Raw genomic sequence first — 144179 nt, 5'->3', positions numbered from 1 at the left:
GGATCACATGTAGGAGACAGTCATCCTGAACGTCACATACACAAGGTAGTGTTCACAAACTACACTCCTCAAATGATTGTTGCTAAAAGACAAAAGACCTGTGTGATATTTTTTTGTGTACACACATGAAAGAGGATGAGTTCATTGGAGGTTTATAAGAGGAATTAAGCTTAAATTATGTAAATTACATTACAAACATTAGCACGGTTACACAAACAAGAATGCAAACACCCAGAAATAAAAATAGAAACCTCTGTGTTTCTCCTCATGTTTGCATGTTACGTCATATCTCTGAGTAAGAGTCAAGGATAGGTCCTACAGCCGAGAGGACACTGGAGCTGGGGTCATCTGAGCTGTCCTCAAATATTTAGAGGAGCAAGATTGTGGAAAGTTCACCACCTTTCAACAGAGTATTAAATGAAAGTGCTTCACGGTTGTAAGAGAATTGAGAGAGTGATTTGCTGAAAAAGAAGGAAACAAGATGACAGAAGTGAACAAACAAGGTTAACCTGAATGTACAGTTGGTGTTGGATGCCTTTTACAAAGTACAACGGGAATATTGTTTCACATCGATCATAAAAGTGTGAACCTGTGTGTGTTTTATGTGCGATGGGTGACATCGAGCTCATTAGATGTTGAAGCAGATTTAATTATAGTGACAAAAAATGTGTTAATATATTGATGAACAGGGGTGTGACTCCAGTGGCCTAAAAAGCTATGACACTATTTCGTTTCTGGCAAAAAGCTGCTGTTGCCATAGCGATTTTAACCACTGTTACATAAGTGTTCTACTTAGTGTGGCAACCTTCACAAAGCAATGGGCTACAAGGACGCATATGCACACGTGTCCTACAGTGGCATCCAAGAGTTATAGCATAGACTAACTGTAAATCTATAGTATGCAGGCATTGTAATAAACAGACGCATACACAAACAGACAATACACAATGCAATGACTGAATGAGATCATTCTGATGGTTGAAAGCAGCCCACTGACCCTGAGGCTGTTATGCAACATTGGTTACCACCCCCCCCCAGCAGAGAGGAGATGCAAGAGCTTATCTTCTCCATCATTCCATCCTCTCGTCTGTCAGTCTCTCCATCCGCCTGCAATCACACAACAGGGGAACATCACATGCATGTCTTGCTTCAGAGACGACCCTGGATTTGCCACGGATCTCTGACACTTCATTAAATGTGTTAAATGCTGTCCTCTGAGGGTCCCCTGTAAATACAAACGCATGTGCTCATAAAGCCCCCTAACCCTGCCTTGACCCAGACTCTCAAAGATTAAAGTGTCTGTCTGCTCTGTAACCCAGTAAAGGGCTTGACCTTACATTGTGCTATCCTAAACTGCTGCAGGATCAGCAGGAATGACTATCAGGCATACAGTATTTAAGAAGTATGCATAAGCAGACCAGCCGTATTTTGAAAGCAGTGTTTACTTACAAAGATAATAATATGAATTTAATATACATACAGTGAAAAACAATTTCCAAAAATAACAACGGCAATTTTCATGTGATGTTTGACCTTTCTTTAGTTCACTTAAACACAGTTATTGGTTATAGTAAGCATGAATGTGCATTTGTCTGATCTCAAGGGACAACATGTTCACATCCAATACTCGGCACGCATGTGACAGATGGAGATACGCAGGAGGTCACTATTTTCAGCATAAACTAAACCAGGCGCACAGCCTCTATAGTACACTGTACTATGTGACAAACAAAAGAATAAAAATACATCCCTGAGAAAGTGCTATGTCCTAATTTTACAAGCAAGCACAGTGAAATGTCAAACATCAAAATGCTCCTGTAAATAATGACCTTGGATGCAAAACTGATTGATTTGATATTTGCGTGGCAGATGGATGAAAGTTGGTGGCAGCAGCACAGTACATTCCAGAGAGAGGACACTGAAGTGGTAATGGCCCGTGTGCTCTGTTGACATAAGCCCATGTCTGCTTAACAGCTTCCCTCCACACCGACCGCTGCCTCTCCTCACATCACACAAAGCCTGCAACTCGCCTCCTTCCTGTCTGCCTCAGACCGGCTGGAGATGACCAGGACTGGCTGAGGCTGCCGTCATCCTCCTCTTTCCAGTCATCTCTGTCTGCGGCAGATACTGTTGGATACTGAGGAAAACAAGGCTGTAGCTAGATTTGGGGAATCTTGCATCTTGGCTGCACTCCACAACGTTACAGGGTGCATCTACAGTCGGCCTCAGGCTTGTCATGTGCGCCGGTTATTTTCTTCCCAGCAGGTGGTGGGCCTCCAGCGCTCGGCTGTACTCAGTTGCAGTCCGATCATATTTTCCAGGGCATCTATAGAGATATTTAGTCTTTCATCATGGGATTGTACCGACTGACTTCCAGAGAGAGGTCATTTGCCTACACGCCTGAGGAACGATCTTACTTTGCGAATGTTTACATAAAGCTCATTTTCTGTGACATTTGAACCAAATGTGAGCTCAAAACTCAGTGACTGGAAAGATTCTCCACCAGCAGCCCCAAGTATGAAAGAAGACACTGAAGTTACACAAACCAACATCTTTAATTTCTCCTCCAACAAACTGTGGACAACACAGATATACAAGATAGAGGTATCCAAACATGTCAAATAACAATATTAATGAATATCATTATTGTAACATTAATAACATGGAATGTACTACTCTCCATTCACATTCTTTTTTGAACTTTTAGTTTATTTTATGAAACATGTCAAATAAATAAATGGCTCTATATCATCTGTTTCTGAAGCCTATATGAATATAGTCTCTGAGTGAAGATGAGCAGGGGGAGAAGGACGGTCGAATCAACCGGCGAAAGAGAAGGATGAAGGGTGTGAGCTCAGTGGCTCTCGTCCTTATACGGCTCACTCTCTCTTTGATAGCCCTGTCTCAGTCTAAACGCATACTCACTCAGCAGAAAGTCTTGAAGTGCATACTCGTGTGCAAAATGACGACACCTTCTTTGGAAATCAGACACAAAGAAAATGTCTCTACCCTCTCACTCTTCAAACTGCTTTTATTTGCTGCCTACCCTTCATCTTCACGGTTAGGTGGGTTAACACAGAACGATGACAACGGGTAAATCACTGCATCATTCACACAGATGGCTCTTCTATGTTACTTGCAAGTTTGTTTCATATCCCGAAGACGGACGTACACAACATCGAAAAGCACCGTTGGCAGAAACAGGAAGGAGGTCCAACGAAAAGACCAGCTACAACAAGGTCCAATTTTGAAGATGAGATTAGAAATCTCCGTGTAGTCCTTCCCGCCTCTGTTCCTCCAAAGGTCAGAGAGTGTGTTATTTTGTCTCTATGTTTGACTTAATGTGTGTCTTCAGTCTGTGCTGTGGTTCTCCAGCTCAGAGATGATGGTGATCAGGTTCTGGAGACCAAATATGTAGCCGCTGTCCTGGCCCTCATGAACCACACTGTCCTCCCGGTAATGTCTGCAGGTGGTGTGGGCAAAGTCTATCATCCTCACATCCACCACGGGGCTGCGTGAGTCTGAGCGGGACAGACGAGCCTGGCTCATACCTGAGCTCCCGGCACTGCTGCTACTGCTGGAGCAACTGCTGCTGCCATCGCTTGATGTGGAGGGGCTGTGCGGAAAACCAAGTGCACCTGCAACTTCACCGTCCTCCTCCTCTTCCTCTTCCTCCTCCATTTCTGGTTCAGCTTCCACCTCCTCGTCCTCGTCCTCCTCATCCTCATCCTCTTCAGAAAGTCCATCTTCAGTGCGTCGGCGTGTGTGTTTCCTGTGTGGTGATCCATCATAGATGATGAGGAGGGAACTGGAGTAGAAGCGGTACGATTCGCATCCTTCCAGGGCAGCTTGCATGTCTCTGAGTCTGCTCAGCACCGGGGAGAGCAGTTCACGTCTCAGACGCCGTCCGCTGTGGAAGAACTGGAACAGAGCCTCCTTGAAGCCCGGCAGGGTCAGTTTGCGGCCATGATACTTGTTCATAAACATCAGCTGGCCTGTGTCAGATCGGTACACCTGCAGTGATGGAGACACGTGGAGAAGTTGGAAAAGTCTGCTTTAGAGTTTCAAAGTCAATTTATAGTCAGCTTTAATCTTACATTTTATTAATAAGTTCATAGAAATCTTTCGTGAGTTATTTATAATTTTTCAATACTACTGAAATAGTCATGGGAGTGAAGGAAACGGAAACATTTTGATGAGATCTAAATATAGTCTGATAGTGTTCTATTGTTCTCAAATGAAGAAAGTGTCAAAGTCAAATTTTCCTGCCTTTTGGTGCTCGACAGGTGCTAATTTCAGACCTCCATAAAAACCACAATTTAAGCAGCCTTTTGAAGAAGTAGTTCTAAGTATTAAGGCAAAATGTCACTTATGACTATTTCTTGACTGGGATCAGCACCTCCTTGGAGTCTCAACTGCTTGTCTGGCAGATAAATAACTCCTATAAAACATTAAATTGTCATTTTTAAATTTTTTTTTTTTACCAATTTTGTGTACACAGTGAATTTTTGTACAAACTAAGCAAATTAGAAAAGCACGAGTTGCAGAGTTGTGAGTAGATAGAAGTCTTTTGTGCTAAGCTAACTGTCTGCTGGCTCTAAACTTACATGTAACAAACAAAAATGAGAACTGTCTGAACCTTCTCATTTAACTTTCTGCAAATATCTCCGAATGTTTAACTCCTCCTTTAAGACAGAGTCCTGAAGGCAGAAGTTTGGTCTGAACGCTCACCTGCATGCCACAGAGGCGGACTCCTATTGAGGCTGATGTGCTCTGCTGACACTTGCGGATCTGCACGGCCTTCTTCTCCTCTGAAGCATCGTCTCCATGCTGCCGTGTGCCCATCTTCAGATCTAACACACACGGCACAGTGTGCTGCCAGGTTAGGTTCTCTAGCAGGATGAATTCTGTGAAACTGAGTCAAGGAGGAAAACCACCACCTTCTGCCACACTAACCACCTACCGACTTCAACCTGCTGGACAAAGATTGACTATAAAAAAAAAAAAAAAAAAAAAAAATGGATCAGATTTGTCCCTCCACAGGTTTCACTGCACTCACATTTATTATATTTCCACTGTTATAAGTAACATGAAGTGACAGTAATATCAAGTGACCAATGGGAGCACTTTCGAAACACAACTCCATGAAACAGAGAAACTGAAAGCGAGACGGTGTATTCGGTAAAAGGTCTCAGACAGATGCTGCAGGTACTGATAACCATGGACATCTTCTAATAACCTGCAAATAAACAGGTGTCAAGTTGTCCTGGTGGCTCAGTTGGCTAAAAACATGCTCTGGCCTGCAGTCTCTGGTGTATTTTATTGCCATCTCAACGACGTGTAACCCTGTTTCTCTCCTCTCTGTGATGATAAATTTTGTTAAGAGGGAATTTTTAAACAGTGCAGCTTTCAGACAGTGAAAGGATACTGTACTGGTTGCGGTGCTTTGCATTCTCTTTCATCCTCTGCAGGTGCTGCTGGTGACACTTGAGGCTCCAGGGGTTGTGTTTGAGCTGTGGGACGGCGTTACTGTGACTGTGCTCCAGTCGATAATACAGCACCTCGGCCTGCTGCAGCCACTCCAGCTCCATGTCCTCGGGCAGCATGTGAACACTGAGTGACGGACACAGAGAGATCCTTATTAGATTTATAGGCAAACCAGAGAGAACAAACAGCATGTGCACATAGCTAAAGTATGCCACGTGGTCGGTAGAGCATGAAAAATAGAGCAGTGCCATTCTCCTGTAGTCAACCATCAACCAGCATCCTCCTTCTAGTTGTTTCTGCTTCCTGAAGACCATGCCTGACTGAGTCAATGTATTGTGCTTGTATGTAAGGACAGACATGCCGTTATGTAACTCTGAGTCTGTGACCCTCCTCTAGCTGCAAAGCCCAAGGGCTCAGCCTTTTGCTGGATTTAAAGCCACTTCTGCCACTGGCTGTATGTGTAAGTCAGCTTGTGCGTCACGACTAGATTAACAAGAGTCTTCAGACTACAGCTTTACCATTAATGGAGAACTATGAAGGAGCTATGGACTAAAGTTGGTTAAAATATGCCACGGTTGTATAATGTATCGGAAAATGCATCATCTTCTGTTTCACTGACATGAGCTGTGATATCAGTGACTCACTTTGCCCCCACCTGTTGACGCATCGACTACATATTTATCTGTATCATGAATCCCTGAGGGAGCTGCTGTTTGTGTTGGGACATTTTCTTGTATCTCACCTCTTGTCCTTGTCTTTACGAGAGTGGCGGATTCGGCCATCTTTGCTGTAATTTTCACTGTCCATGAGCAGTGAGGATGCCATCATTTTCCCCCACTTGAGCATCTTACTCTTGGGCTCACAGTCTGTTGAATGGTCCTTGTTCTCTAGATCTGCTGCTGGATCACTGTGGAGCGGGTAGGCGATCAGGCAAAGATTCCCTTCTTCATCCTCCTCAAAGCTTACCGACACCACACCTGGGACAAGAACAGAGATGGAGACAGAAAGATATCTTTTAAAACTCATTTTTATGCAGCAGTACAGAGAATGTGCTCAACACAAACACACACAAAAGTACAGTAAAGCAAGCAGGATAAAAGAAGTCTCTTCAGTGAAATCTCTTTAGTGCTGTATGTACTGTATGTAATTTTAGCAGTAGCAAGATTGAAAGAAGAGATCTGTGTTTGAGAAATGTGTGTTAAACTGTCTGACTCTCAGCTCTCAAAGTACACCAATAAGCTAAAATAATGGCCCACACACAAAAGACAAAAGGCTACAATAACTTAATTCAACAACCTGTTTATTTATTAGCAACAATTTCATCTCACACAAAATAGTCAGCAGTACACACACTGTATATCATGCAGCAACTACAATTCAACACTGCACACAAACACAAGGTGTGATGCCAAAAAGCTTCTAGCTTTCCGAAGCTTTCACATCCACAAAGCAAAAGCATATTTATATTTTCACATTTCTTCATTTGTTTGCATCATAAACAGCCACACTTTTTTCCTTCCATGTACGACTGAAGGAGAAGGCAAGACAAGGTGAACGAGAGAAGGACTGAAAAATAGAATTGCCTAAATGGAAAAGAATAAACTGTTGTCAGACTATTCAAGGTACAACGAAGAAAGAATAGACTTTAAATTCATCGTTCCATTATCACAGGGGTTGTTGCTGTAGTTCAGTATTCTGGAGGTGAACATTTAAAGCAGCAGTGGGGCTTTTAGGATGATCAGAGGGAAGAGACTGCTGTGTATCACTTTAATCTTCTTTGCTGGGGACACAAAGGAACCAGCTGCACTGGATCGTGAGGCAGCGTCTTAGGTAACATATAAAGGGGATGTGCAGTAGTAGAATAGGATGGAAAATGGTAAGGACATAGGAAGAGCTTCTTTGGGCCCTGTAGATTCTTGTTTGCTGTCAAAATGATTGCCTCACTCGTGTTTAAACCCTCGCACCCTCTGAATGAAAGAATGAACAGAAACTAAGAGGAGCTTGCAGATATGAGTGAGAGAAGCATTGCCCACTCTGAATAAGAGGCGGCATGTCAAACCAGTCCAGCAGAATTCTGTTTGGTAACGTCACTCACTGCGCTTCATTTCTGAAGATCTTACATGAGGTGTGGTGATGACTTCATCCAGGCTGTGGACTGATCCACAATCCTCTGGAGCTTTTCTGAAGCAATACCTATGTTGACCTTTTCAGGTGACCCCTCCAGCAGCACCTCCTCCTTCTGGATGTCACTTTGCATCCGTTTCAGCATGCCAGCTGTGTGCCAGGAAAGAAACAGATTCTCCCACCTGCCCAGCTGACTTACCTGTGTTAGTACAGCCTTTTACACACCACAACCAGCTGGCCTATCTGCAGGAGTCCCACTCACAGTCTCAGCTACAGCACCCTCTTGTGGCACATTTTGGTACACTGCTGGTGGGCACCTAAAAACAACCCTCATGCAGGGAGCTCTTGTCCTAAAAATCTCAAATGCACACACAACCTGCAAAAGTAGGTTCTGCGAAACATCTTTTCCCATCTAGACTTGCACATATGCATGCATAGCAGGCAGATAAAGCATATCAACACAACACAACACGACACAACAGGCATCACAAAGGTTAGACAGGTTTGTTTTCATTACCTCTGTACTGTGGGGTAAACTTCCTCATTGCAGCAGGCAGACTCTTGTAGAACTGATGTTCACGGGGAATGAGGGGCTTGCAGATGGTCTGCTCCCCAAAACGCAGAACGCAGGAATGTCCCCCCACCTGGTGCACGAAGGGCTCAAGCATCACCCCTTTCTCCATGTAGCACTGCTGGTGTTGCAGCTGATTCTTCAGCTGGTTCTGCTGCTGCTGCTGCTTTTGCTTTTGCTCTGCATCCCTGGCCTCCTGGGCCTGAGCCTCCACAGCCGGACTCATCCTCCTCTGGCCCTGACCACACTACCGCGAGCATTAGCCTGCTCACACACGGACACACAATGTGGTGGGGGCCCTATGTGGTAGGGACACACACACTCAGTCACACACTGCAGATCCCCAGAGGACTAGTCCTAGTGTGTCGCATTGAGATCGAAGGTTTGTTGCAAAATATCCTCACGACGTCGTCAGAGGCTGCTGTTGTGATGATGAGCTGCTTTGTCAGGGATTCTGCTGGTCGAAAACAAAGAACAGGAAGGAGGAAATAGAGGAGAAACAGAATAGACAGCTCAGGTTTAGTTGATACTTGATCTCTTCACTTCCTTGTCTGGCAGTTCTTGTAGCCGAGCAGAAACAGAAAGCCCTTTTATGTCCTTTAAATGTTAAGGTTTGGACCTGTGCTGCTGCGGCAGATGAGGCAAACAGAGACAGATCCTGCTTGTGCCTCCACTGCAGACTGAGCGCTCTCTGACAGCTGAAGCTGGCTCGCCACTGGTAAAGCTCTCGCAAGCCTGACACTCGGCCCGCCCCATCAGATGCAACCCTCCAATGACAAGCATCCAAAGCAGGCTGCTGGGTGGTAACCCTTCGAGGCAAAGAAGCAAGCAAACAAAGACAGTGGTGGGAGGGGGGAGTCTGGGGGAAGGGAGAGAGGAAAGAAGAATAAAAACAAGGAGGGAGGTCGAAGCTGAACTCAGCTGTTTCTCTGTCTATGTGACAGCAGGGTTTTAACAACCTGACAGCACAAGCAGGACTATTTCCTCATATAAAGTGAGCTGTAGGGAAGGGAGACTGCGAAAAACACAAACTGACATGCAGTGCAAAACAATCGTCAAATATTAGCAAAATTACTGACATAGAAAAAATCTGTCCTAAAAAAGCGAACAGCTTTGGCAGCATGTAATTAATAAGGATAGGGGGAAAAATGTAAAATAAAGATATCGTCATCTTCATTTTATATTCTAACTTTTTTTCACAATTGGAACGGTTCATCTTACACATTTACACAACATAACACAAGGCAAGTTTTGGTGTCGTTTTAAAATCTTACTAACGGTTGCGAGTTTAGTTGCTGATTAGATTATTTACAGTAAAGCTACCAAATGACTTTAACCCATAAATTCTGTTATTGCTAAAAAGTGTAACTTTACGCTGCCTTCACATTTTAAAGTAACACAAAATAGTTCCACATGTAGCCTTATAGATGTGTATATCGTGCATATATTTTACTTGTATATTGTGCATTTACATATTCTACTTAAGACACAAAAAAACTGATAAAACTGAACTCTGCAGAACACCACTTTAGGCTTACAGTGCAGAGTGAAGTGCATGTTTTGCTGTTCACAGTAAAGCCTGGCAAATACCAATTTGTTGTCATTAAGATACTCTTCCACTCTTTCAGTTTCAAGGATTTCTTCAAACGTCAGAGTGTGGTGTTATGAAGATAAGATGTTGTTATTCGGGGTGACGTCTGAGGTTTCTGAGAGCTCATGTTCTGACCACAGTGGAAACTATAATCCTCACCTCGCACCCTCCCAGCCCTTCTTGACACAGATTATCGTAGCAGGCAAAATAACAGCTGATTAAACCAATCACTTGCTGCTGCCTCCACTCAAGTCACTCTACCTTTAAACTGCTGGTGGGACAACACAGACAAGAACATCGTGTGTTGTTACCAAAACATATAAAATGTTAATCAGAGCATCGCTGCACGTTTGCAACCTCTAACAAATCATGATGTGTTGTTTGTCCATGCATGAACTAGTGTGCATTTCTGTGCATGCATGTGTGCTGTACATTACAGTTGGTTACTGGCTGGTTTTGCAGGGAACAGAGTCAGCACTAATCTCTTTAATCCTGCCTCTTGGAAACTGGACCATGACAAACAAGTAGAAAATAGCAACAGTTACACTTAACACACATGTATGTAAAGTATATTTTATACACATCGAACACAAGAAGCGGGATGGTCATGGTTACTCCTGAACGTCCCCTACACATGCTCCTGATATCTTTCATCAGTGGGCTCCAAAATGGACAGAGCACTCTTGACAGATATGGCCAGTTTGGTCCCAGCAGGGAAATCTCTGTTCTGTCATCTCTAACTCCTTGTGACCACTTTCTATTTTTTATCTTCATGGCCGAAACCACAACATGACATATGTTGGATTTTTTGGAGTCAGATGGCTGCACAAGTTTGAAATCCTGATTTAATTGTGACTAATATTGTATAATTCTATCTGTTAGCCAAGGCTTAAAGCAATCCCTGAGGTGTAGCACTGAGACCCTCGATTAAAAAAAATCACTGTTTGACCAGGTGCTTGTCTTACTGCACAAACAGGAAACAATGTCAATGTCAACACCCGTGTTGGACGTGACAGACAGTTGACAATGCCATAAAACCAGAACACCCTGCAAAATGTGAGAGTGATGGCTTCCAAATATAAAGTTCATATGAGATGAGGACTGTAAAACACACGACACACAGACACACACACACACACACACACACCACACACACACACACACACACACACACACACGTTTGTACTTCTATCTTAGTGAGGACATCCATAGGCGTAATGCATTTCCTAGAGCCTTACCCTAACCTTAACCATCACAACTGATTGCCTAAACTTAATCCTTACCCTAACCCTAACCAAACCTCAATTCATACCTGTTCTCTAAAAACAAGTCTTCACCCTCAAACATGGCTGTTTCAAAGTGAGGACCGGCCAAAATGTCCTCACTTTGTAAAAATGTCCTCACTTTGATAGTTAAATGCAGAAAATGGTCCTCACCATGTAGCAAGTACAAGAACACAACACACACACACACACACACACACACACACACACACACACACACACACACACACACACACACTTTGCAGAGAGTAGAAAAGCAATAAAAATGCTATTTAAATAAATACAAGAAAAGCTTTTTCTAGCCGTAACAATTCAGGCACCCGCGTCATCTCGCCAGCATCCACAGCCTCAAAAATAAACAATCAAGAATGTATGTAAATCTGACAATGATTAAATGTTGGAAGGTATAACCAATAAACTTTCTACTGTGTTCAGACGAATTTAACAGACACATGATGGAATACTGCAGCCCAAATTAGAAATGACCAATAACTGCTTAGAGGAAATTACAACTGACACCAACAGAAAAAAAAACGAAGGGAGAGGGAAATGAGTGCCATGGACCTTGAAAGAAATGGGACGTGCACAGCGTCGGGCTGTTTGCAGGGGCTTTTCACACTGCTGCCGAGGCACGTGGCATTCAAGAACGGACACGCTGAAATGTGCAGGTGACATGAGGTTGGAATTCCACAAGTCCTACATCCACAAAGCGTAGAACAATTGTGCAGTTTGAAGAACACCTCCTGACAAGATCACAGCTCTGGTGACCCTGACAAACAGAAGAGGACAGATCCTAATCTCTCTAACGAAGCCCATCAAGGAAACAGCTTTGCAATTCCAAACTCATTCTGACTTAAAATACACAACACACAGATAAGGTGTCAGTGGAGTGGACAGATTGTAAGGACACCTATGATGGAGGTCACCAGTCCATTGCAAGAATAACAGAGCCAAACAGAACATCATATTTTTATTACGAGCCATTTGCAAAGCTGAGTTTTCGGTTGTCAGCATCTCAATTCCAGCATTCAACACTCTTTCATAGCTGTTGCCATGGAAATAATTATGAACTACAAAAGAAACAGCAGCTTTAGTTAAAACTGAGCCAACAAATATGTTTACAACCTGACAGCACAAGCAGCATTATTCATCAGTTTGTTTTGAGCTGATGTCTTTGTTCTTGCATTAGCACTAAAACACACAAACTATTGCCAAAGCTGTTTTACAATACCAAAAGGTTATTTCAATTCTTTCCCATTTCATTTCACGCACACACACGGCATGTAATGGCCAAATTACAGTACAGAGGATGCAAACATGGACACAAGAGATCTTCCAAAAAAGACAGAAAAAGGAGCAGAACTCAAACCCTGACCGAACAGTAAGCCTACATTCATAATCACAACTTTAGAACAATATTTTTCTATTAAATGTTCTTTTAAATTGTCCCCCTACTTCCTGCTTCATATTCTTAAGTCATACCGACAGCTGCCTCAGAATCCTACTGTGATCACCAGGTTCAAATGACATCAAAGTGGCTCACTTGGCAATCTTAATCTGTGAGCTTTTATGTATCAACAAAACAAGCAGCAAAGAGGCAGAGTGAGAGCAGGTAGTGTCTTTGAGGATAACCAAGTGGGTCGATGCTATATTGAATCAGGGCTGTAGCTGATTCAGAGAGCTTTACAGCACGTTCAACTGTTTGAGAAAAACGTGATCAGAAGATACAGATTCTTATATGTGGATAGGAATTGTTTTCATCTTCAAGGGGTTGGTAGCACATTCAATGTTGAAGTACAAGCTTTTTTTTTTAAATTTGATATACATCATAATTGAATGACCTGTGTGTGAGATATGTCATTTTTTAACACTCAGTGCCGAAATTTGCAAAGGTCAAAAAGTAAGTGGACACTTGGAATTGTGTGTCATTTCAGCATTTAATTGAGAGCTGCGTTTAGGTTAAGGTCCTGTCTGTCAATATGAGGAGTAAAGGACGGTAGCATGCAAGTGAAGAAGACAACAATGAGGCTAAATATAGCTGTAGAAAAACAAGACTGAACAAGTCAAAATGAAATCCAGGATCTAGATGCACTTGTTTTCTTGTTAACAATCAGGACAAGTTCATGAATGGATTCATGGGTAAGATCAAGGCAGATTGCAGTTTACAAAAAAAGAAAAAAGAAAGCGGTCAGATCTATGAACTAATGCCACACAAGAATCTAGCTCTATCAAAATGATGGATGAAGGGTCAGGCCCGAATAGTTTTGGCCTCCGAATATTCGGGCCCTATTAAAGACGAATATCCCTCTTTAAAAAATATCCGAATATTCGGATACCAAAATTAATATATACCGCCGTAGCGAACGAATATTCGGATATTCGGGATATTCGGGTCCAGCCCTAGTTAAAAGCGTACTGCCTCACCTGTCAAACATGGTGGTGCTAGGTGGATTAGGTTCCAGACAGGACAGAGTGAATACAGAGATATACAGGAGCTTTTTATGTGCTCAGATTCAGTCTTCACTGGATGACATTTCATCAGTCAGTGGGACAAACTAATCAAAGACAATTTCAGGGTAAACAGGTTGAATATCCTTGACTGGCTGAGTCAATCCCCAAATCTTAATCGGACTGAGCTGCATACATCTTGGTGATTATCAGACTGAAGGCAGAGAGGAATCACAACAAGGCTGAGCAATGAAAGCCTCGGAGTGCATTACCAGGGAAGGACAAAATAATAAATACAATGAATTTTGTCCTCATGTATGTCTGTGTGGTTCATTTTCAATCAATAACACTGTGAAGTATTAGTTAATATCTCCTATAAAGCTCTCTCTACGTTAATATACTCCCTCCCAAACCAAAGCTGAGACTTTATGTAGTATTTATTACTGTATTTCAAATTAAATGCACTAAAAGCACAGAGCCTGAAGAGCAGAAAATACGTAACTTTCCAAATACCTAGGTTCTAATTTGTATGTCTATATTAAGAGGATATGTGTAGAGAAAGATGGGTGGGTGGGGGTGAGGGGAGCAGAGGAAGGAAGGAAGGGTGGCTGAGGTCAGTCTTTTGTCCTTGAGTGTTGATACTGGAGGAGGAGGATAATATGAAGGTGATGAGTGATTTGAGATATAAAACAGATGCAAGATATGGAGGCAATGTGAGGTGAAAAGTTACAACAAGAATGGTCATCTTAGGTCCAGGAAACACAAACAATCTTACAAACAACCCTCATTACCCGTAATACATAATACGTCTGTCCTTAACATTAGTCCAGGTTTTGAGTACTAGTTTGTTGTCTGTTTTTGTACTGTTGACCTTATCTCCTGCAAGAGCCTTACAAGATTTAGGATGAGACGAATAATCTGAATGAGGTGGCATGAGACTGGATTTTCCTGGATCAGTTTACGCAGTGGCCAATTGGAAATGTGCACGAACGCAGTGACTCATATTCATGCGTGCAGAACGCTAAGAAGGTACCACACGTGCAGACGGGTAGGAACACAGTTATGTATACATAAAAATTGCATTTAAAGTCAGAACCAAAACATGTCAGCACTCAAACGGATAAATACCCGCTCTACTACCACTGGCCTGGCGCCTGGCACAGGTGCAATGGAAAAAGGCTGATCTTACCTGTGTGGAGATTTACGGGGTCATTTTCCAGACTGATCACCTCACACATCACATCAAGCCCGATAAACCTGCTAACCAAATCCTCATGGGTCACCAAACACCTAATCCCCCACTAAAAATACCACATGCTGTTGGCAACTCAGGCCGCCAAGTGGCTATTAATACACAAAGTCTGCACCATGCCAAACGCAACAGACAAATAAACACGGGGATCACACAGGCAGGAAACAATTTACTGGCTACCACTACAGACAACGAGGGCAGACATAGAAGCCGTGCAGCTGGACACATCAAGTCAAGCTTTAGAGACTGTTCCAGCCTGTACCTGCAACACAGTTGCACATATGTGTTGAAACTATTGATCTAGTTGCTATATTTTGATCTATGCACATAAATATGGCACTTTGCAACAATGTTAATCAGATGATAATACATAAAATCAAGTGATAAAGACTTCACTTTTCAAAACATTTTTGTCCTTTAAAGGCTAAGCTATTTAGGAAATCCAAGATATCCCCTCTGTTTCTTTTTATGTACTGCATGAGGTAAAACTACGTCTTCCCGTTTGACACCGTGTACATAAATACATGTGTGTATGTGTGAGCAATGGGTGGGGGGTATTAGCAATGAGGTCATCCCTGTCATATGCACACCCACCCTGGAACTGCTTCCTGCCTGTAAATGATGCTACAACGGACAAAGCGAGAGGAAACTGCAAAATGGAGGGGAGATGTGAGCACTGTGATAAGGAGACACAAAGTAAGATAATGACGAGTACATCAGGTATTTGGCCTAGATGACCGAATTAACTTATGGAGAAATATCCCTATGTCCTCACTATAAAATATTTCTTTCCTTTGCATTAACTATGGTTTGTGGTGAATCATTAATATATTATCAATATTGTTAATTTATTGTTAATAATACTTATACTGATAAACAATAAATACACTGTACAGTAGGTTTAGTATCTTAGTATAGTTGATAGAAGCTTACATATTTCAGGTTGTATTCGTGTATTAAGCCAGAGTGAACCGGTGTATTGGCTTTAGTTGAAAACAAGAAAGGTATTTAATTGTAGTAGCAACATAGTTGGGGTTTTGCATCATATTTAATATCAATGTTACCTTCAAATTAGACAAAATAGCTGTTACAAATTTCTTAAATTCAGTATCAGAGCCACAAAAGTGTCTTGCATACTCAACATCTTAAAATGCTATCATAGCATAGCACAGGGGAATAAATGGATGGCTAGGGATAGATGGACACTTTTGATTTATCAGTACTACATGAGCAAAAAACACCTTTCTCGCTGCAGATGTTTGACTTGTCAAAGGCAGCTATAGCATTAAGTTCAATTCAAAACATTTTATTTATCCCCCAGGGAGCAATAAAAAGGCGCAGAGAGGAGCAAATACAAGAGAAACAAACATGAGACATAACACATGAACTATGGAAGTTGTCCACAGTAACTGATCACATAGTCAGTAGGGCAGCAAAAAATGATTATTATATTTGATGATTAGCTTGATCTATAAATTGTCAGAAAATGTAAAAAAAAAAAAAAAGTCAGTCAGCATTTGTCAAAAAGATGATGTATGGTTTGTCAGCAATCCAAATATATTCAGTTTACGGTCAAAAAGGAGGAAAGAAAGCAGAAACACACCCACACTTACCAAGCTGAAATTCAGACAATTTTGACTTAAAATAGTTGACAATTAATTGATAATTAGCTCACAGCTCTAAGCTGTAAGCTAATGGTGTCTGCATTCCTTGTTGGTGTGTCAGGTTTATGGTTTATGGATAGATTGAAATGCGAGGAATAGCATTATTGTTGCTATACCTCTGTTTGTTTGTTTTTTGCTATGATTGTACATTTTTGCCCTGAGAAATACTATAGGTCAGTTTCCTTCAGCCTAAATGTAATTCTTCTTGCTCCAAGGAAAAAGGATGTGCAACGGAAATCTGAGACACTAGAAATACGTCATAGAGAAGATGGAGTTTGTTTTGGCAGACAGTGAAAATGAAGATGGCTGATAAGGAAGAACTTTGGAATTGAGAAATGTCATATGAACACAAGCACAAAGTTGTGAGGAGGGCAGGATTAAAGCTGAGACTGCTCTGAGGAAAGGGGGACAACTTGTCCTGGAAGACACCAATCTTCTGCCTATGGCAGGAAACCTTGCATTAATTAGCCAATTATTTAGACTCACAGCAGTGCCAAGAGCAGGGGCGACCATTCTAAATAGAGTCTGTATAATCTGGCTAAGAAGACAGTCACAAAAACTCCCTCCTGTCTGTATTTACTTTGGTCTTGTATTATTTTAAATACAATACAGGATTGACAAACAATAGGATTGGTGATGCTTTTTCCTAAACTGGATGACGTGTTCTAGTATCCACTAATCCAGCAGACGTGCCAAGTTTGTGACTGGATGGTGAATCACTGAGTTGAGGGAGTACTTATAAAGCTGTAAAGCTCAGCGACTGTACAGGAAACACAGATGTGAACGTCACACACTTCCTGGATTTGGATATATTTACTTATACTGTCTACACACACACCCCCACATACACACAGCAACGCAGAATCATTGGACAGCACTGAACTGCCGTCAGTCCATTGACAGTACACAGTTCACCAGCTCTAGTCTGGCACATAACTAATGGGCTCTAGTGCACTGCTAAATGCCTCATACAAGCTGCAGTTTTATTGTGGGAAAAAGATTTACCATTACTAACAGCAATATATAGCACAATGTCAATAATAAATTTGTCATTCAGCCAAGAAATAAAGAAAAATTTTGAAGTAGGGTAAGATTATCTTTATCCTACACAGTTAAGTTTAATTGCATTTGTATTTTTACAAACCAAAAAAAAATTGCCTTGTAAAGAGACATTAAGTCTATTGTCCCTAAGTTGTTTTGGGACTGGGATTCTGCTTGACTGGACTACTTCCACGGCCATTTGGCTGCGTTCCTCCTCTGCAGCTGAAGAAAAAAGGCATTGGCTAACCCACTCGTTTTAGTTCATTTTCTAGGAACTAAAGTGTGGGTGCATAGCAATAGGACAGTCTGCTCACTCCCCTTACAGTGTTATGGCTTGGTTGAAGAAAACCTCTGGCTGACTCCCTCTCGTATGGGCCACGCTCAAAAACAAATTTTCAATTTTACTCAGAGGAAAAACATTCCATTATTTTCATCACATATTTTGCAGAGAATTTGAGGGAGTAGGTCATTCCAAGAACAAGGAAAGATAACAGATGTTTCAGAAGTACAAGAAAAACATGATGCAACAGTTTCTATTCTAAAAGGTTACTGTTAATGTCCGACTAAACACAAGCCAACAGGATGCACCAGCCAGTTAAGTTAGACAACAGCATGGCACACAAGTAGTTGTTTTAATACAAGACATCATGAACAAAACAAGTATGCAGACAGGCGAAGGGTAGGTCAATAGTTAGGTAGGATATGTTCTGCCTCTGTTTGGCAGGGATCTTGGAGGTGAGTTCATATTGTAAGAAAAAGATACCTGTTGACATATCGGTATCACATGACCTAGTGAGGTTCCAACTGTGCACTAAGGCTAAAGCCCATGTTCCCTATAGATAGGCTCCTTGACATAATGTCAACATCACTCAGCACTCCATCCATTGGTTCACATGCAACAGTACGACAGTGTGCCTACGTGCCAGGACGAACAACATAAAGCAGCTGTAAATGCACAAACTAGGGGCGAGTATGCAGTGTAAGTGGTTGTTCCATGTACAAAGAATTTATCCCTAGAAACAATTATGCACCCAAATTCTTAACTGAGTTCCTTTCAGACCCAGGTGAGGTCAAGTACATGCTTCAAACAGTTTCAGTCACTTAAAATAAAAAGCACATCTGCTCTGACAATTCAGTTATCATTCATAAGCAGCTTTGGCATAATTAAATCTAATCAGTATATTCATATATATCAAATATAGGTATATTCAAAGACACTGACAGTTTTTTTTTTAAATTCTCTACTCCGAAGTGAAAGAACTACCTATTATCACTTCTCCGATGTTAATACAAATTTTGCAAAATAAAATGGGATCAATAATTAGATCTTAATGTTGTTAACAGTTGGCCTATTTTGGTGTACTGGGATGTTTACATTGCAATCATATATCATGCTTCGAACACACTGCAAAAACTCATATTTTTAAAGCGATCATTTTTAAGTAACTGAGTGCATTTTTGCTGATTAGCGATTTTATTTTTGTCTGTGCCATGCAGTATTGTCAATGAGAGTTGTTAACCTGGTTAAATAAAGGAATTAAATATTTTTATGGTCATGAATACATTTCTTGAGACTCCTGTATAAAGTTATATAGGAGTGATGCCAAGATGCCATGTCAAGATGTTGACACTGTTGTTGATATCAATTAATCTCGCGATCATTTTCTCCATTTATCGATTGTTTCATCTATAATGTCAGAAGATGGTGAAAAATGACGACTCGTGTTTCCCAAAGCCCAAAATCACATCTTCAAATGCTTATCTTTTTTGTCCGCAATAGAGTTCTGATTTGGTGAGCAAACGATACAGAGAAGTAAATTAAATATGCAAATAGCAAAGATGCTTTAATGTAGCTTCCTTCCAGATAAGTAGAAATGCTCTGAAAAAAGAATGAGTATATAAGCATGTGCTTGTGTGGGAAAAACTGTGGCAATGTCAATGAAAAGCAAGCGCCTCTATTTAGGGTGTGCGTGTGTGTCAATATAGTAAGTGCATCCATGACATTTCCTCACCTCTGAAGTGTGTCAACTCCGGCCATCCAACACCCCACGTGAGGTGACGGGATGGAGGCCTACACATCCTGTAGCACATTGGCACATCTCTCATACCAAATATAAACACACACACCTCTGTCGCCTCAAATAAAGCACTCATACATCTTATCGCATTCTATTAAAAGCTGGGAACTGACACAAACACAATGGCATGCCCTCAGTGTAGCCGCTCATACCAAGGCTCTTTGCGAACAGTCGCATTGCTGTTCAAAGCCAAACACAATGTGGATGCAGCTATTTCTTACCCAAAAAGGACAGGTCATTGCAATGGTGGCAACACACTGTCAAATCACGTGCATCTGTGAGTATGTCATAATACAGATGGGGCAGAGCCCAGCTCATAAAAATAAGGCAAAACAAATACGAAGGTAAAATAAATGTGAAAAGAAAATTGAATGGGTTAGATTTGTCTAGCACTGAAGGAAACGAGGAAAGAAACCAAGAAATAATGTGACTGAATGGTGGGAGGACAAGTGAAGTCAAACACAGACCAGACTGAAGGAAATGTGAAGCCATGGCTTGAAACCTAATATTAACATATTAAAAGAAATGTGATCATTGCGGTGAGAAGACATTGAACTGCTACACTCAGGACACCTAATACTCTAAACCAACTCAGCATGCAGAAAGCACACAGTCTCAGCCCTTGCTGACTGCTTCCCAGATAAATATTAATCCTTGGAAAAAGCCCGCACACGTGCATCAACATAATACGGTAAGGCGAGGATCTAACACAGCATACAGTTACAGCAACTGAGAGGCTTGGTGCAGACTGACCTCAAGTACATGCACATATTTATTTCGATGTAAATGAGAGAAACTAGAGGATATTAAGCACGAGTCTGCTACTGTGATGCCCTGCTGAGTGGTTTGACTCACATGACTTGCAGTGCAGGCTGCATCTGAACTCAGCATCTCAGCGCAGGAAAAATAAAACACGATTATAACCAGCATAAGAAGTAACAATATGGTAGGCTTACCTACCTACCTATGTCTACCTATCTGTCCATCCATCCATTATCGGATCTGTTCTTTGTGGTTACTGTACTAACAGTTATTTGATGGTTCACATGCATGCACATAATTTTTTTTGCCTAAATTTATTTATTTTTTGTCAAACATCCTCATAGTAATCTATACAGTATGTGTGAACATATAATAAAGGCACTAAAGTATATCCATTATTATGCGAAACCAAAAATGGCACAACGAGCACTAAAACTGGAAATAGGTCACGAAGCAAACTATGGCTCCTTTAATTACAAAGGCCACCCACTGCTATCAGGAGCATCATCTTAATGGTGAGATTTTGGGGGTATTTCAGTAGGGCAAAAGAAGGTGAGTGGGAAGAGGAATAAAACCCCATTGAAGCTCAGGTGAGAAAGCAGCACAGAGAATTATAACGAGGTAGTGAAATGCATAGTGGGTTTATACACTGTGTGGGCTGGGACGTTGGCTGCTACAAAGCAGTGTGGGCTCTGCTGGCAGCAGTGCAGCATGTTTCTGTGCCATAGACCGCTCTGCAGTGCAGTGGTTGTGTGTGCACGTGAGGAAGAGTGCACATGTCAGAGGATTACAGAAGAGCCCATCCATATTCCCCTCTGAAGACCCCCTCCCCATTCAGATAAAATCTACACCTCTTGCTACACTAATGCAACCATCATTTCTATCCCTTTGTCAAATGAACATCTAGTCCTCAATCTTCCCCAAAACAGCAGCATTTATCCACTGCAATAAGCACTTCATCCCTTCAAAGCAGCAGACAACCCAGCAATCCAACATAATATAGACAGCATTCAGTCTACAATTGATGTCTACAGAAGGAAACTACTTTTTGGGGGATAAAATTTGGCATCAACTGCAGTACCTCCTATTAACCTCTCATCACCCAGTTCTGTTAAACCTAAAATAACCTCTTGGCTGTCCTCATATCACTCTGTTCCCATTTCTCATAAGATAGTGCTCTGCACCTGAATAATGAGCAGTGTAGGTGAGAGATGAGCAGAGTGGTGGGTTGGGTGCAGAGACTCCTGGGGTTTGGGCTGATGGGCCTGATGATGGCCTCTGAGTGGGTGCTGATGGGTGAGCATGGCTATGTTCCAACTGACTGACTTAAAACACCTGAAGCCCACAGAGAGATGGAAAAAAAGGACATTTAAATGGTGTACAGCGGAGAGGTAAAGCCTCTTCTACACTTAATGTCACTTTTTTCATATAATCTGGACAATATTTGCAAAAAGTGAAAAGAAAACAAAACAAATAATACTAAATAGTGATGTTGTTGAAACAGTTAAGAAAGCAGTTTATCTTTGACTTTATATTTGTACTCTTCATGAACTCACATAAAGTTAGACAAAAAGATAGCAACAGAGTTAGTAAGTAATAAATATATAATCAAAATCCGATAATAATGAACAGAGGCCATCTGGACTAGATAATTTAGATATAAATGCAATGAAAATTAGCTCTCGATTTAATACTGCATCCATATGCCACATTATAAATTTAAGCCTGGAGGAGGGAGGGTCCTGACAAAACTGGAAACTTAACAAGGTTATTCAAGTGCCTCAGAGCAAGACACATTTACAGACAATAATAACAAGTTTCATCAGTATTTATCCAGTTTTTTTAAACTCTTATGAAAACGTTTGATCAGACTTACAGGCTTGAATTGTCAATTCCAATATGAGTTTTCAAAAGAGCATTCTACTTCTGTGGCTTTAACATACATGGCTGCTGAGCGATTAAGCCTACTGGCAGATGGTAGGAGCTGTCAACTCTTTATTAGATTTCAGTGCTGTATTTGATGTAATTGACTGTAATTACCCTCTAAATGAGTTTACTGCATGACTTCAAATTAACAGTGTCAGGAGGGCTCAGAAGATACTATCCAACTGAATGAAAATTGCTTAGTATAACTTCTATTTTGCCATGAAAAGCATGAATGTATCAAAACACCACAGAGAAGTTGTTTGGGATCACCATTGTGTTCAGTATTTACTGAACATCTTGTAGCAGGGCAGAGATCTTTGGCCTTTTTTGCATCACTATATTTGGCATCACATAACTATAATACCTGAGAGAGAATTTAGTTTAGTTCATAACTGGCAAATACAGAATGTTGCTATAATATAAATAAATAAATGACATAGGCTGACGACTAAATCAAGTTTTTACCAGCTGTGGAAACACGAGGAGAACTACATTGTATGTTGGAGGATTTTCTCACCTGAGGGGTGAACTATGAAGTGAAATTAACGAGTAAGAGATGAATGTTCAGCTTACATTTCCCTAAACTTGCTAGATTACCATGATAACTTATGCTGCACAACCAGTCTCCCAGTTTGGAAATTAAATTCAGAGTTTGGGATTTAAATTCGCTGTAAGAAACATCACCTTTTCACCTATTCTTTTCCTGACCATATCCTCTATAAATAATATAGACATTAAGCTGAAGGAAATCATGACACCCTGTTAAGCCTTACATTAGTATTGCCACTCAGTGCACCCTTGCAGTTACATTAGTGCAAATTGTATGTGTTGTGTTGCCATGGAAATCTACATGCATTAAGTTGCTGATGTAGAAAATGCTTAAGTATGTTTTGAACTTCAATGCTTGGTCCTGATATGCTGCTAAATCCATGTCGCACTGCTGGATTTGCAGCTAATAGAACAACAGATTAGAAAATTGATCAGCCAATTGGTATTTAAAACAGAGAACATATTTCATTCATAACACTAATTTCACTTTGATTTGGCAAAAGAAAAGGATTGTATTTTTCATAATGGGAAAGTGTCAGAACTAAATGTACTTCTTAAGTATCATGGTTAAGTCTACAAAGGTTAAAGTTTAGCAGCTCTAATGTGTCGCTGTCACATTAGAAAAGAGTGGCTGTATTGAGAGTGCACTGAGTGGGAAAATAACTAACTACACAATAATTTTCTACCAGCAATTTTTTCCTTATTTGCAGCAACAGTGCTTTTTGCTTTCTGCTTTCTTCTATGTTATACACATCCATCTATTTTAACAACCAGTTCATTTTCACTAAGTTTGTGCAAAAGAGTAGCCTAGCCGCGCTAGACAACCCACGGCAATGAATTTAATTCTCTGCCAGGGTGGGTCTAGTTACCCTCCATAAGGCTCGAGGTTGGATGCTCCTAAAACTGGCCGGACGAATCACCATGAAGTGTAGAGTCAGAAGGCGGGCGTAACTAAGTGACGACAGAGGCGTGACGATTCTGACAGAAACAACCGGAAACAACTAGCCTAGCCGCGCTAGACAACCCACGGCAACAAATTTAATTCTCTGCCAGGGTCGACAACAAAAACGACAACAGTCGTTGAGCTCCATTAGCACCGACTCTGAATAATCTTTCTGTTAACATGTCTGTAATATACTTGAGCTTCACCCATTGACTGTATAAATAAGGCTTCACCGAACTACCGCATCCTCTGATTTCCGGCGCTCTAGGAGCCTATTTGTTGCGCTGATTGGTTGTATACCTACCCAATTGCTGCAGAGTGATTTGATAGACAACCTTTTAGCCCGCCTCCCTCCCTGTCAAGCGTGCCTAGACCCTTGCGTCTCCAGAACATGGGTCTAGCGCGGCTAGGCTAGCAAAAGAGTACAAGGTGTGTGTACAAGGAGCAGACTGGAGACCTTTGGTGGAGCCACTAGAAACAGAATTACTTCTGTCAGATCACCTCTGTTATAATATAGTACGTTACCAAGCACAGACATACTAGCAAAAATTTGATAGAAGGTCACATTTCATGTAACACTTCTAAATCAGGCTCAGCCTATTTCTCTGGTGATTTCCTTTTAAGGCTTTTATAACAGTCTTAAAACAGGGCATACCAACTTTGCGTCCAAATCCATTTACAATATCTGGCCCCTGTTTATTTCCACTCGGAGCCAGGTGAATAACTGGGCATCTACAGGGACGTGTCCTGCTCCTGGTGTTTAGTTACATTATATTGGACCATCAAAGACCAGGTCATTTCTACCCCTGGGGTGAGGACATTTACATTTACAGCTATGCATAGTACACAACAGCCTAAATATCTGACCGGGGATGTCTGTACCCCTAAGTCCCAAACATGTTTACGTAACACTAACATGACCTGACTTTGTAACACCACACCTGAAACAGAGTCAGACAGAGAAAGAGAGATTGAGCCTGAGAGAAGAGATCAGGACACTTGGGGTGGAAATCAAAGAAGGGGTATAGTAGTTATTTTTAGAATGTGAATTGTTGACAAGTGATACCTTACAAATGTCCTTTCCTACCTGAGGCTGAAACTGTTTTGGCCTGGTTTGTCGACTTCTATCTGTCAGTCCCAAAGAAACACATAAATGCTCAGATTTAGGATATTTATGTTTTGTATATGTGCATATGCTACTAAGAAAAAATTCCTCAGCATGTCACACACAAACACTCACACACAAAGACAGGCACAAACAGGTACAAACCAAACCCCAAAAATAGAAACAGTTGTTTCCATGTCACTGACCTCTTCTACCATTACAGTGTTTTTGCCATGAAGGAGTTACTAACTAAAGTGCATTTCTCCCGAGGCCAAATCCCACAACTGCACTTTGAATGAGTCAGGGACAAATGAAAAGTCAAACCAGTTGCTCTGTCTGACTCCGTCATGACCAATAAGATGAACAAAGTATGTTCCTCAAACCATTGCATACACACACATAAATTCGGTCAGACAAGAAATGAAAGGTGCATATGTGTGCATGCATGCATGTTTGCATATGTAAGCAAAGCGCGCATTCAGGAAGACAGATGACAAAGAATAACTGTCTGACGAATCAGATGCAAGACAGTGACAGGAAGTCTATTTTTCTGGATGTTCAGGTCCTGCAGCTGGCTAAACTAGATAAAAGATTGACTGGATGGACAAAGGCCTCTGAATTATCGAGAGGGAGAACAGTCCTTGGAACAGTGAGACGTGAGACAGAGGCTGAAAATGTGTGGAGACATTGGTCAGACGCCACATGAAAACAGCTGGCATTGGCAGCAGCCGCTTTGACAGTCTACTGATAGTGAGAACAGAGGTTAAATATAAACCCAGTAATCCCTCAACAAAAGGGCATTTAGTGAGAGTCTGCCTGAATGTTAGGGTATGAGCTACAGGGAGCGAGGTAGAGGGAGGAATGTAGCTCAGGACTATTTGCCACAGCCACTGAGAGCAGGTCAGCTACTCATCGAATGGAACCGGTTCATGCTCATTGTCCTCTCAATGACAAATATCTCACTTTCCTTTTCTGTTCAACTGGTTTCGGTGGCATAGACCAGTAATCTACCCCAGTGCAGAACCTCACAGAACTGGGCTCTTCATTTCGAACTGGGCTCATGGCAACAAAGCAAAAAAGTTAAGCTGGTGAGGAGATTATCATTTGCAGTCTCAGGATTAAAGCTCATCACACGTTCCATGACTGAGAGATGATGACTAACTGGTAAGTCCCATCCATGAAGAGGAATGAGAACCCTGTTGGCTCAGGGTTAGTATCTGAATTATTCAGGAAGGTCAAAGAAGCACTGCTGGCTCCGGGCCTGAGCCATTCTTTGATACTTGTGCCTGGGGCAGGACCATGGCGTTGCTTTCCCTCCATAACACAATCCTGATATAGTACTTGTCCATATCCAGTATCAAGCGTCTAGCTCTTCTTCCTGCACTTAGCTCTCAGAGGGAAGCCCTATACTGGTGTAGAGTTGTGGACCAAGCTTCATTGTAACAACCACCTTCCTTAGTATAAACACACAGACTGAGGCATTCGGGCAACTATTCTTAGGTTTCCTGACAAATCAGACTGCTGCTTCTCTATGAACCTGTTCCTTAAAGAAAGTTTTTGTCACTCAGCTTGCTGGCCAGTTACTCTCATTGTGATATCACCTGTCTAAAGGTTAAGGAAAAGGTATGTCAACATGTGACAACTCAAAATGGACATACTCACCTAGTCATGTGACAACAGAAAAGCCCTAAAAGGTAAATGAGCTCACATACATATACATGAAACACAGACCTGTCTTGTTTAAAGCTCCCAGTAAAAGTCTCCAAATTCCAGATGGCACTGTCCGAACACACATGGCTGTGGGTATGAATATGTGTAACACGAGCTGTCAGATCACAGGTTTGCAAGATTAACAGGGGTTGAATGATTGACTGCAAGACGCTGCGTGCCTTTAAAGGATCAGTGAAAGAGATGCTATGGGTCAAGAGTTGGACTAACTGAATAATAGGTGGCACCACAATAACAAGACCTGCTGAAATGCCTGTGATGATATGTGAAACTGGCACTTAGGATATAGAGGCTCTATGGCTTGCTATGCAAATACATAAACGCCTTTGCCATCCTTTAAATATTTAAAAGTAGATCCAATGTGTAGTGTGCCAAACAAGTATCGTCTCTGTTCTTTGTTATCAGAGCATGGATTTGACTTTCCATAAAGGTAGCCCTGCAGCAAACAACCTAGCAAGTATATTAATGGGGTCCAGCACATTAGGAACAATCAATTCACTAAATTATGACCTTTTTGCAACAATTAGTCCATGTAGCATCCCTCATTGTGCGATTTATTCAACACTTTATAGAGTTTATTCCTTGTACGAACTATCATCAGACCTTGCTGAGATACAAAGAAATATGTACAAGTAATAAAGTCTGTTTAACCTGTTACTCCCCACCTCTGAATGTGGCCTCATGGCTTATGCCACTTGAAACAAGTTACAGTTATGGCTGGTTATCAAAAATAACTTCAAAATAATCCTACCGCTGCATGTGTTGTTTATCCCTCACTGTCATGATAGTGTTTAGAAAAGCATATTGCAGTGTTCTCCTCTCAGGGGAACAGAGCAAAATTCAGTAGCTTGTTCCGTATGTTTCGCTGCAAAACAAATCTGTTGTAGGCGTAGCAGCCCAGCATTCACTGCATCACCATTTGGCAACAGGAGATATAGTTGATGCTGCACAGGCTTTTTAGTGAAGTCAGATGGACACATTCCACTTTACTTTTCGTAAGACTTATTTCATAAATAATCTGTTTGTTTTTCTTTATTAACCAGAAAGGCTTAATTTTCTAAGTTTAACAAAAATATACTGTTGTGCAAATACTATTAGACAGGATTTATTCTGAAGCCCCAACCTGACATTCCAAACTATGTAACAGTTGAAACAATTTCTTGGTTGAATCATTGTTTATCATGCCATGAGCATGTGACTACATGGACAACTAAATGATTAAACATGTTTGCGTCAGTGTGCGCACACGCAGTGTGAGAGATGAATATGAGCAGAGCCTGTGAATATGTGGTCAGAAGATAGCTTGTCATCACTCATGCAACCGCTTGGCTTCAATTTTCAATGACACAGAATACTAACACAGCATGGCGGAGCCCAGCCGGGCTGGTCAGAGGCCTTATGTGTGTGTGGGGGAATCCTTACTATATCTTGTGTTATGTAAGAGCAAAACACAAGTCCTATCAATTAGAGATCCCCAATGGTTCCAACGGACTCACAAAAAGGCTATGCTCACTGGCTGATGCTGGCTGACTTTAAGAAAAAAATCAATAAGAAGGAAAAACAGTGCAAAATAGATATATTGCTGAATTAGAAAGTGCTGGAATTATTAATTGACAATGATTTGATTCATAGTTATAGTCTTTCTGTTGTGGAAAAAAAATATCTTTAGTTCCAGCTTTTGCTGCTATTCTCCATTTTATTGCATTTTAAATTCAGTATCTTTAAGTTTCAGACTGTTGGTTGGACAAAAACCTGGAAACCTTGTTTGACCAAATGATCACTGTTTTCTGAAAACAAACTGTGCTTTGCTAAATCAAGCAAGCAAACAGCAAATGAATCAGTTCAGTGCAAACCTATGCCACATAACTGGTATTAACACACACAGGTTATGTATGCTGCACATACTACCAATGGAGTAATTTTAGACAAGTCTTAAGCAGGTCTAGAAATGCTAAACCTGCTGCTACATTAAAGATACAAGCAGTTATACTTTATAAACCAACACTTACAAAGAACACAACCAGCGCTTATTGCTTGCTCCTCTCTGTGACTCTCGTTTCACACACACTGTTCGGGTTTCACTTTAAAACCTCTGCTAGTAATACACAAAAGCCGGTAAGTTAGTTGAAATAATCAAACTTTAGGTTTACATCTGTCAGTTGGTTTAACGGTCACCTAGGTGATGCAGCTCGTGTCACTCAGTAACTGTATAAACCTGCTTTTCTTTTAGCTGAAGTGAATGAAACGTATCGTTTGCGGCTAATTTGCGTTTAAAATCAGTGAGTATCCGAATAATTTCATCACACAGCGAAGGAAAATTGAGTAAATATCAAACATCACCTCGTACTCCACGCTTCTTTCACGAACCCTCCTTCGTTTTCAAGCGTGCATTTCCGGTTGCAGTCGATGATTCTGATTGGCTCACTACACCGGAAGTGACCGATTTCGATGCCATGGCAACAAGGGGCTTTCGAGATGCTGCAGTTTTAACTGCATTTAGGTGCAACTTAGGGGTGCTAGTGCTTTGCTTGAGTGGTTCTAATTTGTTAATCTGATGATCCTGCTGAATTTATGAGGGAAATAGTGTAAATTGTTAAGCTACTTACTGGTGATTAAAATTAAACATTTATGATTTTCCACAAATCCTTGAAATACTATGTAAAGCTAAACTTCAAACTCCCTTACAGTATAATGAGTGTAATCTTACTCAGCTATAAAAATGCTGTTAGGATCTTGAAACGTTTACTTCTTTGCCAATCGAAGAAATCAATAGATTTAAACCCAGTAATTGCACCATTATTAAACTTATGTCAGGATAAAATGAACATAATTTTAGAGGCACAATTGGCAAAGTGAGGTCATTTGACTTTCTGTCTCTGCCAGCCCCATGTTTCACATTATTATCTCTGACTGCAGGACAGCTGGACCTGTGGTTCTCAAACTGTGTGCCTTGGCAATGTTTGTGTTTTTATAAATGGTGCGCCTTGTGACAAAGACATTTAGGAGCCACTGACCTACACCAGGGCTGCCAGTTTTAGCTACCATCTGGAGGTGACATTGGTTATCCTGTATAATTGAAATTCCATATTTTATTCAGGTGTCTCATGCTTTTTGCATGAACATACTAGTATATATACAGTTGTGAACAAATGTTTACATACATTTATAAAGACCACATACACTATATACAAACACATATTTACTGTGTGCTCCCTTATGTGAAAGCTGGTTCCATATTTTTCTTTTTACCATTTATCATTATCATTGGAGTCCACAGCTGATCTTATCTTGTCACCTGTTACCACAAAAGTTTTTCTGTGAAGGCCTTAAAGCACCTCCGTACTGGGAATAGTGAGGCAAACCGCCCACATTTGTCCCTCTGATTGGAGGGTAATAGACACTGTTTGAGTTTACTTTTTGGAGAATTTCCACAACATCTCATGGGTTATTAAGACTCATTTTGATTTTTAATAATAATTTTATTGAATTGTAACTACGATGACTAAAGAGGACAAGTGATGCAGGTGCTGTTGAGGGGAAAAGTTCACCTAGAAAATCTAAAACCCCAAATAATAATCAGACCAAATCCGCTGTCTGTTTTGCTGACAAAAAAAGCTTAATTCTGTCTTCTTCTTTTTTAAGAATGATAACTCATCGAACTAGAAATAGAAAATATCTCTTCCTCTGTCTTCTCCTACCTCACCTGTGCCTTGCTGAATTCAGGCTTTACTTCCTGAAAAATAGCTAACAGATATATCATCAAGTTTGAAGAGCTCTGTCACCAGTTTGCTCTGTTTAATGAGCTAACACAAAATGTAAAAGAGTGACTTATTTTTCTGATGAATGGATTGAGGAATATTTGTTACTAACAAATTTAATTTTGTTTAAATCTTTGTTAAAATGATCTTAGTAGATTTTAAAATAATATTTCAGCATTAGAATTAATATTGTGAAAGTAAAGTTTTATACACAGGCTTCTTGATTGTGATGTTTTGAAATGTTAGTGTACATTATCAATCGCAGCATGATTTATACACTTCCACTACTGGCAAATAAGCAGTTTTTCTCACTTACTGCAGTGTCCATCCATCCATCCATCCATCCATACATACATACATCCATGCATCCATACATCCATTCATCCATTCATCCATTCATCCATCCATTATCTATACACCACTTCATCCTCTGTAGGACCACACTGGGGTAGCTGGAGCTCATCAGGACTCAGGGCAAAGGCAAGAAACACCCTGGATGAATCGCCAGTCTATTGTAGAGTTTATATAAGAATGATGATTGTATATTTTATAATAGAAAGTAAAAATAATGTCATTTTTAGATGCAATTATGCCTAATGTCTACCACAATGGTTGAGGAGCAGAGTTACATAACAGGTCATGAACCTGAGTCGGCAGAGAGTGAGGGGAGGCAAGCAGCCAGGCTCCAGACAGATATCAATAGACAAGTGTGTGTGTGTGTGTGTGTGTGTGTGTGTGTGTGTGTGTGTGTGTGTGTGTGTGTGTGTGTGTGTGTGTGTGTGTGTGTGTTGCTAATAGAAAGAGGAAGGGGCCAAGCTGAGACGCTCCCTGAATAAAGTGTTTACTTACCAGCCGCAACCCTGCCAGCGATCGCTTATCATCTCAGTCAGTCTCCTATGTATTACTCAGCTTCTATTTTCTCATTTATTTAGTATTTGACAGGTGGTGGGAAAACCTCAAATGCTCCACTCATGTGAGGTAAACTCGCACCGATAATGATGTGCACATTCGCAGCAGAGAGGATGGAAATGATGGGAATGGCTAATTCATTGCAAAGTGTGGCTGCTCTGCTGACACACGGTGGCATGGCGCATTAGGTAACCACCATAACCGCAGTCATTAACCCTTGTGACCCCTGTGAGTCAAGGGGAAACGATGTGAAATGAAGAAGCCTATAAGGACTGGTGAATGTGATGCGCTTGAGTTTTTAGACTGTGGAAGTTCACAGACGGAGCAACACGGACTGGACCGGTGCAGCTGGTAGTGTCAGTCTCTGGTGCATGATGTCAATGGTCTTCATTTGGATGGAACATGAAAAGCAGAGGATCATATGCAGCACATTCTTCCTCTGCACTACTAACCTGTATGTGATCCTGCAGATATAGATAAATAGGCAGAAAATACAAGAAGGTTTGTTAAATCTTGAAAACGTGCTAGAATATGGGAAATCTCCAGAATTCTAAAGCATGTCTATTACTGTTTGTAGCTTCTTTTTTTTTTTTTTTTTAAAAAAGCTAAAATCTTGGAGTGCAGCATGAATTTATAATAGCCAGAGTCAGATGATTTGATATTATTTGAGCTTTTTTTATTTTAATACACAACCACTCAAAATCCAGCCTCCACTTTAGCAACATTGTTCCGTGGAGAACAAAAGAACAATGACAGCTAACTTTTTCTCAATCGCAGCTTTGATATACTGACGCAGATCAGCACCCAGGCATTTGCAAAGGTCAGCACAGTGCCGAGAAAGAACAATGTCGATTTGAACGACGACATCTACACAGATTAACACACAGAGACAAACCCCGCTAATGTCCTTGGAGCTGGTTCAAGGAACATTGAGTGGGTTTGTTGCTTTCTCCTCAGTCAGTCTGCGAAGACAATGACTTGTTTTTGTCTCAAAGGACAACAGGGAGGTCATACTCTGTTCCCCTTAAACAACCTTCCCTTGTCACATTTGACTGTATGCATCATGGTGGGTTATGTCACAAGAGCTGCCCAACAAGACCATCTTAGAAACACACTGGCATACTTCTGCTCTGCAGAGCAGATCTCTCCAGTTCAGGGACACATTTGTTGTGTTTGAGTTATGTAACAACTAATATAGATGAATTTCTATGCTTTCTAGAATGACAAAAACACGCTGAGGCACATTAATATGCATCAGAGACATAAGAGAGTTGCCATTTTAAAGAACAGAAACTTATGGGAACATTCTTGTCCTTCTCTTCCCTTAAGAAATCCGATTATTTGCGTTACAACAGTCAAACTTGGAAACATGCAATAAATGTTGTTGCTGCACTGACTCCACCATGGTGATGTGAAACTGTGCACAGGTGTGGTACATGCACTAGATAGCAACAAGTGACCACACCACCTGCCAAAGTAAATTCTACATCCATTATCTATACACCGTTTATTCTTCATTAAGGTTGCGGGGGGCCGGAGTCTGTCCCAGCTGACTAAAGGGGAAGGCAAGGGACAACCAGGACAGGTCACCAGTCCATCACAAGGCTAGCCCAGCCATGCTATACCCATGTTTTTGACGGCACAAGGGTCTAGGGAAGCTCGACAGGGAGGGAGGCGGGCTAAAAGGTTGTCTATCAAATCCCTCTGCAGCAATTGGGTAGGTATACAACCAATCAGCGCAACGAATAGGCTGACGTAGTTCCGAGAGCACTGGCGGATTGTGGCTAAGTCCCATTAGCTTCCCAACCAGCGGAGCCGCGGAGCCAACTGGTAAATTAAGGATTTGCCATATCCCGTCGGCATAAGTCCAAATACGTCTTTCTTCTCAATGAAACACTTAAGTGCCGTCCTTTGTTCATCTTTCAAGTTAAATTTTAGCTTCAAATCTTTAAGGGCTGTGGCCAAAGCCGAGTCGAAAGATAACTGTTTATTGTGCGCCGGTTGTTTCTGTCAGAATCGTCACGCCTCTGTCGTCATTTCGTTACGCCCGCCTTCTGACTCTACACTTCATGGTGATTGGTCCAGCCAGTTTTAGGAGAATCCAGCCTCGAGCCTTATGGAGGGTAACTAGACCCTCCCTGGCAGAGAATTAAATTCATTGCCGTGGGTTGTCTAGCGCGGCTAGGCTATCACAGGGCTACATATAGAGACAATCACACTCACATTCACACCTATGGACAATTCAGAGTTTCCAGTTAACCTCAACATGTTTTTGGACTGTGGGAGGAAGCCGGAGTACCCACAACAGTCCATCATGCACAAGGAGAACATACAAACTCCAGGCAGAAAGATCCCAGGAAAGCAGGAATCTTGTAGCTGCAAGGCCAAAGTGCTAACCACTACTCCACTGTGCAGCCCCAAAATAAATTAAATGAAGGTAAAATATTTTCATCTATATTCTATAAATTAAAAGTTCTATAATCCTGCAGTCAAACAGTTTTTAGTTTACAGATTTTTAATCAAAATGTTTCCACATGCTAGAGTGCTCAGTAACAAATTAGTATTATGGCTAAAAAATGAACTACACACTGTTTCCAAAACACTTGTTTAATATATTCAGATGGAAATTTACAGTTTCAACCAATTACTCACATTAATTACACACCATAAAGTACAGACAAACACCAGAGTTTACAAAAGTATCAAATGCATTTTAAAAAATAAATATCTTCAGGTAATTTTAAGGGGGAAAAGTGCAAAGGTATCTGTGGTCATGAAAGCATTGTGAGGTCCAGCAAGAACAAGATTTCCCAGTTCCATCTAATTTTTTGGGTGGATGTAATTAAATTTTGCTTAATTTGCATCTAGAATCACAGAGTTTGAATGCAAAAGACTGATCAAATTAAAATTACGAAGAAAAATGTTAAATAGTATGTTAATAAAGCTTCATATAAACGGCTACATATTTAATTACATATAGTCATTTTGCACAGAAAATAGTTTAAATAAATAAATTATTTTCCAATTTAACATTATTGACAAAGTGCTTTTAAAAAGCTGAGTGATAGTATTACAGATATGTTTAATTGTACAGAGTTTTTCATAGAACTTGAAAAAAAGGAACACTACTGTGAAATCCTAATTATTTTCCACTAAATTTGGATTTTTTTTTACAGTGTACATTGCAGCACCATTGTGACGGTCTGAGTTAAGGCTTTAAGCAGTGTAACATGAACTGCTCTATTATTTAGAGTTCAACCTCTGTTGCAAATAGACTATAAATGACAAAAGTTTTCTGGGTGTAATTCACTGCTGCTCCAATTATGTAAGCCTTGAAGCTATGCCAAATTAGCCGAGACGTCTGTGGGAGCTGCTTGGAAGTGGAACAGCTCTGAATAGAGTTTTGATTAATTGAAGCAAAAACATCCTCTCCAGTCCATCCGTCTGGCTGTCAGGCCTGCTCTCCACCTGCAGGTTTCATTCAACCAGCAAAGTGAATTGGTTTAGAGCTTGACTGGCATCTTCAGGCATTCTTTGGAGCTCTCCAAGAGCATCAGGAACAAAGTCACCAGGAAACCAGAATACAGCAGTGGAAACACAGTTAGAGCCACTATGAATAGGGAGTGAGGGGGAAACTTGCATAACCCACAGCACAGGATATTACACAGCAACAAATTACATAGCAACGGATGATTAAGTAGAACATCTGTTAAGAAAGAAGAGAGACACAATTAGATTGTAATCTGTGTCAACTAAATTGTTTTAAACAATCAGGGCTGAGTGGAGGAGAAATACATTTTAACCTCAGCATTGTCTCCCACAGTTGTACAATCTGTTTTAAAGCCAGGCAGGCATACTATGGTACTATTTTAACAAGCAGTTTGATACAGAGAGTTATGTACATTCAGTAGCTATGGCAGGATTTTAGAGGGCAGAGATCAAATGTTTTGACAAATATTATGAATTAAAATCATATTAAGAAATCTTATTGCAACATTGTACATCGATTCTGAACTTAAAAACTCAGTTAGGCTTGATTTCCAGTGGTGTTATTATTTCTTTTGTCTCATCAAATTGTACCAGGTCACTGTACTTTATTTTTTCATTTATTTATTTATTTATTTATTTTTTGGCATTTTTCCACATCATTGCTATGAATGACCTCCTTCTACTGACCTGAACCCTGATCTTCATCATTTTGAGTGTTTTTTTTTTAATTTCACAAAACTAACATTCAAGAGTTGAAGATTATTATTTGCCATTTGTACACACAAGCAGACAGTTTAGGTGCGTAGGAATTCTTGTGCGTGGCTTTCTTGGAAGTCGAGTGAAAAAATTAGATACCACAACCGTCAAAAATAAAATTAAAAAAGACACACTCTACAAGAGTGACATACAGAGGACAAATACAAAAAAATATATAAGAGAACTACATGTATATATATATATATATATATATATATATATATATATATATATATATATATATATATATATATATAGAGAGAGAGAGAGAGAGAGAGAGAGAGAGAGAGAGAGAGAGAGAAAGAGAGAGAGATCAAAGATTCAAAGATGGAATCAGGCTTTACAACAACAATCCTTAAACAATTCTGAATACAAATCTATTGGAGAATGTTGTAAACCCACAGATGGAAGTCATATGAAACATTTCTGCCCTTTCTTCAAAAAGCATGCAACAAGCAAGCAAAACTTCTGCTTTGTAACCGCCAGGCCCAAAAACATTCAGCCAGTGGTGTTGCTGCATTGACTGAGCTGTGGCATTGTGCAACTGTTCACATGTGTAGAGTGGTGAAAATATCTTTTTAAACCTTATTTTGGGGCCAAGTCACCAACATTTAGATCGATAGATCCATAGATAGATAGATAGATAGATAGATAGATTAAGCCTTTATTAATCCCACAGCGTGGAAATTTACAGTGTACAGGAGCAAATAGAACACTTGAATCAAAGAAAGAGTGCAGCACACAATGCACACAGTGCACATATATAAATAAAATATTTTCTTCAGAAGAAGAGAAGAAAGCAGTATTTACAGCAAAAAAAATTGAAATTGCACAGTATCATTATTTACATTTTTATTGCACAGTTTGTAAGTGGGTGAACTGAGACTACTGGGAGCAGGCTTGATTGTAAAGTCTGACTGCAGCAGGAAGAAAGGACCTGCGGTATCTCTCCTTTAGACACCGCGGGTGAAGCAGTCTGTCACTGAAGGAGTAACAGACTGTGATCTTACTGTTTCCTGCAGGGGGTGGGAGGTGTCCTCCATGATAGACAACAACTTTGTCATCATCCTCCTGTCTCCCACCACCTCCATAGGATCAAGGGGGCAGCCCAGGACAGAACTGGCTTTCTTTACCTGTTTGTTTAGTCTCTCTTATAAGCGATTTTCAATTAATTTGGTTTCATACATGCCCTTTTTACGTCCCAGTTATCAATGAAATTGCAGTTATGACTCTTTCCCCATTTATTTCAATCAGGATGTAGTTTTATGAGCCTGAAATAACCGGCAAAGGGTGTTACCAAGATGGCTGCTGACTGATGAGAATTGCCTATACAGACTTTGTTTGGATGCACCTGCAGCTGGAAAAGTAAAATTGTTGAAATATTGGTATTATTATTGTCAGAAATGTTGTCATTTTAGTATATTTTGTGGTATATGGCTTTCTATTTGTTTCATTTTGTTTATCAATATCCTGTCCCTACCTGTCTTTTCTGGTTCTTGTGCTGCTGTAATTTCCCCATAAATGAGCCTCACTTTGAAAGCAAACCGGTTACAGGAACATAGTGAACTATGTGCCTCATTTCTCAGGAAGTTCTGTGATTACTGCAGGCTGCTAAGCTGTGTAGTCCAATTAGTCCCATTAAAATGTCTCAGTTCCCGCTATATTGTCATTTCTCTTCCTATCATTGTTGCCTTTATTTATAAGTCTGCAGACATTGTTTAGACACACAAACCTGCAGAGCACCAGAAGAACACTTTGCACCTTTTCTGTTCTGTGCTGTCAGTCTCCTGCGTTGTTGGTGCTCCGTCGGTTCATTGTGAATGCACTGCTGACTAGAACATCACCACAGAGAGCCAGTTGGCCATTCATTCATGTTTCAATAGGAATGACGCAAATCCCTGACCTGTTTCGTGCCCCGTGGCCTGAACCTGCTCTCTTGGACTGAGGCTCTCTTGCCTCTACACGCCCTGACTGGCACTCAGACAGATTAGAACAGCTGAGACACCGCCAGAACTGCCAAATGTACCATAGGAGGTCCTATAAACCTGCTGCAGTCCCGCTGAGGCTCTCCTGGCATGATCTGATGTCTGATGTGACCCAAATGTGTAACACAAGCACATTTTGTTACATAATTCCTTTTTTGAACCACAGTGTTGCAGGGAGACCTCACCGAATCTTATTGAGTCAAACTCTACTGGACAGCGTTTGTCTCTGCTTCCTCCTAAATCCTCAGTGCTGTTTTTATTTTCTTCTCTGTGACTTCACCAGTTTAGCTGATATTACACAATGTTACTTTTTTAAAAATCAGTCAACTAAATGTAAGTCCAGTTTGACAGCAAAACCGTATTCAGATGTACATTCTTGAAAAGATTTACACAGATAGAGATGGTACTTTATTCATTCCCTTGGGGAAATTCAAGGTATCCAGTAGCTCACACATGTTACAACTATGAAAAAATAAGGAAACTCATATACAAACCAATGTGCAGTTAATATGCAAAATGTGCAGGTTAAAGAATAAAGCTAAATTGCTGGGGTTTTTTTTTAATAATAAAAGGCTTTACACAAAATCTTTATTTTAAGCTTACAACATGTGCAATACTGAAGCACAAATGCAAAGCAATAGTGAAGGTAAAACACTGCAGGTAAAAATATTGTCATGAAGTGGTCAGTATTGAGATTTTGGTATATTTTGCTTCCTTAAAATGCATTATTTTTAGAGTAGTGGAAAGAAAACATTCCAAATTCACTTTTATGCATTGATTTTATTACACTTTCTCTGTTGAAAATTTGTACAGATTTTTTACTTTTGTGACTTTTTGATGATGCTTTGCACATTTAACCATAAAACACCACAAACACAGAAAATAATTGTCCTGATATAAGTAATCAACTGTGGAAATTTACAAGGAATATCTTAAGACTGTAAATTGTTTTACCTCCACTAAAATGTGCAGTCTTATTAATATTTAAATTCTTCATATATAACTTGTAATATCATAGCCTGAGGATGTTTTATTCTTGTAAGTAATAAATAAATTAATCTGACTGCTGACAGTACTTGTTGATTTGTGAAGTGTTTAAAAGAGCTTTCGAAATTCTTCCTGTAAAAACCTTCAATATGTCAGCAAATTGGAACAAGAGCTATTAATAACTTAGCTTTATGCAAGGTTCAGATCTGTGTTCTGAAAATGCATGCATATGTTTTGATACTTTAAAAGAAAATACCTCTTTCTAACCTTAAAAATAGAAAAATCTAATAAATCATTGACTTTATGTAAATTAGCAAATGTTAATATTGCATGGTTCTTGCATATTTATTAAAATTTGACTCTATTACAACATTCCTTCGACCGAAAGAAAAAATGAGCAACCCACGGCTTGCCGAAACCCGGGATCGAACCAGGGACCTTTAGATCTTCAGTCTAACGCTCTCCCAACTGAGCTATTTCGGCTCGTGTTCAATATGGGGGCGCATTAGTCCATGTATTGATGTCGATCAGGTGTGCGTCGGTGTAGTGCAGGATTCATCATCAGTCCTGCAGAACTGCTGCCATCTACTGGATGTTAATTGCCTCAAAACTGTGGGATGATCTTCCAAAGGCTTCAGTTTTACACATTTCACTCATAAAAACTTTGAATATTAGTCTAAATAAAACCAGGCTTATTTTTTAACGATGTAACAGATAGCATGGATTTTAAATCTGTGTGCCTCATCTGATTTGTAATTTGTATTTTATTAGCTACATATTGCGCTCTGAAGTCAAACATGTAAATATTCACTTATATCCTATCAGCTCATCATGTCTTATATTACCTGTGTTCCCAAATTCAACTTCTTTTTATTGACGCTGAATTATTCACCTATGTAATTTCTCAAAGTTATTTTTAATTTTTATTATTAGTATTTTTGTTATATTTATTATTTGTTGGCTTTATTAGACAGGTTAGTAGAGAGGCAGACAGTAAAGTGTGGATAAGAAAAGGGGGAAGACTTGCAGCAAAGGGCCGTGGGGTGGAATCGAACCCAGGTCGCAGCATGGAGGACAACAGCCTCTGTTCATGGGTCACCCTCTCAACCAGCTGAGCAATGTGGACGTCCAGACCTATGCAATTTCTAACTGCAGCCACCAGAGGTCGTTCTACCATAAGATGTCAGTCACCACGGGCTCGACTGACAAACGCTCTCATTATTTTCCCTCATTATCAATAATGCCTGCTTATTACTAATATAATGCCAGGATTCCCTTAATTAGAAGTGAGCAAATACGTTGCAGTGTTTCACTTATGCTCTTTTTACATTGTTATGTGTGTAATACACGAAGAGTACGATCTTTGCATGGTGTGATAGAGTTAAGATTTCGACAAAACATATATAAATGTGCATCCTAAAATTCACTTGTATATTTTATTGTGTTATTTTGACTTTCATGTCATACAGAGCCCAGTGCACTGCATACAGTGGTGAAATCACACTGAAGGTTTTAGCTAAGATGTCATTTAATTTACTAGAATAGAATAGAATAGAATAGAATAGAATAGAATAATGCTTTATTGATCTTTTAAAGGAAATTACTTTGTTACAGTAGCATGTTAACAAACTCTTATGACCATATACATAGTATGTAAGTTAGAAAAAATTCTAAAAGTTAAAACATATGCACAGCATATGAATTTAAATTGAAAAGATTGATTGCAGCTGGTAGGAAGGATTTTCCTGCTGCTCTCAAACCTGCACTGAGGGGAAATTAGTCTGTGGCTGAAGGTGCTCTGCCGAAACACCTTCAGATTGTGCAGTGGGTGAAAAGCATTACTCATTATAGAGTTCATTTCCTGAGGATTCTCACATGTTGGACTGATTCCAGCTCAACACCAGTTGTGGAGCTCACCTTCTTGATCAGCTTATTCAGCCGGTTTCTGTCCCTGGAACGAGCCCCCTTCCTCCACAACCCCAAAGAATAAAGCACTGGCCACCACAGTCTGGTAAGATGTACATAGAAGAGGCCTGCAGATGTTAAAAGACCTTAACCTTCGCAGGAAGTAAAGTCTGTTTTGGTCCTTCTCGTACACTGCCTCCATGTGATTAAACCAGTCCAACTTGTCATCCAGTTGCACTCCCAGATACCAATAGCTGGAGACAACCTCCATCTCTGTGCCAAGAATTGTGACTTGGACCTGTGTGGACTTCTTCCTCCTGAAGTCAATCACCATTTCCTTGGTTTTAGAAGTGTTCAGTAGAAGGTGGTTGAAGTTGCACCAGTCAACAAAGTCCATAATCATGTCTCTGTACTCCTCCTCTGATACAGCTGACAACCGCGGAGTGGTCAGAAAATTTCTGAAGAAAGCAGCTGTCTGAGTTATACCAGAAGTCAGAAGTACATAATGTGAAGAGGAAAGGGGACAGGACAGTTCTTTGTGGGGCCTCTGTACTGCTGAAGGATTTGTTTGACACAGTTCTGCAGCCGAACATACTGTGGTCTGCAGGTCCGATAGTCCATGAGCCAGGAGACCAGTGCTGACTCCACCTGCATCATCCTGGTCTTCTCACCAAGTAGTGCCGGCTTGATAGTGTTGTGTGGCCTGTTCCTTTTTACTCCAGCTCGCTTCCCTCTGCGTCTCTTCTGTAGTAATTCCTCCAGAATATTTTTTTTGTGAAGCTTTTCAAAAACATTTTACCTGAAGTGCTGGATATATTATCATTGTATATGAAACAAGTGCCAGTAGAAACAGCACAGCGTTCTCACACAGGCATATAAAGGATGTGGTGTAGAGGGTACAAAATCTGAAAAAGAGACAGGTTTTTGAGCTGGAAATAAAAAGCGTCGGTCCATGACTCATTTGACACTGCTGTTAATGCTGAGAAGACACTACATACAGCTTTATAATGGAGTCCAACAGGTCAGAGCATCTGTTCAAAACATCCACAGGATCGACGTTGACCTTTGACTCTGTGCTTGTACAAGTTAGGATGTTTAAATCTTAAAGGTCCCATACTGTGCCTTTTTACAGCAAGTTAATCAAAGTCTTGAATGTTAGTTAAAAATACCGCACAAGTGATTCATTTCACCACGACAGTGTAAACCCTGGTTTAAGGGCTGTTTGTAATGGGCTGAAACCACTAAGTGGATGCTGTTTTAGGCTCCCCTCCAGAAGAACACACTGTCTGCATCACGTCGGTTCTTTGTTCATTTCATTTTATTTAAACTTTATTTAACCAGGAAGTCCCTTGAGATTAAAATCTGTTTTTCAAAGGACACCTGGTCACGATGGCAAAAAAAATTAGGGGGATGGCAAAGGTATTCATATTTTAACAGAGTTTACAAGGTGTAACAAAAAAGAAGCCAACAGACATTCACTGCCGATAACATGGTAAAGTAGTAACAGTAATGAAGTACATCGTAGTGCCCAATATCACAAAATAATATAAGACAAGCAGCAAGACTAACATCAAAATCAACATGGTAAAAATTCCAGCAGAAATATTTGCCATGCTGTGGGAATGTGGAAGATTTGCAAGACGTTGGCGTCCAAACTGCTCTCCAAGGACCAAAAAATTCACCAAGCAAGTGTCCAAGGGTGTTTTGGAGCAGCTCGATGGCAACCCAGGGTTTCTGGACAACGTCACCAGTAGGGATGTGACCAGGGTCTTCAGCTACCCCACTGAGAGGAAGACATTACCCAGATCAAAGACAGCCTGCACGTCCAAATCATCCAACAAGATGGTCCCTACTGACTGAGATCACTCCACAGAAGTTCCTTGATCTTCTGCATGTTGGCATCTGTTCTCATTGTGAGAAACATTTGGATTTGGGTCATCCTCCATGTCAATCCGCTTCATTCTGAACATCCTCGTCACTAATAGACTGTTTTCTCTCCACACACATCCTTCAATGTTGCAAGGCTTGCAAGTCAAAAACCTGATGTTCATCCTTTGCTCAGTTCAAATCTTTGGGTTGGGGAAAGACTGTGGCAGAAGCTGTGCAGAATCTGACCCAAAAGCTGCCAAATGTCTTACCTCATAGGAAGAGAAGAGGAAGTCTGCAATGGAGGAGGTAACATCTGATAATAGCACCACTACAGGTGCAAGACTCCTATTATGTTTGGAGGCGTTTTAATTATCCAGTAAAAGATCTGGCCTTTGAGCTACTCTAATTCAAGGAATACAGTGTGTCATACGCTCACTCCGGCAATGTTCTGTAGTTTAGAGCAGAACTCAGTGTTCAGAACAGCAGCAGGATCCACTCGATGTAACTCAGCTAAAGCATTATCACCATATGAACTCCTAATGCACTTTACTGTACAGAAATATCATGCTGTCTGCCTCACAGCAGGGCGCCCCAGCTGCTGGTCTGTACTACATGAACTTTTTCATCATTCAGCCTGATGAGTGCTTTGCTCTTGTGAAATCAGCCAGTTTCCAAGTACATGTATATTTGAAATTTGCACAGAAATGTTTGTTTACAGCAACAACACAACAAGACGGGCTTGTCTGAAGTTGTGCAGCTCCTTGTTTAAAGAATGTGCATTATTCCTCATTCAAATGTGTTGACTGTTTCTTTCTGATTTCCATGCTCTGCCTTTAGAGCTGCAAAACTCTGCACAACGAGTTGTAACTGTTTGCTTGACCGAATCTTGGCCTTTAGGCACTTTTTGCTTCGTGCATCAGCTCTTTTAATTCTCTGTAAAAACCAGTTTCTTTCAGCAGGAACCTTATGTGAACTTTTCCACTGCAGCATGTGCTTATCTTTCAGCGCTCCCAACAGCATGCTGGTCCCACTCTGCACACGTTTCCTTACAAGTTAATGCTAAGTCCTCTTCATTTTGCATCTGCATGTTAATTTCAGTCATTCTTACTCTGGTGTGTTTTTATTGGCTGGAGAACAAGAGGCATTGATCCATTCTCTGTTTTCCTGTACACAAGCGTTGAAAAATAAATCTGTGAAAAGTGGGCTGTTTGAGCGTAAGTGCCACTTTGATGTGTTTATCCCTAATGAGCATCTAATTGAATGTGCTCACACTGTGTTTAATCTTGGTTGTACTCAAGCGGTGACGGTTTTTCTCTGACGATAGTGACATGATGGCCTATCACAAAACTGACAAAACACCTGTTATCAAACATGACTTTTAATATTGTATAATTCAGATTGAATCAAAAAGATTTAACTTCAGAGGCCGCTTGATGTCATTGCTGATTTTAATGATTGTTTTTTTTTTCACATAAACTGACTTTGTGATTCATTTGTCATTTGCAATTACCCAAATTATGTTGAAAGCAGCAGAAGTATTATCAACTGCCTGATTGTTCTCTCCAGGTTTAAGTGCTGTTGAATTAGCCTACATTGTCCTGCAGGCTTCTTCCCACATAGATGACCTTTTTTTTCTATACTGCGGAGGTCTGTTGCTCCTCCCTCCAACGCATTCAAAAGCTCACGCAAAGTTTTCAAACAGCAAGTTGGCAGCTTTTGAGCTGCTGTGCACAAGAGAACTCACTGGGAGGGGCACGTGATGAACATCGTTAGCGGTCAGTGTCTGCAGAGGCACCTAAAGACAACATGGACCCACCGACACAATGAAACTGTAAAGTACTGGTTTACATGATAACGTATGTAGCTCAGCAATGAGGTTTGATTTTATCACACCAACTGTGGGAAGACGGTACTAAAATTAACGCATACAAATGCCACCACCCACTCGTGATATTACTGGCTGCTTTCGGATTGCAATAAATGAAACACATTCACAAACACAATAGGCTTTGTTGTGCAAAAATACAGTCTCCGTTTAACCACAGATCCACAGAATAATGTTACAGGGAAGTGTTTATTCTTGCAAACACATTTGCGTCCAGGAGGACATTATGTTCTTCAGCTGTATGTCACTGCGTGTCCTTCAGCTACCGAGGAAAAAAAACCACATGAGCTGCATGGACAGAGCTAGTGCATTGTCCTCACGTTGTTCCCCTCACAGCAAGTTAAATTCCTGACAAGGAGAAATGCTATTTACTACAGCTACACTGAGGTCAGGAGTTCCAGGCCTTTTTAATTTTACAAACTTTGATCATTCTGGTTATTCAACAAACTTGTGACAGACAACACATGATCATACACACATGAGCACGACAACAAAGGCAACAAAATTCAAGACCTCTGGTTATTTCATATTTATTGATGTAATTCTTCATTTTGGTGACACGTTCACATAAAAACAACACCATGGGGAAACAACACCCTATAAAGATAGCATATTTCTGGTGTACATACAATACCTCATATATATATATATATATATATATAATATATTATTTTTTTTTCCACATGTTTCCATTCAGAAATGCATTAATTGTGTGCGTGACAAATTACTTGGCCTCGGCGATGAGCCCCAGTGTGAGTACAGCACTAGAGCAGTGAACACAAAAGCAGGTAGGAACAAATTAAACAGCAAACACTACACTAGTCCTAGTAATAATCCCACCCAGTCTGCCGTTACTCTCTTGTGTTTGCTGGACAACCCCGATGATGAGGTGACCCACTGGAGCACATGTCAGGCTGCTGCCACAGAGACGAGGCAGCGGCAACTGAAACACTCTTCTAAAGTAGAAAGGGTCAGTCTATAATCACACACAGATCAAGTGAAGATTTCTCATGTGATTGGTTCAGATTTGGTCAATATTTACATGATGTACACAAATGTTGTCTCAAAAGAGCATCACATGCTTTTAGCAAAATCCCAAACTGAGCCACAGGGAAAGTGTAAATGTAATGCAATTTAAAAGAACAGACCTTGCAATAAATACAATTTTTTATGAAGCTGTAAGTCTTCAGTTATTGTTACAAATGCCTCACAGAGATTAGTAAATTCCACAGTTATTTTTGAGGTTGTAGATTTAAATAATGCTTTTTTCTACAATATTATCGAACTTTCTTTTAATTTTTTTTCTATGTTACAGTGTTATCACTACTCACTGCTTCAATCAGCTGACTTCACCCACATCGCTATCAACCAATCCTAAGATAGATGATATTTTTACTCTTTAAAGTTCGAGCTACGACAGTTTAGGAAAATCTTCTCTGTCTTTTCAAGAGTCAGGTATAAATATTTATCATGTTTAAAATAAATCCAGTCAGTGGCTGCTTAACTTCGTATAAAAAAAGTGTAAACAGGGAAAAACAGGTAGCCAGCAATGCCAGATAATATATTACACCATTGATGCAAAGTAGGGGGCAAAAGAGTTGCATTTATATCAAAGAGTGTTGCAAAATCTTGTGTAAACACTGTAGCATTTGACTGTGTAATAAGTAGTCAAGCTAAAGCAAAAGTATATTTAGTATTTCAGACTTGTTCCTCGCCTACTCTCTGACCCCAATACACCTCATCATCATATCTCCTGTAAGAGTCACCGTGTTCATAAAAATCCAACATGTTCCATTCAGAGCAGAATTAAGGCAGAGACAATATTAAACAAACAGTAAAGAGTTTTTCTTATGTGTTTGAAGTGTATCAGCATTTTTTAAAAGCTGCCTTGGAGCCTTTGAGTGGGAGGCTGATCATATCTTCTGCTGGCTAAACACATTCTTTGGAGAAGTTATGTAAGCACCACCATGAGAATGCTCGATCGCACATCTCCGTATGTAAATAGACTTCAGCAATTCACAGGATGCAAATTATATACACCTGTCTGTTGTATGGTTTTGTTCAGATGCAGAGTCTGTGCGCACCACAGTGACAACAGCGCCCTGCTTCCACTGCTGCCTGAAGTGAATGTTCGCTGTGTTTAGCACAGGCTCGCTGCTGGTGGTTACATGAAAAAATCTCCCAGAGGAGGAAATGTGTTTTTCACATTTCTTATACCGGTTTCTCGCATCAGTGAGTTTTATAATGGAACACACCTGTGACTCTCCTCTGGTTTTTAATTATAACAAGGCTGGCCCATGTGTTTCTACCTCACAGGGCCTCTGCCAGGCAGCGGTCAGTTCCTTCGCTGGCTTCCAGTCGCACCTGCCGGCTGGTTTTCCTGTTCTCCACCCAGGAGTTGTGTATTACGGTGCCCCCTGGTGAAGGGTCCACTTGGAGCAGGGACACCACCCTCTTCTTCACCTTGGCACGGAGGGCACGACGCAGTTTTTGCCGGGGTGAAAGCATAGAGCAGGGGGTGGGAGACGGTGGTGCCATATGCCAGAGCTAGAAACCAGAAGCGCAGGCTGACCAGCGCATCAGTGGGGCCAATACCCAGGATCAGCACATTGGTCACAGAGAGGGGAGCCCAGCAGCCCAGGAAGGTTGTGATGATGATGAGGACATCTTGAACACCCGCCTCTGGCGCTCTCGTCGATCCCGATGCCGTCGCACTGCCCGACGCAGGGCGATGATGGCGGACACAGATGCCTGGACGCCTACTGTGGCCGGCATGGGGGTGGCAAGCACCCATATCAGGGGAGACAAGTGGAGCAGAAGAGGACAGAGCAGGGGGGGAGGTAGCTGTGGGGTGGGAGACAGGGAAGGATGAGGGGAGGATGATTGAGCTGGCTTGGTGCCATCTGCAGTGCACTGCTCGCCTCCTGTCTCCCCGCCATCGTTCATTTAAGCCCCGCCTTGCTCTTTTTCTGTCTCTTGTGGCACCCCCTGCAGGATGGGCTCCTGAAACGCTGGTTCTTCTTCATGTGGGAGCCAATCCGAATGTTTTAAAGCTCTCAGTATTTCTGGAGTAGGTAAACAACATGGACTGCCACAGTGGTGAAAGAAGATGGGCACCTGTAGGATAAGATGGTAATATATACCCAGGCTTGTGTGATAGCCCTGACCGCCAACACACAGGAGAGTCTTGGTTTCGCCATGCTGGCACCACTGTAGCGCTGACATCATATGAGGGCAAAGACAAAGGTGTCACCTGCCCGGTGTCCTCGGTTTCCTTCTCCACTGGACCACTGTGTCTCCAAGAATGGGATGAAAAACACAGCGACTGAGGTGACCCAGACAGCAGTGAGGAGCAGCGCTGCTCTACGTGTTGTCAGCAGCCTGTTGGCCGTCGAACCGAGATGTCGTATCGGTCCAGGCTGATAACTAAGATGTTGATGGCCGTGGAGATGCTGGCAAACGTGACGCAGGCCTCGTGGAAGCAGCAGAGCAAAGCCAGGTTTGGTCCCGGGGCAGAAGCACGACACCAGAGTGAGGGAACGCACAGCACACATACCACCACATCCAGCACGTGCAGGTTGACCGTCACCATGTTGCTCACTGAGTCCACTAAGTTGGATTGAGAGCAGTACAGCACCAGCACAGTCAGATTGCTGCTGAAACCCAACACCAGCTCCAGCATGAGGAGGCAGTGAGGGACACCTGGAAGCCCAGTGAGTACGGCATGAACCAGGATGCGGGAGTGCTGGATGAGGCCCCTCCTCCGTGCTCCTGAAGGACGTCCATTCCCTCCAGGTCAGCCGCCGTCCCAACCCAGTTGGTGGTGGCTGGGCTTGAGGTGTAGCTGCCAGTCTCCATGACGACCTCTCAGTCCTCATATATTGTATCTGTCACACTGCTGATGAGCTCGCATGATGCACCAGGCTGAGCCTCCATGATGCAGGGATGAATAACAGCTTGGTGACAGCGCTGCGGAGACAGAAACACAATGCAGACAGATGACAAATGAACCATGGAGGAGAGAATCAAAACACATTATTCTCTCTCCTGGCATGTCAGAGATCTCAACATCGCTTTGGACAGAAAAATCATTATACAGAGATCATAACCTACCCATGTTTGGCTAAAAAAGAAATCAGTTAATCTATCTTGTCTGTCTGTCTGTCTTTCTAATACATTTGCATATATCAACCCCGGCATCTGTAGAATGAGCAGTCGCTGCATTATGCATCCCTCCATTCTTCAGTTGGTCTCCTATCAGTATCACTGATTATCATTTTGGCTTAGTCTCAGCTTGAGACGTGCGCACAAGCTGTCAGAGCTACAGGCCGCCACAATAGGCCATCACTGATGTGTAGTGGAGCTCAGGGGAATGGACCAAATTGAATGAAGCTAAGTAATCAGACCCTCAGGCAATCAGCTGCCCCTTATTGTAGAAGTAGAAAACAACCATTCAGCAACTTACACAAAACTGGTTATGATCTCTTTTCTGGTGACTGTAGCAGACCATACCGATTCATTTAAAATGGCCCTTGTGCCAAACAAGCGTATTTATAATGCGCTTCAAGGTCTCGGCCAAGCTGACAAAGATGTCAGTTAATTCACTTTAGCATCAGAGTCACATTTGAAGGAGTTAAATTATATGTGAAGGAATTTTAAAGATTTGATTCTACACATGATATATAGCAGTACTGAACACTAGGGTTTTTTTTTTTTGTCAATTTTGGGTTTGGTTTTTTTTTGGTAGGGCTATACTAGAAAATGTGGCTTGATGATGCACTTGATTTCATAGTCTGCATGACTGTGCCAATAAAAATGAGACTGCTTTAGCATCCGTGATTTCCCCAATGATCACGAGTTACTACAACTACTGCAGCAACAGTTTGCTAGCTTGCTACACCTTCATGGCAAAAATGCCTCTTCCTTTCGTAATAGAATATGCAGAACCTCTAAGACTCCCTATTCAAATTTTTTATTGGTGCATTGAGGATCAAACCAAAAGCTGTTTCTGTAGAGAACACCCCACATTGGGTAGCTTACAAACTTTCATCTGAGACAACAGGGATTTGTGGATAATCCACAACTAAGTGATGGCGCACAGCCAACATTATCTCTGTCCTGGCCTGTCTCACTGCATCTGGTGGCAGTCAGAAATACACCACCCACAAATAAGTGTAAAATGCCTTGCGTACTTTTGGAACAAATACAGGAACTTAGTTCAATAGATTTTTTACTAAATTTTTGTACAGGATGCAGCCTCAGTCATTCTACATTTTTACTTTAGCTAATGTTAGTGCTTGTTCTGTTATGTGGCCTCATTTCATAAGTGGAATTGATAGGAAAATACACAGTCATGGGGATTAATGTAGCATTCTTTGTGGGTAAATGGTGAAATCGACCAAGGGACACCTGGTCTTCCCAGGAGGGTGTAAACTGACATTAATACCCCGAACCCACCAAGACAGTTTGCACGCTTCATTCTGGCTGCTGTGACAGCTGTCAGTCGAATCCCGGTGGGGCCCCGAACAACTCAAGTGAAACGATTTGAATCGTTGGGTTCTCCATCTGCTGTCAGACTGCCTGGACAAAGCACCCATTGTTCGGGTTATAGTGGTACTTGACTTTTGAGAGATGGAGCACCTTTCAGGTGACTGTGTGTTAGTTTCAGCACCATCGGTGGAAACGCTACCCAGTGTTTTAGAGCAAGTAATACTGCCTACTTTTTCCTGATTTTGAAATCCAATTTCACAGTGCCTATGAGCACAAATGGGAGACAGGTATCCTACTGTCAATGTCACCTAACAACAAGAGAACTAATAAATCATATTCTAAAATGTCAGCTATGTCTTTTAAAATAATTTGTAACATCTGTAGCCTTGTAAGGCTGTATTATCATGATATAAAAGCAATTTAATTCCTAACTCTATAGCCATGTTCTCCTGTTGTGTTTAGAGAAACACTGTGACTGCTGTGTTGTTGAGGTTTGAGAGGTCTGATACACGAAGGCCAAAGATGTGTGAGGCAAAGCGTCTGATACTGTTTAGTTTCTATTTACTGGATACATTTAACATGATAAAACATCAAGAGGAACAGTATAAAAGAATGGACTGAATTATGCTTTGATACCATTCAGCAACCTGAAAATGAAGCCAAAGCGCAAAAGCCAAAAGCTGCAGCTCCTCCAATGAACCACTCGAGGCTCCCTCCAAAGGTGAGTCAATTCCCACAAACCTTCATGCTAAAAGGGCTGACTACACTTTATTATTTGAATTAGAATAGTCAGAACCACTGTTGTTAAAAGCTGAAGCACATATGATCATTGGTGACTTTTGCTCGCATCTCCGCAGTCTGATCCAACCTCTCTTTGCTGACAAACTTTACTACAAACACAGACAAGATCTCGTTGTTATATTGACAGATGGAAGATTAAAGTCAGTGTGTAAAAGAGTCGCTTGACATTGATTATGGAGTGCCAACTAATAGCACCTGCAGGAAATCTGTTGAAATCATTAAATTCACAGCTTCTTTCCCCCTCATTTACTGATGAAACCTCCCCATCACAAGGCCGAAACATCTGACGACAAAACTGGTGAGTCAAAGACGCAGGAAACAAAACAGGCCAGAAAAATCAACTCTCACACATCAACCTCTGCACAACTCCACTCCAGCGACAAGACATTCGGGTTGAGTGATGGACTCATTTTCTCCCCGTTTTTGTTGCCACGGCAACTACACCACAAGGGACTAGATTAATGAGGGCACAGGTAGTATAGCATGAAGTGTGTGACACTGAGCTGTTTGGTGACAACATGCTAGTGACAGTGAGACATGAGTGTAGTAGAGTCTTTAAACTAAACGCAGACTAAAACATGTTACACTCCTGTGGAAAAAACAAGAAAGTATGCAGGCAGATGGGTCTGTTGAGTCAGAAACTCAAGAGGAAGTGTAATAATCACACCTCGTGCTACAGATGTATTGAACATTGCCCACAATGATCCATATCACAATGATTTGTCTGCTAACTTTCATCGTGTTTCTGTTCTCACTGGCATTGTAAACAGCAGAAAGTGGAGAAACGTGGTAATACCCTTAAGATCAACAGCACTCTTCATTAAACTATTTCAAGTAATATAAGCAAAGTCTAGACTTCATGGAACCAAGAGGCACGTTTCTTCAACAGTGTGTAAGCTAGCAAGGAAGGTTTAAGAGACATCTCAAGAGGATGTGAGGAGAAATGAAAGGAGACGCACAGAGGAAAAGTAAAGTGGGAAAAAAACGGGGTGAAGAAAAACACTGAGTGAAGAAGTGACGGTGTGCAATGAGCGCAGCCCTGCAGCCACTTTGCCTCACTCATGTCGGAGGTTTCCAGCTGGTCCGATCGTGAGCGGACTGTCTTATTGCCACCAGAGGCTAACAGAGACTTTGGATGGAGGCTGGGGAGAAATGCAAATGTTGATTTTTGGAGATGTACTGCATTCTTGTTTAAAAGAGGCCATGCATCATCTGGAAGTAAGACATCAGAAGTGCCTGCTGGAAATCTGACATAGATTACGACAAAATGCCCGAGTGAGGAAAGGAAGAAGAAAGGAACCAGTAGCGCTGGTAAACAAGATGTCCCATGGAGCAGAGGTGGCAGTTTCTTTTTCCACTCTGCGGTCTTTACATCAGCCTTCCTGTAACTGCTGCTGGTTTCCTAGTCGCTTCCAGTCCCCAGAAGACCGCTTCAGTCCCAAAAGACTGCACTCGTGATTGCCTGAGTGAAAAGCTGCATGATGACTGCACAGGTTACACGTTTAGCGCGGGAAGGAAGACATATATTGCCAATCTTAAAATCACAAAAAAGCAATCTGGTCATAAACGTATGAGCCCTGAGCTCTATATGATACACAGACTCTCCTGTAGGGTTTAATGGTTTGGCTGTGCAGAGTTTATAGGTTCTATTTTAGGGAGTTATGGCTTTAGTGGAATTTTTTTAACCTCTTAAGCCCGGTCGGCCCACGGGTGGGCCGAAGAAATCTTGGCGTTTTTTCTGAAAATATGGCCAAGGCCTAAGAGGTTAAATAGAGCTTTTTTTTTGGAAGAGTATGTTTTCTACTTGAAACAGTTCTCTGAATGCCCCGCAGTTAATCTCTCTATAAATTAAAAGGTTCGGTTCCAAAGGGCATTCATGTGATGCAGACGGGAAAAATCAATTAGTTTGACCCTGCTTGGACCAAAGCTCTTCATGTCCAGCCCTGGAGAGCATGTGCCATTTCGCACTGTTCCTATCCTAAAGCTGGGTATTAAGACTTCTCTTGCTCTTTGAAAAACCTGAATCTGAGTGACTGGCTCAGGCTCAGTCTTGTAACGACTCTGCTTATTCCTAAATCCGGATAAAACCTTTGCGGAAAGCAGCACATCAGTCCGCTAACTAGCTGTGTGTCTAAAGCAGGCGAGTGTGAAACAGGTGCAATTCTTAAGATGTGTTTGCTAATTAAGTCGCCTGCAAGTGGAAGATGCTCACCTGGGAGTCCTCCAGGTGCCTGCGTCTGTCATGATTTTCTAGCCTTTTAAAAGCCATAATCTCACTTAGACCACCACAGACTGATAACGAGGAGAAGGTCACATGAAGGTGATGCATGTGATAAGTGGCTGTACTATGTCAACTATGAACCTCTGACACTGTAATGAGCTTCGATTTGTTCATGAGAGAAAAATGCTACTTGTCCACTAAGACAACATTCAATTCTGGAGCGGTGATCGAATCTTGAATAATTTGTCATTTAAATGGTATACTGACTTCTGTTGTATACTGCAAATTTCAATGTAATTGGAAAATGTTTGTCGTATAAGGCTGATTTCCTGTTATCAGTGGGTGGGGCTATGACAGTAATTTATGTCTTCATGTCTGAACTTTTTTTGAGCATGAGAAGACTGTTGTGAACTGGATTGAGTTACAACAACTTTGGGTTTCATAGTTAAATACTGCGATTGACCATGCACCTGGGCAACAGTGTTCAGTTATAAAGTCACAGTACTAATAATATTGCATCACAAATACTTTTGCATAATAATAATAATAATAATAATAATAATAATAATGATAAATGTAATGTCTATAGCACTTTTCTAACCAAGGTACAAAGTCTTTTACAGTACAATATCATAAAATATAAGACAACAAACAAGTAAACAACATCATTCATAGAAAATGTAATTAAAGTATGGTGTATATATATAAATGCTATATACGCATACACATACATACACACATACATCCATACTAGAGGCGCACAGACATATTTGTATATGTACATACATACATGCTCATACAGTCACACAAACAAATATATAATGTTATAGATGACACCAAACAGATGAAGCCTCTCTGGCTAATCCTCTAAGTACAAGAGAAAGCAAATGGCAAAAACTATGCAAACTGTAACAATAAATTGAAAAAAAAAAAAGGCTTCTGGTGGCTCTTTGTGAGTCTGGACATGATACAAGTTCCTCCCAAATCTCGTACATCTAAATGAAACCTACGTGTGGCTGAGGCTACTAGTTTTGTGCGAGGCCGCCATCAAACAAGTAAAACAAACATAATGCACGTGTTTATTGGTGGAAGAAATTGCTACTTGATTGGTCAGAGAATGAAAATGTCAGGGTGAGATTTGTTTGGTTAAGAATGTCAGGGCAAGTCAGTCTGAGGCAGAGCAGGATGGGTGACGTATTCAACACGCTGCAAATAAAAATTAGTAGCCAGGTCAGCTGTTTCTATCTGTATCTAGTCTTTATGTTATTCTAAAATAACAAACAACAGACCGGAGAGAGTCATCCACCTTCCTATCTAAGCTGCAAAGACTACACATTGGAATTATTTCTGAAATTCTCAAATTATGTGTTAAACCTGCAAGGATACTTAAGTATTTGACAAAAATCCACCTAAAGCATCCGGTTTAAAACAAAAAACAAACACTTCCATATGTGTGATGCACCATTTGCTCCTGTTCATATATTGCTGTTTGATAATAAACAGATCTTATTTCTGGTCATATGTGTCTACAGCTGAGTCTCCAACATTGTTTGTTTGCAGTGTTGGGCAGTAACGTCACTACAAAATAGCGTCGTTAGTAGTTTAACTACATTTTTCTGTAACGACGTGGTAGCGTCGTTGTTTACAAAATCAAAAAACGTTTCAACAGCTTCGCTAATCTTTGGTCATGTAGCGCGGTAGCGAACGCAAAAAGCTACATTTTAAAATGATGAATGTTGAACTGCTTGAAGCGGAGCTTTCTGCTCTGCTGCAGTCTCATCTCACACTTTTAAGGATCAGACAGTGACATCCTCTCCAAACGCCGACATGTCTGTGTCGACCAATAGAAGCGGAGGAACTGTTGATGTCGTCATTCAACAATCCCTTCCTGCGACTTCACTGGATCCACACACACAGACGCTCGCTTCAGTTCACTGAGAGATGGCAGAGAAGGAGTCAGAGTCACCGTGGGCCCTACCTAAATAGTTATCAGTTTTTGTGAAAAAACGGAGAAAAGTTGTTTCAGATGCCTACTGTGCCAGCCCAAGGCGAAGTTTCTGTCAACTTCAAAGACGTCAAATACAAATCTGAGAACCCATATACAGGTGACTACCCGAATATGCACAACCAGCAGCAGTTAGCTAACCACCACATGTCAACCGCAGTATAAGATGCACACACAAACGAGCTACTTTTCAACATATAAAATTCGCGTGGCAGTAAATTAATTAAATTAAGCGTAAGGTTGTGGTGGCAGTGTGTGAATATGTATAAATTGGGGGATTAAATAAACTGATACATATAGGAGGGAAGAGGTATGGGAGAAAACGAGGTAACAGTAAAACCAAAATCTGTCTTCTTCAGTATTACTGTTAACACTAATGAGCAAATGGCTGAAAAAAAATAACAGAAAGGGAAACAAAGTGATGGCATAAATGATTAAATATCTTAATCTTACACTCAAGACCAAAATTGAGTTAAGTAGTAGTGGATACAGCACTTTGGGAAAGCATTGAATGATTTTACATAGATATTAGACTTAAGAAATAAACTTGATTTAATACCCAACGTGAATACCCAAATTATGTATAAAATTGTCTTACTATAATATTGCTTACTTTATATGGAAATGATATCAAATGTAACCTATTATACCCTCCAATGTAAGTGGTGTGTTAATATAAGCTACTGCAACTTAATTATCAGATACATTATATCTGCAATACAAACTAAAAAGAAAATCAAAACAATGATTTCTAATGTAAAAAGGTTGATTCATTTTAAATATAGCTCCACATATTCCTCAGTGTATCAATTTACTAAGTTTGGAGCACTGAGAACAAAAATGATGGTTTAATAATAAACAAGTCAGCATTTTCTTGTCTCCGTTTGACTGACTTCATTAGTCCCTGAAATTTTTTGGTAAGAAAAAAAGTAACTTGAATGTATTAAGCTACTTTGGCCGTATTGCTGTAGCTTAGCTTGCTACATTTCTGTGGGTCATAGCTTCAGTGTAGTGAAGCTTGATTTAACACAGAGTAGCTGGTAGCTTAGCTCATTACAGTTTCCAAGTAGCTTGCCCAACACTGTTTGTTTGTATGCACATGACCATAAGAAATATGTAAACCTGTTCATTTTATTCTGCACAGCATTGACACCACATCTGGGTCCTAAACCCTAATCCTTTGTTTTAGATTCAGTTGGGAGAAGTGTTTCCTTCCTGTGTTTGATCTCAGTTTATCTCCGTTTATATGTAAATTGTTGTTTAACAGGTCATTTTAAACGTGACCTGTTTGTTGTGCTTATTTTGTTCTCTAGTTTAATGTGTGACAATGAACTAACTTTGTTTAGAACAATGTTCTGAGTTCTAACTTTTCAACACGTAAGAAGCTAAACGGTGTCTTCATCAGGTTTTGCTATCAGTTTCTCAGACTAGAGATCTTTATTTTGTTTCTAATATAAATTTTGCTAAATATTTAAGAATACTTCAGTTTTGTAAACCATCTTTCAATGGAACAACACATGATTTTCTTTACTAATCCAACCCCAGCAGACTCGGTAGACTCGTGTCATCCATTCTCTCTCTATACACCGCTTTATCCTCACTAGGGTCGCGGGGGGTGCTGGAGCCTATCCCAGCTGACTCGGGCGAAGGCAGGGGACACCCTGGACAGGTTACCAGTCTGTCGCAGGGCTACATATAAAGACAGACAATCACACTCACATTCACACCTATGGGCAATTTGGAATAATCAATTAACTTCAGCATATTTTTGGACTGTGGGAGGAAGCCGGAGTGCCCGGAGAAAACCCACGCATGCACAGGGAGAACATGCAAACTCCATGCAGAAAGATCTCAGGCCCAGGCCGGGATTTGAACCGGGGATCTTCTTGCTGCAAGGCAAAAGTGCTAACCACTACTCACTGTGCAGCCCTCATTGTGTCATGCTTTCATTAAACAGAGAAGCTGACTGCAAATCCTCCTTTCACTTTGCAGTGATTTTGATGATCACTAATGGCTCCTCCACCTAAACAATAAATGCAAGAACTTCGGTCGGTTCTCATGGGGTGTGTAAAATCATTTTGGGATATGTAGGAAATCATTGCACGGTGAGGAACACTTTGCCACAACACAACTCCTGAACACCAGAGACTAATCTGACAACATAATAGATGCATTTTCACTTCAACAGTGCATCAAAGCCTCAGCAGGGAGGTGAAATCACAAAGTGATACGACACATCCAGAGCCACTGCGTTTCACACAGATCAAAGTGATGCTCTGCAACCTTTTCCCCTCTGGTGTAGGAAACCAGAAAGTGTGTGACAAGAGTCTGTATAGCATGTATAATTGAACAGCTATGGATACATCGGCATTTCCCAGAAGCAGCAGTACAAAGATTAAACAGATGAATGGCAGTGAGAATAATCTTGCTATTCCTGTGAGACAAGCTGATGTAACAGGTTGTCAAAATGACATGACTAGTGACAAAAGAAGAATGCAGAAGAAAAGTACATGACTGGGGAGTTTTATTGCAGATTTTATTCATTTTTTAGATTTTAATGTCAGATTTTTATTGCAATACCATAAAAATGTGATATCTTTTTTTTTTAAATGACACTACAAAAAGATCTTGGCTACAACCTAAGCAGATCCAGACACCACTGAGTGGTAATGATGGATGTAATAGGATAGGTGGATATGGCAGCACCATCACAGACTACATACATTACTGTTTAAAAGTTTGGGGTCACTTAGAAATGCCCTTATTTTTGAAAGAAAAGCATTTTTTCCAGTGAAGACAACATTAAATTAATCACAAATAATGTCTAGACCTTGTTAATGTGGTAAATCACTATTCTAGCTGGAAAATGGCTGATTTTTCATAGAATATCTCTATAGGGGTACAGAGGAACATTTCCAGCAACCATCACTCCTGTGTTCTAATGCTACATTGTGTTAGCTAATGGTGTTGAAAGGCTCATTGATGATTAGAAAACTCTTGTGCAATTATGTTAGCAGATGAAAAAAAGTGTGAATTTTCATAGAAAACATGAAATTGTCCCAGTGACCCCAAACTTTTGAAAGGTAGTGCCTAAAGGTGAATGAACTCTTACCATTACCTGGTTATAAATACCACTACACCTCCAAATCAAAGGAGCCTTGATTAACTCAGTTTTGGAGCCAGCATCAAGTGGCCATTCATGGAACTGCAGTTTTTGGCACTTCCTTACAGCACCATTTTGCCTTTTGGCACCCACTCAACCTTGCTACCAATGTTTTCTAGTTGTCACTTGTGGTATTACTGCTATTTAAAAATCCTGCAGCCCAAATAGCATTTTTTGCAGATACCACAAGTATAAAATAGTCTATAACTTTTGCTAAGATACTAACATCAACTGGAAACAACATTTAAAACACAGCAGCCAGAGTAGTGTCAGATTGTGTGGTGATTTTGGTGTAGTGGTCAAGCTGCACTGATGAATCATTTGAAAAACAGTGGCCTTAAACCACTGAATAGACTTTACTGAGAGTTAGTAACCTCACAAAGAATATCTTTTTCTTCCACTTGGTCTAATACCATTTAGTAAGACTAGAAGTTCCAAATGATTGCTTTGTTTCATTACATTTGTGCGTGTCAGTAGCCAACAGAACCAGCTGATGGAAATCATGATCACATCATACACTGTATATACTAGATGGACATACCATCTGGATCTGAAAAGTGAAGTGCCTTACACCTGCTTTCTGTCTAACAGCGAGATAGGGGTGACTCATCTGGTTGCAAACGGAGGTCCAATTGCATAGAAATCTTAAAGAGAATGAGGATATTTCTCCTTTGATTTGTCATTTCAGTAAATATTTTCCAACTGACTTCATCTCCATTGTTATTTCTGACATTTGTAGAAAGCAGCATGATGTTCATTTAGAAAATTATGGTCCTATTTAAGGTTAAATAGGTGATGAAACACGGTGTGTTTTAAGGTACATCGACCTTATGACTGACAAGTCTCTACCATATCACCATGAGTAGTGTCCTCGGATTCTCCAGTCACATCCACTGCTTGCTCCTTATGTCCAGTTGTAAAAGATTAAAAGCCAAATTTCACACCAAAAACCAGTGGGTGACGTCAAGATTGCTCTGTCCCTTTACTGTATACAGTCTGTGGTCCATTCATGCTGCCCTGAGCGAAAAGAACGATAAGGCCAGTGTTCTACTTTTCTCATCATTGAGGGTCCACAAGAGTCTATAAGATAAAAACTTAATTATATGTAAGAGTCCACATGGATCCATCTGCACACATCCACCAGCATCTCAAAATTTGTGTCCACAAGGCAACAGCATTACAAGGGCAATACAGCACATGCTTGGCAGTAGTGTGTATTCACAGGATATGTAGATCCTACTGAGCATATATGTAATCTTTCAAACATCTTCTAGAAAAGTAGCATAACATCAACAACTGGTGTCCGTAGCGGTCCATGCGCATGTATAATCAAGACTCTATGGACTCAAAATTGTAAAGGAGGAATCTTGGACAACACTCTCGACATATGCACCACTGACAAATATGAATTGCACCTACTTTTCATTCATATTTGCACTACGTGTCATGGCCCCTCCCTCTCCTGCTCCGCACTCCAGCTGATGAGAGCAGCTGTGCAGGAGCACAGCCAGTGTGCATTAACAATCAGCGGCAGCATAAAGCCTGGCTCTCCCCACAGCTCCGATGCTGGGCCATTGCATGCAGTTCCCTGTCAAGTGCACATCTCCATTTAGACTCTGTCAGCCCCTGGACTTCCTCGCCTGCTCTGTCCTCCTTCCCTCACCCCGGAACCCTCGTTGGCCCGTCACCCCTCCTCTGCTCCGCATCCCGCGTCACCTGCCTGCTCCTCTGTTCCTGCCGTGGGCTTCCTCAGCTCTGCCCCCTGCCTCGTCTCCCGACCCTCCGGACATTACGTGAGTCACCTCTCCCCGTTTTTAGTTTAGTTTAGCTTCCACCGCGGCCCTAGGCCGCCGCCTTTAGTTTAGTTTAGTTTCCCCGTTCTGTTATTTCCCTGTGCCTCCCTCTTGGAGTGTTTTCTGTTTATTTAATATATATTAAATTCATATTAACTCACCCACCTGCCTGTTTGCTTGTTGCTTGGATTCAACCCTCCCCAGTTCCCTGACACTGCGTATGACATATTCGCACTAGCGTCTTACTAAGCTGCGTTTTATTGTCTTATTTCTCTCTTTATTGTTTTTATTCTTATTACCTGCTATCGATTTGTATATATATATATATATATATATATATATATATATATATATATTTATCCCTATTTCTTATGTCATTGTTGCACTGCCTGCTCTATGTGCCTTTTTAATTGCCCCCTGGGGACAAATAAAGTTTTCTGAATCCTAAATACATCCATGCTGTACTTAATGCCACAGTTTCTTTACGCTAAATAAGATGTTGACATACTGGCATTTAGCAGGTATAAGGCTTCCCATGTTCACCATTTTAGTTTAATGTGTTATGTAACGTTGCACTAAAAACAAACAGCTAGCCTAGCCGCACTAGACAACCCACGGCAACGAATTTAATTCTCTGCCAGGGTGGGTCTAGTTACCCTCCATAAGGCTCGAGGCTGGATTCTCCTAAAACTGGCCGGACAAATCACCATGAAGTGTAGAGTCAGAAGGCGGGCGTAACTAAGTGACGACAGAGGCGCGCCGATTCTGACAAACAACAGGCGCACAATAAACAGTTATCTTTCGACACGGCTTTGGCCACAGCCCTTAAAGATTTGAAGCTAAAATTCAACTTGAAAGATGAACAAAGGACGGCACTGAAGTGTTTCATTGAGAAGAAAGACGTATTTGGACTTATGCCGACGGGATATGGCAAATCCTTAATATACCAGTTGGCTCCGCTGGTTGGGAAGCTAATGGGACTTAGCCACAATCCGGCGCTCTAGGAACTACGTCAGCCTATTTGTTGCGCTAATTGGTTGTATACCTACCAATTGCTGCAGAGTGATTTGAAGGACAACCTTTGAGCCCGCCTCCCTCCCTGTCGAACGTTCCTAGAGCCTTGCGTCTTAAGAGCTGGGTCTAGTGCAGCTAGGCTAACAAACAACTAGAGCTGATGGGGATATCTCTATTTACGGTGCCTTGTGAAAGTATTCGGCCCCCTTGAACTTTTCAACCTTTCGCCACATTTCAGGCTTCAAACATAAAGATATAAAATTTTAATTTTTTTGTCAAGAATCAACAAGTGGGACACAGTTGTGAAGTGGAACGAAATGGCTTTGGTCACTTGACAATGTCACATAAAGCTCTGATTTTAACAAGACGTTGCTTAAGACAACACGTTGCGGAAAAAGAATGGTGGAAATGATAGCATTGAAGCTTGAGAGTCCACAGTATGAGGGGGTGAGTAACAACAAAACAAAAACATGAGAACACGGAACATGTACATTCAATCTGCACAACAGACTCCCACCTGTGTGTGTGTGTGTGTGTGTGTGTGTGTGTGTGTGTGTGTGTGTGTGTGTGTGTGTGTGTGTGTGTGTGTGTGTGTGTGTGTGTGTGTGTGTGTGTGTGTGTGTGTGTGTGTGTGTGTGTGTGTGTGTGTGTGTGTATAAACAGACTCCCTATCAAGACATCAAGCTGTTATTTGAGCGCTATCTCCAGTCGCCACGACGGAGACAAAATGTCATGTCAGAGCAAAACATTTTCAGGCCGCTGCCCATCCTCAGCACAACTGGCCTGAGAGAACAAGACACACACCTCTATTACTACATGCACACACACATGTACACACAATTGTACAACAGGACACCTACCGAGTCTACAGTAAGTGGCCTTGTAGATGAGCAGGGAGGATGAAAGTGCATTACAGTGCTGTAAGTGTTAGGGATTATTTCTATGCCAGCAGATGACATGTATAACAAATACAAATGGAGTCTGGATCCTCTGGTGAATCTGATTTCCAGCTGCCCATAACATTTTGTAGCTTTGACCTTTAAATGCGTACTATCATCAAGTGCAGTGGACTTTGTGTGTATACATACAAATATGCAGTTATGGACACAAAAACTGTGACGTGGCTGTGGCACTACTGGTATAATAACGTACATTCAGATGCTTTTATTTTATGTGCTAGAAACAATGTGACATAACATCTGAACAGCTGTACAGTGTAATGCTGTTGTAATCTATGAGCTCATCTGACAGAATGATCCCAACTCAACATCTACTTTATCCGGTGCTTTCAGCTGCATGGTGTTTATATCAAACAGATGCTTTTCACTGACAACTGAGCAAACAACAACAATTGATGAAAACAAAGTAAAACAGGTGAAAGGGTAGGAAACAGCCAATGAGTGATCTCAGGAGTAGTAAAAACCCTCTCCAAGATCAAGAATGAACTTTCATTTTAGTGATTGTAGTTGTAATATCAAGCTGGGTTGTTGGATTGCAATGGAGTAAAATATGAACGTTTTAAACAATCAGCGTCACTATTAAAACCACATGCCTAATGATGTGTAGCTCCTCTTTGTGCTGCCAAAACAGTTAAGGCTTCTGAAGATGTCCGGTGGTATGCACCGAGATGTTAGAAGTTAATTCTTTGGGTTGTGAGGTGCTGCCTCTATTGATAGAGCTTGTTTTCCAGCACATCCCACAGATGTTTCATCGGATTGAGCTCTATAGAATTTGGAGACCAAGTCATCAATTTAAACTCTCTCATGTTCCTGAACAATGTTTGCAGTGTTGCAGGAAGCAGTATATTGTTGAAAGACACCACTGACATGAAGAAAGACTGCTGCAACGAGGTGGTGCATGAGGTTTGCTACGTTAACAGGTGGTTTGTGTGGAAGTGAATGTCAGGACTCCAGGCTTCCCAGCAGAACATTGGAACTGGAAACCAGGGACTCAGTGAATAATGTGTTTATTTACAGAACATGAAAACAAGATGAACAACTATGTGCAGGGGTCCAAAACAGGTAAACTAAACAAACTAGGAGAGTGAACAAGCAAACCAAACCACATGTTAGGTAAGCTAGGAAACCTGAAACATGGAAAAACCAGGAACACAAACCTCACAAGAGGGAAACACTGAACACATGGAACAACAAAAGAGCCCAGTGTTTACTGAGAAAGAAACAAGATGTGAATTTCAGGCTGAGCTAGGATATACAACCAAAATCAAATACTGCAAGAACTACAAAGAATATGCAAAGGAGACAAACTACAAGCTAAAGAAAAGATTGGAGCTGGGTAGGAGCAAGCAGAAGTCTTTGTGGTGGAGAGCAGTGTTTGCATTGAAGAATGAGGCAGATATGTAGTACAAACAGCTTGTAGATGTCCAGAGATCTTTGATAAAACTGTAGCAGGGCAGGCAGCAGAATGGGATTTTCAGATTGAGAACAATGATGGAGATCTGGTCGAGGCATGGAAACAAGACTGACAGTGTGGCAGAGAGTGAGGTCTGAACCAGGGTTTTACTGAGAGGAGTCTTGATTAGAGGTCGGTGAGCACAGCTGCACAGGTGTCTTGACTTGGTGTTGAGTAGGTAGCTGCTCAGCCAAACAGGGAGGGAGGAAGGAGGGGGAGAAGCATCCAACAAATCATGGCAGAGGCAGGAATCCTGACACCCATAGTGCATGCTGCTACCATTTCTTCCACAGGTAAACAACTCATACTGCTGCAACTGTTCACAAGATGCAAAGAAATGTGATCCATCAGACCAGGACACCTTCTTTCATTGCTCTATGGTTGAGTTCTGAAGCTTGTTGTGGGTATTTTCAGCTGTCAACATGGGCACTCTGAACAGGCATGTACTGTGTCTTTACAGAATTCCTTCATAGCTCACGCTCAGGTTTTCAGTAAACAGACCACAAGACTCAACCGTCAGTCCACACATGCATTAATGAGTCCTGGGCGTCTATGACTCTGTCACCCATTCACCAGCTGCTCTTCCTCAGACAACTTTGGGAGCTCCAAACCACTGTATACTGGAAACACCACATAAGAAACAACTGTTTTGGAGATTCTCTGACCCAGTTGTCTAGCCATCACATTTTGGTCCTCATCAAAGTCTGTCCAATCATGACAAAGCTCATTTTTCCTGCTTCAAACGCTACAATTTGAAGAACTGCTGTGCTTTCTGTCTAATATACCCTAATATACCCCTTGGCAGACTTTATTTTTGCAAAATAATCACTTTTTGCTTTTTTTCATTTCATGTATCTTTAAATGTTGTGGCTGATATATAATGTATTGTTTTCACTTTCAGTTCAGTTTTATTTATATGGAGCCATGTCACAAAATCTGTCATCTCATAGCACTTAACACAGTAAGGTGAAGAACTTGCAAATTTTAAACAGAGAAACTCAACAAAGACGGCAACTGCAATAAACTGAAAAGATGTTTTGCTTTTGTGTCCATGGTCTGTATGTCCAGCTGTGTCTACTAAGGACTTATCCCACAATGATATGTGGAATGTTTTCTCTTTCTGGTGACTTAAAGTTGAACTGAATTGTGAATACAGGCAAGTAAAAATCTGCTGGGAATCAGTGCTATGGTAGAAAAAAGGCCAACAAGTTTCCACTTGACTATGATGTATGAGGAGTAGAATCCAAAATTAACAGTAACACTGAATGTGCAGATAAGTGTGCAGATGTCCTAAACTGCTTTTTTTAAAAAAGCACAATGTGGTTTTTATTTCCACACAAAACTTGAGAATTATTCATTCTGTTTGGATCATTCTTTTAAAATGTTCAAAACAGTACAACATATACGTGCCACTCAACAAACAATCACTGTGTCCAGAAAATGTCTCACGCTGTGTTAACACAGGGAGAGCACGAGGAAGGTCAGGTTTGCTTCACTCTGACTGTTTTAATGCCCCACTGTCCTGGGTTTTTACAGTCTTTAATTGTGGCTGGTTCTAAAGCTGCGTCCATACTTTCAATGCCAAATTCCTGCTATAATTTTTGTCTAAGTCATAAATATTTTGGCTCATTTCATAATGCAGCTGGGGAGAGGCTGGAGAAAGCAATCAGGAGGACATGAAATATGGAGAACTCCAGAGAGTGCTTCATAAGATACTAAGAAGGAGAGTAAAATCAAACATAACACTTTTTTAGAACTTTTTCAAAAGAGTCATCTTTGATTTATGTATAGCTTTAAATGATGGCAGAAGAAGAAAGAAAGAGATAACCTGCACGCACCTAATGAGTGAATACACTTGGCATTGAACATCATTCCATTATTCAGGCAGACTTTCTGAATGGTACACGGGCAATTCAGGCTTGAGCAAAGCAGATTCTCACTGAACTCCTTTATGTTGTCCTGTTACTTGAATTATTCATCGCAGAGCTGAAATATGGACCTGAAATAGCCAGCCGGTAAAAACCTGAGTTAGATAAGGTGGAGAGCGAAGAAAAGATAAAGAGACGAGCAAAGACGTGTGACAGAAAGCCACATGGTGAAAACTGATGAGGTTACTTAACTGCACATGGAGGCAATTAGAAGACAGTTAATCCATTTAGTGAGCTAGTGGCAGACACACACACACACACACACACACACACACACACACACACACACACACACACACACACACACACACACACACACACACACACACACACACACACACACACACACTGAGGGTTTCTGTCTTCATGCGTCCAGCAGGATTTGGTTTCCCTCCTTCATGTTCACAATCAAAGCCGTCCACAGCAGAACACAGCTATGGCAGAAACACAGCTCAGACTAAACGCTTTCATCAAGACTTCTCCCTTTTTCTCTTTCTCTGCTTTCCTCCACCTCCACACTGTTGCCACCAACCCTCTGCTTCTCTGTTACTCCTAATCTCACCCGCTGTGTCTTACTCATTTAGTTTCATTTTCACAGTCTTTCTTTGTCCTCTACATTTTTCATTGTTTTGTTCTTTTAAAGACCCCCTCCAGTGAAAATCACGTTTTTCTTCCCTTGTTAACATGTCTGTATGGTGTTTTTATAGACATGCCATGAGTGAAATAAGCAGCCGACACCATTACGGAGTATTTCCACCTTCTAACTGCAATGTGCCAGCGATGGTTTCAAAACCAGACATCTGGGATTTCATATTTACCAAACCTAAAAAGACAATCCTGTGTGGGATTGGATTTTCTGTACCATTATTCATCCGAATCAGTTTCTGGTTCAAACAGTGCCTATAAAAAGTACTGACCTACCTTAGAAGTTTTCCCCTTTAATTGCTTTTGCAACGTTGAATCATGGTCACTGTAATTTGTCTTTTTTGACAAGAATTTTCTTTAGAAGACTCTTTCAGGATTGTATAAGTGTTCTCCCTTTTCGAAACAGTATTTATTAGATGCATGTTTAGCTGCAATTACAGAATTGATCCATCGTTGATGTTTCTTAATCAGTCTTTCTCTTTTGGACACTGCAATTTTACCCCATTCTTCTTTGCTAAACTGCTCAGGCTCTATCAGGTTGCACATCGATCATGAATAAACAGCCCTTTTCAGATCTAGTCACAAATTCTCAGTTGGATTCAGGTCTGGGTTCTGACTCGATGACTCCATGTTGTCTTTAAACCATTTCTGTGTAGTTTTGGATGTACGCTTCAGGTCGTGGTCTTGTTGGAAAACAAATCTTCTCCCAAGTTCCAGTTCTCTTGCAGACTGCATCAGCTTGTCCTCCAGAATTTTCATTTGGTGGATTAATCTCATCCCACATCATGATGCTGCCACCACCATGCTTCATAGTGGAGATGGTGTGTTTGTGGTGATGTGCAGCGTTTCGTGTCCACCAAACATAGCATGTAGTCTGATGAGCAAAAAACTACATTTTGCTCTCATCAGACCAAATAACCTTCTTCCAGTTAACTTCAGAGTCTCCACATGTCTTCTGGAGAACTTTAGTTGAGAATAAACATGATTTTTTTTAAAAATAGTGGCTTCTCTTTTCTTACTCTTCCATAAAGTTTTGATGGGTGAAGAACAGTAAACGGTTGTTGTATGAACAGTCTCTCCCATTTCAGACTCTGAAAGCTGTAACTCCTTCAGAGGATTCATCCATGTCTAGTCTCTTTCTTATAAGGTCCCTCCATTTGTGAGCACGACCTGCTGTAGGTAGACTCATGAATGAGCCAGATTTATTCAATTTCTCAATGATGGATTTAATGGTACTCCAAGTGGAATTCAGTGACTTGGAAATTTGTTGGTATTCATTCCCTGACTTATGCTTTTCAGCCTTTTCACAGAGTTGCTTGGAGTGTTCTTTTCTCTTCATGATGGAGTCAAAACCAACAGCACTGATTCACTAGTGACTGGACCCTCCAGATATATGTGTGCATCTTTATAGTACAATCATTTAGGCACATTCATTGCACTAACAACATGTCTGTTTCATTAAACTTGTGACTCCTAGTACCAACCGGCTGCACCGTGTTGAATTAAGAGAGTTACTTTGAATGGGGGAAATGCATATCCAATCACCTATTTTACAATTTATTCTTTTAATTAATTGACATTACTTAGCAAAAGTCTGTTTTGACTTTGAAAGGAATAAGTCTTAAAAATTGTAAAATAAATAAATGAATAAATAAATTGACAATGATTCAGTGTTGAAAAGCAATAAAAGAGGAAAACTTCCAACTGATGTGAATGTGCTTAATAGACACTGTATAGCAAAGTTACTCTGATATTATAATGTGATTCTGTGTATAATTTTATAGTATTTGAGCAGAGTTGTAGGGATAATTTTCATGGGAAAATTGCTAAAAATGTTACTTTAATACATATCTTTTGAGAGTTAAATCAACGTCCGTGAGGGACTTCAACAGATTGCTTCTTGGAATGAACAGCTGAGACAGAAACTGCACAATACAGCAAGTGGATTATATGAGAATATACATTTATTTGTAGGATTCTGTCATGTCCAGGCTTGCAGTGCAGCATATTGTTCCATCTGGCAAAACTCGAATGTATATTGTTTGTCTTATGGCCTTTTCAACCCAAAACAAACACTTAATTTTCTTGCCTATTGAGTTTTCAACAAAAATGTGAAGAAACAGTTTAAAATAGCAATCACAACTTCCCACAGATAGAGTAGGCAGTGTTTGAAAATGTCTTTGTATCACAAGCTGTCAGCAACCTAAAGATATTCCATTTACAATTATAGAAAACTAGGAAGTATTCAGGCTTGAGAAGTTGGAATCAGATATTTCTGGGCATGCTGCTCAAAAAATAGAGGGAAAAACGCACAGAGAGCAGAACACCAACATTTATGGTTAAAACAGGTGAACTGGCACCTAATGAGCTGCACTTACAGTAACTACAAATCCATGACTTCCATGATCAGTAATAAATGGACCCTGGCAGGCACTAAGAATAAATGTTTAATGCATTTTAACGATATTTCAAGGCATGTTTGTCCCCTAGGCTGCTGGCACATACAGAAAAAACAAATTTGCAAAAAAACATCTCAAGCACACACAGCATCCAAACAGACAGCCACACTTTGATGTGCACGGTGAGATGTTTCCAGCGGACCGCAGTGAGGACTGCCTCAGGAGCGTGGGAGAAATCCACAGCCTCAGAGCCCGTAACTGTGTCAAGCACCTACTCCCACACACAGCCCGGGGTTTCTAATAAAACACTGATTCCTCTGCAAAATCGATATTTCGTGCAGCTTCGTGCCAAACAGCGCGCCGAGAGATGCGCTGCACTGCACAGAAAGGCTGCAAACAATCAGGCTTGGACTGAACAAAAAGATAAAGTTGAATCTACTTTGCATTGAGAGCAGCGACTGTAATTTGCAGATATTAAAAAAAAAAAATCCAAACGAAAGATCGGAAGTTTGGATTAAAATTACGCTGCGTAAAAGTTCAACTTAAGAATTTTTCATGAGTGAATTAGACTAGTTAATGTGTGAAATCTAATCTTATCCTTTTTTTCAGTGAGAAATTCATGAGCACATGAAGTTCGTGCAGGATGGATAGATTGAGGCTACCTGCTCGCCAAGCGCTACGCAATTTTTCACCAAAATGTCTCTATCGGGCTGCACAATAAATCGCATTCTTTTATTTGTTTTCTCTGCAAGTAAACTGCACTCTTACCTCTTGTCTCGGGACCGCGAGCTCAGTGATCCATGTCCGCAACCCGTGAGCGTTGAAGAGAAGCGTCTCCTCTGGATGAGCCGAGCACATGCTCAGCGGCAGCAGCTCCAACAGGCAGCAGACAGACAGACAGACAGCAGCGCAGCGCTCAGTGGGACGGACAAACCGCTACTCTGTCCGCAGGCACAGCTCTCACTGCTGCTGGATCCAACCCAGAGCTGCTGTCAGGATGCTGAGCTGAAGGAGGAGGGAGGTGCCAAACGTTTCTATCAAGGTCATTCACATTAACCACAGTCAAAGCTCCAAACTTACCTGTTGGTGGTTTTTGTCTACAAGGAACAAGATTAAAGTCTGACCTCTGCACCTCTATATGCACACATCAGCATAGCTAGATCTCCAAAATGTCTTCTGTACACTCAAATTTCTAAAGCCACAAATCATCAAAATACAAACACAAAATATTTCACTTAAATTTTACTGCAACTGAAGAAACGTGGAGTCAATAGTGCCCACAAGAGTTACCAATACTGGAGAAATGGTGCCTCTACATACTGCAGACCACAACATTTTTACAGCTTCTGCATACCAAACCTTTTCCACATCAACTTTACAAATATACTTCACCATGCTGAATGTATCTTCGCACAACTCGTCCTTCTGTCGACCATTTTTGAGCCACGTTGCATTTCTACAGCCTGCAGTTCACCTGAGAACTCAGATTTTATTCATATTAAAGTTGCTCACAGTTGAGACAGCTGTGTTTTCTCAGTTTGCTGATTATTTACAGGATCTGGTGGAGCGGCTTTATCTTTTTAAGCAGTTGTTTAAATGACACGTTTAACCTAGATGTGGTTATTGTTTTTGATGGAACCACACAATCACATGAAACGTTCAAGGCCACTGAAGAGTTGAAAACTTGGACATTTTTACAGATTTATTGGTTTGATCTGGTGTGATTTTTGATTAAAAAAAGAAAAGGATGCCCTTCAGGCCCACTGGACAGTGTTGGTGCTCACAAGGATAAACTATGAATAAAAATTACATGTTGCATGAATCTCACATGATTTTCAGTCTGTTTGTTGCAGAGTTGTTTTTAGTGCCTGTTTTGAAAAGACCCGCCAATTAATTTGACATAAGAAATAATGTGGTCTAATACAGTGCTTAGGGTTTTTGTTTTGAGGTGTAATTTATCTACTTTTGGAACACATATGACTCTCAGCGCCACCGAATATACCCTAACTTCCTAATTAAAATTAGTGACGCATTTGCAAACTGCCTATGACTAAAAAGAAAAACCAAAGCACTCTCATTAGACATGATCAACAGACTGACAAAGAGCAGATACAGCAGGAATCCATCTAAATGACACACAGATAATTGCATGGCTACAATACACTTGAATGGTCCCACTTATATTACATTAAGAACCTCAGCAAACATGGATTAAAGCGTGAGACAGTGAGCACAAACCTCATGACTCACTTCAGCGCAAATAAAGAAATAGAACACGACCAGCATTATTTCTGCATTGTGTTTGCATGTGGGTGTGAAAGCGTGGTTCACAAATTCATAGATGTAATTTAACTGACACATTATATTTTTCAAACACAGCAGCTGGTATGTGGAGTGTTTATTAAAACAGAAACGACCAGACTGGTTTTCTTTTCCACTCAAATTTCATGTCGACAGAAAAGCAAAACAAGGCAAGAAAACAGACCACAGCAACATTGGACCTACAGAATCTGTACTTCTGACATTAATCTTTTTCAGGATCAATCAGACAGCTAATTTGGTTAAAATGTGTCCTGCTTTCATTACCACCTTCCTCAATATGATGGCAAAAACGCCACTTCTGCCGAAAGCTCAGACCATCGTCTCTCTTGCTTATATCTCTACATAATGGTTTGCTTCCGTCCCTTCACCCATTGCAGCTGCTCGCTCTTCACCCTTTCTACAGTCTTTTCCTCTGGTTTTCAGAGGCCGGCTGCAGCTGACAGGACAGTGCAGACCAGGGGACAATTAGGGAAGCGTGGGAGAGACAGCTGGATCTGTTGCCAATTACACCAACTGTGATCAGGAACCACACACACACACACACACTCAGACAGAGCCAGCTTAATGGGCTCACACTGCAACATCTTAACTTACTGAGATCTACTGTATGCAGACCCCAATGGATTTTTACAGAAAGTGGAAAATAAAAAGTGTCATCTTTATTTATTCTGAACACAGAAATGAGTAAAAGTGTTTTCTAAGGAATACCTTGTGGCTTCTATGTCCATATGAGGGGAAAAAAAATGTAACAGAGCAAAAGAAAAGTGACTGAGAGAAACTCCATGTTGCCCAACTACACTGGAAAATGTGACATGAACAGACCCCCATGTCTCATCTGTGACCTTAATCTAAGAGTGAACATCACGTCCATTCCACCACTCAGTCCATCAGTGGGAGATCTTTCCCAGCAGCATGCTCTGCAGCTGCCTCATCCTGCTTTCCTGAGGCAGCGCCAGGATCTTCTCCGCTCGCTCCTCCTCCTCCAGCAGCTGTTCGATGTAGCAGGAGGAGCCCAGCAGGATGTGGCCTGTGGCCTGCATGGAGAAGGTGGTCCATCGCAGAACCTCCCTGCAAAGAGAGAGAGTGGTCATAAATAGCAAATTTCAATTTTGAGAGAAATGATTGCACATAAGTAGACACAAAAAAACAGCATTCATGCAACATGAGCGGTAATGGAGCGGTATAATCTGGAAAAGGAACGTGTAATTTCATGAGTAATAGACAAACACGGCAGGAGCTGATTAGAAAATGATGCAACATAATTTCACAACATCACACGGTCATTTCTGACATCAGCTGATATCTAAGACCACTCCAACTGCTCATGCTGCAATGTGGGCCTCGTATTGGACGAGTCTGTAAAAATGTAATCCTCTCTGACTGAGGCTTCGTGCCAAAGCCGAAAAGCAGCAGATCTCAGCAGCGATGACATAACTCCTCGCAAAACTAATCTCAATAACATCTAGCCTTTGTTCTTGCGTGATCTGACCATTTTACCACCCACGCAGGTGTGTGTGTGATGAAATAATACTTCATAATTTACATTAGAGGCTGCGAGCAACACTAACTGGATGTTATAAAAGCAGCTGATTTACAGTTGGAGATGAGAAAAAAAACACCCACTAAGAATAACAGGACTGCCACAGGGTGATGATCTGCTTCAGTCAAATTAATCAATTTTCATCTCTAAACTATTACTAGAGGCACACATGGTGTTTTCGTACAGTCACCAGAGTGATGCTGTGAGAAAATACACAAATCAGTTACATAACGGTTCAACACAAAAGCATAAAAATATCAGAGAGGTCTCAGATATTCTGCACGATCCATCACTCACTTGAGCACACTTTTGGCAGCGTAGCAGCGCAGGTCATAGGACACGGTGTAAGCACCATACAGGGTCGCTTTCACATTCAGGCAGCCAATGAAATCTTTGGGGTTGTTCTTGTAGAGGTCGAAAGTCAGCTTGGCCACATCTGTCCGGTGCTTCTGCTTGCCTTCACTGTGCTGATCTCTGGGGGGGCTGTTCTGTGACGTGACAGGAAGAGGAACATAACTCAGATCAAACAATAACAGATGTGTTTCGGTGGCATCAATTCAGTCAGCAGACTCTGGATCTTTATCCTCCAACACACACTTTGACTCCACAGTGAAGCAGCTCCTCCCTGAGATGATAATGGAGGTAAATATGACAACAAGACATGGTCAACACGAGGTCACCACAGTAAACATTTGGGAGGAGTGGGAGGGGATTATTGCAAGCGCTACTTTCTATGGAAATTAATTGCTTTTGGGTGAACACAATTCAAATGTGATGACACCTCTGGGTCTGATTAATATTCACCCCCTGCCTTTCATTTTTACCAAAAAATTATCAAGGAAGAAACTACTCTTGGCTCTTCACCCTGCCTCCACACAATAACTCACATATTACTCTTCTATTCAATCTGGAGAATAAAATATTTCACTGAATAGTTAATGTACTCAAATAGACTAATTCATATTCATGAATGCTGCATTAAAGAAAAACATTTTTCCTGTTTGCCTACATCAAAGAATCGCCAGCATAACAAACGCTAAATAAACAGAGACCATCAATATGTTCAGCTTTGCACTGCAGTGAAGCTGTTGACCAACAGCGCCATCTAGTGGTGAATGTTAAAACAAACGCTCACAGGATGAGGCGTCCACTTCTGTCCCTTCTCCAGCACCATGAGCACAGCGTTCTCAGGCAGCGTCTGGAAGAATTCCTCCGTGTCCACATCGGTGCCATCTTCATCCAGCACCAACGCACTGACACACTGTAAGCGCATCGAGTCACTGGCCTGATAAAGGTAGAGAAGTGAAGCGTACAGTAAGTGCAGCTCTCGGCAAGAAAATGTGCTAAAAGTCATGAGGCAGGCTGCAGATGACAAGAGGACACAGTTCAGACGTGTTTCTCTACACAAAGACACAAATGATTACATCATTATCAGAGTCAGACACTCAGTCTTGTTACCTTTCACCCACCTGAGCTTGAAACATACATGTCAGTTATTCCATGTAAAAATCAACCAAAAAGAAAAATGATCTTCTCTAGAATAAGTTGTTTTGTTCATTAACTTGAATATATTTAATGAAATTTTAACTCCTTAGGATGATTATTCAGCCCAAGCAACAGGGCATTAAAGAACACAGAGGTTGGCCCAAATGTTCAACTTTTAATTAACATTTATTTTCTTGCATTTTTCACCCCTCATACATTCATCAAGTACAGATACATGCAGAATTGTCAGAGCTGAAAAACACATCCAAGTTTTGTCCTCAGGGTCAAAAATGACCCGCCTCCACTGAACCCCAAAAATAGAGCAGCTTAATTCAATTTTCAATCAAAAATCTAATTTTACATGAAGAAACAACCTGTCCTGCATCACACTTCATGAATGTCAGGTTTTTCCCTTTTCAGAAGGCAGAAACACTGGATTTAATCAGTGGACATCACTCGTTTTTATTGCATCACACATTACAACTGTTTTCTTTACTAAAGTTGAGGTTTATAATCACTATTATTGGTGTTAAAGGTACAGCATAGGTGTAAACATTATTCATTTAGCAGGAGACTTCTATATCTTAAGAAAGAACCAGAAATGTACAAAAAGTAGCTTAAAATGCATCTTTGAAGGAAAACAACAGTGTATTGTAGACTGTCAAATGGAATTGTACAGAATACAGCATGGAAAAGTCATCAAATTTAAAGTTGAAACAAGGTCATTTAGGGTTTTTTCTATGCTATTAAACATAGTGTCTGCGTCATTTTTGACCCAAAGACAACACAAGAGTTAAATTGCAGTAATCTCAGTTTTACACCACCTCCAGGTGTCACAATCTAAAGCCAAAATCTCATTTTTGTTCAGCACTATTTTCTCTAACCAATTTTGATCATCATCATCATCATCATTATAGTTTCAACAGCAAAACTAGTTTCTCATCTGTGACATAAACCAAAGCAATCAAACACTGGTAATCTGGATTTATTATCCTCTTTATAATAATTCACAGGAGAAAATAAGGAGTGCATTTTGGGGTACATTTTGAAGAGTTAAATCCCCTGTGGGACAGGAGGTAGAATGCACCAATTGATGTAATTTTTCACTGCTGTGACTCATTATTGTTACAGAAAGGAGCAATAATACAGTCTGTCCACCTGTATTAATTCCACTCTTTTAAACCATCCACTGTCTCCTCACTGTGGTTTCTGTCACCATTTGATCATCTTCACCCTTTTCCACTTCCCTCCCTCACCTTGTTCAGCAGGTCCTCCAGTGCGTCGGCCATAATGCCTTTCTTCACACTGCGGTCCACATTTGAGACTCTGAAGGGCTTCGACCGAGAAGCTCGACCCGACAGGAGCTTCTGGGTCATGGAGCTGCTGGCAGAGACGCTGGCTGTTACACACCTGAGAAAGGATGCATCTCGTGTTAAAATTTCTTCTCATATTAGCTGGTGACACCTCAGGGAGCACTGCTCTTACTTGGAGAGGCCAGAAGGAGTCAGAAGGCTGAGCGACTTCATCGCGTAATCCATATAAGGAAACCTCAACCTGCAGGCAGAAGAAGCTTGGGTTTTACTAGATTTTACCTGAAAGACATCACAGATAGCAAAGCGTGGCCTCACGGATGGAACAAGCAGCAGCTTTGAGTGAATACTGAAGCTCAAAATGTCCCATTCCAACAATAAATCAAGCCAAATAATGTAAAACTAATCCTAGGACTGCAGCTACTGTTTAGTATCCAGACAGTTTCCTGCAATAAATGACATTTTTCACAACAATTTCTTGATTAAAAGGCAAATAAACTACAACATAAACAGTTTCACTGTAACAGAAAAGTGCCACTTTACCAGTTTTAGAAAATAATCCTTGTGGTTTTCGCTCCTGAACTGCTGCTCTGAACTGTTTTGAACCACTAAACCTCAGTGACAACGTTCTCCTCTTGTTACTGCTTCTTGCACCACTTGGTCATTGAACTTTGTGCTAGTGACTGTTGAGTTGGTGGCGAATCATCAGCTTTATTGACAAATTCCCCACAGACTCTCCCACTGGTCCCAGTTTGTTACGTTAAGAAACAGACTTTAATTGACTCAGTACACGTTAAAGGGTCAGACAGGTTTGAAATTTAAAAAAAAAATACTGTATTCTGTGAATTAGCCAGTGGACAGACTTTCAAAACTTTGTGGGATGAACGTCATCTTTATTGCCCTAAGCCAAATTCAACCCAACTCTACTGAGGTGTTGACAGATTTTCTTATCTGTAAGCAACTGGATTAAATGCTAAGGACTGTGATAACCATAGGTTCAAAAGATCAAAATATGGCAGTGGTTTGAGGAGATTAAGTCTATGGAAGTCACCATGCTTAAGCTGAATTTTCTGCATTTAACGTGGATAAATTTATCATTGATATCAAGAGCATGCTTGTGTTCTGTTTTTTTCTTTATAAATTCTCATTATACACATATACAAGCATTTCAACTTCTAAGATTCCTTCTGTGATTATTTTTCCTTCGTCTCTCTCAGGGGTCAAGGAGAATAATTACCCAGATGAGGTCATCGTGTTCAGCCCATGCTGTCGTACACTCTGGAATGTCTGCACCTCTCAGTGTTATCACATCAGGTTGCTCAACATGATCTACAGTTGGTCTGAGATCACCTGTGTACACTAGTCAAAATAATTAAAACCCAGGGACTGATGTGAAACTTACAGAACCTGATGTTTTAGTGGGGAAAACTGAGCCACAGCATTCCTGCTTTCTTATTCAATATTAAATTTAGCTGGTTTCTTAAATGGTTTCAAAAGCGGAGATGTTGAAATTAATAAGGGACACTCAGTTCAGACAAAAAAAAGCCACAAAATGCAGACTATGATTTCACTAGTATTCACTTACACAACCCACCAGCATGTTGCCAGCAGCCACATTTCAGCTGAGAGCAAATCATTCACACTCAACAGTCTCCTGCACGACTGTGGCACGAGGAGTACAACGAGAAGAAACAGGAGTAAATGTATAACCTCACATATGGTAAAGACACACACAGCTTTGACATTACGTATACGGTTTATTTTTTCGGATTGGCTAATTCTCAAATGATTTATGGACAATAAAGAGAATTGTCAAAACTGAAGGTGACTTAAGGTAAAAATGTAGGATTAACAAAGAAGGCCTGAGTTAACACGTTACACAAACGGCAGTTCTGCCTCAATCCACCAAATAACCCACACCTGACGCCTGTGTTTTTATTCTTTATTCTTCCTATTTCGGTCTGGAACAGGTGCCCAATGCATTTCACTACATATTATACTATGTATAAGTGTGTTTGTGATCATTAAAGGTCTTGAATCTAATTTGTTGTTGTATATAGTACTGCTGGCATTTAACGCAAATATTTAAAACAGTCAGGTGAATTTCCATTATTCCTAAGAGCCTCAGTAGTGTGTAACTGGAATTCTTTTTTGTTTCTAGAAGAGATTCATCACTGCCACCCAAGAAGTTTCTTTAGTTAAATATAACACACGAAACAGCAGAATAAAAGCACCACAGTTAGCCAGCAGCTCGACTGCATCTATTTTTACTGGGCTAGTACAGAAAAACAGAACAACCACACTACATGAAACTAAACTAAACTTAAAAATCCATCAGTGTGAGATCATTAAAGTCAGCAAAAACAATTAATAAAATGTCGTCATTGGTGGTGGCAATTTTGTGCAGACCTTAAGGCTGGTTTTACATACTGTAATCCCAACATTAATTAAATTACTAGAGAAGCGCTTTTAGTTTTGCACGGTCTTAACCTTAATAATTAAAGTTCAGGCTCTTTGCCAACATACAGAGAAACTTTAAGATGATACAATCCCTACATATTGGAAGATATTTGGTTTGGTGGATTTGAAAATGTTCTGGTCAAAAGTATCCAGTTGGATGAATTAATTTTAGAACCATACAAACTAGAAAATGGCGACCACGTTTAGCATTAAGTCGTGATACAGAGCAAAGCATCACGACTTAATGCTAAACGTGCAGCTTCTGTTAAATGTTTGCACTGAATAAAAGAATGTATGCAATAAAATTTCATAGGCAGTGTAACATAAGAGCGCAAAAAACGAAGCAGTAATTTACTCAGACTTACATTTCCAGTGGGTCTCTGCAGTAAAGTGGCTCCATGGGAACTCTTATTAACAACACCTGGATGAGACTAATTAAAGCTTGCGCCATTTTAGATTTCTCTTCCTCTCTGTTTCCTGTCTTGGAGCTCTTCAGCTATGGATATCCGGTTTTAGTGTCGCTATTATGAACATATGTGACAACACGAAGAGAAATCTTTATTAAAGCTGTTTAAAGGACAGGTAGAAGTCTTGAATTTATTGTGGAGAAAGCGCAGCAATGAGGACATTATGTGGACAAGAGACGAACTGCAGGTAATAAAGTTCAGCTGAAACACAGCAGGATGCATTTATTTAAAACTGTATTTATGAGGAGACGCTAATAATTTTACCGGAAGTATCACAGAAATTCACTTACAATGAGGATTTTTTCTAGTCCAAGTTTGACTAAAGTGTTTGTTTACACATGCAAATAAGGTAATTGGTCCTTCTTTTAGATACTGTTGTGCACTTCAGTCTCCTGTGGTTAGTACTTCAGTCTGTAACTTCACTAAATATAAAATAAATGTAATGGAGCAAAAAAAAAAGTGATTCCTCTTTGAATTGTAATGGGGTGTAAGTATATGTTAGCACTAAATAAAAATACTCAGGTAATGTATGACTTACCAGTCCTGGGACGTAATTAAGTACATTTACTTAAGAAGTGGGAAACTGGTCAACTCGTGCACATGCGAACTCGTGCGTATGCAAACTTGTGTGTATTGAGTGAATGTAAAATCAGTGTTTTATTATTTATTTATGGTGATCAAACATGGATTTATAAACCACTGGCAGTTACTGAATTGTCATCCCTAACCCTAACCCTAACCCTTGCATACACACAAGTTTGAATATGCACGAGTTGACCAGGTACCGTATTACCAAAGTGCAGTCTAGAGTATTTCCAGTTTATGCTACTTCCTACTCAGCTACATCTCTAACAGATCAAATTTTACAAAGTGGATAATATAACAGTCTTAAAATAAAGCACACTGTTCAAGATTAAACCAGAGATTTCCAACCCTTTTAACTTCTGATGTCTTTAAAAACCAGTATGTTTTAAAGCTCACATTTCAGGTGTCTATCAGCCTTTAACAGCTTGTTTCCCTTTAATCTTCTCACATGGACTCTTTTCAGTACATGTTCTAATAATCCAATATTTCACCAAAAATTAAAGTCCAAAAATAGAAACAGATTTGTGCATCAGTAGTCTGTTGAAGTTTTTTTCCATTTGTTAGTTTATTTATTTATCTGCTGTCTATTGTATGTAAAACTGACAATTTATTATTAATAATCTGATGATGTCTTATATAAAAATATATCAGCTAGAGGGATCAAACCGGTACTTTCATTATAATACTTTACATGCATATATACTTTTACGTATGGCATTTTTAATGCAGCATTATTTTTGCACAGCTGTACTGGTACTTTTACTCAAGCAAAGGCTCTAAAAGCTTCTTGCACCACTGTGAAGAGTTAAAAATTTTACTTGAGTACATGCACACAGCTACTTTGTACCACTGGAAACATCTTCAGTCCAAATTTATTTCCTGCACTATTAGCGGCTGCTGTGGTGGAAACACATTTGTCCTGGCCGATCTGTGAAACCACTTTTAACCTCATCTGAAGAGCCAAATAAAGATTGTGGTGTGTCGTCGGAGGACACTCATTACACAAATCAGAGTAGCCTCCAGTTAAATTTTTGTTATGATAACTTCCTTAAGATGATGAGCAAAGTACGTCCTAAATTCATATTTCCAAATACGCTTCACCGGAGACTCACACCAGAGAAAAAACAGTTTAAACTTACAGTCAAATTACTGGAAAAAGTATTTTTGAGTTGTATTTCTTGTGATATCAACAGAAGAAAACTGCTCATGTAAACAGAAATGAAATATTGGTACAATAATGTCATGGCAGCGTCAACACCCCCGTGCTTTCTTATTGCCAGCTAGAGCAATAACAAGATGGGCTGTTGTAGAAATAACTGGCAGATCATTTGTTTATTTTCTGAGCTTAGACTGTTTCTGTGCTGCTCGGTAGTGTATTAGTGGCCTTAGATTTACATTTACTCACAGTAGTGGTGTTAATTTATGCGTTTGTGAGCTTAAATGTTGCTTCTTAGGCACATTTTCTATCATATCCGGTATTAAAACTGCAGCAGTCTGAAGTGATATGTGTAATAAGTCGAGGTCATGACCAGTGTGAGACAGAACAAACTCGAATGTAAATCAGATGAGCAGTTTATTTCACTCCGTTGCTTCACATTTCATGCTCGGTGCAGGAGCACAGATGAATCATGCCACAGATATGAGTCTAATCTGGAGCAGATAATGCATCGGACTTAAAATAGCTGCGACTTGTTTGCCAAATTCATCAAGTATTAGTGAACAAAGGTCTATAGAAAGGGTCTGTTCTTGTTTCAGAGGTCAATATCCTGCCCGTGTCTTTGTCTGTTATCACACATCAGAGCCTGCTGTGGGTGACGCAGGCTCATTTGGCTCAGACCCATTCATTTGTGCTTTATGGGCTACTGATGCTTGTAATTATACTAAGCGTGCCTGATATCAGTGCAGAAATGAATTAGACTTGAGGAAAGAAATATGATTATCATATTGGATTTAATTGAACAACCTTATCTGTGAATTCAAGATTACACATGCACACACAAGAAACAGATTTTCCGAGACGCAGTTTCTGAAGTTTCCAGTGGTGAATAAACTGTGAGACAAAAGACCAGCTTCATCTTCCATTGTTTGCAGTGTCCTGTTTATGAGATAGTTTTACATCATTCTGTGTGATTATTAGTGTTTCAAGAGTTAGTCCATGGAGTGTAGAATGCAGCAGTCTAATAAATGATTTTATACAAGCATCAAAGTAAAGCAGATCTAAGCTCTAAAGGACAGATACTGACCAAAATGACTCTTTTCACCTGAACTAACATTGTTTCTAATCAGGTGTCGGCACCACAATGTGTTTACTCCACTGTGAGGTGAGATTTCTCCAGACTGCTTCCAGCGGCGTTTCATTTCCTCTTGCCTATTCGTGCCATCAGTTCTGCATTCGCCGCCGCCTTGGTCCTCATGTCCTGGTTCTTGGCCAGGTCTATGAGGACGCTGAGGATGCTGGTGGGAACATCGAGGGACAGGGCGAAGCGGGACCCCTGCTGGGCTCTCTTTGGCACCTGGGAGGCTGGACGTGGGGCTCGAGCTCGCCTCAGCACCAAGTGGTGCTCTGACTGCAGCAACGAGTTCAACACGCCGCTGCGGTTTAAGATGTCGACAGCCAGCATGTCCCTTTGCGTGTCCTCATCGAGTCTGGCGAGATCTGGACGGCTCCTCTGGCTCTGGACACACCAAGGCAGCAGCAGAGCCAGGCAGAAACACACTCGTACACTCCTCATGTCCAGAGCTGTCTGCAGGCAGAGAAACAAGCATTAACTCCATGTTACACAGCTGTGACACTGCAGGGCTTTGGCAAGTGTTTGATCAGGAATTCTCTTTTTTTGCAATAAAACAATGCAGCATCATCAATAATAACATCCAAGTAGCTGATTTACATTTCAGTATTCTCAGCTGATGCATGGAATAGCTTTGGAAGATGGCTTAGGTTAAACTGTTTTCTTTAGAGAATTCTGCATTCTTCATATGTTAACTCACTTTAAAGCACCAGCTATTTTGTCCAGCTTTTCTACTGCATTATGCAGGTAAGCTGACTAGACCTTGTCAGGGGTTAAAATCATAATCAATACTTACTTAGTGTCACCACTGTGCAAACTTGGTAACTTGAAAGAAACAAAAAGGCACTTCTCCCTCCTCTGTTGTAAAACAAGCAGCTCTGTCTGGTGATGATCTCTTGTCTTGGACTCTCAGGTGTCCTGTGATTCTGTATCTTCAGTCTCAAAGCTTCTTCTTGTAGAGGAACAACCTATGTGGTACACCGTCGGATGTTCAACTGGACTTGGCAGTCGGCTGCTCGTCCACTACTTCGCGTCTTCAGCCCCTTCCCCTCAACGTTTACACCCCATCGCCCTCCCCTCATTTCATCTCAGTTCCTCTGCACTCATTGCTGTCTTTCTCCTTCTAAAAATAACATGATGGTAATCACAATAGCTTGACTATAATGAATTAGATAGTTGCCTCAGTTTGGAGTCGTTGCACAACCCGTCCTCCGCCTCCATTCAAAAGTTAAGCTTCAACAAGCTGCAAGAAAAGAATCTTTTACATAGATAAACATTCATATTTGTCCCTGAAATTGTTCATTGTCTTGTCATGCTATTGAGTTTGTATGTCGTCAACCATCCGTGTAGACCGATATGGGATGTTAAAAACAGACAGTGATAACAACACTGACACCAACACAATCATTTTCATGCTATTATTAGCCTCTATTGTGATCTTTAATACTGTCTAATCTGATTGACACGGTGCAAGTCTGGAAAGTGGAAGGTTACAAAGATGTTTCATCAACAATTCATGAAGACACAGAGGAACTTTACCTGATAGTCTTCACTAACTGGACTCACCTCAAACACAGCAAAATGGCTTCTCCACCTACAAGAAACATCTCTGAACCTGCATCAAGGTAATGTTCCACCCTCATCCCAAGGAGTCAGTCTCAGGCACAGCATGAATATCAAACACACATATATATTTGATTGTGTTGTCTATAAAACAGCTTAAAAGTGAACATTTTTCATCATCTAAGCAGACAAAAACAAAAAACAAAACAGGTCTCCAGGTTAAAACAAACCGTCTAGTTCAGCATCAACACCACCTTTGGACAAGTGGTCACAGGGAGAAAAACACTCATCTCTATCTCAGATGATCATCACACACTCCACAAACGTGGTGTCGTCACATGAGGTCAGGGAGGCAGCTGTGTTTCTTTCAAATGCAAATGAATGATTCTTAGCAATAAATTAGAATGAAAATGTTCACTGGGAGTCAGGTTTGAATTGACAGGAGTGACTGTGGATTTAAGAATTGGCTGTTGATTTCCTGATTTAGCCAACTACAGATTTCTTCAGCTTTTATGAGGAAATTCAAACTTCAGGACACTCTGTATCATTGCCACTGTATGTGTACTTTCTGTTTACAGGACAAGGAGGAGAAGAAGAGGGAGGGATTGAGGGGCTGGACAAAGGAGCAATTACAGACACAGCTCTGAGAAGAACAATGTGGAGGAAGCAACTGTCAGGCCCAGAAGGGAGACTCAGCCTACCTCGTTTCCTGAGTCACCTCCAGTCCAGCCCATCAAGTCACTTATCCTCATCTGACTAATGATACGGATATTATGAGTGCAGCATGATTACAATAGTTGGGCCCTCGAGGACCACGGCATTACAAGCCGACTCAGTTAGCCCCACAAACAAACAGGGGTTTCACATATGACATACAGCAGCACACAGAGATGCACCAGCAGCAGCCTTACTGTCAGAGACACAGCATGACGCACAACAACACAGCCTAGCATGATGTCATCTCTGAGTCCAGATTAAACGTATGTCAAAGCCGGTTCTACTTTAACTTTTAAGGGGCTTACTGATGTTGACACTGTAATAACTTGATGTATCAAAGAGCATAAGAATTTCATCAGCTCAACTGCCACAGTCTTTGTTGGTTTTTTTTTTAAATAGAAGCAATTAGTAGTGGCAATGTGAGACCACTAGAGGGCACCAACAAATTCTTACAAGTCAAGTAGGTGGCTGATACTTTGCACATAACCATCCATTATCTGCACACCGTTGAATCCTCCGTGGAGTCATGGCGGGCTAGGAGCTATCCCTGATGATTTAGAGTGAAGGCAGGAGACACACTGGACAAGTCAACAGTCTATCACAGGGCTACACATAGAGACAAACAAGCATACTCATATCCACACCTACAGACAATTTAGAATGAAAAATTAACCTGAGCATGCTTTGGACTGTGGGAGGAAGCTGGAGAAACCCCACACAAGCACAGTGAGAACACGTAAACTCCACACAGAAAGATCCAGGCCAGGACATGACCTCGCTGTGAAGCGACGTTGCTAAGAACCAATCCATCGGGCAGCCCCACAGAGCACGAATTAACCCAAAACAAAATCATCAAATGTCTGAACACAAATGTGCTTTGGGAAGAAAAGAGAAGGTGTTGGATCAGCAGCTGTACTCATCAATGTACTGTTGTTTCCAGAAAAACAAGAACTATAACACAAGTGGTTGGGATCCAGCAACCTGCAATAATCCAGTGCATTTTTCTGTGCTCTCTTTAAGACCATATCTCTTTCCAAAAACATTTCTGCCATCTTACTGTGCAACATAACTGATTCTACATAATTATATAAAATACTTATTTGCAAAACACGATTTTTATAGTTTTGTTGCTCCTCTATATGTGCATTAGTAGAATTAAAGGGAAATAAAATAATAAAATCATCCCCGCAGTTGATAAAGGCACAAACTATCTGCTTAAAAGCTGAAGTCTAAGAGGTTGTAAATGATCAAAAATGTGATATTCTGAAAAGGTGATAATGTGATATGTATAAAACAGAGACAACACGTGACATATGTTTTACAGTTTTTTAATTTTGTCGGAATGAGAGCTTCTGTTATGTACAATAGTGGACAGAAACAAATGTTACAGAAATTATAAATATACTCTTGCTCCATTCTGGTTGTATTCAGAACTGGCTGTATCACGTCACGTAGCTGATATTTAATATTCAAATTCGCCCTCGCTGCCCTCTCTGCCCTCTTTGCAGGTCAGCAGCAGGTGATGAGTACCTGTGTAGTACAACTGAGACGTAACCAGAGTGTCATTTCAGGACAAAACTCAAAATGTGCAGATTGGCTGCTCGCCTCGGGGATAACTGAAACCAAATGAGTGGGCGGGGTAAGAGAGGGAGGCGAGAGGGAGTATGGATGGCCGTCTGTCACGCCTACATGTGGACGATCCTCAGGTGTTCGCTCTCGCAGCGACGACAGGAAGAAAGCGAATTCAAGTTGAGGCAGAAGATGAAGAACAAACGTGGGACACGCGGTGCAACACAGCAACCTGTCTTAAAACCTGAGCCAGTACATGGCACTACGCATTCTGTTGTAGTCGGGAAGCTGCTCGACAGGGCCTGGTGGAGAAAACAGGAGGGACAGATGAGTGAAAATAGTCACAGCATGAACCCTGACTTTGCTGCAAAGGGACTAAAAGCGCAGCAGAACTCACCGACGGCTGCCACAGCTGGACACTTATCGTAGATGTATTTGGAGCAGATGTCTCGCACCATCCTGGGGGTCACAGCCTGAAGGAACAGATGTGGAAGAAGTCAGAACACTTAACCTGGAGAGGATGACTAGAGGACTTCAAGTCAATTTTAAAATTCAACTTACATCGATCCGAGCGTCCCACTCTGCCAGAGGAATACGCCGCCCGTAGTTCAGGATGTGTCTGCCGATGTCATCACAAATGGGTGTTGTTCCTGGAAGATAAACAAGAGCGGTGACTTGTAACTCAGTTCTGATATCATTGTGTTTGTGGAGATGCACGACAGACATATTGCGTACCATTGAGCTGTCCAACCAGGCTGGCCTTCAGAGCCATCTTCCCTCTGACAACATCACTCTCTGTGACTGTGGTGCACAGGTTCATCCTGCAGGGAACACAACATGGGCACAGAATAAACGTGGACTCATCCCACGATTAACAGTGTGTGTGTCTCTGTGTCCTGGAGTCTTTACTGACCAGGCATTCTGGGACCAGTGCATCATGTCATCGATGTTGTTCCTATCAGTCACAAAGTAAATGCCCAGCAGGCCGGTGTCGCTGTAAGAGGAGTGGAAGGCCTGGAAGCTGTGACACAGGTTATCTTCCACTGCCAGGCGAGCCAGTCGGCTGCTCAGGTGCTGCATATGAGAGGAAAGAATTAAGTTTTTTCGTACCGTTTTTACAGCTTTGCTTCATAATCAAAGAGGAACTAAATCAAATCAGAATCACATCAAGAAAAAAAAAGGAAAATGTGTAATTTCATGAATATAAAAACATTTAGGTTCCATTTTTTCCTTCATCTCGACAAGATCCCTTTTTGGGTGTGGAGATAATTCTCACATCTGTCAAACTGCATTTAAACTTAACTATTCCTGTAATGTTACGTGTGATGAGGCACAAAAACGGAACAGTTGTGGGATTTTATCATAATCCAAACAATAGCATGCAAAAACAATATATTTAGGTAATATTGTAAACAAATCCAATAATATAATTCAGACAGCTAAACTAGGTGCTCCACCAGCACTTTAGGGAATTGTCAGTAGTTACCATTTATTACAAGTTGTGTTCCTCCCTGACAGGTCCAGAGGCAGGGGTGAGACCTCTGACCCAGGTTTGTCACAGAGAACCATGTTCTTCCCCTCAATAATGGCCACTCAAGATACTAACAACCTCCAGTGGGCAAAGCTTAAAGGGGACGTTGCTGAACCAATGAGATAATTTAAATTCTGTAGATACTATTGATAAAGTTCAATCACCACTGTCCCTTCAGAGCTGCATAAAAAAACATGTTCCCAACCTTTCCACCGCCGTAGGTGAGGTCATAGCTGCCAATGATGGCGTTGGCCACCATGAGGGGCACGATGTCTGGACTGGCAGCACTAGCACCTTCCACAGCGATGGCAATGTGGGCCAGAGGCAAAGCATCGTCACGCATACGGATCTGAGGAGAGGCAGAACAGGAACAAGTCAACACAACTATTTACTGACCGTTTCCAAACCAAAAGGTCCATTTTTAATCACAGGCAAGAATCACAGCTAAAGGATCCAATGTGACTCCAAAACAAAAGGTTACTCATTTTGCGAGGATCAGCTAAGCCTTTTAAAACTGTATCCACAGTGCTAGCATCGAGTCTCTTCAATTAATCCACTACTTCAACCTTCCCTCGCAATCCATGTTAAAAAGAATGAATAGTATGCAGATTGTGGGATAATTTCACACAAACCCAACACATCTCACCTCACTGCCAGTGAACCGGCAGGGTGACAGCACAGGGACGGCATCTCCCTCATATTCAAAAGATACTCCACTGAAGTGAGATTTGGCCAAACCAACCAGCTCCTCGTGGTTCACACCTTCAGAGAAATCACATTCAATAAACACCAAGCCACTGCAGGAAAAGTAGAAATCGACTGGCTACCAGAGTGCCTCCTCACAGCGTAGTTTAGAGCAAAGAGGACCTACCTCCAGCAGCAGCCAGCACCATGCGAGGGGCTTTATAATGGCTGTTGATGTAATCCACTAAGTCCTGGCGGGTCAGACTCCTAGAAGCATTGGAAGAAGGATCAGCGTGAATTTAGACATAGGTGTAGAATATGTGACAAATATTTTATCTATATTGTGGTTAAAAAAGAGGTGTTCTGAGTCTAAGACTAATTTTAATGTATATGTGTGAGCATGTAGCTCCTCCCACCTGGCAGCGCTGGATGGTCCCAGCACACTGTGTCCCAAAGGAGTGCCCTGGAAGGCCGTGGCATGAAGCAGGTCCAGGCAAACTTCCTGCAGGTTGCCCTCAACTTCCTCTAGCTCACGCAGCACCACAGCCCTCTGCTGCTCGATGTCTGCTTCATTGAGCGAGCAGCTCTGCACAACTTCGGAGAGCAGCTCCACAGCTGGCAAATACCAAAGAAAAATAATTGTTCACAGCTAAGAGGAACTATGCAGACACTTGTGTCGAGAAAACCTGTTATTGTAGCCACTGCCTGTAACAGCATGAGACTAAATGTTTTTAATTCTGCATTGTGAAATGTGTTTATATGATCCTGTAACTTATTTATTCCTAATGCCTTGATCTTACAAACACAAATAGCTCATAGTTAAGAGAAACTACAAGGAAATATGATTATTTTGCTGCTTCTTGGCAAGTCCTCTTACCTTTAGGCAGGTCTTTGGCCAGGCTCTTCATGTAGTATGCAGTATGCTCCCGGGAAGTGTAGGCGCTCAAGTGGGCACCCATAGACTCTACCTGCTGCTCCAGGGCTGTCTGAGGGTGTTTCTTAGTTCCCTGCAGGGAGACAAGAGATATGAATGAAAGGAACCATTTAACAGCAACGTTTACCATTACAAGATATATCTTAAATACATTTAGCTGAGATTCTGGGTCCTAAGGTCTACCTTGAAAGCCATGTGCTCCAGAAAAAAGCCAGTTCCGTTGTTCTTCTCACTCTCATAGCGACTGCCAGCACTGATCCACAATCCAACCTGTGAAATGGAAGAGATATGTGGAAAATTTGAGATATGTTGAAGTACAAAAAAGTGAAAGTGAAATATCTATCATGCATGTGCTTAAACAACCTCCTGTTGATACATTTTTATAAACAGTCTAGTAACATGTTCTTACAGTGCATGTAGCATGTCCAGTCTCCTCAGATGCAACCCTCAAGCCATTGTCCAAGGCAGTAAGACGGGTTTCAGGTGCTCCCAGCAGGCTCTGGGCATAGCTGACTGAGGCCTGTCCACGCCTCAAAGACAGCAGGATGGGCTAGAAGACGAAAGATGCAAAGATGCAATAAATTTACAAATGCTGACAGCACATAACTTTATGTTCACACTACATTATATAAAACGTAAAAAAGTTATTAATATTGACTTTTTTGCATTGTACTAAGTGTCTACAACTTTAAAGGTTTTCTCTCAACATTTTGTTGAGAGAAAGAAGGCTTGCAAAGACAGCTATATCTTCTGTTTTGACATTTATTTGCCTGATTGTTACTGAACTATCTCACAAAACAACTATATCATTGTTTTGTGCAGTTCTTCTTTAGATGAAAACAATCTAGCACATGCTGTTCCTTTTACTCTATCACTAGTTATGGACACAGACTAAAGCAGCAAATGTGAATGCAGTACTTTGGTGATGGGAGGTTGATATAGTATAGAACCCAATGTCTGTGCAAGATTACAATGAATGCTGTGAAGTGCAAAGCAAAAATACAGACATCAAGGCTGGCAGCTTGAGACCACTGGCAACTTCTACTATTTAAACTGCTAACAGAGAAAGATGACAAGAGTAAAATATCAGAATACGTCAGTTCTGTATACGTCTAAACATGTATATTTGTCATCTCAACCCCACTACACTGGAGGATAATGTAATATTACGATCAAGTCACTTGATTTTCATATAGTAAAATATGATGAGATGGCAGGGACCGATGTTTACAAATTTTACTCAAGAATGACCCCAATTCCTGCTGTAAGTAGGGATCATGACACAATCTGGACACACGACTAATGTTTACAGCAAGCTAGTAGGTAAAAAGCTCACGATGTTCGGCCCGGTTTCATTCAGAATTTGGTGACATTTGACAGTTGTAGCGTTCATTTCAACACGGCGTTGAAGTACTTGAACAATTAAATATTTCCTGAACTTCGGCAACAGTAAAGATTTGACACTGTCAGCATCTGTCTTCCCAAAGTCACCAAGCTAACGCTGCTAGCCAGGAAGCTCTGAGGGCAAGTGAGGACGAACGGCTAACGTTACAGCTGCTGACCTTGTGAATTATAGAAGACGATTAAAATATCGACAAGCCTGTCTGAATAAAGCGCGTAGAAATCAGAGGCTATTCATTAGATGATTCTTACAAGACATGCTACTTCATTTGACAATTGACCTTGCATTCGCCACCTATTGCTAACCGGTAGCTAACCGCTTTCCGTTGCTGGACAGCTAAGCTAACGAGTTAGCCAGATAAATTAGCTAGCATGTCACTTACAGTACTCTCAGTTTCACCAAAACCACAACAATGCCGGAGTCTAACTAACATATTTCACATTACGACAATTAATTTCTGTCCAGTCTTTAAACATACACTTACACTGCGGGTTTTGGCGAGGGTACGACCCACGGTGCTCCCGACTCGGCACACGGACGCCGCCATTTTCTTAGAGTTACAGAAGCTAGAGCAGGCTGGGCTGATCTGAGTAGCGTCTTCTTCGCTGAAAATGTGTTTTATTACCCCGTCAGGTGGGTGGTAGCGCCACCAGCTGGTCACTGTGTGTCGGCGAGGGTGGGGTCTCAATGTTCACATTGTGGGTGACAAGGTGAGTCCTCTGATAGAACTTCAGTTCTCACCATGAGCTATAATGAATAAATAATCCACAAAAAGTAACTAAACACAAAGCCCAGTCAGTCTTATCACGTAATATCGTGGCTTCTCTTGTTTTCCTTCACTTTCGGGGTCAGGTCAGGTGCAAAAAGTGATCCACTGCAAAAGTCAGATTCTCCTGTGGTTTTGATAATCTATACCTGCTTTTAACATGCAAATACATGAGCTGAGGCTCCAGCACCCCCTGTGACCCTAGTGAGGATGAAGTGGTGTATAGAGAATGGATGGATGGATACACGAGCTGCAAATTTGCAAATTGGTCTGTTGTAAGTTATTAAATTAATTGCCAACTATTTTAATAATCCAGTGATTTTTCAGTGTAAAAATGTTTCAATTTTCTGACTCCAGCATATTAAATGTGAATGTTTTCTAGTTTCTTTACTCTCCTATGATAGTAAACAGAATATCTTAGGGCTGTGGACAAATCAAGACATTTGAGGAAGTTATTCTGTACTTTGAAAAATGGTAGTCAACATTTTTCACCATTTTCTGAGATTTTACAAACCAAAAGACTAATCAGTTAAACCAGAAAGTAATCAACAGATTAGCTGACAATGAAAATAACAGTTAGTTGCAGTCCTAAATGACAGGCAAAATTTAAAGTGTTGTCTTTGATGTTTCTGCACTTTATGTTTGGTATGATTAATGTCCTTGGTGCGACTTGGATTTGTTTTATTTATTAAATAAAGAATTCATCCTTTTGAATTCTTTACAATTTACAATATGACTCTCAAGAATGAAATGAAGTCATTTTGATGTATTAATAACATCTCAGCCACAATGTAGCTGATGCAGTCACTTTTTGGCAAGTACAAAATGACATTATATGAGTTTAAGTTTAGGACTGAAATTCTTCATGTAGAGCAAGGAGGAGGTAAAATTATGCAGAGACATGAGGATAATTGCTTTTGTGAACTAAAAACAGCATTTGGCACAACAGTTCACAGCTATCAGACTAAAGCCTGACACCCCCCCCCCCCCCCCCCACACACACACACACAAACAACCAGCAGTGAAGCCTTTAGACGACTACACAGGGATCACAGAACTGAATTTATATCCAGAAATGATTTGTCTTCTTCTATTCTTTTGGTAGAATCATATTTATCATGTATATTTTAAGAGCACAGCCAAACCCAATCGTCACAAACATGTAGTTCTGAGCAACCAGATAATGTTCACACTAATTTTATAGAAATAATTCTGTGAACAGTATAAAAATGGACCTGTTTTATATCAATACAAGTCACATTTATCAGTGTAGCACATTTAAAGCAGCAGCTGCTGAGTCAAAGAGATTTTCAGTGAAAAAATAAGATTGGTGTCACATTATTAAAACCATACAAGTATAAATATTGAGGTTTAGTGTCCACAGTGTTATTTACCTGAATAACTAGAAATTAATCTCAAATTTAAATATTAACAAGAATCAATTCCCCCCTATTAATAAGAAGCCACAGTTTTTTGTTTTGTTTTTGGCATTTAGGAAATACAGCAGTTTTTTCCTGTTACTTTGAATAATCCACACTCTTCATTGTGAACATGTAATGGAGCTACTTTCTGCCAAAGAGCTTTGATGTAAATTGTTGACAAGATGAACTGTGAATTTTAGAAAAGTGAATAAAAACAAACAAAAAAACAGCTGTGGCTATGTATTTACTTTTTATGAGGTAGGGAAAAAAAAGAGAAACTGAAGGACTGAGTCAGTTCTTTGTCAACAAGTCTTTATTGGAATAATAATGGGGCTGGTGGCTGCTTGCCTGGACTGTTCTGGGGCAGTAATCTGGAGGTGTAGAAAGATCCTGCTGCTTGTCTTCTGCACTCGTATACAAAACCACGGATCGGTGACTAAGAGGTAGGTGGACACGCATATTCACAGTCAGCAGATGGTGATCCGTAAAGGGTTCAGTGGGCACCGGTGATCCAGGATGAAGAGGAGGAGGACGAAGTTGCAGAACTTCACTGCTGCTGTGCTTGGGCTGAGTCTCTGCATTCTTCAGAGGCATGTTAGGCAGGTGTTTCACATTTTCTGTTGCAGGATTCTTCTTCCTGACGAGGCTCTGGTGTTTTGGTGTTGAACTGTTGGAGGACCTCAGTGCAGGAAGTCGACGGGGGCTTTTAATGGCACAGCCCTTAATGAGAAGGCTGGATCCTAAACACTGAGGGACTTTTACTGCTGCCTAGAGATGAAAAGCAGCATTTACAGTACTGTATCACCTTAATGTAACCAGAAGGAGAAATAAAGCCGATCCCTACCTGCTTATATATGAGCTCAAAGTCTCCTGTGTCTGCGGTGTGGTTGACTCTCCAGTCCAGGACAACTTTTAGTGTGTCCTCCTGCACAGCAGCGCAGAGACGAGCTGTCACAGGCGTTGAGGGAGCCATTTCAGGACTAGCGTTGATTTCTAATAACCATGGATGCAGGTCATGGCCTAATGAAAAGAACATAGCAAAATATCTAGATGTTGATGGTTTTTCTGCTGTTTTTTTAATTGCAAAGGTACGCAGAACATATTAAAACTGAATTGAAATGGTAACTGAATGCTATAAATTCTATTGCAAATGCTTCGCATCACACAAAAATTTTTTTTATAACATAGCATAATGCATGTTGAAACAGCCAGTGTAAATGTAATTATACTAATGTATATTAGTGTTTTAGCATTTTTAGTACCTATTTTTAGTACTCTAGTGTTTTATATTGTATTTTAGCATTTTATTCCATTTTCCTTTTATACATACGACAACTCTATTTCTGACAAAATGAGATTCAATTTAACGAAGCATGTCATACACATTGAGCCCATCTTACCCAACATGAAATCAGCACCGTAGAGCTCAAATGTGTTTTCGCGAAAGTCCATCTTATCCTGTGCAGTCTGTGCGGCCTGAATCACAGCTCTCTTCATCCCTTGGACCACCACAGTCTCCCACTGAGCTTCCTGGCTCTGGCTGCACAGAAAGCTCTCGAACTGCTCATCTGACCACATGTTGTGCGCTGGAATGTCTCAGTGGCGCTGTTGGGAGGGCCTCAGGTGTTTTTGGATGGAGTTATTACACAAGTGCACAGAGCTGAAAGAATGGAGTGGACAAAGGTACAGACTGCTACAGCAGTCTGCAGTATCTGATAGTCTCCTCTATATTTTACCATCCAAAAAACATTGTGCAGGTGATAACACAGACATTTAAAGTTCATTTATAGTTTGATTTAGTCTACATTTTTAATAATTATTCTACAGTTTGTATTTGGTCTTTATTCAGTAGTAACAGACGGGAGGTGAAAGGAAATGGGGAATGAGGTGCAATAAAGGATGTGCTCCATAGTCACTGCTTTTATCTTTAGGCCACTAGTGTGCCTAAATAAGCGTATTTCTTATTTGCTGCTATACAAACATGGACAGATTAGATTCCAAATCTAGGGAGGAGGCAGACATAAGTGGCTAGGACAAATTACAGTTACATTCATGTTATGGTGGGTTTATATTGATAGGAAACACACTTCACATCCCTCATAATCTGTTTCTAAGAATCAGAATTTTCTGGCCTGATGGGATTTTCTTCTTCATCTAATTTAATTGTGTTGTAATTTTAAACCTAAACAAAACTGAACAAAACTAAATAAGATAGGCCCAATTCTGCGCATTCCCTAAATCGCTGGTGTCTTTCTCTGTGTATTTACCACAGCAGATTATGATAAACTGGACTGATCTACATTACCACAGTGGTAAAGCCTTTACAGTGTTTGTCTACACTGTTCATATATCTGATCAAACCACAATGCCCAAACTGCAGTTGTCAAAACAACTTCACCCCTTTTGACAGAACTCATGCAGTATAATTCCTCTGTTTCCTATCCATATTATTTTCTCTCTTCCTTCTCCCTCTCATTTCCTCATACAGTCGACTCTTTAAGTGTTTTTTTAAAAAACAGAATCTTTATATGAATAGTTCTCTCTTTCTTACATTATGTGCCTGGGTGATGTTTTAGATGCAGACTTAAGTTTGATTTGAATTTTTTTGCAGTCGATCTCAAAGGCAGCGGATACACACAGATTTAAATATCCCCAGAGGAGAAACCTGACCGTTATTCAGATCATGCAGATGTATAATCAGATCTCTCGCCAAATATGACATGCAAAATACTGATGGCCCTTTTCCATCTTTCACTTCTCGTTTTTCTATTTTGATGATGATCTAGTTTCGTATCTGCCTGTGCTTTTCATTTTCTTCCCACATCTTTAGAAATATGACTGTCGTACCTGTTCAGTGTATCCAGTGAGAAAGGCTGCGTGGAAAAGTGCAAGTAGCACTTTTTATAGAACCACAGAGTCAAATGGTTCCAGTCGGTGACCAGAAACCACTGGCGCACATCAAACTTGGTGCCATGGACCAGCAAGGGACACTCCAGGTACTTCTGCACCACCCACTTGCTTTTGAAATAGGCTGGCCGACTGTCCACCAGCCTGAGGATCTTATCCAGACATTTGCTGCATTTGATATCTTGAAGGCAGGTGAGACGGGTCGGCCAGGACTTTGTCAGATATTATTTGTGCTGTCTGATGGTGTCAGAGTGTTTACCTCTGCCTCTGGACTTCGCTGCAGGTTTGATGATCCAGATGTTGTATATGCCGTCTATGTCCAGCTGTGGACTGACCTCCTGCAGCTTGTGTAGCATGGCCTTTCAGCAGGTCACGAAGTCATCGCTTGTCTCAATCTCTGCTCCATCACTGAACGAGGAAGCAGAAACAGTGACAGCGTAGCAAGATGCACTGAAGAGCACATTGGTTTGACACTGAATAAACAGATGCACTCACTGAACGACAACGTAGTAAATGTCAAGAAATTCTGTCCACTCCTCCTGGATAAGTGTTTGTAGTGTCTCAGAGTCTATGTCTATGTCTCTGGGCTCCAGACTGTCCATGAACTGCTGGCATACTTTGAGCGCGCTGTTGATCATTTGGGAAAGGACAAGCAGTCTAGATCGCTGTTTTTTTTCCTTTCCTCTCACCTGAAAGTGGAGAAAGAATATGAAACTTTTGTTTTTACAGTGCTCCAATGAGTAACTACACAGCCATGTTAGAAAGGGTTGCACCCTTAACAGCCTTAATGTCTGGGCTTCTTCTCTCTCCCCAAACGCCCTGATGCCTCTCCACAATGTACTTCAGAAGACTGGTGCATGCTGTCCTTCTGAAGTCATCTGGAGACAGAGAAGAGTCTTCATGAATAAACTGAGAAAGATGCTGGAGAGGTTGGTGTAGTCAAGTTTGAAGAGTTGTAACGTCACATCTAATCGATGAACTCTTGCTTCTCAAGTGCTCCTAGTATGTAACAGCAGGGGGAAGAAGGTGTCTGGATCTGTTGAGTCAAACCAGTGCAGGTTCCTCAAGATCATGCACAACCCAACCTGTCAAAGAAAAAAGAAGTAGTGATGGTGACTGTGGCAGGGAAGCACTGAGAAGGAACCTTTTTGGAGTAAGAAATCCTTGCATGTACCTAGGTGGTGAAGCTGCTCATGTTTGCAAAATGATTGGTCATCTGTTCTTTGTGCAAGCTATCAGTGTTGATGGCATCTCTACAGTTTGTCCAGTAGAAATAAACCATTTCCCTCTTCACCTGGCAAGACTGTGAAATTAAAAATGGGGAAGAGATGAGAGGTGAACCTGGGCATGTTTGGAGTTTTGCTGTTACACACTTTAAATATTCAACATCACCGTCATGGCCTCAACTTAGCCCACAACCTTTAAAGTGGCTTTTACCATGATATCATGTAGTCTATTGAGATCCTGTTCTTCTTAACCGTCTTCTGAGCTGTCTGAGAAAAACAAACAGTCAATTAAATGATGACAAATTCCACAAACAGTAATAACATGAAAATAACTTCTGAAAGATGCATGCTTCTAGCTCACCATCATAACTGTTACCAGCATCACTGAACCTGGCTCTGGTCTTGGGACAACATTGGCAGTTTTGGGGCTTGGAGCAGTTCTTACACTGCTCAACCCAACCTCGAGCCCTCAGTGCCGCCCTGATGACTGGATAAGAGCCCTGGACAGAAAATCTCTTATGCATCTGAGAGAATAGAAAGCAGACACACAAAGGGTGGATTTCTTCTGGAAGCAAACATAAATTTATGTGACGCATAATCATAAATGATTTAAATACATCCCACAATGTTTTCTCACTTTGACAGCTTCATCTTGCTTCATCAGGCCTTGGCTGCCTTCAGTCTCTCTGTGCAGACACAACTGTGCAAAACTTTGAGATCTGGATAAAAAGCTAAAACACACAGAGTCATGTTTTCATCAGAACAGAGGGCACATTGACTTGCATTAATATCCAGGAGACTTACCCCAACCCTACCTATGACTAGTGCTCACCTAACCATTCCCTCTTCATTGTATATATATTGGGCCACTCAAAAGCAAGCTGTCAAGTTTTTGATAATATACGGTAGCAGAATAATAGTATTTGACATACAGATAAGAAGAGCACTGTGTTTCTGATCTGGTTAAAATGTAAAATAAAGCCACTCTTCCATTACCAATTAAAAACTGTACATCTTAGTGATTTTGAATATCATTTTCCTGTATCTTGAGATGTTTAGATGCATTTTTCCCCGTTTTCTTAGTCTCTCACCGCACATTGAAGCCTCCATACTGACAGCAGCTGTCATTCTTGTGCAGAAACTTTTCATTTGCTTAGACATAGACTGCTGCAGAAGACATAATAAGAAATTTAAAGGCTTACAGAGCTGTGAGTGTACAGATAAAATGATTAAAAGATTGTGGAATGTTTGAATAATACGTTCGTTTGTATTTTGAATAGTTTAAGTTCTGCCGCCATTTCGGCTCAAGGGGGCGGGACACGTTTACGTCACAGTACGTGCAGTAGAGTTTGACGGTTCCTGCCCGGACAAATCCCCCGAACTGGACGCAAACACACACACACAGCTGCACACAAAGTCACCCGCTCGCAATACTGAAGACACGCGAACTGCAGTTTTGCAGTATATACACATAACTTAACACCAGAGAACTGGTAAGCCGAGCACTATCTCTAAATTATGTTTTAACAATCAGAGAGAAATAGTATATATATATATTAGGTTGAAGGAAGCTAGCATGCTAATGGTTCTTAGCTTAACTTTTCCCAGGTTCGGCCCGTTAAAATGTGCGGAAGAACAGCCTGCACTCTGGCTCCGGACGAGGTGAGCCGAGCCTCCTCCTACAGAAACCGAGGCGGGCAGCGGAGACAGCCCCGCTGGAGGGATGGAGACGCGGACAAATACCGAGCCTCGTACAACAAGAGCCCGCAGTCCATGAGCCCGGTGCTGCTATCCCAGAGGCACTTTGACAAGGTAGCTAACATGCTAACACTGCACAGGTGTGTTTACCTGCATTAACTTGTGTTGAACTCTTTATCAAACAGCGAGATGAGTGTGTGTTGGGCGCCACAGGTCTAACCTGGAATAAAAATGTGATTGATACATTAATTTATTCTACTTAGATAATTAAACAGTGGCAGTGATGTTTTTAAACTTATTCTCTATGACACTCAGTACTGACATATAGATACGTGCAAGCAAAAAAAAGAGAGAGAGAGACATAAAACTTCTCTGTACTTCCAACATGGAAATTGTGTAAGGCTTAAAAATATGATCTGTCCTGCTGTATTTTTGCATTGAATAGCTTTATACTAGGGATTGACTGATGGGCTTTTTGGAGCTGATTATTGGTAATCGAGAGGCCGATATCTGGAACTGATTACAGCATGTGATAGCAGAGAGCCTGACAGTCATAACTAGGCTTTGTTATTAATAATCCTGACTACACCTGAATATGTAAAATAGATTAAATTAGGATGCTCTCCTCTGTCTATGTGGGATCTACTGAGATTGATGCGTTTGCCATTCTTCTCTGTTTTCTTAATATCTCACTGTTCTAACACTTTTATTGTCCACTAAGGTCCATATCCTAAAGCATTATAAATTATTGATTTCCAGACTATGCTTTACAGTAATTTGTCACTGCCTTCTAACTTAGCCGCTAGCTGTGAGCATAGCCTTAGCCACTGTGAGAGAAGCTAATTTCCTGCTTTGTGGCAGCAGCTTGTGTTTCTTGTGCAGTTTTATGCTTGAGAGACATTTGTAAGACCACAGAGTGACAACAGAAAGACAGTGGATCCTGCAACAGACCTAAATTTCATTTATCAATAACTAGTAATAAAAGTACAGATATTGATCATTTGAAAAACGCCAAATATCGACCGTGATACTGTGCCAGGCCGATAGTCGATTCCTACTTTATACAGTGAAAGTGCTCATGACACCGGGTCCATTCTATGTGTGTGTCCTTAGGATGCTCCTGTGGATGAGTGTGTGTTGGCCTCGATGCGTTGGGGTCTGATACCTTCGTGGTTCAAGGAGAATGACCCAAGCAAAATGCAGTACAGCACCAGCAACTGTCGTAGTGAGAATCTCTTGCAGAAGAAGTCCTACAAGGTGCATACAGTTTTGTAAAGCCATATTATTATTCCCGTGCTCTGTCTTGCTCTTTGTTGTGGCACACAGCAGCATCTCATCATTGTGTTCTCTCCCTGAAGGATCCTCTGATAAAAGGACAGCGCTGTGTCATCCTGGCTGACGGTTTTTATGAGTGGCAGAGGGTGGAAAAAGGCAAGCAGCCTTTCTTCATCTACTTCCCTCAGACCGAGGGGCTCAGCCAGGAGAAAAAAGAGGATCAGGATGACCCCATGACCTCGGTTCGCAATAAGGGGAATTCAGAGGCAGCGTGCCCTCCAGGGGAAGCCTCCCCTGGTTTGACAGAGGTTTGCATTGAGTTTTCTGAAGCACCTTGAATATTTCTTTCATCTAGAGCAAAAGCAGAGAGAATGCAGCTTTGGCGGAAATTACCATTGCTGAAAATTTCCTGTGTGGGAGAACAGCCACAGCAACAGTGAGCATGTGTCCACCAGGTGTTTGTTTTTCATTCAGAAATCTATAGTAAATACAAACTGCTGCTTTAGTTTTGATCTTAGCTGAGTAAAAAACTTTAAAAGTCATAACCACACCAACAACGTCTGCCACATTTGCCATGTAATCTGCATATTTCCTCTATTTAAAAATAATACAGCCCTGCCTTTCTGCTCTTTATGTGCTGGTTAGGAAGGAGAAGCACCTGGTGAGTGGACTGGATGGAGATTGCTGACTATGGCTGGACTGTTTGACTGCTGGACGCCTCCAGATGGTGGAGAACCTCTTTACTCGTACAGCGTGGTCACAGTGAATGCGTCCCAAAATCTGCAAAACATCCATCATAGGTAAAAGTCACTAACAAGTAAACATGCTGCTTCTTTCATTTGTGCCTGTGTGAAATCAAAAACTCTTACGTGATTGTTTTTTAGGATGCCAGCAATCCTGGATGGAGAAGAAGAAGTGAGAAGATGGCTGGATTTCGGGGAGGTCAAGTCTCTGGATGCTCTGAAGCTGCTTCAGTCTAAAGACATTTTGACTTTTCACCCGGTGTCTTCGTTGGTCAACAACTCGCGCAACAACTCTCCAGAGTGCCTTCAGCCAGTGGATCTCAACAGCAAAAAGGTATATTTTACTCATTGGGGATATTTAGCTGTACAGCTTCCAACTGTGTAGCAAGTAGAGAAATGTCAGCTGACAAATTTGACCCTCGACTTCTAGGAGCCCAAACCCACAGGGAGCAGTAAGATGATGAAGAGCTGGCTGTCGAGTGGCGTCCCTTCAAAGAGGAAGGAGTCGGAAACTTATCGGAGTAAAGAAGAGCAAGAAGGCAAATCTACAGGAGGACTTCAGCGGTGGCTTCAGGGAGCCAATAAGAAACCAAGAACCAAGTGAATATATGAACTGAATTAAAAACTGCAGTGTTTAAAAGACCACTTAAGCATATTTGTTGTTCTTTACTGTTTTGGAAATAGATTATATGGTCAATTTTTTCCTTGTACTAAAAATTTAATATTTTAAATGTATGAAAAATATTCTGCACTGTTACTGCTCATTAGTTATGATTTCAATAATAAATCTGAATACAGCATGCTTGATTCAAGATTTTTATTACCCTTATTACTTGAAACGCAAAGACATTTTGAAACAATGTAGATGCTATGCATTTATCATATTAATAATATAATCATGATGAATGCCAGTACTTCCCCCACATTTTTTTGTCCTTCAGAATTACAGTATGTATGCTATCTTGTAATCTATAATGCATTTCCAAGTTTTAACATAATACGAACAGACAGTTAAAGATCTGATTGGTTAAAAGAAATGTCAAGCACTTAAATTGTTTTGCCAACACGAGCAACTGGCAGAGTCAGATATGGAGATTTACAACACAAATTTTGCCTTCTCCACACAATGAGAGGTTTGCAAATATACAAAGTCTTGCAATAGTCGACAGTAAAAAGAAATGTACTAGCTAATAGTACTCAGGTATGAATGATATTTATACTTGAGAAAAAGCTCTCCTCTCCAGGCCTATCAGGTAGATTGACATGCTGTCTTGATTTGGTTCATTCCCATGTCAAATGTCGTGTCAAGGATGATAGATTACAAGACGAACCTTCATTTCCCCCCATAGAGGAACAGCACTTACATCAAGGGTCTGAGTGTATCCCCACAATGTTCTCAACCTGAGCTACAACTACATTTATTGTGGCTCCGACATGAGATGTCTCAACAAGTCTTCACTTACTGAGGATGACAGCAAAGTGCAAAAAAATAATCTGTACACACTTGTCTGATGGACTTGTCGTTGAACTGGATTTTCAGTTTTGCGCCAATTAACAAGAATCAGCAGGCAGCATATTTATGTGATCCACACATGCACCCTCACACACAACCCCCAGTTTAAGTATCACAATTTACTCTTTTAAAGTTATTTTTTTGAGGTAAAGTGAAACCATGGAAACAAGTGTTTTTGAGAGTGAAACTAATTTAAGCCACAACACAAATGAGTAAAATGGGGGAAGCAGTGTTTCCTCTATTCATGCAGCAGTGGTGGGCTGTGAAAGTAAGAAAACCCTAACCACCGCTACTGATAACCTGACTTAACAAAAAAAAAACAAAGACATTAGTTGGTCTAACTTATGTCATAAACACAAATATGTATAGAAGTAATGCTTCCATTTTCCAATCCAAATAAAAGCAGTGAAAACCAAAACTGGGTGTGGAAGCAGCAATATACACGGAACCAAAAATGGGATTAGCCCAAACCACCACCGCCATGAAAACGCACGAGGGGAAACACTGGGAAGAAATCTGCATCATACAAGTCAATGCCATCATGTTTCCTTAAGGTGTTCTTTGGGCTAGGAGACGCATATTTTATAGAAAATGTGTATTTTGTATACAGAAGGAGGTGAGTGCAGCGTGTGTGTGTGTGTAGTATACTCTATGAGTGGGATGCTGCTTGTATGTTGGGCATTAAGGAATAACACAGTGGGCCATGGGAAAGGGGATATATAGACAAGGCAAGACAGGGTAGTGAGGGTGATGACAACCCCCTGAAGATCCTCAGAGTCCTCAGCAGCTGCAGGTCTCTGCTGACGGCTTGGCTCGCTCGTTCCTGTCCAGCTTTATCGGCTCAGGGAACTCGTTGTACAACTCCACTTCGGTTTCCTAAAATCAGAAACTGGTGGTTCAGAAAGCTGCTTTCCAATGCTGAAGACACTGAATCAAACGGGTTTGCTTGCCAGCTTCTAATTACCTGTTTAAGAGCATTGCGTGCAATAGTCTGGAAGGCCTGCTCAACGTTGATTGCCTCCTTTGCGCTGGTTTCGAAGTATGGGATGTTGTTCTTGCTCTGACACCAGGCCTGTGCTCGCTTGGTTGTTACCTGAAACACAAACACAGCAGCTAACGTTAATGCCGGAAACACCAGGCAAATGACAAACAAAACAAACTTAGATCAGCTCATCTCAATCCACCTGTCTGTTCTCCAAGTCGATCTTGTTTCCCAGCACCACAAAGGGGAAGTTCTCCGGGTCTCGTGGGCTGGCCTGGATCAAGAACTCGTCCCTCCAGCTGTCTAGGGTCTTGAAGGTGTTGGGTGCGGTCACATCAAACACCAGGACGCAGCAGTCCGCTCCACGGTAGAACGCGACGCCTAAAGACTGGAATCTCTCCTGACCAGCTGTGTCCCAAATCTGAACGACAGAATGGAAACGAAATCCTCTTTATGGAAGACAGTGTGTTTACATGCACAAAATCAATTAATCAGTGTAAATAAATGATGGAAAACACTAACATTAGTGTTTACCCAGTTCAAAATAAACACATCTCCCTAATTGTGTAATTATATTTGTTTAAATTTGTAATGTGAACTAAGGAGTTGTGTGTAATACCCCACAGGAGACTACTGAGTAGCTACAAAATGAGACAGTGTTGCAGCTTTTAAAAGTTTTCGTTTTTACCGCTGAGTAAATTCTGTTGCATGTGTGAAAAAACAACCTGTAAGTAAGCAAAAGTAACACTGCAAAGACTGATATGATGTCCACATCTGTTAAACCTGCAGTGCACAACCAGACAGAATCACACAGACACTGTCAGTGCGTTATAATGCATGCCTCACAGTCAATTGCTTTCATTTTTAGACTGCAATCCTTCCTCTGAACATTGAGTTTCTTGGCTATAAGGAAGTTCAGATACTTTTCTTGCACTCTGACAGAGATGCAATAAAGGAAAGATTCTAAAAACAGCACTTCTATGATACACCTCATGATGCACCTCCCCACAAAAAGTCAATAGTAAGTTTTAAAAAAGCCAAATCCAGTAACATGCTGCCAAATGACAGAAGCTCAGTGTCTTTAATCCTGTGAGGCACAACATGGGTCAGAACATACCCATATTCCATTGACTATGGGTATCTGTGTGCCTGCATAGCAGAAGTACAAGCTGTGTGGGGAAAATGCCTTTTAAACCTTAATTTGGGTCAAAGTCACATAACTTTTTAAGCAGTTTTAACAGTTCAGATTTGACTAGTGATGTCCCAGTGAAATCGGATTTATGGCTCTCTCCTCTTTCATTTAGATAGGAGCCTGGTCTTGTTAGCCTAAACTAACTGCCAAAGGTGTTACCAAGATGGCTGCCAACTGGTGAGACTTGCCCCGAAGGACTTTGAGGTTTCTGAGGTTTTTCTGCTATACTGCTCGTCGACAATACTCTCTTCAGCTCTGACAAAACAATCATTGCTGACTAATGTAAAATTTGTCGCTACCACTTTACAGACACCAGATTCAGAAGTCCAGCATCAAGCAAAACCCAGAGAGATGTATCTAGGAGCAATAGATCAGCATTGTGTAAATTTATCTGACATTCACTTATACATAAAATGCCTGCATTCTAGCTTTATTAGCATTTTTTTGTCATATATTTAACTTAGATTTTCACCTGCACTTATTTAACCCAGTATTTAAGTTGGTAAGAGTGGAAATGCATCAGAGGACTCACTATCCTCCGTAGTTGTGTATATGTGCACGTTTTGTCAGTGGTAAACCAATAAAACGTGTAATTATTATTGTGAAAGATAAAAAATCAGTTGTTTTTTTATTAGTATACATTTCATTAACCCTTAAGAGCAGAACATGACTGTTTTAGATGATACCATTCTGTTGCAATAGTTATTATGTTTGTATTCTTGTGAGCATTATTTCATCCATACCTGCATTGTGACAAGTCTGTCATCCACCATGACCTCTTTCGTCAGGAAATCAGCACCTATTGTGGCTTTGTATTGGTTGCTGAACTTCTTATTCACATACTGGTTCATCAATGAGGTCTTCCCAACTCTATTTAAAAAAAGAGATCAAATGACAAAACAAAGCACATTTAATGAGAAGAAGCTAAAACTAACTATGATTAATTAACAAGTGAATCCTTAAAGTGGTCTCCTGCCTGCTCGTGTCTGTTTTTGTAAATTCAGATGCCTTTTGTGTTGAGGCAACAACTCAACATCACTTACCCAGAGTCTCCGAGGATGATGACTTTGAGTAGTACTTTCTTCCTTGACGTCATTGTGCCACAGCTGTGAAGACAAAAAACTAAATTAGAGGGAAGAAGAAAACTCAGAATAGAAAGAAAAACCAGCACTGGAATTGCTCCAAAGAGAGGTTTGAACTAGCGATGACCCTTCATTATATGAAGCGAAATGTTTCCCTCACAGATGATAAGATCTGTGTGGATCCAGAAATTCACTCCAAAGAAATAGTCCAAGCCTAGGAATTGAGAAGTACAATATCTGAACTGATTTGCTTTACTTTGCAAACAAAGAAAATTAGAGTGATAAATAAACAATATGAGGCACTGCATTGTACCACGAAGATGCAAATATAATTCCTGTTGCAAATAATTCACTGTTTTTTTTTCTTCCAGAATATGTTGAACAATGCAGTTTTGATACTATTGAGCTGACATCTGCCATTTCTATCACTACATCTGGGTTTTTCTGTTATACTATGCTGATTCTGAGATGTTTAAAAATAGCTGACAAACCATTCAAAAGAATCAGGAGCATTGTTTCATGCCCAAGTTGCCATTCTTGTGGATTTATAAAGTTAAACATCACAATGAATGGAAAGCAAAAAAGGAACACACACACACACCCAGCTAGTCCAAAAGATACTGAAATGAGCCATAAATTGTGTTTGTGATTTTAAATTCTTTACAGAAATGCCTTTTAACGAGTTCCCCTCATGTTCTGTGTTTGGACAGCCATTGAACATTGATCATGATCTACACTATTTAGTTCAGTCAAACTACAAATAAACAGTTCCACTGTCTTGCTTGTTAAATTTGGAGCAAAAGGAATATGCCATATTCAAGTGTTACTCGTCAAATGCAATACAGCCTATCTGCATTGTTTAGAGCTGTTATGAACATAAACACCCACTTCCTCGTTTAGTCTCATTTAGGAATGTGTCTCAATAATGGGCGAAAATCTTTGAGTCCGCACCCGTATGTCTGTTAATTAGAGGTCAGGCTCTTGAGAAACAGTTTTTGTACTAAACCCCATGGCTCAAACATTCTCATCTTTGTACCTGCTGGAGACTTTACTAAGCAGTTCTGACTTGAGCTACATAATAACAACCTCCTCATACAGCTGTAACGACCAAAGTCCAAACTGTAGAACCGAAAGGCTTTGAATTATCATTCCAATCGGGCTAAAACCTGGCAGACAGCATTACTGACAGAAGTTTCAGACATTAAACAGACGTCGCCCAAACTTGCATGTAACAGTCTATTGTGTGATCAAGAAGCCCCGGCTTGAGGCAAAGCGAGCGCAGACCTCTCATAATCTGTACCCCATGACACTGTGTCAGGGACTGATCACATGGTTTTAAAACACAGGACTAACGGAACCATGACTTGGCAGGCATGATTAGCACAGCAAGTACTGTGGCCAGACTCCATACACCTACTGCTGTAATCCATGTCTATAGACTTAACCGTGGTTGGAAAACTCCGATTAATAAACAGTAGAAGAGTCACCTGTTTACATTTATACGTAATGCCCATAAAGACTTCAGTCTGGCTTGCAAAGGGTTAGCAAGGTAGAAAAAAAAACATTGAATTTGGACACCAAACACGAGATAGCTAGGTGAGGAAATGCAAGAAAACAACGACAATCGTTATTTTAAAAAAACAGAGCATTTTTTTTAAGATTTAATGCCCACTGTTAACAACTAGCTACCACATCTGTGACACTTCTTATTTTAAGCTAACATTTCGCTAGCTATGCAAGGTTTATGACCAAATGTGAAACTTAACGACAGCTGCACTGCTAACATATAATTATCAGTAAAGGAAACGAATAAAATCACCACAAACCAACCTGTACGACGATCCTTCGGTAAAAAAAAATATAGCAATCAAAAGTGGACTTTTCCTCTGCCTCGGTGGGAAGCTAACGCACAGGCTAGCAAACAGGCTAACGGCTTCCACAAATGTCTGCCGTAACAAAACAACACGTTTGAAGCGTCGACAGCTAAATTAGCTTCGGTAGCTAGCCTCACAGCTAACCCTTCTTATCAAAATCAACGATGCCACTGCCGACGTATTGCTCCCTTCGTGTGAAGATGCGGTTTAATGGTCTGTTTCGCCCAGCTCCCGTTGACGCTGGCTTTTCCTGTCAAGCTAACGTGCTAGCTGCTAGCCGAGCTCCGTCCACTTCCTCCAAAACAAGCTCTGTCGGTGAGCGCTGACGTCACGCGCTGGATACGCCTTGTTGCACAGTCTCAAAACACAAACGGCTAAAATTAAAGGTCCCATATGGGAAGAATCCATTTTCTTCTTCTTTATTTAATCGTTTAAGTTTTTGTTATTAATTTTAAAACAACGGAAACAAACAGCAATAAGAATATAAATTAATAAAAACAAAAAACATAAACAACAAAACTGATACATTATTCAAAATGATGCGGAAAAGATGGTGACCATGAGTCAATGAAAAAAACAGACAAAAAAAGGCAGGAATCACATATCAGTTTTACATCTCATGAATATCATAGATTTTATACAGATGCTATGCATCACTAATGCGAGCCAGAAAAGCCTGCCACATTTGGCTAATTTTACTTGGGACATTGTTTACCCTGCAATCATATTCTCAAAAGCAACGGTCTCTGTCATAAGCTTAAGCCATTCTGCAAATTCTGGCTTACATGGGCTATTCCAGTCCTGGCCCCTACCAGTATAAGAAACTTATCTCCTAACAGACATAGCTGTGGTGATTCTGGTAGAGATAATTTAAGCCAATCCTCCAATTGTTCAGTATCATCTTCCAGAAAAGAAGTATCCTTGAACAGTCCCATATAGCATGAAAAAATGCACCCTCTTCTTTATTACATTTCCAACACTTTGTCCTGGATTACTGACATTTTAAACAATTTCAGGGGTGTAAAATAATATCAATGTACAATTTTTTAACAATCTCAGACTTTCACACCATCTTTTTTGTATATTTGACTTTTTAAAAAAAACCTGTTGCAGAATGTGAAATATGAGGTAAAGTTAGAAGTGTTTGGACCTTTTTCTCCTCTACCTCTACCAGAGAATATATCAACCACAGAATCCATTTTCAATGTATTCTGTAGTTGATATAAATTTAGAGGTGTAAAATAAACCATTTTAAGATATTAAGACCTTTACTTTTACCATTACTCCCCTACTTAGACTAATTTAGATTAAATTAATTAAAAGTTTGTGTAGATGAGCAGCTGCCTCACAGTCACATACCTTTAAGAGGTTCTTCTGCTAACTGTAACAGGTCTCAGCCATGAGCAAAGCACACAAAATGTTCTGCAGGTAGCTGCAAAAGTGAACACAAAAGTCTTCATGCAAGCCCAGCATTCGAGGAACCAATAAACAAGAACTGGGTTTCTTAAAGTTTTCATGTCACACATTGTGCTTTAGTGTAACTTGAAGTCAGTCAGTGTTTACATTTTTTCACTTCATTGTTTCCAATTTTTCTCTTGGATTATTTCAAGCTTCAGTTTCAGAGAAACAATGAAGGATGAGGGAAAAAAGTTCACACATAACACAATACCCCCAAAACAACTAGTAATAATCAGGACAAGTTTGCTGTCTGTATTGCTCATAATTAGTGTATCTAACAGCAGCAATTTACAGTACAACAATAATATGAGCTTTCATTGCTGCCTGTTGATTAGAGGCCATGTTTTATAGGTAGTCAACATAAAGCATCCATATACAGAATCATGCCACCAAAAAAATCTCCAGAATACAACTCTTGATGTGATACGAAAATATTCTGACTTAAGTAATCAGATGAGACTTTTCGAAAACAGTAAAATAATATCTCCATGTTTTTGGTCAACTAGATCGTATTATTTGCACACATGACTGAGGGAACAGATGAAAAGATGCAGGGTTGTTTTGCTCATAGATGAGAAATAGTACAGCAATGTGGGTGATAAGGTGTATAGTGATTTTGGAATACAAACATTGTATTAAACACTACTGTGGACAAATATTGGTGCAAAAATGTTGAAAAATCCTGACATAAGTCACTTCACAGAACTCAAAGTACCGCTGCTAATGTGATGAGTCAGTTCAGACTTATGTCGTGTTAAAAGTGATATAGAAGTGTTAGTAGGTCTGACCTGGTAAGACTAATAGGTGACCGAGGTGCAAATTCAGACCATCAGATTAACAGAATGGAATACATGTCAGCGTAGGACTTTATAGTCTTCAATAACATTTTTGACTGTTTTATAATGAGGATACGGAACAACATGTGAGCCAGCTGCAAATGTTACACAGATTTACTTTTAACATTGCATGTTTAGCCAGAATAAACTGCACAGGAGCTCCACATTGCTGATTAAATACAGAAGAAAGAAGAAAACTATTGGTAGGATACCACCTCTTTTGTCAGACAGGAGGTGTTTACATGCTGTGGTTCTTCTGCTTCCTCCTAATTCACAACACATTCTGCAGGTTTATTTTTCTTTTTGCAGATTTTCTTTGAGAGACAGTTTTCTGACAAACAATGGGGTTTCTCTTGTTTTCATCAATGACAGACAATCAACTAGTCAGCGTTATAAGGATGTCTGGTCTCCTATGGACACCTTTCGAGACTTTATAGTCCTCTAGCTGGATATTTCATGATGTCCAATATGACATAAGCAATACTGACCTTCTTCTCTACATTCTACTACCTAACCTTGCCAGCAAGTTGATTTCTCGCGATATTTGTGAGTTCACAAATCTCTCAAGAAACCATCTTGCTCCGCTCCCGCATTCACTGTTCGTACAGAGCCAAGTTGGCACGGGCCAATCACGCAGCAGTATTCGTGTGTGGGGCGGGATATCCGGGTGTGAAGACGACGCCAAGCGCCAGTAGATCAAAACAAACATGGCAACGGAGGACAACGATCGTGTAAATGCTGCTATTAAGTCAGTTTTAGCTGAATCTCCTATCGCTTCTTTGAAGGAAGAACAACGAGAGGCGCTTTGCGCATTTCTGGATGGTGAAGATGTTTGTGCTTTTTTACCTACGGGTTTTGGTAAGAGTTTAATCTGCCAACTGGCTCCGCTCGTTGTGACGATCCCACGATTGGCTAAAAACAAACCTGTCAGAGGCGGGACATACTGTTGCGTTGTCCAATCCGTGCCTCTTTCCTCCGAACAGATTTACATGGAGCGGTCCCAGATTGATATTGTGGAGTACTATCAAGTACTACACAATGATTAATCTGGCTATTGCCAGGTTATCTACTACCACTTTTTTTATTTTTTGTGGTCAATTAGATAATGCTGCATTTCATGTGTTTTCTGTGGAACTAAATTCCCACTAATATATACTAATTTTTTTATCCTTAGCTCCATAATTACATCTATTCCATTTGCCGTGTCATGTTCTACAAGTGCAGATTTTAATGTTGACAGTTTTTCAAGATTAGATCTAGATTTCTCCTGTGTTGCAAAAAAAGTTTAAATACACCACTTTCAAAATGCTTTCCCAGTTTTGTACCATTGTTTTATAAATCATTTCGTCAGTGCCACTCCCGGGTCTATGTGTTGTCAGGTGATTCCATTATCTATCAGCAGTCAATGTGCAGAGGACAGACGATAAGAGTGTAATCAGTATACCATAAACCAACATCTTGTAAAGAACTTGATCCTCTGTTGACTGACAGAGAGCTTTGGTTGTCAAACATTACTGGAACAAGCTCTTACCATAGATCTGGCAAACAGGTCTTCATTCAATTATTAATTTTAAAGCTGTGAAATCATTGAGTCACAGCAAGCTCACATTTAAAAGCGACACCAGTCTGCCAAAACACAGGATCAAACCAGGGACATTTAGATCTTCAGTCTAACACTCTCCCAACTGAGCTATTTCAGCTTGAAAATAGGCAAAAAAAAAAATGCTATTAAAAATCTGTACATATGCTTTAAAATCTGTCATGAGGTACAGTGTCAGTTCTAAATGCAATTCTTGAGTATCATGCCACCATGAATAAAGGTTTACCTACTATCTCTGATTGTTGTTTTAGGTTTTGATGTGCAGCATCTGATACCACGGCGATCTAGCAGGTTAAAAAAGAGATACCGTTGCGACACGAAAACCTCTGACTTTAGAGACAACAAACCTCACTAACCCATCAATGTTGCTCTGTAGTACACCCCTCTGGTTACCTTCAGCACTGCAACAATTCAGATTATAAAGCATTTCATGTATGTAACTCACTGTACTGGAATGTGTATTGGAATTTTGTGGTGTTTCTGTATCATTTTGTGTGCCGAAGTAGCTCAGTTGGGCGAGTGTTAGACTAAAGGTCCCTGGTTCAATTCTGGGTTTTGGCAAACCATTCCGGCTATTAAATGTGAAAGTGTCCCTGTCAAACGATTAAATAGACTCCAAATTAAAGTCAAAGTTTTCAGTGTCATTTCAGTCTCTCTTAACCTGTAAGATCACCATAGCAACTGATGCTGCACAGCTAACCTACTCCAGAGAAGGTTGTGTTCAGAGTTTGGGACGAGCTGGAAGAAGCATTTCCCTTCCACCTGAACATTTCCTAACATTTCTCTATGAGCGATACAGATCCTTGGCTGATTGATTTAAACAAATCAGAGCTTTTTGTTCCCCTATTACAGGATGATATTGAGGTGAAAATGACTGAAGGTTGAAGTTTTTGGTTAACGTGCAAATGTCAAACTTGATCATCATTATCTACAACTGGGGTATTGGGTTTTGTTGAGGCAACTATTGGAAAGAATCCCTGGTTCTGTTGAACACTCCTCGGGCCTGTGCCTGCTTATGTTCCACGTAATGAGCTGGCAATGCAAGATTTGTCTCTATTCTGCTATCAATCCATTTAATCGCTACACACTGATGCTCTGACAACACTTAAAATCGACACATCTGCTGAAACCTGGGATTGAACCACGGACCTTCAGTCTGACGCTCTCCCAACTGAGCTACTTCGGCCGAATAACGCTTCTAAAAAAATGCCATAAAATTCGGTACTTACAGTACAAGGACTGCTTGTATGTGGAAACCATAGGGATGAGGGAATACATCATAATAAGCCTAACTACATGTTTGTAATCCCACTGAAGGACATTGCAGTGGACAAACTGTACGTGTTGTGTTGCTATGGAAACGTATTCAATTGGGGATGCAGGAGATAACTAAACATCTTTTTATGTCTGGTCCTGAGCTGCTGCTAAACCTGCCACACTGAAAATGTCAAGTTTTGCTGAGGATTTGGATTCTTTTTTATTTATTATTTTGCAGTAAAATTATCTATTTTAATCATATTGCTTGTTTCCCTGAATGTAAACGTTACACTACAATAATTCCATCCATCACTATTTTTAGAGAAGGCCGCATCCTTTGCTGAGCTCCATCTACGATGACTGTGATTGATTTACAGTAATATAAACAAACCAGAGCTTTTTGTTCCCAGATAGCAGGATGATAGTGTAGTGCAGCTGGACCATTATTTACTTCAGAATAGGCTGTGGACTAAACTTATAAATCCATATCCTGTACAGACATGAATCCTACTGACTGATTGAGAGCTTTGGTTGTCACACATTACTTGAAAATGTTTATAACATAGTTCTGGCATGAGAGTCTTCATTCAGTTATCAATATCAAATCCATGAAATCACTGAATCATAGCAAACCTACATTTAAAAGTGACCATGAGTTGCCGAAACCCAGGATCAAACCACAGACCTTTAACTCATTACTTCTGATTAGGTTTTGTTGTTAAAATTTTTGTTTGCTTGAAATAATTAAAGGTTAACATGCAGCTGTTAAGATCATCATTATCTCTGAATGGGGTTTATGGAAAGAATGCCTGGCTATGTCAAGTCTCTGCTTAACTCTTATGTTCCATATAATGGGCTGGCAAGGCTAGACTCATCTTTAACCCAATGATCTATCTATTGAATCATTACACATTGACAGTCAACAACATTTAAAGGACACGCCAGTCTGCCGAAACCCGGGATCGAACCAGGGACCTTTAGATCTTCAGTCTAACGCTCTCCCAACTGAGCTATTTCGGCCTGACAAACAAGACAAGGATGTCACAAAGATTGGTATTTACAGTATCAGAAACTTAAACATCATAGTCATTATACTGAAGCAAGGAAGGTGTTCTATGGAGTGAGATTAACTGGTTGACAGTTGAGCATCAAGTTCTCAAGTGGCACAAAGATGGTCTCTCTTTAAACCTGCTAAATCACTATGGTAACTGATGCTGTACAGCTAAGCTGCTCTGGTGGAGGAACTGTTTAGATCAGCTTAAATAAGCGCCTCTCTTTAACCAGTTCTCTCCTGCATCATTTACAGTAACAGCGCTGTCTTGTAGGTCTCCATGATAACAGTGATACCAATTCTCAGCTAAGGGAATGTATTATCGAGCTGTATATAACTAAAACCACTGAACGACGCCATGTAGCTACAGTATCGCACACTGTATGTTGCTATGGGAACCCAACATGTGTTCAGCTGGTGATGCAGAAATCACATTAATATGTTTTTATGTTTGGTCCTGATTTGCTGTCAAAAGTCTGTTTGCACTGCTGGAACTGCAGCTAGAATAAAACTCAAAGAGAAAATGATATGCTTTTGGTATTTATTACAGACAACATTTAATCAGCAACATTGATTTCACTTTGATTTGGCCAAAACTTTAAGTGATATCGTGCATTGTGGGACAGTGTGACTGAGTTAACTGTGTTGAAGATAACCAGAGGGGTGTACCACAGAGCAAGATTAACTGGTTAGCAAGAGATGTTGAGTATCAAGTCAGACTTTTCACTCTCACAAATATGGTCGTTCTTCCACTCATCACTGTGTTCCATCACTATTTTGAGGGAGAAATAATGCTGCAACTGATTTAAAGTAATACAAGCAAGCCAGAGATTTCTGTACCTCTATTACGGGATGATAGTGAGGTACACTTAAAATCATTACTTGAACAACATAGATCTGGCCAACAAATCCTTGTCTTATTCATGTTGAATCTATTTAATCACTGTACTCTCACATTTGAAAGCTGCACTACTTTGCCAAAACCCAGGATTGAACCAGGGACCTCCAGACTAACGCTCACCCAACTGAGCTATTTCGGCACAAAAAGCACAATCAATACACCACAAAACTGCGTACAAAAAGGACGAGGCAGATAGTTTCATTTGCTATTATGTTAAGAGAAGAAGCAGCTCATGCCACAGGTGTCATGTTAGCCTTCATTTAGAGAGCAGCACGTCTGGTTATTAACCAGCTAAAAACAACTCATGTCTCCCCGCTGTTCAGATCACTTCACTGGCTTCCAGTTGCTCCCTGCACAAAATTCAAAACTTTGACATCTGCAACCAAAACTACAATAAAAACATCTCCCTCTGACCTGAACTCTCTCATTCAGGTCTACACTCCCTTCTGCTCTCTACACTCAGCTAAAAAAAGGCCCCTGACCCAACCACCACAACAGGGCCGGTCCATCGCCGAACTCTTCTCCACTGTGGTGGAATGAGTTACCAAACTCAGTTCAATCTGCAGAATCTCTGTCAGTCTTTAAGAAAAGGGTAAAAACCAAACTCCTCACTGAACACCTTTATGCTTGACAGACTGGGAAAAAGAACAACCAAAAAATGTCCTATTACATCTGCACTGCCTGTGTACACACTTTGATGACACTTGAACTTGTTTTCTGGCACTTATCCAGGTTGTTTTCTCTGGACCAGATCCTTGCTTGTGTTGCATCTACTCTCAGATGTATGCACATACATCCATCCATTCTCTATACACCGCTTTATCCTCACTGGGGTCGCAGGGGGTGCTGGAGCCTATCCCAGCTGACTCGGGCGAAGGCAAGGGACACATTGGACAGGTCACCAGTCTGTTGCAGGGCTACATATACAGACAAACAATCAGACTCACATTCACACCTATGGGCAATTTTAGAGTAACCAATTAACCTCAGCGTATTTTTGGACTGTGGGAGGAAGCCGGAGTGCACGGAGAAAACCCACAAACTCCATGCAAAAAGACCCCAGGCTCAGGCCGGGATTTGAACTGGGGATCTTCTTGCTGCAAGGCGAAAGTGCTAACCACTACGTCACTGTGCAGCCCCCAGATGTACTCCGTCGCTTTGGATAAAAGCTAAATGAAATTGTAGAAGGATAGGATGATAGTGTGGTTCAGTTAGACCACTATGTACTACATAGGGTGCTGACAAAGCCATGATTAACCAGACTCAACTTATAAATAAATATCCTGTACAGAAGTGAATCTGAGTTGACTTATTAAGAGCTTTGGTTTTCACACATTACTTGAACAACTTTACAACACAGTTCTGGCAAACAAAGCTACAAGTTGGAAAACCATGATTTTTCTTTTAACCGATAACAACACTCCTCCAGTTGTAACCCCTTAACCTATCATACCTGCTTAATGATTGTCTTAATATTGACCATAAATTAAACAGAAGTAAAAGAAATTCTCACAAGACATGTCTTTGATTGGCACCATGCTACATACAATACATACTCCATTTTAAAAGCTCTTATGAGTGCCAATCACAGGACAACCATTCAGCACCTTAAGGTAAAAAAAATTAAGGTTCTGTGGTTGGTGGAATACAGAACTAGACAAGACAGAAATAATAGCAATTTTTGATTAAATTTACACTACAAACTAGACCTGGTTTGGATAATTCTATCAAAACAGGGTTGTACCGCTAAAAACCACACATACAGAACTCCTAGAGCTATATTATTTATCAAATGATGCCACCTTAAAAACTGCTCTACAGCTGTCATGAAGAAAATAACTTCAAGAATTTTTTAACTCAAAAACTAATGTTATCAGTGACTTCAGATTTCATACATGGTCAACTCAATCAATATTTGCCGCTTTATAAAACTGTTAAACTGAAGATGATCAGGGGTGGAGAATTCAGTCAAGTGAGGCAGAAATACACCGTCATGCTCAGTCATTAATCAGCAGCTCTCTGACAACTTATAAAAGCGACACCAGTCCGCCGAAACCTGGGATCGAACCAAGGACCTTTAGATCTTCGGTCTAACGCGCTCCTAACTTCGGCCAGTATAACACGAAACATACGTCATAAAATTCCATATATAAAGTAAGAGATGTTTCGGTAATTACAGGCATTGACTGACAGGCAGCGATGAAAATGCGCATGGCACTTTCACAAGAATTCAATTCAGTTATTCAGCGGTGTAAATGTGACTTATTATTATACAGACTTAAAATCGACACAGTTGACTATCAACAGGACACCAGCACACACATTTAATGGTCACTCAGTCCAACAAGCAACAAAGCATGAAAATAAAGCGACACTCATTTAATTTCAAAATAGTTCTATCTCTAGAAAATCCAAACTACGCGATTGCCTCTGCGTCTGTGTCAGAATTCACAGTTGCTCCGGAGCACGGATTGTCATTAAACATAGACGCACATCACGTTACAAAGAGCGCGCCGTGACGTCATCACGTTTGACTGAATGAAGCGTCATCCTTTCTGATGTAGAGCGGCACGGCGGCCTTTCTTCGCTGCTCTGCATTTCCTCCCGTCTTTACCGCTCAAACCCCTGGATTTCAGCCCATTTTGTATTTAACCATGACACGAAGGTGGACACTTCCCGCCGCTTGCCTGCTCCTTCTGGCGGCTGTATGCTCTGAGGTTTCCGCGGACGGTTTGGTGAACGAGGATGTGAAGAGGACAGTGGACCTGGGAACTCATCTGGCCAAGATCACTGCGGAGATCGTGCTGTCCAACCAGGGACACTCTTCCGTTCACAGCTTTGTCTTGGCTGTGGAGGCTGACCTGGCCCCGCACCTGGCCTACATAGGAGCTTCGGTGAGTTAAACATTAATGAATGAAACATCGCCAACGCCTCTACCTGTAACCGGCTAGATAGCGTTAGCATGTTAGCCACTTTGTAGTAAGCTACACGCATCTTGACTGGATAAAACGTGTAACTCGTTTGTTTGTTTTGTTCTGGGGAGGTGTGGGCAGTAGAGTTGCAGAGGTTACCAGCATGTCGCCTTAGAAAATAGTAATGTGTTTATTGGATGCATGGAAACACAGCTACTAGCTATGAAATGCTATTCAATGCGCTGCTGCGAGGAATGAGCTGGGAAGTCAGTTAGCCACAGTTAGCCAGAGCTGGCTACTATCGCAGTTCTGTGTTGCTAAATGCAATGCATTCACACCAGCCCATGGCGTGCAGTTGTGAACTCAACCAAGACTATATCGAATCACTTTGATTTGCTAACAATGTGGATAACAGCGAGTTAACTTCCCCAGGGCTCCACGCTCTGTCAGCGGCTGAATGACACGTATGCGCTGGGCAGCTCACTTCCGTGTGTGGCTGCGCACAGGCCTGCCCCCTCTAGTATGAATGAAACTCACAAAGCTCCGTTTGCACACAGAATCATAAGCTACACGCGATTTCTTCTGTAGATTATCATCCGTTGCATTATAAGGCTCAAAAATTACTTAGATCTTGCTTGTAAGTCAAGTGAAGTCACCGTAGTTGACGATGTTAGAAAAATGTTTTGACACAAAGAGTGGCGCATAGAAGATGAGCCTGGTATCAACGTGAGACCTTTCATTTGCTTGATCTGACCTAATAGTTACCCCATATGATGACATGATCCATGAAAGTTTACTTAAAATGCACTTTTGCAAGCTTTGTCCAGTGGATTATCAGAAAGCAGTGGTTGATGCAATGCTTGTTTCTACTACTGTCATAGACATTAAACTATCAGAAATATTATATATAGCATGATGCTGATGCTCAAAGTAAGTTTTAGAGAAAATCGTTCTAAACAAAGATTAGAAGTTAAACCTAACACCTGCAGTATCCCTAAAAATTATTGGGTTGCAGTTTTTGCAGCACTCTAAAGTGTTTTTCTCCTTGAAAATGTCATGTTCAGCTGAACTGAATATATGCAAAGTGGTAAAATAAATTTATGAACTTATGTGATTAATGTGCAGTAACAACACTTTTTTACCATCATGAATGGGGGGAGGTGTTTTCATTTCAAAGAGCTTTAACAGCTGCGTTTTCTCAGGTGAAGGGTGATGAAGAGGAGGATGGCACACTTGAACTTGAGCAGACAACAATTCAGGGCCAAAGGTAAGAGATGAAAATTATCATCTAAACTTCTTTAACTGTATAAACTGACACGCAGGTTTCATGGTCCAGTTGAATCTTCAAAGTCCCACACTGAGTGAACTGACTCGGAGGTATCAGTGGTGTTTCTGATGAACTTCTTCTCTGCCTTTAGCTCCAGCAGTAAAAAAAAAAGTCACAACACAAACTGTCCTGTTAAACTGATTTCTTACAGTCTGTAGCTTTAAATATGCAAAAAACAACAAAAAATTATATTATATTATCATTGTGCATAATCATCTCACACTTGATCTCTGTTATCTTTTGTCCAACAGTGGGGAGTTTTACAAAGTGCACCTGCCGTCCAGTCTGGCTGCAGGCGCTCAGCTGAAAGCAAAGGTGGAGATGACCTTCAGCCATGTCCTGAAGCCCTTCCCCACACACATCACCCAGGCTGAGCGCCAGCTGGTCATTTTCCAGGGGAACCACTACCTATACTCCCCATATCCCACTCGCAGCCAGACCACGCGTGTCCGCCTGGCGTCCAAGACTGTGGAGAGCTACACCAAGTTGGGCAACCCCAGCAAGACCGATGAGATCATTGAGTACGGGCCTTTCCGTGACGTGGCTCCATTCAGCGAGGTACAGCTCTGACCACATTTGAATAGCTTGGAGCGAAGCTGCAAAACAGCTGCTAACAAATTTGAATATGCATTCGTTCTCTACTGTCCAGGATACAATGAAGATCCACTATGAGAACAACACGCCCTTCCTCACCATCAGTAGCATCACTCGCACCATTGAGGTGTCTCACTGGGGCAATATTGCTGTGGAGGAAACAATCGACCTGAGGCACACAGGAGCCATCCTGAAGGGCCCGTTTTCCCGTTATGATTACCAGCGGCAGTCAGACAGCGGCATCTCATCTGTCAAGTCCTTCAAGGTTTGTTGCTTTACATAGAAACCAGTGACTTGTTTTCACTGTTTTGGTGATTATTATGGTGACTATCATTTTTCTCTTTAACAGACTATCCTTCCCGCCTCGGCCCAAGACGTTTACTACAGAGATGAGATTGGCAACATCTCCACCTCCCATCTGCAGGTTCTGGATGACTCGGTGGAGGTGGAGGTCAGGCCACGTTTCCCCTTGTTTGGAGGCTGGAAGACCCACTACATCATCGGCTACAATCTGCCTAGCTATGAGTACCTCTACACCCTGGGTGAGCAGATTTCTTATATCCCTAAGGGCAGAATATTTAAGGCAAAGAATTAAAACAAAGACAATGCCAAGGGCTGATTCAGCATTGGAGATGCCTTCTGTCATGATAACTTGAACCTATCCTTCTGAATCACTGAATCCCAGGATGTGTTTGCTTATATGTCGTGTTATTTTTACGCCCCAGGTGACCAGTATGCACTGAAGATGAGACTAGTTGACCATGTGTATGATGACCAGGTCATCGACTCCATGACTGTGAAAATCATCCTGCCAGAGGGAGCTAGGTAAGTGTTTGTAAGCAAATCTACAATATGCAGATGTTTGCAATGGCTGGTGTTGATTTCTCTTATTTCCCCGTCTTGTCTCATCAGAAACATCAACGTGGAAACTCCTTACAAAATCACTCGCATGCCAAACCAGCTGCACTACACGTATCTGGATACTTTTGGCCGACCAGTGCTGGTTGCCACAAAGAACAACCTGGTGGAGCAACACATTCAAGATGTTGTGGTAAGATGAAGTGTAAAAAAAAAAAAAAGACAAATTCAGCCATACTATAGCAAACACACAAGCATGTAAATGATATGTAGCAGCTGATTCACAATAAGTTTTAGCAATATAACACGCAGTTACAATAGTGTTATTAAACACCGTTGTAACTTAGCTACATAAACCTACTTGTGCAACAGTTCACAACCAATTTTCTATGAAGAGCTATTACAATTCTGCAACTTCATTTAGCTTTTATTCAAAGCTACGTACATCTCAGAGTAGACACAACACAAGCAAGGATCTAATCAGGAGAAAACCACCTGGGTAAGTGCAATAAACCAAGTTCAAGTGTGATAATAGGACCTTGGTGCGTACTTACCACTATGTTTTGGTTTCCACGAGATCTAATGAATCTCACCATCTTTAGGTGCTGCTTGAAGGGATTCATACATTTAGATTTTTTTAAAGTCATGAATATGTGTATGACTTAACTGCACATTCATAATATATTTCTCAATTTGTATATTCTCTCATCTACCAAAATAAATGGGTGCAACACTTCACTTGAAGAGGCTCTGCCCAGCAAATATTTTTTTAGTTTGACTTAATTCATCAATTATGGATGTCTTTTGCACATGCCTTGATATTTTTATTTTGTTCATTATTATGTACTGTGAATATAATAAGAGCAGTAAAACCCTGTTTAAATCTGAATTAACAAACCTCCTCTCTGACTCCCAGGTTCATTATAACTTCAATAAGATCCTGATGCTGCAGGAGCCTCTCTTGGTTGTCGGAGCTTTCTACATTCTCTTCTTCACCGTCATCATCTACGTACGTCTGGACTTTGCCATCACAAAGGTAACAACACTTGTGTCTCCCTGTTGGCCTCCTTGAGCTGCTAGTCTGCATATCACTGCATTTATTTAGTTCGTCACTGTGTTTTAAATCCATTTTCACTTCTTTCGTCTCTGCTCAGGATCCAGCTGCAGAGGTGCGGATGAAGGTTGCCTCCATCACAGAGCAGGTGCTGACTCTGGTCAACAAACGTCTCGGTCTGTACCGACACATGGACGAGGTGGTCAACCGTTACAAGCAGTCCCGCGACACGGGGGCGCTCAACAGCGGCCGGAAGACCCTGGAGGCCGACCACCGTGCTCTCACTAATGAAATAAGCTCGCTGCAGGCCCGCCTCAAGGCAGAGGGCTCTGACCTGGCTGATAAGGTGAGTGACATGGGTGTTGTTAGCGATATATTGCAGGTTTTTACAACGGTGATGCTAACTCCTCTGTCTGTGGTCTCAGGTCGGGGAGGTGCAGAAGCTGGACGTCCAGGTGAAGGAGCTGGTGTGCCGCTCCTGCCAGGAGGCGGAGAGACTGGTGGCGGGTAAAGTCAAGAAGGAGGCTTACATCGAGAGCGAGAAGACTCTGACCAGCAAGAGACAGGAGCTCGTCAGCCGCATCGACAGTCTGCTGGACGCCCTCTAAACTACTCCTAGCACACTCAGACACCCTTCGACAACAAAAACCGACTATTTGTATGAGAATTAAATGAAATGTGACTCATGCCTACACATTTTTTTTTGTACCATCTTTGCATCCAGACATGGACTATTAACATCTCATCTTACAGTAGTGATGAGTTTATCCAAACACTTGTGCCTTGTGATAAACTTAAGGTCACTGCTTGCTCAGCTCTTGGGCAGCCACATCACAGCTTTTTGTTTTTCAGCTGAGCTGCCCTCAAACGGAGTCACATTTGGTTCAGACTTGACTCTTTGTTTTCATGCTAAAATCTGGAGTCTTTTTTTCACTCTGAAGTATGTATGGTTAAGGGACTGTTTTTGAAATTATTAGTTGATGGGCCCACATGTTTTCGGTCTCATGTCTTTACTCACATATACTGTATTCTAAAGCCTAATCAAGTAAGATTTTTTTTTTTTTTTTTCCAATCTTACCTCTTTTGCACTTACAAGTTTTTTTCTACTGGCCCACGACTGACATTTGTTTTTGAACAAATTTGAAGCTCTGATTCTGTGTCATCCCAAATTCTTGTCTTTAATGTTCCTCACTTGTATTTTCTACATTTTGTATGATTTCTATGTTCGTTCTTTCCATTTTAGGCTGTGAGATTAAAGAATACAAGAGATTAGACTGTATGCGAGGAAAGACATGGAAGATGGAAAACGTATCTGTGAAATGGGCAATGATATGGAAAGCTGTCGAATTTGAAATAAAGTTTTGAGAAAGTCATCTTTTAGCATGTTTTTTCAGATTACACAGCAGCTATATAAAGACAATGTTTTGGTCTGTGGTTGAATAGTAAGATTTTCCTTAGTAAAATGAGCTGGAAGAGCTGGTCCACTTCTTTGTTTGCTAAGGAAAAGTGCTTTAATGCTTCCTTTTTCAAACTCATTGAGCAGAGGATACACTGGTACATATTTATACAGAGAATAATGCAGTTCCACAACGGTCAAAGCAATGCACCGTCCATGACCCACATCCACCGACACATTATTGTTAGATTCTATTAGAACTGCATTTTTTCCCCGCTCTGTCCTTTTGTCTTGACTTGATAACATTTTCCAACGGATTTCAAAGAAAAGTCGATAGAAACAGCTGTTGGCTTAACCCAGGTCTGCTTTTTTGACTGGTGTTCTAGTAAATCTGGGGAAGCAGTACCTTTTATTTATCAGAAGAGGGCGTTCTTGTGTCAAGAAGCACCACTTACTGACATTAGAGGCCCTTTTTTGTTTTGGAAATCCTCAGCAACATCACTTTACTGCATTTTTACTCTGTCAGTACCATTGAATACTCTGCTGACAAACAAATAAAAATATATCATCTGAACAGCCCAAAATAAAAATGAGCCACATTTGCACCGTGACTAGTCCCTCTTTAAACACTGGCACCTCAGAGGGAATTTCCTGCACATTGTTGTGCTACTCGTTTCAGTGAAACCCCACCTATCTGCCTCTCCTCGCCCGTCAGCGGAGCAGCTGTCCTGCCTCGATCGGAGTCTGAGCCCAGGACAAACACAAGGGTCAGTCTGAGGTCATCGCTTTCCCTCTGAGGTCACCAGAGGTCTGGCAGGTCATTTCCTGCTCCATCATAACAGCCCGGTTCCCCTCACAATGACAGCGCTCACATATTGTATGCGCCATACAATAATCATTCTGAAAATACACAGCAGGGAGAAAGTGAAGACAATGTCTGTTAGCACTGATGCTCAATGCTGGTGAAAGGCCACACAATAGCATTTCAGTTTGTGTGTTTGTATTTGAGTGGAGATTTGGAGCAGTGAGAGTCACAGAGTCTCATTCTCACAGCGGAGAACAGCAGGAACACCTCAACACCAGAGACTGAGCTCACGTCTGCTCTGTAACGACGCTACCAGGCCACACTGAGACACACAAAAAGCTGGTTGATTCGACTAAATTCAATCAGACCTTAAAGGTTTTTTCAGAACAAATAAATGTCCTTGAAAATATTTCTTTCATAGAAGATGAATCAGATTTAATTGGTAAGCTCCAGCTCATCTGCTCTCCATTTTCAGATCAAGTCCTCACATCTGACAGAGGAATACTCTGTGATGCTGGCTCATTTTTTAATATGGAAATAATTTAAAAATGAATAATTTTAACAGGATTTTTTGAACCAGTGTCTAGATTCATCAGGTTGCTAAAATAATAAAACTGAATGTACGCAAAAAAGAAATGATCTTGCACCTTTACCGGGCGCAGGGCACTCACTACTCTTCTGCAGAGTGACATAACGTGTTGTAATCATCCAAAGTTTCCTATGAACAAAAACAGCTCAGAAACACTGATGATAGGACATTTTGTGAAGGAGAAGACCCTGCACAAGCACTGTATCTGCAAGAGTTCAAGTTATTTTTGTTCTACAGTGTAAAAAGAATGTTTGTTTTTTTTACTTGGGCATAAAATTTGCATGTAGAAGCTAGTTGTGGAATTTATTTAGACTTAGATTTAAGAGACTTTCAGAGGACTCTTTAGTTGGTTCAGATGGAATCTAAAATGCTGCAGTTAGAGGAAAAAGGTTAGAAGAAAAGACTAAATCTGGCACTAGGTTTGTTTCCAAACTGCAGAAACCGACTAGTTGAGAAAAAAGGCTTTAAAGTGTGAAGGCTTCTGGCCAATTTGTGAAACAAATACATTTTATGAAGTCATATTTTAAAATATGGCCAAAAAGTCTAAATCTGTTCAGTTGTAATCAAATCTGGCCAATCCAAACGTGATTAACCATGTGATCATCATCTGTAAGTAGGAGAACGTCTGTCGATAAATGTTCTTACTTCCAGGGAGCGCTGCCACTTGACCTGCTATCACCTGCCTCTTACAGAGGCATTATCGAATGCGACTGGACCTTAAGGCTTAAGACACACATCAGTTGATTGACGCATTTACTTCCCCATATCACTGCCGCATTACTGAGCGGGCGATTTCTGGTTGAGGCCGATTGGAGGCCTTTTGGTCTTTACAGTTCTAGTCCAGGATATGATTACCGGTTGCAGAAGAGCTGCGGTTTATCTGTTGGTATGAACCGAGCAGAATACTGTTTAAACCGGAATTCATGTGCAGCACTGTATCCTGATGTGGCGAACCGTGTGTGTGTGTGCGCATGTGTGTAGCCTCGCCTGTGTGTGTGTGTGTGTGTGTGTGTGTGTGTGTGTGTGTGTGTGTGTGTGTGTGTGTGTGTGTGTGTGTGTGTGTTGAGGTGGATGGTGGGTTTTGTGCAGAGTGTTGGACTGGCTGGGCCATGTGGTTGAGCTGTCATGGTCCCCCTCAGGCCTCTCAGGGTTGATTATTATCTTCCTTTCTTGAAGTATAGCAATGATGCAGAGTGTGTGCTTTCTTTATCTGCCAGAAATAATGAATATGCAAAAAAATGTGGAGTCAAACTAGATATCGGTTGAAGGCGTAATCCACAAGTCCTGGGCCGTGTGACGTGGCGGTGATTGATTACATTGAGGGCTCACCTGCAGTACTCTCCCTCTTAATCTTTCTAGCTCTAAAATATACACACAATCACACACACATACACACAAAGACAGAGGCAGAAGTCACCAGTCAGGGAACAATATCCTGCTCAGAAGACCCTTCACAGCACACTCTCATAAATCACCGAGACAGAGCCACCACCCTCACTGTCAGCATGTTATTATGCACACTCTCAGGTCTACGTTCCTCACGACACACATTCATCCAGTCCTGCTACTCAGCCATAAAAGGATGTCATCAAAAAGAAGAAATACGAGTCGAATCTAAACGCTAAACTCGCCCTCAAACGCACACCTCACCTGCATTGACTCGCTCTGGCTCTGCTTAAAACACACATCATTACAACGGGAGCTCTGTGTGCCGAGGCCCTCTGCACCGGCCATTCCTCAGTGACAGGATGCCGGGAAGAGGGGATGAGAGGCTCCAAAGGGCGAGGTGAGGGGTGGATGAAAGCCCCGCGGCTCAGGTCCTCCGGCTCTGCGTCCTGTGCAGGTGGCAGGTGTGATGTGGCCGGGTGCAGAAGCGTGAGGGCGAGGAAGAGAAAGACAATGAAGGGATCTGTAGGACTCGTTGCAGCTGCAGGAGGCGGGGAGGAGCAGGGCTGACAGATAAGACAGTCCGACAGTCAGAGGAAGGGAAGGACAGTGTTGGGAGAGCAGAGATGGGACTTCAAACAGAGGATTGGGGTCTGAGTGCAGAGAGACACATTCTTGTCTGGCATGGAAGAGGTGGGGATGGAGGGGCATCAGGAAAGATGGCTGGCACAAAAAGCCCAAGAACCAAAGACCACAGTCGTGTTCCTCCTGTGCGGATGTTTACATCGTGCACACTTCTCCACAAATCCTCTGTACGCTCCCTATATCTGTGTGCATACTGATGTCAACCTCCCTCTCTGTATGGATTTGTATTGATGAGACAGTAATCCCCTTCCCTTGCCGCCCTTGTGTGCAACTGTCCACAGCTCCCACTAAGACCCACTGATCTCTGCCACATGGCGCTCCATCAAAGCACTGATGGTCATGCCTCTCAGGGCAAGTTTTGCCAAAAAACGCGCCCATGTGGCTCATGTATGTCCCTCAGTGCAGAGGATAAGCTGCAGATGAAGGTCTAACGCTGCGTTAGACTTTGTATCATCTTGGATCATAAGAACACAAGTGAAACAAAGCTGCCCTCTGTTAAACAGCACTCTCCTTTGAGCGCGTGCACAGACACATACACGTTTCCTACTTTCTCTATCGGACTTGATTAGAGTGACAGGGGCACTTCCCATTGGCTGTGAGAGTGGCCCTCTCCTTCCCAGGGCAGCCAATTTCCCCTACTCCAGAGCTGATAGGAAACTTTGATTGTCCACTGAGCTCAGGAGAGACAAAGAGATTTTTCCTCTTGCAATCCACATATCGCTCCATCACATCTCTTCCTACAATATCCCTTCCCACTTGCTCTCTCCTCCTTTCCTCGGCCATCTCTCCCTCTTGAATTTTCTTGCCTTATTTCCATGAACCTACACTCACTTTCTGTTGTGGGCAGCAGATTGTGAGTCCATTAAACTGGCACTGACTGCTTTGATGGGCAGGAAGCTTCACTTCATGTGGTGACATCTGCATCCTGTGACACAATCCTACACCATGTACATGATGTACTCTCTTGGCTTACCACTGTCCTCTAACAGCATTAATCTGTGAGCACAGGCAGATGCTACCAAAAGCATTTGCATACTGGTGTGTATTCATACTGGGTGTGAGGTGAACCCAGAAAGACGGGTGCGCTCAGAATAAGCGAGGCGTCTAAACATGTGGAGAACCAACAGGAAACATCTCCCCCTTTCTCTCTGGCCCTCCCTGAGAACACACTTCCTGTCAGCACTCCTCCAACGTCCTGTCCAGCCACCGGGAATCCCAGCTGGAACATTCCAGCTGTGCTCTGGTCTCCCTCCCTACTACATTATTACAGTTTCTTTGTTGCTCAATCCTTCAGAGACATTCATGCAAATACAGTGGATTCAAAAAGGAGCACAGAGACCCTTTCACTTCTTGCACAACTTAATGTTAAATGGGGAAAAAAAGGTACCAATTTTATGCACCAGTCCTGCACAAATGAATAGATTCCTAATGACAATATGCGTTTAGATTTATTTTTAAATTTCATTTTTAAAAATCAACAGCTGAAATCTCTTATTTACAAAAGTATTCAGATGCTATGCTATGACAGTGTAAAGTGTTATCTGATGCACCTTTCTAAGCTTTAGTTATCATTCAGATGTATCTAGAACTTCACTGAAGTAATAAAATAAAGTCAAACAATAAACAGTAAAAGCCACATGAAAGCAAGACCTCTGTGATAAAGTTACTGATCAAGGGAAGAGTTTAAAACCATCTCAGAGCTCTGTGTGTTCCCAGGGGCACAGTGCTTCACTAATTGTGAAAATGATCCAGTTTGGAGCCACCAAGACTCATTATGGAGTAACTACACAACAACCACACTTAGTCAGGGAGGTAACAGCAAGCTTACAGAGGAGAAAATGCTGAAAGTATGACCATCTCAGTATTAGTCCATCAATCAGGCCTTGATATTAGCTAGACAGAAGCCACCCTTGAGTAAAAGACATGGGACAATTCACATGGATAAGTCCAAATTGCATGTAAAGGAGTCTGAAAAGATGAGGAAAAGGATTCTCTTAGTCCAAATCTCAGCTCCTTAAATAAAACTCCAAGCGTCCACCATGCACTGCTCATAACACGGCAATGCCATACCTAAGGGTGAAAGCATGGTGGTGGCGCCATCATCTTATGGGTTTGCTGTCAAGCAACAGTGGCGACATTCAGAACTGAAGGAAAGCATGAGTGCAGACAAAGACAGAAAAGAAAACCTGAAGCAAATATCCAAGACAACACTAAAGTGAGGACAACTCTGTGACTGTTTTTCAGTTCAAAGCCCAACCAAAGACCAGACTCAGACCAAAACTGAACATCTGTGGAGAGAGCTGAAGATGGAAGTCAACAGACACTTCTCACTAAGTGTGATGGAGCTTGGACAGATCTGCCAGGAGGAAGAGGATAAACTGCCCAAATCTGCTTGTATAAAGCTTGTAAAGACTTACGGAAGAAGTCAGGGTGGTTTCAACAGAGTACTGAATTAAGGTTTGGATTTTTTTTTTTTTTTTACTGTAACTCTTAGGTTTACCTTGACCTGGATGACTAAAAATCTACTCAGATAAAAAGCATTAAGGTCCTGAATTTTTATAGCCTAGCCACGCTAGACCCAGGTCTGAAGACACAAGGCAGAGAATTAAATTCTTTGCCGTGGGTTGTCTAGCACGGCTAGGCTAGAATTTTTATGTAAATTAAATGAATTTGCAAAACTGTCTACAAACATGACTACATGACTGTCTACAAACAAAACTTGACCTTATGGGTCATTAAGCATCAAGTACAGACCACAACACAAGTGTACAATTGAGATCTAAATGCTTTCATATATGCAGCATGCACACCTCCATCAAGAGCTGCTCCTGCATTACATCACCCCATCACCAGGGGTCGCTATATAACAGCACATTATAACTGTCTCTCTGCAGGGTGAAAGCGGCCGCCTCAGTCCTGGGGATAAGGCCTTCTGGGTTCTGCTGTATCCTCAGAGGGCTCTCATTTACATCAGTATTTTTTTAGAGCAGGAATAAATGCGCAGCGCTATTAGTCTAATGGCATTAAATGAAATGGCACATGCATGTTTATGCATGTGCCCTCGCGCTGGGGCCATATGGCGGAGAGAAAAGGCAGGTTTGGTGACTTTGTGTATGACCTTTTCGGAAAGAGAGCTAATCCCGAGCTATAATAGACTCCGGGACCGATATGGAAAACTGCTGCACCGTTATCTCGGTTGTCTAGGAGACCATCAGAGCACCGGGGCCGGTGGAGATGCCACGGTATTAAAAGGGGAGTGTGTGTTTGTGTGCGTCTATTGGAAAAATGTTTTCTTTTTGGTCATAAGTGTCACTCATAAATGCTGCATTACATCTCGTGCTCGGTTATGGACGCGCAACCATTTTCCTGCCTCACAGCTTTTAATTTTTTGAGTGCGTAAAAACTGTAAATGTTATTCTGCAGACAGGAAAAGGTCGGTCATGAGAACAGTGAACCAGGGGGCCGCGCTCTGCTCGTTATTCGTTAAATGAAACTGCACTCGCCTGACATCAATTATAAAATTTAGGATGTGTGCTATGTTTTAAATTGTAGAGGACATAGTGTTCAGCTGAATGCCACAGCAGCTAGTTTAAATGATAACACGGGCCTCACTTCACAGGCCCGTTCCTGCAGAGAAGTAGGCCTACTGACCAGACAAAAGTGAAATCAGAGAAAACTAACGGTGCATGTTAAGCGGCTTATCCTGATATGGAACTGAAGAGAATGCTATCATGTTTCGATGTGTTTATTTGGACGGAATCATTTTCACAAGTGCAGTTATGGCTGGAAATTGGGCGAGTGCTTTTATAATCTTGATTTTTAAAATCTCATATTTAAATACATATCCATCAATTACAAATTGAAGTCCAGTTAGTAAATATGTGACTATATTATATAATTTTCTAAAAGCTCAAAAACAACATGATTCTGCAAAAGGTGGCTTAAATTTAAACATGGACATCATCCATCCTATAGTAGATTAAACCAATCAGACAGATAGGCATCATGTCACAGTGATGTACGTTTAATATTGCTTGTATTGATATGTAAAGTGTGTGTACCAGTGGTCTGGCCAATAATGCCCCTCTAACGCCAAATAGAGCCAAATACTGGCTGCACCGCTGCAGCCCGTAAAACGTGTAAATATGTCTCATTCCGTGCGCCTATCTGTCTCTATCAACCTGCGGGATCTCCCCCCCACAAATGATGCATTAGATGCATTGAATGTATTTGTTGTGCAAGTTTGAAAAGGCGGCGATAATCTGGGAGTGAGAGATAAGGAACACCAATTTATTCAGCAGCACTTTGGACCCCGCTTCCAGCCTCGGTCGGTGCTGACACCCCCAGCAGTTTGCTGATAACGATTAGGCCATTTATTATCTTCACAGAGAACAAAGATTGCGTGGTGCCGATGAAATATTACCCCTGGTAATAATCAGAAGGAGAAGGGCCCTGGCATCTAATGCAGTGTGCATATAATATCTTAGATGAAAACCGTGCGCGCGCACACACACACACAAACACACAGTGTGCAGTCTGTGCAGAACATGCAGAAAATTGATTAACAAAACAAGTGCAAGTAGACACAAATATAACATGAAGCTGCACTGAGAATGAGATTTATTGAGAGAGATAATCGTTTTGTTTCTCTCTTTTTTAACATAATAATATTAATAAGTCAACGTCTAAAACTGTTGAATTAATAACGTATGTAACTTTTATTGCTTTATTTGACATCAGCTTTTAACCTGATTGATAGCATTTGAGAACTGCGATCAGATCTAAAAGATTACAGGGGGCCCTATTGTCATCATTCTAAACTATTTCTATTCTAATTAACTGCCCATTTTAAAGGGCATACATGCTGACTCAAATTTAATGTGGTTGCACAGCTTATTTATAATAATTTAAAAACATGAACCAGTTCACAAAGCGCAGCATACTAATAAAAATCAAAAGTCAAAGCAGTAACGTTGGTTTTGTAATTTCTTTTACAGCCCACATATTTACGATAACACATAAATTTGTTTTTTGTTGTTGTTATTTTTAAGAGAGTTTTCTCATATTAAAAAAACTACTGGGAGTCTTTTGGGTCAAAATACTTTTGGAGGAAACCATAAAGTGCCTTCAGCCTATTATTCGTTCTGCATGTGTCTGACCCATTCTGATCAGCAGCTCTCACATCTTTGCTCTGCTGATTTCAAACATTAAAACAAATGTCACTAATTCAGTCAGACTTCACATTTCTTTCTTTCTATTTTTCTGTTTAATTCTTTTCTTCTCCGTCTCTTCTTTTTGTGTGCACTCTGGGGAGCACGAGCCCCGAGTTGCAGAGGTCCTCGCGCCTCTTGCACCTGCCTGAGAGCTCACGGCGCCGCGCACGAGCCCAGGTCGCGTGCAGGAGATTTTAGGGGCTTTGCATGTTTTACAAAAGTTGTTGTTCCTATGTGGGGTTTACAAAAAAAGAAAAGAAAAAAGAGGAGGGAGTGCAGCTTATTTTTCTTCTTTAACACGTTTAAAGGGGGGAGGAGGAGCAGGAGGCTAAATCTCGGTAAGTTAATTAGAACCGAGGCTGTCAGTTTGAAGCAAAATTGAAGTGGAAACTAAATTAAGAAAGCAAAAAACACATCAAATATTATAAGAAAAGTGCAGCTTGAGGGCTTGTTTTCATGAACTAACGAAAATCCTGCAAAATGCGCATTTCCTTTCTCCAGTATTTTTTTTTTTTAAATGATTTTGCATCTCGACACCTTGTGCTATCCATGGATGACTCCTCAACAAATTATTTGGCTTAATTATTGTGTTTACTGCTTGAATACGTTAAATAAAATCATTCTTTTTGTGTTAAACAATCCACATGGATGCGTTTTACAGCTGAATATAAACTTAGGCTACATGACGTTCATTTACAAAGATTTTGTTTTTTAAAAAAATGCAGGAAAACGTCTCCAAATCTGCTGCTCACCTCTTGGGAGCAGGTATTGCTGCCAGTTTCAGTGTTTAACCGGGACCCGGAAGACAGGCTGCTGGCTGACGTGCCATTACGTTGCTGTGTGCCCGCAGCCTCTCATACACAAGTTTTTTTTTTTGCTCATATTCTCAGAGGTTTGGACAGAGAGGAGGCAGCCACAGAGCGCAGACACGCACCGCTGTCTACCGGCTGACGACGCAGAAAGACACCGATCCGGCCACCGGTTGTTCCTTCTCCGCAGCATCGTAAAAACAGGAACACCTTTATGCATCGCGCCTATATTTTGCTCCGTTATTCTTTTTTGTTTGTTTGTGACGACAATAGCCGAAGCTCAGGTGGAGCCACTTTCTCTGGTTTGACTCCAAAGCGCAGCACACAAAGCACAAGGAGGTAAGTGGATTTTTTGTGTTGTTAGACTCTCTTTTACACGCTTTGCAATGTTTTTTCACATTATTTGGGAATTGTTTGAATTTTTTAAATAATACAGAGGGCGATCCATGGCTAATCAAGCTGCGTAAACAGCTATAGGTCTTTCCCGAGCATTTTCTTTAACGTTATTACAGCCAAAAAATAAATAAAAGGTTATTCCGTGCAGCACTGTTTGAGATATGACTGCAACAAATTAAGTTACACGCTTTTAATGGTACCTTCACGTTTAGCCTTTTTGTCTCGGATATTCGGAAATTAACCGTAAACCTCTGTAAGATCTGAAAATTAATCAGTCTTGCAATGCAGCAGTAAGACGTATTGTCTTTATGTTTACAAGCAGAACAATCTGCTTTTATTCTTTTTGTTATTAGATCACTAACAGCATTGTTTCCCTACATGATGGAACAATAATAAAAAAAACATAATTCATCTGTTCACAATAACAACGCCCCTTGCACACGTGTCATAGTTTTCAAAAGAACATGCAAAAAATCCACAAATTGGAGGAATTCATGCGGTCATGTAATCAATAATCTGTTTTAATGTGGCTCCCTTTATGTTGCCGTGGGCAAGGTGCTCCAGTCCTGGAATATAAATCGCTCGATCGCGGAATGGTTTAGTGTATCATCAGCGTTGTATTAGTGACGACAAAAGTATTCAATTGTCACGCTTTAAAATGCATAATGACTCGAGCAATCCTCTTTCATCAGCAGCAGAAAGAGCAATCACATCACTACAATGGTGGAGCAGAGACAGGGGCGGGCTGGGTTCTCCACAGGCATGCAGGAGCTGGAGTGAATACATGGCACCTTTTTTAAACCACCAGCCCCCCTCTCTCTCTTACCTGTGTTGCTTTATGTACATGATTCAATCAACACCACGCTCTCTCTGTTTGCAGACAGACAAGTCAATTAAAACTACTTCAAATGAATGAACTGAAAGAATGAATGAATGAATGAATGAATGAACGAACGAATGAGCAGATAATACCACTGACAGTTTCCATAAATAAACACAAAACATCTCCAAAAATGCTCTGTGGCTCCACTAAGAGGTTTTGGCTGTAAATCTAAAGATCGTCTTCTGGTCCATAATCCCTTTTGTTAAGTCTCTGTGTTGTGCCCTTCCCCTTTTCTGAAATGTTATTATTTCGAGCTCAAGCAACTTAAATGGGAGTGAGTGCTGCCCTCCTAGCAGCATCCAGGCCTCTCTCTCTGCAGTTATATGGTCTTGTGTCTGGGTGCTTGTGTCTATAAAGCCCCCCAGTGCCCTGGCTCGATCTAATTAGCCGTGAGTAAAGGGGACAATAATGCTTCAGCTGGTTTGTGTCATTCTCTTCTCTCTGGCTCTGCTTATCTTCACAAGGCCCACTGTGGCTACTGTGGCTCTTCACACTCCTCCTCCTCCTCCCTCCAAACACACACAGAGTCACACACCTCCGCTCTGGATAATGATGGATGACCGTGCCCAATGGGAACAAACAGGTAGATAAAGCCAATCCCATTTAATAACAGCATGGATCGGAATGATAATCTTGTTGTTCATTAGCCACTGTGGCTGCACAGCGATACAGTTGTTGCACACAGTTCTCACCCAGCTCAGGAGGTGTTGCGAGGAGGGATAGTGTTCTCTGGTCTAGGATAGCATCCCTGGGTGAAACAATACTGCTGTGTCCTTGAGAAAGGCAGAGGGAAATCAGCAGCAGCACCCCCCCCCCACCCCCACTCCTCACCCTTCCCCATCCTCGCCCGTCACCCTCTCCCATCTTTTGTTCCAGCACAGATACAAATGGGATTAATGAAGGTATAAATTACAGAGGGCTAAATCCTGCTGAGTAATCCATTTGGCAAACATGCAAACAACAATGGGGCATGCTGCAGCAGCTACAGTGAGCCCGACCTACTCTCCAAGGCTGTGTGTGCTTGATGCAGCCAGAATGCAACACAGGCTCCACATACAGTGACATGCTACAGTGTCTTTTCACTACCAGCCACAAGATCAAGAGCAGCACCGGTCACACATTCAAGCTCAAACAGAGGGAGTCCTTGTTGTTCCGGGTTCAAGCAGCAGCATTAAACAGCGTGCTATTTGGTGTATTATTGGTGACAGATCCACTGTGAATTAAATTTGTTAGATGATAAACTATCATACGAGCATGCTGTCACTCTACTCCACCTGAAGGCTGTGGTGCTTCTTTTCACTGGAATGTCACTTATTGGAGCTGCTGGCCCTCTGCACATGCACTAATTTGTTGATTTTAGGAGTTGACAAGCTCAAAGGGCTGAGCTCATCAACTCACTGCTGCTGGCAACCAGCCAGCGATTTAATGACTGATGACTGACACACACGTACACACGCACGCACACACACACTTACAAGGCAGATATAACACTAGATTTAGAGTGAGTGTGTTAAACTTGCACCGTGTCGTCGCAGCTATGAAGGACATTTACCTGGAGAAGTTGCCTAGGTATCACAAGCTGCACCCCCTGCCACCCCACCCTCCAGTGGTTCTGTGACGTCACGTCCAGGCGTCGGCGTGGCGGCCAGTCTGGGCTCCGGGACCCTCCAATTATACTCCCTGTCAATCACACACACAGCACAGACACACGGCAGCGATGCGCGCAAAGGCCTGCATGACATACATCTATGGGTAATTTTATGCACACATAATTCTGTAATTAAAATCCAACACAACTGAACAGAAAGTTGGCCTCATTAGAAATATTTAAGGTCGGGTTTTTGGATTTGCATTCTGAGTTTTGGAGACACTATGACCGTCAGCTCATAGGTGGGGACTTGGGCCAAACACTGACCAAGTGAGAAACAGGCGCCATCAGTATGCAAACCGTGTTTGATTTCTCTGTCTCTGAGACAAAAAAAACCACTGTTTTCACAAGAGGAATGCCCAGCTACTAATTAAAGACAATTAGGCGCTCTATGGGGCTAATTTCGGGGTCATAAATCGACTCCTCCTCTGTTGGTTTTAGAGGTGCTGAAAGCGCAGTTTATTTACATAACAGCAGTACGCGAAAAACAATACTTACAATTACTGCAACTAATGTAAAGCTCCATCGGCACTTTAATTCTAGATGTAAAAAACATTTTAAAGTGCGCACAAATTTGAAACATCACTTCAAAGTCATAAAAAATCCAATCTCTAAGAACATTTTTCAAATGGGTTCAAACGAGCAAATGCGACTTACAATATTATTCTATTTTAAAATTATAATAATAAGTCAGATATTGTGCAAACTGAATTCACCTCCGTGTTCGCTGTCTGTCTTTAGGCTTATAATTGCCGCTAAAAAAGCAGATTATCACGGGCCGATTGCTCATTCCGTTTGAGCTTCATGAGAGAGAAAGACCCCCGAGAAATTACACTGCTGATTGATAAGTATTTTAGTTTTTCGGTGCAGGGAAAATGGAAATTGAAAGAAGCAGAGCAGGGATGCAGCGAGCCAATTGTGGCAGGGCCCGCTATGATTGGCCCGGACCGACGCCCCGCCCCGCGTGGCTTGATATGGGAATTTACTGGCGCCAGCCGCATCAGTCTGCGCCACATCTCATTAATGAGCCTGAGCACTGCGCGGATCAAGAGGTTTACACGTCCAAGCTGTATTTGCCGTCAGCTGATCAAAACTGCAACAGGTATCCGCGCATAACATTTGCACTGTTTGGACACCGAGGCGGCTGTGCACTTTGTTTTCGACCTGTAGGCTGACCACAAGGAGCCTTAGCTGCGCAAAGTTTATTTCACGTGTCATCTGTTATTGTTAGATTCAAAAACATATCTAAAAGGGATGCGTGTTCTTTGCATGGCGGGAGAGGAGGAGCGCTGCAGATGAACTAACATTTTGTTTTCGTCTCTTTGCAGGTTTCACCGAGGAGGAAAACAAGGAGATCGGGTGATTTAAGGATTCTATTTCTGAAGTAAATAAACAGAGTCGCGACTGTCACGTCTCAGGAAATATATTGCAAGGAGGACTGAACTTTGACTTGGAGAGAGACGCGTTCAGGGGACAGGACAGGAGGACGGTCGGCTCAGCAGCCATGGAGGTCGCAGCGGCGGATCAGTCTCGGTGGATGGCGCACCATCATGCTGTGCTGAACGGCCAGCACCCGGACTCTCACCACCACAGTCTGAGCCACAACTACATGGAGCCGATGGCGCCTTTACTGCCCCAGGACGAAGTTGACATGTTTCTGAACCACTTGGACTCTCAAGGGAACCCTTACTACACCAACTCCCGGGCAAGGGTCACCTACAGCCAAGCACACGGTAAGATGGGTAAAAAAAGTGACATTTCAGTGTGAAAGTGTGATGACAAATAATGGAAATGTGTGGAAAAAAACCCCGAACTAAGCATGATTTTTATATTACTCAGTCGTGTTCTGACATAGTTGGAATTAGGCATGTGTGTCTATTAATTTTGCGTAAAACATGTATGTACTTAATATTTCAAGCGGCATGCAGTTTTTTTTTTAAGTCCTCCTTGACTTTTCTGGGCCCATTCAGCAACATAAAAGGAATTTCTAGCAAATGACAGCGAGAGGAAAGGGAAGTATGTCACTTAACCCCTCTCTGTTGGGGCAGGGGTTTCTGCAGGGAGAGAGAGCCACTTCCCGGATATAAAATAAAAACCGCAAATTTACCAATAACAATCTTTAGTCCGAGAGCTGCTGCGGATGAAAAGATACTGGTCAGACGAGGAGCTACTTTTATTTGTTTCTCTCCAGTCAGAAGGCCTTTTCTAATCGCTGTTAACAGGCGAGATATGTGAGGCTGCTGTCCTTTAATGGAAACTATTTTTGGATAATTAAACAAATTGTGATAAAGATCTGTTTTTTTATCTACACCTGGGACTAAATGTCGGATTTGGGTAATTCTGAGCATTTAAAGGGTAACATCTATTTTTAAAAGTGCTTTGCTCAATAATGATGAGGAATTGAGAATATGTACTAAATAGACTGTTGTGGATTTCAGCTCGCCTCACAGGGAACCAGGTTTGCCGACCCCACCTCATCCACAGCCCCGGTATTCCCTGGCTGGACCCCGGGAAGGCAGCCCTCTCTGCGGCGCACCACCATAACGCATGGGCGGTCAGCCACTTCAGCAAACCCGGCCTTCACCCCGCCGGCTCCGGCTACCCCTGCAGCAGCAACACCGGCACCGCTCCCGTGTCCTCGCTCACTCCTGCGTCCCACTCCAGTCCACACCTCTACAGTTTCCCCCCAACCCCTCCGAAAGACGTGTCCCCGGACCCCGGCCCTACCTCCCCGACCTCCACCTCGACCAGGATGGACGAGAAGGAGTCAATCAAGTACCAGGTGCCGCTGACGGACGGCATGAAAATGGAGAGCTGTAGTCCGCTGCGCAGCGGCCTGGCCTCGATGAACAGCCAGGCCGCGGCCACGCATCACCCGATCCCGACCTACCCGGCCTACTCTCTGCCGACACCCCACGAGTACAGCGGCAGCCTCTTCCATCCCGGCAGCCTGCTCGGCGGATCCTCCTCCAGCTTTACGCCCAAATGCAAAAGCAAAGCGAGGTCGAGCTCAGGTGAGACGTGTGTTTCTCCCTCTCATCAGATGGCAGATTAAACTGATAAGGCCTAATTAAAAGGTTATGGTTTATTCAGCTGCGCGGTGGGGCGTTGCGCACTATAGTTTCCCTAATCAATCATCAACAGATAAATGTTTTATTTGTCACCATATAGGCCTGATAATACTGTCACTACTGTCGTGCATTCGTTGACAGAACTGTGTGGGATTTGCATTACGGTCGTGTTTGTTTTTTAAATAGTTTTTTTGTGGTCGAAATTCTTGATGCCACTTTTGTGAATGTATTGCTGTGGTAGCTCCCCGACAAAATAAAACCAGAGATATATTCTGTATCGTGTCCTCTCCAAAGCTGTCCTAACAAGTCTTATCTTTGTGCCATTGTGACTTCTAAAATCCAGCCGCTTAAACGGGCTTATTTTAGAGAAAGATCCACCTGAGATGAAATTTGTCAGTCTAACCGGAGTGACTTGACAAAAGAAAGTGGGATTAGACTTAAATACACGAATCGATTATTCATATATATGAATATTTATTTCGTGTATTTATTTTGTTTCACTAAAACAAACATAATCGTTATGTTTTACTATTTCACGCAGCGATGAAACAATGGGGCACTTTTTTTATTAGTTTTATTATTATTTGTGAATAATGCACGATGATTTCACATGGTGTTCTTGTGATTTGTCATTCTGCCACAGTCAAATGGCCTCTTCTTCGTGCCATGGGCTTGTTTTCTTTTAAACGTGGCCTTTATTGCACTTAAAAAATAAAGGAGTCACGACGCCCTGGCTCCTGCCATATCCTGTATACCTCCAAGTGAACAAATCACGACCTCCACCCCGCCCACCGCTCTCCACAGCATTAACAAAGCACAGGCGACAGAGTCCTGCTGTTTGTGTTTCTAAGCATGGCCTTGGCCCACTGCACTGACAGCAGGTCTAGTCCAACAGCAGATCTGCTTGTGAAGATGTGATGTGAAGCAGGTTTAGGATACAAGTGTGTAGAAGTAAACTTGAATTTAAAAAATGCACCTATTTGGTTTCCCCTCAAAATCTTCAAAATTAGTGAAATTGTTGAATAATAAAGTTCTATATTTCCCACCGTCTGCACAGGCACCTGATTCAATATGCGCTGGGAGTAATATTTAGGGGAATATTTAGTCTTTGTGTCTGACACTAATGGGCAGACATTTGAAAAAACAACTCAGTCTGGTAATGAGTCTGTAATTTCCCCACATTGTTCCAGCTGTGGTACTTTGAATTAATGGAGGAAAAAAAAAAAACACACTAGCAGACTTTGTAGGCTGCTAACAAGTTGTTCCAAATGTAGCTGTGTAATTATCAATACGGTCATCCATTGTCCCTTTTGCTTTTTAATCCACCTGGGGAATGCTCACTGCCTGATAATCTGAGTGAATATGAGCTGCAGCGCTGTTGGAGAAATGTTACACTGACATTTAAAAGAAGCTGGCTAGACTGTGTCTGAATCAGCAACACAAACATATCTGCTTCAGCATTAAAAAGCCCCTTATCTATCGAATTCGATGTCCAGCGCCAGTAATGGTGATTGATTGTCGTACAAAATGCCACAATGACATTTCAGCTGTCAGCACATTTACCTTACAGTGCTGAGGCTTCCTGTTGAACTAGCCTCAAACCAGAACTACTCGAGCTCATGTGACTGGTACACAAACTTGTGTCGCCTTTTTCCCCTGTAATTTCACCACTAAACATTGCATAACATGTAAGTCATGGCTGATGAATATTTAAAACCTTAATGAGGCCGCTTCATTGTGGTCGCTGGACTTGCGAAACACTTAAGAGGAAGAGAAGGGAGGTAGAAAAAAGCACCGAGGTGCATTTCAAAAGGAACATAGCATTTTGCTCAGGTCAGATTCCATTGTAGAGCGAGGGTGGGACTTTGGGTGTCGCTGGTATTATAACAGGAATAATGAGATGATGCTCTAGGGAGAGAGGGATACTTGAATTAAATGAATTGTCGGTTGAGCAACAGGCTGTTTGAAGTCAGTGGAACCGGTGTGGGAGAGAAAAGCATGTGGGAATAAACAGAAAAAGCAGGGTTTTGCCAAGAAATCAATGAGCTAGCTTTGATCCAGTCGCTACTTAAGAATAATACAAACTTTATCAAAATTATGCTTGACTGAATGCCAATTTGATATTATTATTTGCGGCCAACTGGCATGCAAGCGTTTCATCAAAGACTGCAACGCTGTCCGGCACATTTAATACCACCTACACACACTTATGTTTCCTCTCATGGGTGCCCACTGAGCTGATGAATAATGTAGTCCTAATTTGATGGTGTGTCTCATTCTTCTTGTTGGACACCTCTGGACATGTTCTGGCTGTCTCTGGCCTCCCTACTCTGGATCGGTTTACATAGAGGTGTCTGTGTCCATGACAGCCGTGCACACTCGGTACACCTGCACGCTGATGTGGACATTGTCACCATCATGAGGCAGATTTTGACTTCATATTACAGGGGCCATCTGGGATCATTCAGCACTGTACCGCTGCCTGATTGGCCCAGACAGCTGCTATGTGTTGCTTCTGCCCAAGGGTGAATTTTTTAATTATATAAAATTTCTCCCTGTCTCCCCCTCTTGAACTATATGCAGAGGGCCGTGAATGCGTAAACTGCGGTGCCACGTCCACCCCTCTGTGGCGACGGGATGGTACCGGCCACTACCTGTGCAACGCCTGCGGACTGTACCACAAGATGAACGGCCAGAACCGACCACTTATCAAGCCCAAACGGAGACTGGTGAGTTTTACTTTTTCACTCCGTCGCTTCACCCTGGGAGAAGGCACCCAAATATGAGCACAAAGCAGATGCCGGCAGCACAATTCCAGGAAAGTTATATTTTCCCTATGATCTTCCTGGAATTGTTTGTCCCTCTCACCCCCTGATGATCCGCCTTCATGGCCTGTTACAATACTGCTACTATTGCCATTGTTCCTGCTATCATTATTGCTGGTACTTCTGATACTGTTACTGATACCAATGCCCATGCTGCTTTAGTTAACACCATGCTTGAGTAAATGAAAAGCAGAAAGGACACATAACATTCTTGTGGTGGATGTACCATGTTTGAGAGCGACTCAGTCGTTTTTGACATTAACCCTACTGAAGCTGAATGTATTTCTGTCATTATTCATTAATTTGTAGCTTTCAAAACAATTTACAATATACACACACTGAAATATTTTCAAAATATCTATCTATCTATCAAGAGAACATAAATTATTTTGACATTTGAAATAGCCTTTTATTACATTTATTTCAGTAAGTATATTACTAAGGGTTAATGTTTTATATTTAGCTTTTCTTTTTTAAATTATTGAAATCTTTTTTACTGAAACTGCTGCTTTGTCAATGAGTATAATTATCATCACTACTACTACCTATTATAATATAATAATGGTTAAATTATTTTGAATTAATTATAGGCGCTGACATCAAAAATAGATAGCTAATAAAAAGTTTAGAGCTGTATAACCTTTGAACTTTAATAAAAAGGGGTCTGGGCTTTTTAATTTACCCAGGCTAATTATAATTGCGGAGGCTGCAGTCTGGGTCTAATGGTCTTCATTAATATTAGCTGCTAATTTGACTTGCCAATAAATTGGCCACTATCAGATGATCGGTAAAGATATTTCGGATGGGCTTCTTGAAACTCTACAGCTCATTTTTTAATTTCAATTTTTTTTCGTGTTGTTCCTTGACCACCTCCACGTCATTCCTCCTCGTGAAAAGTCCATTACATTTTCCACTAGGTCGGCCCATATGGCTGCAGCTTTTGCATTTTCAGCTCAAGTGTTTTTCAGAGTTGTGTTCAAAGGGGCATCCAGTTGTTTCCTATCCGGATATCTGGCCGGCCCAGATAAGGAAGTCAGGCTCCCGGCTGTTTCCGCCTTCAACCAGCGCGCTGCATTCTCTATGGCCAGACTGACATATACTGTAAAGAGATTATCACAACACTGGAGGAGCCGCTTATGTGTGAAGAGACAGACCGTGAGGGGCGGGGATTGGAAAATAAATGGATTTATGTTCTTCTCTTGTTTGTCATTCTTGGTGGGCAGCGGTACAGTCTTAATGTGCAGCTGCTTTGTATTGAAAAATATAGGTTACATATTTTACTTCGCATAATAATGACCAGGGTTGTTGTTGTTCTCCAGGTCAATAGCAACGAGACCACCTGAAATTAATTAAAAGAAAAACCTGGAGGCTGCTTGCAAAGCAAAGAACTGGAGGGTTCTTGGATGTAAAGCTAATGTTTCTTATTATGTGTGAAGAATTGATCTGCAATGGACGCAGGAGCACATTGTCAGGCAGGACACCGGGTCTTACACAACTTGTAGCCCCCTTTTCCTGGATCAGGAGAAAAACAGGCTCCAGACAAGGAATCCATTATAACAACTTAGCAGTAGAATGTATCTTTAAAAATGAAATACGATAATTACTAGGAATGTAGTGAAGCATAAAGGGCATTCTGTAGAAACTGCTGCCATATCTTGTAGCAAAAATCATAAATTCTGATCATGGTTGTAGGAGGTCAGCAAATAATTTATTTAACAGAAAAATAATAAGTCAGTAATTTTCCGATTTGAGTGTTGCTTCTTTTGATGCTTTTCAACACATGGTTCTGTGGTAAAAGATAAAACCTGTGTTGCTATTTAATTTAAGAAAACTTTCAGTCTTATTGATTTTGTGTCATGGTAGAATCCTACATTTCTTTGAATACAGTGTCAGTGATGTTGCTTTATTAAAGCTAATTGATAAGCTAAATGATGCCTATATTGGTTTCTAAAAAACTGTGGTTTTTATTCCACAGTGTCTGCACTGACTTCTGTACAGAATGTGAATGGGTCATTATTTATGATGTATTTTCTCTGCTTCCTTCAGTCTGCTGCCAGACGTGCAGGCACCTGCTGTGCAAACTGCCAGACCACCACCACCACCCTGTGGAGGCGCAACGGGAACGGAGACCCGGTGTGTAACGCCTGCGGCCTTTACTTTAAACTGCACAATGTAAGTAGCTTTGAAAAAGAAAGCCCTGCACCCGAGTGTGGGGTTTGGGGTGAAAGGAGGAGGGGAGGGGTGCTGGTCGTTTACTGGTTAAGTGGGCGGACAGCTCGTATCGATTTAGGAGCAGAGACACTAAGAGTATGGAGGCAAAGCCTGCTCACCCTGTCGAGCAGAACCCACCGGTCGTCCTTTTTTATTAATCCATCGTTGTTTCAATGGGGGGCGTTACTCCCCAGAGAGGCTGCCGGGTGGGACTGTCATTCAGTGTAACGGCGTCGGTTACACTGATGAGGATTTGTCTGAGGCTGCTCCTTTCAGCCTCTGACTGGTCCTCATCCCCATGTATTCATATTGACCAGGACGGTTCTGTTAGGTTTAGACAATTAGACAAAAGCCAAAAACGCCCTGACTCGTCTTATAATGGAGCTATATATGCAAAACAGCTGCTCGTTATTTAAAGCATTTATATGACACTGGTGTAATTCATAATAGCTACCATGAAAGAAATGCATAGTAATAATAATTGTCAGTTCAATATGTGATATATTCCTGGTGACACTTTAAATTATGAGCCAGTAAACAAGCTGGAACTAACAGCAATAAAAACATAAGCCGTGGAAATGTGATACTCACACTGTCAGTGCAGCTTTTGTCTGGCTTGCCTTGAGCTAATGTGCTGCTCTCTACAGGTCAACAGACCTCTGACCATGAAGAAAGAAGGCATCCAGACACGCAACCGCAAGATGTCCAGCAAGTCCAAGAGGAACAAACGAGCAGGTGACGGCTTTGACGAGCTGTCCAAATGCATGCAAGACAAGGCTTCTCCCTTTGGCGGTGGCCCCGGCCTCACCAGCCACATGACCCACATGGGTCACCTGCCCCCCTTCAGCCACTCGGGACACATGCTGCCAACTCCCACGCCCATTCACCCTTCATTCGGTCATCCTCACCACTCCAATCGCTCGCCAGTCTGGGCCGAACCTCACTGAGGTTAATGCAGACCCAGAAACCCTTCGCCTGTAGGAGCCACCACATCGCCATAAACACTAAATGGCCTCCACATCACGTCGAAAGCTGAGCAGAGTTGTATCATGTACAGTGATTGGAGGGGAGAGACTTTCAGTTGGACTTGATCACTGAAAGTTGCATCACGCCTGACCTCGCTGATGGGAGGCGGCAGAGAGCAGGACTTTAGTGGACTCTCTGAAGAGCTAATGTGACGAGGGGTTTGTTAGTCTCCACGTGACTGGGGCTATCAGGAACGGAGTGAATGGAGATGCTTGTCGTTCTTTTTGCTTATTTTTACTAAGTCACTTTGGTACCCACCTCTCCTTGACCCTGTAACAGGAGACTCATGAGAGGTCTTAAAAAGAACCGCTGTTTTCACCTCATCTCATTATATACTGAGATACATGCACCCTGTCCATCCCCAGCCTGTCATCCACAACTGCTGTGGACAGACTGACTCCTCAGCGCTGGACGTCTTCAGACTGGTTGAACACAGACGGCTACAGAGCCCAGCAGAACCCTCTCCTACTAATCGGTCAGCCCAGTTTCCACAACTCAGTGCTCTCCTCACATGCTGGATTGTACACCACCACAACGCTCACCTGTTTTTGATAAAGGAGTTTTATGGAGAAACCCCCCCCCCCCACAGTAAATAGAGTGTTTATAAATGCTTAATTGCTATTATTGTTGTTATATTTGATGTTATAATTATTGCTACGATAATTTATTTTCACTCTAAGCTTTCGTCAAACACATATGGAAACGTATGATTTTAATTTCATGGTTATTACGTAAAGAAAACACTGACCTGTCTTCGATGAAAAGTCCCTGAGCTGTACGTTTTTATCATTTTTCCATCTCACAAAGAAAAGGAAATAAAGTTTAATACTGAAGTAAAGTCTGTCTCTATCATTTTGAGATTCTGTGCCCTGGTATTGTTTTTACTTTAATTAACTTATAGAGTGCAGTTAGCAAAAAACAACATACATTTAAAAATATTTTACATAATCAGCCCTTGGTTTTGAAACCATGCATCTAAGCACAGTTTTTCAACAGTCCTTGTCTTGTCATTAGAAATAGTCATTTATGATTGTGTTTGCAGATCATAAGCCTTGGTGTTGGTTCTTTTTGATCTGATTAATATAAACTGTTTTAAACTACTATTAGCCGAAACTCTCAATTTTTGTGAAGAGTGCTTGATTATTAAAATCATAAGTGATATCAGATGTATCAAGGGAAGCTCTGTGATCCCTTAAGCGTGGTAATGCTTTGGTCAGGCTCCTCCTCTATCTCTGATGGCACGTTGTTAAGAGAAGGCCTCTTTGTGGAGCTAAAGCCTCAGGCTGAACCATTATACCCAGTCAGCAGGCTCCAGAGTCACACGTATCCACATGCACACACAAAAACAAACCTTAATTCACTCCCTTATTTAACTAAATTATCCTTGCAACATTTCAGTTTCATCTCTAACAGCCAAATTATTTATGAGCTTGCATGTGAAAAACACTGAGTCATGAGAGCAGTTCAGTGGGAGCCGGTGTTGCTGTCGGAGTAGCCCTCTTTCTCTCTCTTCTGGCCACGGTGATTGGAGTGAGAGGAAGGACAGCGGGTCTTTAGTGGGAGAGAGAAGAGGAAGGAAAGGCAATCAGGCGACCTGAGCAAACACATGGGGGTCTGCTCAAACCCTCCACACACAGATGTGCTCACAGCTGAGGCTGCCAGGAAGCAGGCGTCGACTACGATTCTCCCTCATCTCGTTCTCTTTTTCTTTTTCTATCTTTTTTCATTCTACCTCTTTCTGTTCTCCCATTTATTCTGTTTATGTTTTCTTCTTTTTCTATGTTGCTCATTCTGTCTCCCCCTTCCCCATTTGGACGATTACAGTAAAATAAAGGGGCTGAAGAAACTTTGAACAGAGCCAGCCACTAATGAGTCTGCTCGATTAGGGCCAATCTGAGGTCATCATCGCTGAGTTCAGCATGCCCT

At 41.3% G+C, this 144179-nt stretch overlaps 7 protein-coding genes, 2 non-coding genes and 2 pseudogenes across 11 annotated transcripts; 3 read left to right on the top strand and 8 right to left on the bottom strand.

Annotated features, from left to right (window-relative positions):
* Positions 1-2536: 2536 nt before the first annotated feature.
* Positions 2537-8888, bottom strand: LOC110955283 (inositol hexakisphosphate kinase 2-like). Its single transcript, XM_022200213.2, has 5 exons — positions 8129-8888; positions 6230-6464; positions 5429-5613; positions 4732-4907; positions 2537-4014 (listed from the first exon to the last, which is right to left on the bottom strand). Exons 1-5 carry the CDS (start codon positions 8406-8408, stop codon positions 3352-3354), a joined length of 1539 nt encoding a protein of 512 aa, XP_022055905.1. The 5' UTR covers positions 8409-8888; the 3' UTR covers positions 2537-3351.
* A 29958-nt stretch (positions 8889-38846) lies between these two features.
* On the bottom strand, positions 38847-38919 carry trnaf-gaa (transfer RNA phenylalanine (anticodon GAA)). Its single transcript has one exon. It is a non-coding gene; the product is annotated as a tRNA-Phe (tRNA).
* Positions 38920-44615: 5696 nt separating this feature from the next.
* On the bottom strand, positions 44616-69027 carry LOC110955284 (G-protein coupled receptor 22-like; annotated as a pseudogene).
* A 1320-nt stretch (positions 69028-70347) lies between these two features.
* cidec (cell death inducing DFFA like effector c) lies at positions 70348-75296 on the bottom strand. The gene is made up of 6 exons (XM_022200215.2): positions 75167-75296; positions 74799-74867; positions 74570-74723; positions 72964-73113; positions 72126-72316; positions 70348-71356 (listed from the first exon to the last, which is right to left on the bottom strand). Exons 2-6 carry the CDS (start codon positions 74849-74851, stop codon positions 71176-71178), a joined length of 729 nt encoding a protein of 242 aa, XP_022055907.1. The 5' UTR covers positions 74852-74867; positions 75167-75296; the 3' UTR covers positions 70348-71175.
* An 8719-nt stretch (positions 75297-84015) lies between these two features.
* On the bottom strand, positions 84016-89448 carry LOC110955287 (cytochrome b-c1 complex subunit 1, mitochondrial). The gene is made up of 13 exons (XM_022200216.2): positions 89308-89448; positions 87831-87971; positions 87605-87691; positions 87365-87494; positions 86904-87102; positions 86675-86754; positions 86450-86565; positions 86009-86152; positions 85186-85346; positions 85008-85093; positions 84834-84922; positions 84670-84745; positions 84016-84574 (listed from the first exon to the last, which is right to left on the bottom strand). The coding sequence occupies exons 1-13, from the start codon at positions 89368-89370 to the stop codon at positions 84510-84512; spliced, it is 1437 nt and encodes a 478-aa protein (XP_022055908.1). The 5' UTR covers positions 89371-89448; the 3' UTR covers positions 84016-84509.
* Positions 89449-91301: 1853 nt separating this feature from the next.
* LOC110955298 (tubulin monoglycylase TTLL3-like) lies at positions 91302-96410 on the bottom strand (annotated as a pseudogene).
* A 92-nt stretch (positions 96411-96502) lies between these two features.
* On the top strand, positions 96503-99659 carry hmces (5-hydroxymethylcytosine binding, ES cell specific). Of its 2 annotated transcripts, none has more exons than XM_022200217.2 (7): positions 96503-96636; positions 96752-96955; positions 97955-98098; positions 98200-98424; positions 98762-98916; positions 99001-99193; positions 99290-99659. In XM_022200217.2, the coding sequence occupies exons 2-7, from the start codon at positions 96767-96769 to the stop codon at positions 99461-99463; spliced, it is 1080 nt and encodes a 359-aa protein (XP_022055909.2). In that variant the 5' UTR covers positions 96503-96636; positions 96752-96766; the 3' UTR covers positions 99464-99659. The 2 variants fall into 2 exon arrangements, with proteins under 2 accessions (XP_022055909.2, XP_022055910.2); XM_022200218.2 differs by having other exon boundaries at positions 96515-96636; positions 96737-96955.
* Positions 99660-99662: 3 nt separating this feature from the next.
* On the bottom strand, positions 99663-105832 carry rab7a (RAB7a, member RAS oncogene family). Its single transcript, XM_022200220.2, has 6 exons — positions 105459-105832; positions 103590-103652; positions 103290-103416; positions 101557-101775; positions 101337-101465; positions 99663-101248 (listed from the first exon to the last, which is right to left on the bottom strand). Exons 2-6 carry the CDS (start codon positions 103640-103642, stop codon positions 101153-101155), a joined length of 624 nt encoding a protein of 207 aa, XP_022055912.1. The 5' UTR covers positions 103643-103652; positions 105459-105832; the 3' UTR covers positions 99663-101152.
* A 5768-nt stretch (positions 105833-111600) lies between these two features.
* On the bottom strand, positions 111601-111673 carry trnaf-gaa (transfer RNA phenylalanine (anticodon GAA)). The gene has a single exon. It is a non-coding gene; the product is annotated as a tRNA-Phe (tRNA).
* A 3459-nt stretch (positions 111674-115132) lies between these two features.
* Positions 115133-120723, top strand: rpn1 (ribophorin I). The gene is made up of 10 exons (XM_022200221.2): positions 115133-115499; positions 116720-116784; positions 117096-117402; positions 117494-117703; positions 117788-117980; positions 118164-118263; positions 118351-118489; positions 119213-119332; positions 119451-119696; positions 119776-120723. The coding sequence occupies exons 1-10, from the start codon at positions 115260-115262 to the stop codon at positions 119956-119958; spliced, it is 1803 nt and encodes a 600-aa protein (XP_022055913.1). The 5' UTR covers positions 115133-115259; the 3' UTR covers positions 119959-120723.
* A 9536-nt stretch (positions 120724-130259) lies between these two features.
* Positions 130260-143091, top strand: gata2a (GATA binding protein 2a). Of its 2 annotated transcripts, none has more exons than XM_022200223.2 (6): positions 130260-130532; positions 134449-134853; positions 135559-136134; positions 138763-138920; positions 141063-141188; positions 141875-143091. In XM_022200223.2, exons 2-6 carry the CDS (start codon positions 134625-134627, stop codon positions 142172-142174), a joined length of 1389 nt encoding a protein of 462 aa, XP_022055915.1. In that variant the 5' UTR covers positions 130260-130532; positions 134449-134624; the 3' UTR covers positions 142175-143091. The 2 variants fall into 2 exon arrangements, with proteins under 2 accessions (XP_022055915.1, XP_022055916.1); XM_022200224.2 differs by lacking the exon at positions 130260-130532 and adding an exon at positions 134096-134222 and having other exon boundaries at positions 138775-138920.
* The last annotated feature ends 1088 nt before the right edge of the window (positions 143092-144179 follow it).

Source organism: Acanthochromis polyacanthus, chromosome 5 (assembly GCF_021347895.1).
Source record: "Acanthochromis polyacanthus isolate Apoly-LR-REF ecotype Palm Island chromosome 5, KAUST_Apoly_ChrSc, whole genome shotgun sequence".
NCBI lineage: Eukaryota > Metazoa > Chordata > Actinopteri > Pomacentridae > Acanthochromis > Acanthochromis polyacanthus.
This window is presented reverse-complemented; position numbering and strand designations above follow the sequence as displayed.

Coding starts and splice junctions, on each gene's coding strand:
- LOC110955283 (XM_022200213.2), bottom strand. CDS start 8,408: ATGAGTCCGGCTGTGGAGGCTCAGGCCCAGGAGGCCAGGGATGCAGAG. Junction 6,465..8,128: donor GTTTACCCCACAGTACAGAG/GTAATGAAAACA, acceptor TTCTTGTCCCAG/GTGTGGTGTCGGTAAGCTTT. Junction 4,015..4,731: donor TCCGCCTCTGTGGCATGCAG/GTGAGCGTTCAG, acceptor CCATCACTGCAG/GTGTACCGATCTGACACAGG.
- cidec (XM_022200215.2), bottom strand. CDS start 74,851: ATGGATTACGCGATGAAGTCGCTCAGCCTTCTGACTCCTTCTGGCCTC. Junction 74,724..74,798: donor ACTCCTTCTGGCCTCTCCAA/GTAAGAGCAGTG, acceptor ATCCTTTCTCAG/GTGTGTAACAGCCAGCGTCT. Junction 73,114..74,569: donor TGGAGGACCTGCTGAACAAG/GTGAGGGAGGGA, acceptor TACCTTTATCAG/GCCAGTGACTCGATGCGCTT.
- LOC110955287 (XM_022200216.2), bottom strand. CDS start 89,370: ATGGCGGCGTCCGTGTGCCGAGTCGGGAGCACCGTGGGTCGTACCCTC. Junction 85,094..85,185: donor CACTGGTCCCAGAATGCCTG/GTCAGTAAAGAC, acceptor TGTTCCCTGCAG/GATGAACCTGTGCACCACAG. Junction 84,746..84,833: donor AGTGGGACGCTCGGATCGAT/GTAAGTTGAATT, acceptor CTGTTCCTTCAG/GCTGTGACCCCCAGGATGGT.
- hmces (XM_022200217.2), top strand. CDS start 96,767: ATGTGCGGAAGAACAGCCTGCACTCTGGCTCCGGACGAGGTGAGCCGA. Junction 96,956..97,954: donor CCCAGAGGCACTTTGACAAG/GTAGCTAACATG, acceptor GTGTGTCCTTAG/GATGCTCCTGTGGATGAGTG. Junction 98,099..98,199: donor TGCAGAAGAAGTCCTACAAG/GTGCATACAGTT, acceptor CTCTCCCTGAAG/GATCCTCTGATAAAAGGACA.
- rab7a (XM_022200220.2), bottom strand. CDS start 103,642: ATGACGTCAAGGAAGAAAGTACTACTCAAAGTCATCATCCTCGGAGAC. Junction 101,776..103,289: donor ACAGACTTGTCACAATGCAG/GTATGGATGAAA, acceptor TCTGTCGTTCAG/ATTTGGGACACAGCTGGTCA. Junction 101,466..101,556: donor TCGACTTGGAGAACAGACAG/GTGGATTGAGAT, acceptor TTTGTGTTTCAG/GTAACAACCAAGCGAGCACA.
- rpn1 (XM_022200221.2), top strand. CDS start 115,260: ATGACACGAAGGTGGACACTTCCCGCCGCTTGCCTGCTCCTTCTGGCG. Junction 117,403..117,493: donor ACGTGGCTCCATTCAGCGAG/GTACAGCTCTGA, acceptor TCTACTGTCCAG/GATACAATGAAGATCCACTA. Junction 118,264..118,350: donor ATCCTGCCAGAGGGAGCTAG/GTAAGTGTTTGT, acceptor TTGTCTCATCAG/AAACATCAACGTGGAAACTC.
- gata2a (XM_022200223.2), top strand. CDS start 134,625: ATGGAGGTCGCAGCGGCGGATCAGTCTCGGTGGATGGCGCACCATCAT. Junction 136,135..138,762: donor CAAAGCGAGGTCGAGCTCAG/GTGAGACGTGTG, acceptor CTCCCCCTCTTG/AACTATATGCAGAGGGCCGT. Junction 141,189..141,874: donor TTTACTTTAAACTGCACAAT/GTAAGTAGCTTT, acceptor TGCTCTCTACAG/GTCAACAGACCTCTGACCAT.